Below are 101770 nucleotides of genomic sequence, written 5' to 3' on the forward strand. Positions count from 1 at the left end.
CAGACAGTTTTGTATGAGCTTAAGGTGACAGTGTATTTTTCTGAACTTGTGTTAAGTGCAGTTACTCTAGCCCTATTTATATGGGAAGGCAGAAGTTACCAGCTGTACCAAACTTAGGTTTTGATCAAACAGAAATAATAAATAACTCATTACTTAAAACAGGTTCAATAATTTACCAATGTAAATAAATGAGACAAACATTCAAATGTATATTATAATTTCATTGATATTGAATTATTTTAACATAGTTTGTACTTTTCTCCCAAACAACATGTGGCCGTGTATGACAGGATTATTCTATACATAGTGAATACAGATGACAATGACATAATATTTGTTTTAATGCCAGGGATCAGCCTGCAATTTGAGGGACACAGACAAACAATGACAGGGGTTGTTATCCAACAAAGAGCATTTGATCCGTTGCCTCAAAGCAAAATGCACCACATCAAACAAATAAAATACAAAACAACCTTATGAAACTAATAAATGTAGAATAATAAATGTAAGTGGTTTTATATCATAACTACAGTTCACATGTGGGGTCTAAATTTCCAGTGTTACAATGTATTCATGCAAATGTGATACATAGTGCTAGGAAAACACGTGTAGTTGATGACATTACCCTTCACCAAAAGAAAAACAGAATATATCATTCACACAAATTTTAATGTAAACCTGAAATCTGACATTTTTGTTCCTTTAAAGCTGGCATGTTTGCTTATTAATAAAACATATCAAATAATAACCAACAAAATAATGAAGGCGATACAAATATACATACAGATGATTTTTTTTTAAAACAAAGTATGAATCTTGACTTGCCAGGTGATAAAAATGCTTTGGGCTTTAACCTTAAGATACACAGAGCAACAAAATTGAGACTTTGCAATACAAGTATTTAAAAAAAATTTGTATACTAATTTTGTTAACGTAAATTATTTCTGGTTATCAAAGCAAAGATTGATAAAATATGTACATTATTGTGCCAAAAGAAACCCCAAAAACATTTAAAAAAATTATTATATATATTTATTTAAACTAGGAAGACGTGCACTGATGGCTGTATTACACCATTGTGAAAAAAGAACACCACTATTGGTAAATTTTTTAAGAAAATGTACTGTATGTGCCAAAATGATATTGATATTGATATGATATTGGCATATTATACAAAGTAACAGTCAGTACATTTCCCAAAAAAACTAACAAACAGTATTTGAATTTAAAGAATACACTACAGTATAATTCAAGAGAAGCAATCCATTAAATCAGAGCTGAACTACATTTGAATCAAGCATGATATACCAGTGTAAGCACTATTTAATGTTTTTTAATAAAAAGAAGTGAAAAAATAAACAAATAAAATAAATGCATTAAAGCTATTTTGATAGAAAATTAGGGGAAAAAAAGAAAAAAAAAAGATTGTCCTAAACCGAGCAGGCTCTATAGCATAAACAGAAAATAATCTATCAGTATTTGCATACCAGTTCCTACAGCGGTTCCAGCATATTGTAATTGTCTTGTTTATCTAAAATACATAAAATGGCTGTGTGAATAGCATGCAGAATTAACTGCTTCACATTTATCTAACAAAGTTAAGACATTTTATTTTATCCCCTGCAAAGGAGCATATTTTCCATTAACGTACCTTATTCAATGTGAGGTAAAGAACAGTAAATACAAAATCTACATATATATATATATATATACACTGTTCTCGTAGAAACATTGGCAAACATGATTAAGACTTTTAAGCAGCATTGCAAAATGTTTTGATGATGGAAATGGCTGATTAAAACACTATTAGAAGTTTAAACAGAATATAAGGCATCATGTTTGGATTGTATGTAGGGACTGACATATTGCCTTATTTTAACTGATGACATCATCATTCATTAATAGTTTTAGTTAAAGAACTAACCGCATGCAGCCCATCATGCAACAATTAATGCATTCTAAACAGAAGAAAATGTCAATTAGCTAGCAATGAACCACAAGTAAAACTGAAGCCAGCATCGTAACGCTATTGCCAACAATATTGGTTAATGTAACATGGTCAGCCGCGTCCTATTTTTATATTGGGCAAAATCATTATTGTTAAGAAAACACACAAAGCAAAATGTGCAGTGTTTAATATAATTACTTATGTAATGTGTTTTTATCACAGAAAACAACAATCGCCATTACTGAATATTAAAATTAAAATAAATTGCACATCTTAATTGTACTTGCAAAAAATGTGAAAAACATAAAATTATATCAAATAGTATTTGACACTAACAAAATGCACAATTAAAAAAAACAACACCTTTTCGCAGCAATAAAAGTCTGAGTATTGAAATGTAGGGGTAGAATATCACAAGAATAGTAAATTGAGAACTATATATATATATGAGGCAATAGCATCTTGCATACAGCATTTCAACGCATACTGAACATCATAAACTGCTTCATGCAGGGCTTTGATTGTGTAATGCATTATGGCCCATCCATCAGGATTTTGCTAAAGCAAAGACAAATGCAATTACTTTTGCTCTTGGTTAAATTAACAGCAAGTATAGAAGCAAAGAATTTCACCACCCATGGTGGAGAATGCTGTTCTAATTGCCTATGTACCAGCCTATAAATGTGACACAATTAAGAGTTTTACTTTATAGAATTATCATACAACAAAGTGTGTAAAGTCATATAAATCAGGTGAAAAGGCTGCAGAAGGAAAACAAAACAATTTATAACCATGTATAGTTTCTTATTTAGACAAATAAAACAGGCTTAACTTTGCATAGTCAAGCAAAGTCCAATCCAGTATTGGAACATGCTGAAGTAAACAAAAATTAAAAATTACTACTTTATATATTTTATCTGTGTCATATCATTAAACAATCTTTTTTATTTATTTAAAACCACACATTTACACATTACATTAAAGGTGTGTAAGTGCTAAAGCCCTGCTAAGGCAGTTACACTACTATAAACACACAGACACGCACACACCCTATACGGACAAAAGTATTGGGACACCAGTTCTAGTTATAGAATTCTTCTGTTAATTGTTTACGCCACAATTGCTTTTGTAATAAATCAATTATAAAAAAGAAAATATATGCTTGCAGGTTTTTATGGAAGGCCCTTTCCTTTTCCAGCATCACTCTATTTCAATACCATTGGTTTATGAAATGAGATGTACAACATGGTCAACATGGTGTCCAAATACATTTGGTCTTAGTGTGTGTGTGTGTATGTATGTATGTAGTAGATAAAACAAGTCTACACACCTCTGCTAAAATCATAGCAGATTTATTTTCACCTTTACTGTGGCCTATAAACAACTTACAATAATGTGGTTGCATAAATATTTTTATAAATATAAACTAATACACTGTTGAAGCACCTTTTAATTTAATGGCATTTAGTGTTTTGAGTAGGAGTCGATCACATCTTGACTTGCCAATCTTTGCCCACTCTTCCTTGCAAAAGCACTTCAAATCTGTCAGATTGTGAGGGCATCTCCTATTAACTGGATTCAGGCCTGGGCTCTGGTTGGACCACTTAAAAACTATAATCTTTATTCTGGTGAAGCCATTCTTTTGTTGATATGGTGGTATGCATTGGGTCGTTGTCAAGCTGAAAGGTGAAATTCCTTTATATGGGGTTAATCAAGGTCACTTTAATTAATGGCAGGTGTCACTCACTATTTTTTATACAAGTTTGAATGTGATTGGTTCATTCTGAACACAGACACACACCCAAATATAAGAGGGTGTACATACTTATGAAATTACATTAGTTTAGTTTTTTATTGTATTTTCCCTTCAACCAATTTCACTTCGTTTTCCGATTGAATTGTACAGATTATAGGTCATAATAAATGTGGAAATAAATCTAAAATCATTGATCTTGATTTTTTTCATTATAAAAACCTAGCAGTGGTGTGTAGACTTTTTACATCCGCTGTGCGTGTATTGTATAAAACAAGATTAGCTGACCAGGCCATTGTAGCAGCAGAACCAATCTCAGTCATATTGGCCAATCACATTATGGCCTCTGGTCAGGTCACATCCCGCTGAAATGGCTTTGTGAAAAATTATTGGCAAATACACAGGTTTATTAAATATCAGATGAAAACTCTGATTTTACATCCATGATGTGCAGCACAGGTTTTTGTTCAGTGTTGGACATTCTGCACAACACTTCTGCAGAAAGTGTGTAGCTGTTTCCCGACTTCTCCTCAAACCAGCTGTCTAGTGGTCTCTTGCCATCGAAGTTGGCAATGGGTGGCCCATTAATAGCCAAGGTGAGCAGGTCATTCATCTGTTCCAGAGTTAGTCTGGAGTGGTTATTTTTTCTCATTTTCTGTAGAGACTCTCGTCCTTTGTTACAGCAGACAGTTGATGTTGGCAATACCCTTACCAACTGCAAGATTTGGTTGAGCAACGGAAAGCGTTGCTTGTATTTGCTGATATGACCCATGCCTTCTTTGAGCCCATTTGTGCTTAAGTAGTCAGTTTTAAGATCCCTCCATTCTCCTATTAGGCTTGCTCTTAAATCCTCTTTGTCTAGCAACAGCTTATGACCTGGCAATGGAATTGTCTCCAGTTGGTCAAAAATGAGGTGCATCTCTTTCTCTCCAAAGGTTTGGAGGTAATCCCTATTGCGCGGCCATGAGGACAGGTCAAGTACCTTGCAGGCCTGAACAAAAGAATGGCTGTGCTGGTCAATGCGCTGAGACAGAATTTTCTGACTTTTTTGGCAGATTTTTTCCCGGATGGACTGAAACTTTGATTCGGCAACCCGCAAGTTCTTGAGGTTGACCCCATTGAAGCTCTCATGAAAGGTATCCTCAAACTCTTTCAAGTACTCTCCTGGTGAATCAACTAGCTGGCCAATCTCATAAATGGTTTCCTCAACCTTGGCATCCACTTGAGAAACTATTACATGATCTCCTTGGAAAATGAAGGCAAGACGTGACAAAACGGTGATGATATCCAGAAGGAAATAAATAAGCTTCACAGACTGGTAATCCATAAGGAATTGCAGGAGAGAAAGAGCAATGGCTGCTGCATCTGCTCTTTGGGTCTGACTGCTGATGTTCTTAAGATGGGTCACCACCTCCAGATAGTCTTTAATGAGAGCATTTAAGACATTAGGCTCGCCTATTATCCACCGAACTGCTCGTATATCCCCAAGGAATTCTGTCTCCTCCGACAGGCTAGGCGCTGTAGACCTCAACTCGGTCATCATACGAGGTGAGTACCTGTAGAAGCTCAACAACTGCTTTAAGTTGTTCTCCAAGTCATCCAAGCATGAAAGTTCTTTCCCACAAATGGCATCTAGTATCTCCAAATGTGGACGATGAATCATTACAGGCAGACACAATACAAATGGAATAATCTTTCGTATGGCTACACAGAGGTTAGCCCTCAGGCTAGAGTTGATATTGGAACCATCTACTCCCAAGCCAACAACTAACAGGTCTTGTAGCCTTAAGCCTAGGACACCAAAGGAACGCTCAATTGCTTGAATATAGCCATCCACACTGGTTCCACTAAGTCTTTGTAAAGAAACAAATTCAGTAGCAGATTGGCCCTCTGTGGTGTTAAGCTGCACATAAACTGCAACAGTGTCAGCCAACAAATCGCCGTTTTGCTCATCCATGATTACACCAAGGAAAGGAGATAGACGGATTTTCTCTACCAAGTCATCTTTAAATGCTTTGGAAATGTGGTGGATAAGAATTTGGCAATCATTCTCATTCATGTACTGATCAACTACTTTAAGCTCACACTTCTTTAGCAGCTCTGCCAAGGGTCGAAGATCAGAATAGGGCCGGCCTTCAACTGCAAGATGGTAAGCAGCATTGAACAACATCGTCATATTCCTACACATCTCTTCTGTCTTCTCAGGATGCATGCGTAACTTGTACAGTTGGAGACATTTCTTGTGTAGGTTGCTTTGGCTATGTAGCTTGATGGTGTGAATTTTGAATTGCTTGGACCCGATGATGAAAGCAGAAGTTCTCGAGGACTGTACAGTATACTGCCGGCAAACGTGGCACCACATTTCATTTAATGTTGGAGAATAACGCAGGAACCAGAATTTTTTTAGCCATTCTTGTTTGAATCTGCGAATTCGACGGCCTGGGCTAACAGTCAGTTTTGAAGAGTCATCAGTAGCTGCAATCATGTCAGCACTTATGGATTCGTCTGCAGAGTCAACATCTGGATCATCCTCCTCCAAACTGATTGGGACAGGAGTCATGGGCTCTACTATAAAATAAAAAAAAGAACAGAAATTAATTTTGACTCTAAATTCACATTTTCCCCCACATACACCTGCAGTGGATTTAGAATTTATTTAGACCCCTGTGCATTCTGTTTGCTTTAATTAGCCTTGGGATGTGTCTCATACACAATTGGCGTCCACTGTTGCTATTTCAATTAATTAAATGTAGTTTAGAAAGGCACAGACCTGGGTTAAATAGGGCCCATAACTGACACTGGATTGTCAAAACAAAACAAAGCCATGGTGTGGAAAATATGGTCTGTGGATCTCCATAATCAAACTGTGAGAAATACACAAATACATAAGACTTTGAGTGTTCCATGGACCACATTGGTCTTTAATAATTTTGTTTTATTTTAATAAATAAGCAGGAAGGCCCTTTGTCAAGGACCTAAGAAAAAAATCGGACTGTCAAAAGAGCTCCAAAAGAGCCTGTGCAGGTCATGGTTTATTTTTTTGTCAGTTTAATTTTGAATGGATATAATCTTGGGTGATTAACTGTAGATTGATAAACAAAAATGGCAATGTGTGCAAGAAGTCAAGGGATATAAATACATTCTAAATCCAGTGTGTATTCCCATGGAGAAAAGTGCCTTTAAATATATTATTAAACATATGGTGGTGTAAAATAATTAATTCCTTTTTTTTTTTTTAGATCCTGGGAGTGTTTAATTGATGCATACATAAACAACCAGTAACATACTGCAGGTTTAAAAAAAACCTGGTAAGGCTGCTCAGGTGGTGCAGCGGTAAAAACACACACTAGCACACCAGAGCTGGGATCTTGAATACATCGTATCGAGTCTCAACTCTGCCTGCTGGCTGAGCTGAGCGGCCACATGAACAACGATTGGCCTGTTGTTCAAACAGAGGTGGGTTAAGCCGGATAGGGACTCTCTCATGCAACTATGACCTCTGCTGACTGATTGATGGCTCCTGCACAGAGACGGGTAGAGAGTGCGGATCAGGGTGTGTCTCTCAGTACACAGAGCTGGTCCGCAGCTGATCTCGTCTGGTGTGGGTGACAAAATGCATACGGCTGCTGCCCACGTGTCAGAGGGGGCGTGGGTTAGCTTCGTTCTCCTCAATCAGAGCATTAGTGGAGAGGAAGTATGACGCAATCAGGCAATTGGACGCACTAAAAAGTCGGGGGGGAAAACGGGAGAAAATGCATAAACAAAATATATATATATAAAAAAAAGTATGTATTTTGGAAAACAGCATGTGCCAGCATACATGCAGGTGCAGAATTCTTTTTAAAAAAGTCTTTAAATAATAGCTATTTCATCAAAAAAGGATAAAAACAGTTTTTGATATAGTATTGATATAGTCTATATGGCCAAAGGTATTTGGACACCTGACCATAAACTTGTTAGACATCTTATTTATTAAACAAATAGTCTTAAAATTAAGAAACTCCTGTGTGACAGTTTCAGCTATAACAACCACCACTCTTCTGAGTATGTCTGTAGAAATTTGTGCCCATTCAATCAAAAGAGCATTTGTATAGCTTGGCACTGATGTTGGTCAAGCCTCAATTAATGTTCCAGTTAATAACAAAGCTGTTCAGTAGGGCTGAGGTCAGGGCTTTGTGCAGGCCACTGAAATTTCTTTAAACCAACCTTTTTTCATGTCTTTATAAACCTTGCTTTGTACACAGGGGCACAGTAATGCTGGAACAGGACAGGGCCTTCCCTAAATTGTTGCTTCAAAATTGAAAGCACATAATTTATTACACCTCTTAACAATTGTTTAAAAAATAGAACAGGTGTCCCAATACTTTTGTCCACACTGTGCATGTATTATAGAGCTATAAACGATTTATTGTAATAAATGTATAAAGCAAATGCAGATAGAGAGCGTGCACTGGTTAGGTGTAGGCGTGACAGGGTGCTCAGATTTTGAGTCTGTCAGACTATCAGCTTAGCTGTCCTTGGTTGGTCTGAAATGTACCTAGGTAAATCGGTTTTAAATGTCAAAAGTCAGTCTGTGTAACAAGTTGAGAATTAAAAAGTAAGACGGGACAAGCATCCAATGTCTCCCATCACATCTGGTTTGCCATGGCTTATAACTGGCCATCCAACCAAACAGTGCGGTAACTTAGTGGTTAAAGAACTTGTCGAGTAATTCTGAAAGTTGCTGGTTGCCTGTTTGCCACTGCTGGGCCCTTGAGCATGACCCTTAACCCTCATTTGCTATGTCTTCAGTCAAAATTGTTAGTTGCATTGAATACAATAAATACATTTATGAAGCCAGGGAACTAGCAGTAAACTCGGGTTAGGAAAAGTGCAGGCGACATGAACAATAGTTTGGCCAAGAGACACAAAATCGATGCCAGTATAATAAATTGTTTCAATTGTCTCTTCTTACAAAATATGAACAATGTAATCAATAATAAACAAATGATATGACAAAGTTTTTACAAATATTTAATAAGACTATTTAGTTTACAATGAAAAAGATACAAACACAAGCTTAGCATAAGGGCCCCTGATTTAAGTAAATGACCAGCAGTGATCCAATACAGCAGGATATTTCCATGGTTAAGTTGTAGCCTGAATGTAAACCTACCTTTCAGGTCATCATTTGGCAGGGATTCAGATGGGGGCAAACCCATAGTCTCGGTCAGCTCTTGTTGTTTAAAATGGCGAAGCTCTGCCTCTAGTTCACGTATCCGTTTCTTCAGTCTAACACAGTTTGGGCAAAAAGATGTAGATGGGCCTTCATTAATCGTTGTAGGCTCTTCCTGTGTATCTTCTACTTTGATATGTCTTTCAAGACTACCCTCTAGGTGCTCGGCAGAGGCAAGTCCAGATGCCAAGAGAGGAATCTTACCCTCGGTCTGGCTGAGGACTGCATCCACTACCTTGTGTGGCAATGAACTTGACTGGTTATTGACATTGCTGACTTGTGTTCTTGGTAAGGACAGAGTGCTATTTATTGGCTTGTCCTTACTTTGGCTTGTTTCTAGTGACGCCTCCAAAACATCTTTAAAGATAAGGTCAATTTTCTTCTTCTTGGCTTGAGGCTGGCTGTCTGCCTCAATGCTTCCATGCTTACTGAGGGTTCTTCTCCCATGTAGAGCGGAGCGCAGCAGTGGGCTTTTAGCTTCATCTTGGTGTTGGGTAATGTGTTCTGAAAAACCACAAGAATGAGTTCAATTAAAGGGTAAAATGGAAAAATGAAAACTGTGAAAAACGTTAATCTAAGTGACTAAAAAGAACAAACCCAGTTTACTTACCAGTTTAACTACTGCAGATAAATGATCAGGAACATTTCGTCTGTGATGTTTTTATTGTTGACAATAGTTGGTAAAGCTCAACTAACAGTTGATTAAGTTAAATTGATAGTATGACAAAAGTACACCGATCAGGCATAACATTATGACCACCTTCCTAATATTGTGTTGGTCCCCCTTTTGCTGCCAAAACAGCCCTGACCCGTCGAGGCATGGACTTCACTAGACCCCTGAAGGTGTGCTGTGGTATCTGGCACCAAGATGTTAGCAGCAGATCCTTTAACTCCTGTAAGTTGCGAGGTGGGGCCTCCATGGATCGGACTTGTTTATCCAGCACATCCCACAGATGCTCGATTGGATTGAGAGGCCAATTCAACACCTCAAATTCGTTGTTATGCTCCTTAAACCATTCCTGAAACATTTTTGCTTTGTGGCAGGGAGCATTATCCTGCTGAAAGAGGCCATCAGGGAATACCGTTTCCTTGGCTACCCATGACCCCGTCGCCAATTTACCACTGCTCCTTCCTTGGACCACTTTTGATAGATACTAACCACTGCAGACCGGGAACACCCCACAATTTTGGAGATGCTCTGACCCAGTCGTCTAGCCATCACAATTTAACCCTTGTCAAACTTGCTCAAATCCTTACGCTTGCCCATTTTTCCTGCTTCTAACACATCAACTTTGAGGATAAAATGTTCACTTGCTGCCTAATATATCTCACCCACTAACAGGTGCTGTGATGAAGACATAAGCAGTGTTATTCACTTCACCTGTGGTCATAATGTTATGCCCGGTCGGTGTATATAAAAGTGTAGTTTATATATAGGCTTGTATACTATTGAACAATTCCTAGTGTGGAATTCTTTGGAATCTTAGTTTAAATCTATTGAGGTAATTTTTTTGCAAAATAAGCCTAAGCTATTTATTAAAATGTTTATGTAAAAAAAGTACTGACTTAAATTAAAAGGTGTTCTATATTTACCCTTTTATTCTTACTGACTCCATATTTCCCCGTCATCACATACTGGCAAGCCAAGTGTAAATACTCCCACTTGCACATCTACATAAATTTTTTTTTTCACCTGTATTTGATTGAAAAAGCATTTTAAAAAGATATTACATTATTAACTTTATTGATGGTTTCAAATCTACACTGATTTCGTTATTGTTGCAAAGTGAAAATGTGTGCCCTGTTCAGAGTGAAATTTTGTTCTAAAATATAATGGACGTCGTGTTTTTCAGGCCAAAGAGGAACAGAACCAGCCCGTTTGTGACCAGCACAAAGATTAAAAGCCAGCCAGTGGGTTTGTGTTTATGCCAAGCGCATGGGCTTTGCACATCTGTGAATGCACCAATAATGCTGATGGATTACATCAAAACAATGTTTGCTCTTACAAGGACACCCCTGCTCGTTTCAGCAAGACAATGCCAAGTTTGCACATTATAACAGTGTGGCTTTGTAGTAAGAGTGAAGGTGCTAGACTTTCCTGCCTGCAGTTCAAACCTGTCTCCTGTTGAAAACGTATGACTCATGATAAAGCCCAATATATGACAACCGGACAATTGATTAAGTGAAATGAAAGTTCCTCAGCATTTTACAGAATGCTGTTAAAGAGAAACTTAACATTACACAGTGGTTAAGTTCAAAAGCATAAGCAGCTGTCATAGTAAAGGAGTGTGTTATTGCTAGAAGCATAACCAACTTGCACATCAGTGAAGGCACCAATTGTTTCAAATACATTTTGAAACAACAAATGCTGCCATCTAGATGACATTTAAGTTTCTGTTTATATGGCATGTTATAAAGCACCATATACAACAACAAAGATATTGGACTTTTTGTTTATATTTCTTAAACAAAATATGTCACAGTTGTAACCTAGTGGTTAAGGTACTGGACTAGTAATCAAAAGGTCACTGGTTCAAGCCCCAGCACTGCCAGGTTGCCACTGTTGGGCCCTTGAGCAAGGCCCTTAACCCTCAATTGCTTAGACAATATACTGATCAGCCATAACATTAAAACCACCTCCTTATTTCTACACCCGCCGTCCATTTAATCAGATCCCCTTACCATATAGAAGCACTTTGTAGTTCTACAGTTACTGACTGTAGTCCATCGGTTTCTCTGCATGCTTTGTTAGCCCCCTTTCATGCTGTTCTTCAATGGTCAGGACTCTCCCAGGACCACTACAGAGTAGGTATTATTTGGGTGGTGGATCATTCTCAGCACTGCAGTGACACTGACATGGTGGTGGTGTGTTAGTGTGTGTTGTGCTGGTATGAGTGGATAAGACACAGCAATGCTGCTGGAGTTTTTAAACACCTCACTGTCACTGCTGGACTGAGAACAGTCCACCAACCAAAAATATACAGCCGGCAGCGTCCTTTGACCAAGGATGAAGGTCTAGAAGATGACCAACTCAAACAGCAACAATAGATGAGCGATCATCTCTGACTTCACATCTACAAGGTGGACCAACTAGGTAGGAGTGTCTAATAGAGTGGACAGTGAGTGGACACGGTATTTAAAAACTCCAGCAGCGCTGCTGTGTCTGATCCACTCATACCAGCACAACACACACTAACACACCACCACCATGTCAGTGTCACTGCAGTGCTGAGAATCAGTCACCACCTAAATAATACCTATTCTGTGGGGGTCCTGACCATTGACAAACAGGCTAAAAAGTATGTAAAGAAATATGGAGTACAGTCAGTAATTGTAGAACTACAAAGTGCTCCTATATGGTAAGTGGAGCTGATAAAATGGACAGTAAGTGTAGAAACAAGTAGTTGGTTTTAATGTTATAGCTGATCAGTGTATATAGAACAAAGTTAATTACTTGGGACATTCAATATCTTGTTTTGTTTTCCTATTCAATCCAGTTCAAAAAGGTTTTGCTAATCGTTGCTAATACTTACATTTTTTCCACTGTGCCAGTTTTTTTATGCAATCGTACTGGCTTAAAACCCATTTCAAATGGAGGTTTCAAATTCATGCTGTCAGCAGAGACTACACTTGTACCAGTGAAGATAAAACCATTGTCCTTCTTTGACCTTTTAGCCATTGTCCTTCTTTCTACAGACACAATCTGTACAGCCAATTGGGTGTCTGTGTAGGTGCCTGGCCGGCTAATAGCAGAGCTTAGATTTGAACTCCAGAGCTCTCAGCATAGAAAGGCTATCATGATTTACTGCTGCACTACCCAAGTGCCATCAGTATTGGACCAAGCTGCAGTAATCAGTGGCTGTGACTGAAGGTATGGACCAGCCATGATTTGACAAATTGGTCCTGCTTCTCAAAACAGTTTTATCAGGACCCAACGGCAGTGCAGGGCTTTATTCTTGGACAGTTTAAAGCTGATCACTGTGCATGTGCACAACAGTTCCGCATTAGGCCTCGGTTACTCTCTGATTAATACAGTATATGGCTTACCTGTCTGTAAGTTGCGCGTGACGCTATCCTGAGTTGTAGTCTGTAGGCGCTTTATGTACTCATCACTGTACCACACACGAAGCCTCTCCCCGACTGCCAGTCTGCGACATATGCGAAAGTAAATGTGTTCACCATGCTGGAAAGCACTTAAGTTCCTCTCTCTCTCCTCAGAAGACATTCGGACATATCTAAGAAAGAAAATTGAGTATTTGGGTTAGGTTTGTTCAAGTAATCACACTTGTATGGATACTCAGAAGCAGGAAATTTACCTCATCCAGTTTGCTGTAGTTTCATCACTGCCATCAACAACTTTATATTTATTGTCCTCATCAACAATCTAAAACAAACCAAGTAATAAACAGTTAAAATCTTAACAGATACCAATGATCTAGGTTACAATAACAACCCAACGTTATACTAGAAAACAAGAAGTCCAACATACCATCCAGAAGTACTTTCCTGAGGGTTTGTCATTAGTCTCTATCAGCTGGCCTTGATAGGGACCGAACAAAGCTCCCCTGGGAATATTCTCATCCATGCAGCACACATCTACGTCCTGGTCGTCCCTGATGATTTCAATGCCTGAAGGCACGGTGAGAGCTGCACGGTCTGATACACCCGGTGCAGTTGGTGTATCGGGCACAAAAACTGGGGGGCCATGAGTTGGGCATTCCTTTAGGAAATTCTCCCTACAGTCTTCACAGTCTACAAGAACCATAACACAATATCACACACAAACATTAGAACTAATTTGTTGTTGTTCTAGCAAATCAATACATGATTTACACTACAATGCAAAGGTTTGCATTTCACCTGGCTTTGTATATACAGGGGTTGGACAATGAAACTGAAACACCTGTCATTTTAGTGTGGGAGGTTTCATGGCTAAATTGGACCAGTCTGGTGGCCAATCTTCATTAATTGCACATTGCACCAGTAAGAGCAGAGTGTGAAGGTTCAATTAGCAGGGTAAGAGCACAGTTTTGCTCAAAATATTGCAATTCACACAACATTATGGGTGACATACCAGAGTTCAAAAGAGGACAAATTGTTGGTGCACGTCTTGCTGGCGCATCTGTGACCAAGACAGCAAGTCTTTGTGATGTATCAAGAGCCACGGTATCCAGGGTAATGTCAGCATACCACCAAGAAGGACAAACCACATCCAACAGGATTAACTGTGGACGCAAGAGGAAGCTGTCTGAAAGGGATGTTCGGGTGCTAACCCGGATTGTATCCAAAAAACATAAAACCACGGCTGCCCAAATCACGGCAGAATTAAATGTGCACCTCAACTCTCCTGTTTCCACCAGAACTGTCCGTCGGGAGCTCCACAGGGTCGATATACACGGCCGGGCTGCTATAGCCAAAACTTTGGTCACTCGTGCCAATGCCAAATGTCGGTTTCAATGGTGCAAGGAGCGCAAATCTTGGGCTGTGGACAATGTGAAACATGTATTGAGTCCACCTTTACTGTTTTCCCCACATCCGGGAGAGTTACGGTGTGGAGAAGCCCCAAAGAAGCGTACCACCCAGACTGTTGCATGCCCAGAGTGAAGCATGGGGGTGGATCAGTGATGGTTTGGGCTGCCATATCATGGCATTCCCTTGGCCCAATACTTGTGCTAGATGGGCGCGTCACTGCCAAGGACTACCGAACCATTCTGGAGGACCATGTGCATCCAATGGCGGTGCCGTGTATCAGGATGACAATGCACCAATACACACAGCAAGACTGGTGAAAGATTGGTTTGATGAACATGAAAGTGAAGTTGAACATCTCCCATGGCCTGCACAGTCACCAGATCTAAATATTATTGAGCCACTTTGGGGTGTTTTGGAGAAGCGAGTCAGGAAACGTTTTCCTCCACCAGCATCACGTAGTGACCTGGCCACTATCCTGCAAGAAGAATGGCTTAAAATCCCTCTGACCACTGTGCAGGACTTGTATATGTCATTTCCAAGACGAATTGACGCTGTATTGGCCGCAAAAGGAGGCCCTACACCATACTAATAAATTATTGTGGTCTAAAACCAGGTGTTTCAGTTTCATTGTCCAACCCCTGTATAACCTAGGTTATGTATATAACCTGTTTAGAGAGTGCAGTTTACCAGACTGCCATCTAGCATATGAATTAAAACAGAAATACCATGAGAAATTAAGGGAAAAACTGCCAAAAAGATATGCAAATACACCGATCAGCCATAACATTAAATCCACCTCCTTGTTTCTACACTCACTGTCCATTTTATCAGCTCCACTTACCATATAGAAGCACTCTGTAGTTCTACAATTACTGACTGTAGTCCATCTGTTTCTCTACATACCTTTTTAACCTGCTTTCACCCTGTTCTTCAATGGTCAGGACCCCCACAGGACCCCCACAGAGCAGGTATTATTAGGGTGGTGGATGATACTCAGCACTGCAGTGACAATGACATGGTGGTGGTTTGTTAGTGTGTGTTGTGCTGGTATGAGTGGATAAGACACAGCAGCGCTGCTGGAGTTTTTAAATACCGTGTCCACTCACTGTCCACTCTATTAGACACTCCTACCTAGTTGGTCCACCCTGTAGATGTAAAGTCAGAGACGATCGCTCATCTATTGTTGCTGTTTGAGTTGGTCATCTTCTAGACTTTCATCAGTGGTCACAGGACGCTGCCCACGAGGCGCTGTTGGCTGGATATTTTTGGTTGGTGGACTATTCTCAGTCCAGCAGTGACAGTGAGGTGTTTAAAAACTCCATCAGCGCTGCTGTGTCTTATCCACTCATACCAGCACAACACACACTAACACACCACCACCATGACAGTGTCACTGCAAAGCTGAGAATGACCCACCCTGCTCTGTAGTGGTCCTGACCATTGAAGAACAGCATGAAAAGGGGCTAACAAAGCATGCAGAGAAATAGATGGACTACAGTCAGTAATTGTAGAAATACAAAGTGCCTCTATATGGTAAGTGGAGCTGATAAAATGGACAGTGTGTGTAGAAACAAGGAGGTGGTTTTAATGTTATGGCTGATCGGTGTAAGTAGCAGAGGGTTATGAGGCAAAGATGGATGGGCAAGTTATTAGTCATTATTACATTCATGGGGACAATACAAACCTCAATGATTTTTTTTTTCCATTTTTTTAAACATTAACATACAGTAATTACACTATTTTTGTTACCTGTGATTATACCAGTAAAACCTGGCACAGTTAATGCATTGTTAATTATTGAAAAAAACATTGTTCTAAGGGTTAAAATATATATATAATATTTAATAAAACAGCCTTATACTCACACCAGAAGTCAGTGTTTTGTTGTCCCACATTCACACAACGTTCATGGTTGAATTTTTTCTTTTTCTTTGGCCCCTCACTGTAACTGATGGCACTAAAACTGACATTTGTGGCATTAAAATTTTTTAACATTTTTAAATCATATCAAATGAATAAAGCATTATTCTTCTGCTGCTTCCAAAGCAAGCCACTGACATGGTTTTATTTAAAACAGTAATAAAACAAAGTTTTTTTTTTACAGCACCAAAGAATTTAAATGTTAACTAGGTTTTATCATTTTTACCTTGTACTGCAGTCTGGCTCAGTTCCTATACATGGCTTGGTAGAAATTTTGGCGTGTTCCGCCATGGTCAGTGCAGGGTGGAAGGCCAACCCCTCTGTGACCTTGTTCATGCAAACATCTTACAACTAGAAAGTAAAAAAAACATTCTTATTCCTTTTTGCTGTTATTTATTAATACATTATTTAAAACGCTCACATTTAAAGTGTCATCTATCAATAATGAAATCGGCGCATCTGCCCGCATAATATCAAAGTAAAGTGTAAGAATAGGTTGGAGGGGACTGGGGCTGTGCTATGCAATCACCCATGTTCAAAAATTGTGTTGGGTGATTTTCTTCAGATTGGTTGATAGCCAGCCGGTAGTGGGCTAGTGGAATAGAGCCAATCAAGCACCATTAAACAAATTAAATTCATTTTTTTTAAATGTGCATGTCATTACATTACACTGATAATTATTACAGCTGCAAGAAAACTTTGTGAATTTAAACCAGTTCAACACTAAGAGATCATAAAAAAGATTTGTGGGCACTCAGGTGGCCGCTGCAATATGTGATCTCCAGGACTGGTCTGAGCACCTGCACAATGGGTAAGGGGATGTTACAAAGAGTGTAACGTGCCTCTCTGTACTTGATACATTTCTGATACACTGGCAGATTATAAGAAGTGGCCACAGACTGGACACGTGTCAGAGGGGGCGTGTGGTGATCCGCTCTCCTTGATCAGATCGGATGTTGTGCGGAGCAGATCTAGAATAGGAAATGACTAGATTGGGAGATATAGGAGGGAAATAAAAATAAAAATAAAAAAAATAAATCTAGATAGACTACATGACCAAAAGTATGTGGATTTCAACCAGAGCCACAGCTTTCTATTATTCAGGTTCGAATCTCAGCAGTGCTATCGTCTGGCCAGGCATCTACACAACCAGCTATGTCTAAATAAGGTGGGGCCGAAGGCATGCGATGGATTGGTGCTCTGTCCAGGGTATTCCTGCCATACAGTCAGTGTTTCACTGTGGAAATGGACCCACTTTACTATTTATTTATTTATTTATTTATTAGGATTTCAACATCATGTTTTACACACTTTGGGTACATTCATGACAGAACAGGTGGTTACTCGATACACAAGATTCATCACTTCACATGTTTAATGTCAAACACAGTCATGGACAATTTTGTATCTCCAATTCACCTCACTTGCATGTCTTTGGACTTTGGGAGGAAACCGGAGCTCCACAAGGAAAACGAGGAGAACATGCAAACTCCAAAGCTGGGAATCGAACCCAGTATCTTCTTGCTGTGAGACGACAGTACTACCCACTGAGCCACCAGACTAAAATAAGAAAAATTAATGATGAAAACGGATGTGTAAAGCAAGTGTGAGTATTCCAGCAAGACAAAATATGGGTGATACTTGATTCTTCGTTTGGCTTTGGGCGGCACGGTGGCTAAGTGGGTAGCACTGTCGCCTCACAGCGAGAAGGTCCTGGGTTCGATCCCCGAGTGGGGCAGTCCGGGTCCTCTCTGTGCGGAGTTTGCATGTTCTCCCCTTGTCTGCGTGGGTTTCCTCCGGGTGCTCCAGTTTCCTCCCACAGTCCAAACACATGCCGCTAGGCTAATTGGAGACACTGAATTGTCCCATAGATACCTAGCCACTGGGATGCACAGACCAGTGCATTGTAGTGCCGATCCCAAGCCCGGATAAATAGGGAGGGTCGTGTCAGGAAGGGCATCCGGCGTAAAACTGTGCCAAATCCCACCGGCAACCCCTAACGGGAAGAAGCCGGAAATGCCGACCCCGTAACCGAAAAACGGGACAAAGACTGAGGAACAAGAAGAAGACGACTTCGAGGTTTGGCTTTGCATTGATTAGGAATGAGACTTGGACTCAAACCACTTAATTAGGGTTTTGTAGGGCAGTTCTAGCTTAGTGGTTTAAGTACTGGACTAGTAATCCAAAGATTGCCGGTACAAGCCACACCTCTGGCAGATTGCCACTGTTGGGCCCTTGATCAAGGCCCTTAACTCTCAATTGCTTAGACCAGCCTTTCTCAACCGGGGTGCCGTCTGGCTTCGTCAGGGGTGCCGTCAAAAATATTCTGATAATGATGGGTCGTTCGCGAACGATCCGATTCTATTGAACGGCTCTTTAAAATGAACAAAAGCAACCGAGTCGCGCCTCTGGGAGCCACTATATATATTTTTATTTCTGTGCAGTTCTTAGCGGCTGTAATCCACCCATTCCGCTTCACATCAGTAGAAGGGATTAATCAGTCATAATAAGAGCTGTTTATTGTCGAAATTCAAATCCGAAAACGGAGAGCGGAGAGCGAGCGAGACACACACAGAGAGAGAGAGCGAGAGACACACACACAAACTGATCATTATTACTACCTCATTACTGTAAATATTATAATTTGTATTGTTATTATTTTGCACTGTTTGTATTCATATTTTATTCTATTTTATATTTTTGCACATGTAACTGTTTTGTATATATTTGCTCTTTCTTATTGTTATTTTTTATTATTTCTCTCTAACTTGCTTCGGCAATACGAATGTCCTTATTTGTCATGCCGTTAAAGCTTCTTTTGAGTTTGAGTTTGAGTTGAGAGAGCCGTAACCGAGCTACAGAGAGAACATGCAGAAAAGAAGCAGAGCTCTTAGTATAATGACAAATAATTGAGAAATAAACTATAAACTTGTTTAATTATGTTAAATCTGATTCGTTCATGGCGCGAACTGAGCTTTCCGAGCCTAACTTACATCAAGAACAAGTACAGGGAGCGACTGAGGGCTCTGGACCAGGAGCTCCGCGTCTGCCTCTCATCCATCCCTGCCAGAATAGGGCGATTGTGTGCATCATCCCAGGCTCAGGTTTCCCATTAAAAGTAAGTCACGTTTACCCCTCCCTCCCGAAATGACACCTTATGGTGTGTGTGCGTGTGTGTTAGCAGTCCGAGGGATGCAGAGTGTAAGTTTTTAAATACATTTTAGACTGGGGTGACTTGAGATTTTGCATACTTTTAAAGGGTGCCGTGACTGACAAAAGGTTGAGAAACACTGACTTGTACTGTAAACTGTCACAGTACTGTAAGTCGCTTCGGATAAAAGCGTCTACTAAATGCCAAAAATGTAAATTTAATTCAAATAAAAGGGTGGGGACCCCACACACACCTGTATTATTTTTATCTTAGACATTAAATCATCATAATGTCAAGCTAAAATATTTTTAAACAGTCACAATGTAGTTATTGAACATCTCTTCATATAATACCCGATATTTCCGAACATTAAAATATATTATGCATGCGGCGCGGTTTCCTCCACGGTGTTTTCACTGACATTTGGGACATATTTAAAAAAAAAAACAACAACATTTATTTTCAGACTAAAGTTGCAGTGGACTCGGATGGCTGGATCACAGTGGGTGTCCGATCTTCAGCTGGGACTATCAGCACTAGCAGCTGATTGGTGATTGGTGGGAGGCGGTGTCACTCACAGAGTCTACTCGAGCATAGAGGATGAGCGTTAGCTGCACAAACAAACCACTAAAAGCAGCGTTAAAACACTAACTTCCAACCTCCAGCTTTCAGACTCATAACCAAGTAAACGAGTAAACGGACGAACATCCGCATTAAGCGCGTCAGACCTCGGACTGTGAGAGATTTGCTTAGTCCCCGTTAGTCAGTGTGTGCGCAGGCCACTGGCGAGCTACATAGCGCTTTCGGAAGCCATGTTCATTGGCCACAGTGTGGCTAGTGAGAGCCAGACTCACCTTGTGCAGGAGCTGCGGTTTGCTCCGAGCTCCCCGCTGTATCAGCCCTACATCAACCGCCACCCAGCACACAAGCTCCACTACGCTTTCACTCAACTAGTCCCGGGCTAGCCAAACTTTTCTCCCCTCACATTTTTCTCAGCAGTCAGCTGCTTCTTCAGCTTTGACCACCATCTTTTTTATTACAGGAAATGACATGGAAAAACGGAAGAAAGCTGCGTTTATATGGAGGACCGGGGCTAGCGTGCAAAATGACGAGAAAGTTACAGTTTTACACCGAGCTGCTTATAGGTCAGCTCCGTTTACTTTCGCTTCAGGGTAGAACCTACACCAGCTATGTGTCATAACCTGCCTGCTCAGAGAGTTTGGAGAGCTGTGACAGGTTTTATGTAGACCCCTCAAACTTTTGGACAGAGTAATCACTATACAAGCACACATCTAACAGATACGTTTCTGTTTAGTTTTTAGAGATTATAAATACACTCACTGGCCACTTCATATAAACACCAAACTGATCATCATGGTAGCATGAATTCCACAAAGTGTTGGAAATACTCATTTCAGATTTTGGCCCATGTTGACATGAGCTGCACATTACAAGATGTGAATCCCCCATCCTGTTACATCCCAAAAGTGAACATGGTAGTGCTAAGTTCACACAACACAACTTTTCAGGCAGTCCGATCGCTCTACAGTTCAGACTACACGGTTTGATCTCTTGTAATCGGGAGTCTTTTAAGTCAGTGTGGTTTTCACACTACACGATCGATCGATGATAGGGGGTCACATACTACACAATCTATCCTTAGGAAAAATCAGTCTGTCTGGTCTCCCAAACTCCCTTTTGTCACAAAAACACACATGAGAAGTGACAAGGGGTGTAATGATATCATGTGTGTGAGAGGTTTTTTCCCTCCAAAAATGGACGTCAGCAAGTTATATTTTATTTATGCATTTTCTCCCCTTTTTCTCCCTTTTAGCGTGTCCAATTGCCCGATTGCGTCATGCTTCCTCTCCACCAATGCCGATCCCTGCTCTGACTGAGGAGAACGAAGCTAACCCACGCCCCCTCCGACATGCATCTTATCACCTACACTTTGACGAGTGCAGTGCAGCTCAGCACTGTGTACGGAGAGACACACCCTGACAGCACTCTTTACCCATCTCTGTGCAGGCGCCATCAAATGTCGTAATTGCATTAGTTGTGAGAGAGAGTCCCTATCCGGTTTAATCCCACCCATATCTGAACAACAGGTCAATCGTTGTTCATGTGGCCGCTCAGGCCAGCCGCCAGACAGAGCTGAGATTTGATACGATGTATTCGAGATCCCAGCTCTGGTTCCAGTGTGTGTTTTTACCGCTGCGCCACCTGAGCGGCCAGCAAGGATTATTATTAATTAGAATTTTAACTTCATGTTTTACACACTTTGGTTACATTCATGACAGAAACGGTAGTTACTCGTCACACAAGATTCATCAGTTCACAAGTTTTATGTCAAACAGTCATGGACAATTTGGTATCTCCTATTCACCTCACTTGCATGTCTTTGGACTGTGGGAGGAAACTGGAGCTTCTGGAGGAAACCCACACGGACACGGGTAGAACATGCAAACTCTGCACAGAAAGGACCTGGACCGCCCCACCTGGGGATCGAACGCAGAACCTTCTTGCTGTGAGGCGACAGTGCTACCCAACTGAGCCACCCCAAAAAGCAAATCGCGGCCAGCAGTCTTTTCTGTTCTGCAGAGAGAGTTGGACATAAATAAATATTTAAAGATTATTTAAATGTAATTAACCAGAGTGACAGCCTTTTCATGGAGATCATCAAGAACACTAATTAACACTGTTAATTACCTTAAGAACCTCACCTGGTCTCTCGACACCAGCTCCATAACCAAGAAAGCCCAGCAGCATCTCTGCTTTCTGTGCATCTCCCACCTCCCATCCTCACCACGTCTTACAAGGGGGCCTATCAAGAGCATCCTGAGCAGCTACATCACTGTCTGGTTAGATCTCAGGACCCTGCAGATGATAGTGAGGACAGCTGAGGTCATCATCGGTGTTCCTCTTCTGTCCAATACGGACATTTACACCACATGCTGCTTCCACAAAGCCATTAGCATTGTGCCTGACACCACACACCCCTCACACACACTATTCACCCTCCTTACATCTGTAAGAAGGTACCGAAGCATTCAGGCCCTCACAACCAGACTGTGTAACAGCTTGTTTCCACAGGTCATCAGACTGCTTAATAAACAGACACCTCAGTAAGTTGAACTGGACTAAACACTATGCACACACACACTCCCATTTCTCTGCTGCTTTGCACACAATTATTGATGCTGAAATATGCTGCCAATGGGGTTATGTTTACATTTTACAGTACTGTATTACACACTGTCTTTGTATACAGTATTATATACCATACATCCAAAGTAGTACTGTGTACTGGGCATTGTCACTGTAGCACAACAATTGTACTGTCTGCACTGTCTGTTTTTGACACACTCATCTGTATGCACCCGTTATATCCTGCTCTGTCCCTGTATTGTCTTGCACACATTTGCACTCTATGTAGTATTACTTGTGTTGTTGCATGTAGCAGCTGTAGAACCTGAAGGAACGTTATTTTGTTTTACTACGTACATGGTTGACATTACAATAAAACCCCACTTCTTACAGTTGTTTGCATACCAATAAATCATCTGTTAAATCTTTATAATTGTGACATTACCACTTATAGGCAAATGGAGCAAAAATGATTAGTATTATTTCTAGTTTAACTAACCCCTTTATTTGTTTTAAAATAAGTCTACAAAATTCTTGACACCCTATTTTTTTCTTTTTTAAAGAAATTTACTAATGACCCCCACAGTACATACAATTTAGATTATTATGAAATAGTTTGACATTAGTGGTAATTGCTAAATAAATCCCCTTCTACATGTTGACAATGCAAGGTATTTTATTAGCATTGAAAAAGCCAGAATGCTACAAATATACAAATGGCTGTATCTCAAATCTCACTATGTACTACATAATATGCCCTCATTTAACATTCTATTTACAACCCTAAATAAGTATAAACTCAAGATATTTTATGTTAAGTCTGAACTGTATATTAAAGTTATGAAGCATTTATCACTATGTAATTTTGCCATTCCTTCTCACGACACTTTAAAGACGTTTTGGCTCAGAGGATACCGAGTGATGAAGTCCCACCTGTAAACACGTCTTAAAATGTGCAACAGTACGAGGTCGTCGTCGCATTTTTCATTTCAAAATTCTCCACACATTCTCTATGGGGAACAGGTCAGGACTGCAGGCAGGCCAGTCCAGTACCCGTACCCTCTTCTCCCACAGCCATGCCTTTGTAATGTATGCAGCATGTGGTTTTGCATTGTCTTGTTGAAAAATGCATGGACGTCCCTGGAAAAGATGATGTCTTGAAGGCAGCATATGTTGCTCTAAGATCTCAGTGTACTTTTCTGCATTAACGCTGCCATCACAGAAGTGTTAATGACCTTTGCCAAGGGCACTGACACAGCTCCATACCATGACAGACCCTGGCTTTTGGACTTGTTGCTGATAACAGTCTGGATGGTCCTTTTCGTCTTTGGTCTTGAGCACAGAGTGTCCATTTTTTCCAAAAAAGACCTGGAATGCTGATTCATCTGACCACAATACACATTTCCACTGTGTGATGGTCCATCCTAAATGCCTCCGAGCCCAGAGAAGTCGACACTGCTTCTGGACAGGGTTTTTTTGCACAGTAAAGTTTTAAGTGGCATTTGTGCATGTAACTCTGTATTGTAGTGCTTGACAAAGGTTTGTAATAATCCCTTGCCCATGTGGTTATATCAGCTATTGTCGAGTGGCGGTTCTTGATGCAGTGCCGTCTGAGGGATCAAAGATAACAAGCGTACAGCTTAAGCTTGTGCCCTTGGCCTTTACGCACCGAAACTCCTTCAGATTACTTAAATCGTTTAATGATATTATGCACTGTAGAGGGAGAAATCTGCAAATCTTTCTTTGAGGTACATTGTTTTTAAACATTTCAATCATTTTCTCACACATTTGTTGACAGACTGGATCCTCTGATCATCTTTGCTCATTAAAGACTCAGCCTTTTCTGTATGCTGCTTTTGTACCAAACCATGATTACAATCACCTGTTGACATCACCTAATTATATCATTTTTTCACCTCATTACTAGCACTAAACTGCCTTTCTTTGGAATGTGTTGCAGGCCTGAAATGCAGGAATGGATGTTTATTAATAAATTAAATGAAGTTGAGCAGAGAGAACATGAAATATCTTGGGTTCAAACTGTCTGCAATCAAATAAAAGTCAAAGTAAATGTGATGAACACTGCACTTTTTCTGATTTAACTACTTTTTCAACTTTGGCTACTGACGGATGAGAAATGTTTAAAATGCTTAAAAACAATAATAATATACAAAATATTTTAATAGTGTAAAATTGATCATGGACATGTTTGGTCATATATTTAAAAGGAGACAGATTTCCTTGGTCAATTTATTAACAAAATGATAAAATAAATAAATACAAATTGATCAAATGCTCCTAATATCAATTTTGTCTTATGTTCCCTACAGTATTTCTAAACACTGCATACAAACAATTCAGCACAGGCTCAAATACATGGAGAGGTAAGAGAACCAATTAATTCACTTACAATGTCAGGCGAAGATACAAATCAAGAGGTTTGTAACAGAAAAAATAATAAAAATAAACACACTCCTTTTTAAAATCATTATGAAAAATACAATTTTACAAATATCCATATTGTGTAACGGTTTACACATAGTTCAGCACACTAGATGAACATTTGTAATTACTCAAATCGCTACAATGCATATCATTAGTGGAAGAATCTTTCCTTTTTTTCTTTTTTGCACTGTAAACATTTTTTTTTTTATTTTAACAGCTGACTGCAGATAAAGTGAAAGACAAACACACATACCCCACACCATGACAGACGCAAAGAAAAAGTATATAAAACCAGGGAAGTTACAACTGTATAGATGAAATGTGCCAACAGTATGAAAGGCCACAGTCATCTAATAAAGGAAAAAAAACTAAAACCAGCATGTTGGAGGAAATATAATGCACATTTATAAAAATAAAAAAAAGAGAGACTTAATACTACCAGCATTAGGTGTAGAATTAGTATGAATCTGTAAATGTGTCCATATATGCATATGGTCTCCATTTTCTCACTTCTCAACATTGTAAAAGCCCATTTAAAAAGCACTGCAAAATAACTGAGCAAACTTAAAATGCTGCCAAAAACTCAACAAAACCAGCACTGTTCCACCTTCAACATGATGTAGAAGCCACAGAGCAAATAAACAGTGATATGCACTTAAAACACATGAGAATTATTTTACAGCAAATGAACATGTGAAATCTCTTTGGGTAAACGGAATCTAAAATGAATAACTGATGCTTACATAGATACACCCCCATAACATAGAAACCTGCTCTTCCTCAGTTCAATTTCTTTCCTTTACATATTCACCGCCTAATTACACATCAGCATGGTAAACCTAAAAGGCTGGACAGTGTCTGATTTGTTACCCACTTTAATTTTATGCCAGGGATAGCACTTTATGTACTGATCTGTTTATCATCAAAAGTAAATGTCCCTTTAAAGACAAATATGTATCTTTTTGATTCAGGATCTCTGCCAGAAATGTGTGACCCTAATTCTACAAAAATCTTAAAAATTAACTCATATTTAAATTGACTCATGAAAGCTTTTTATATGAAAAAAAAACTTGCACAAAAGAGTGGTGTGTAAATTGCTTCAGCTTGTAGTGTTTAGGAGATTTTGTTTCATCCTAAATCTTTCATTAGGAGCAGAAGGACTTAAAAGATCTATACTACATAACAGTAGTAGGTATGGAATGTTTTGTTGTGACGAGTATAATGCCTATCCCACTTTCAGCAAACAATTTTTGATTCCCGATTCCATCCCGATTACGTTTGCAGTAGGTCTGAAACCCATTTATTCACTCAGTTACTTCCACCTAGGGACAACTTAAAGCAGACAATACACACAGCCTGTGAAAGTTTGAACCCAGGACCTCAGAGCCAGCCTACAAAATTAATCAGCAAAAAGGTTCCTTGGTTGCTATTTAATACTTATAGTATCACTGCTAAAAGTGCATTAACAATTAAAAAAAATTGTTGCTTCATCATTGGGAAATCAGCATGTGATCAACATCACATATGATGCCGAAGTCTTTTTAGGCAAAAATTTGTCTACTTGGGGGTACTTCAGTGCATGACTGAAGAATGCACAACCATGTGTGTAAGACGTTCTGTTGAAGTCGATGCAATGCTGGATGTACTGCATAAAAGCCATTTGGGATTCAGCCTACTTAATTAACTTCTGTCAAAGTGACATGAAATTGAACATGTGCACTATCCAACACAAAATATTTTGTTGAATTAAAGATTAAAATCTCACACCATTCTGTTAAATAAGTTATGACACTAGATCTTATTTACAGTTTTAATGTTGTATGTCTTTTCACATTCTAACAGACCTGGCCTGACATGGCTGAGAGAGGTCAGTCAGGTACAATTTTTGTAAAGCAGATTTTTCTAGAGATGTCTCAGGTGGAGCTTGTTGTGTCTTGGTGGAAGTATGTGTTAGCCCACAACTGCAGTAGGTTAGGGGTAATTTTCATCTAAATTGTAAGGGGGGAAAAGTTATAACAATTGAAATAAATCACTTAAAAGGAACCAGCTGCAAATTGTGCAATTACTTTTACAACTTTTGTCAGTGTTTTCTTTTTATACAAAAGGCAACTCCATACCAGAACATTTAGTTCCTTAATTTTTCATTTTAAAAGAGCATGTGTAAAATCTAACATCAGACAATGACTGACAGAAATCACACAATTGTTACCACATTATTACAGCCAACTGACTTTTACCCAATGAAACCACAACCCGCAGCTGTACGTGTAGTTTGTTGTATAAAGATTGAGTACGCAACACAAGGGCTTGGGAAAAAAAAAAGTAGAAATGTGTGGTGTAAATCAGGACAGGATTTACAGGGAAATGATACTTTATGCAATAAAGGCACTCTAGGGCACCTGTACAAAAAAAGGAATGGAGATGTTTAAAGTAAAGCCCCTCACATGTAAGGTGCACTTTACCAGTGAGGGGTTTTGAAAGGCCATAAAATGTCAATTTTAATAACAACACCAGCTAGCCATGATATGAAGAGTAACAAAAGGGTTAAAGGAATGTTCATTTGTGGTTCACAGTCATATGGAAGGAACTGCAGCATGCTTCCAATGCAATAGCAAATGAAAGCAATGAGTTTGACATGACAAAAAAGTTTGTCTCCTCATAATACAAACTGTAAATAGTAAGTACACAATATTTAGTTTGGTTACATCTTGATGAAACAGTCTGAATTGACTAGGCCTGTCTTGCCCTGCAGTGTTTGTGCAACATCATTAACAAAGTAATATGAACATAGTGACATTAACTGTTCAGAAACTGGCAGAAATGTTCTGTCTACATAGATGAAATACGGATGATAACGCAAATTTACAAAACGTCATGTAAACATGTTTGAGGTGCCAATTGTGCAGTACCATTAAGACATGATTTATCCCAGCACAATGCAAGAATGAATGAAACTGGTAGGAATTAATGTGAAGAAGCTTGATAGGAAAACCTAGGTCTTAGTAATAGTGAGAAGAAAGCCTTGCAGTTATTAGGTACAAAGCCTTGCAGGTGAGAGTCTGTATCACAGCTTCTTTGCATGTCATAAAAAAATCAAATAAAAAATGGCAAGCAGAAAAGAACGAACAGACGTGAAAATACAGAACACATGAGCACAGCCCCAGAACCCTGGTAAAGATGGGAGAGTTATGAAGAAAATGTCATTGTGATTAATTAGCTTTATCATAATATTGTATGAACGTTTTGAAAAGCTTGTATTAGAAACATCTTGAAATACGACCTCATGTCATAATTACTAGTAACCAACTAGTAGAAATTCTTATGAATAAAATGTCAAGTTCACTTGGCCAATCAATAATTTTACTTAAATTTGAAGTGACAGGCACTCGGTTGGTGCAGCGCTAAAATACGCCAGCCCACTACTGCTGAGATCCAGATCTTAGCAGTGGTACTGGCCAGTCGGGCGTGTCAGTTTACTCTGTGTCGGTCCCACGCTATGCTAAAAATATCAGGAGATGATGTCAGGAAAGGCATCTGGCAGCGGGAGAATGATACTTCTATACTAAATAAAGTATACAATGAGACTAAAGTGTAATATGACTACTATATGATTTATGGTTATAACATGCTTTTAACTTTTAACTGAAGAAAGCTTGTAGCCATTAGTCATAATTAGGACACTTAGCACGACATTCAGCATTTGCCATGACCAGCCTGGTCCTCACCTAATTAGCAAACATAAATGCAGATTAAAAAGGTAAAAAAAGGTTAGCTAATTAATCATAAACATTTTTAATAACCTTTTTATCCATCTTTACCAAGAATGCAAACAATTCTGCAGCTCATTGTACCTCAGTTTTTAGGCTTTGCTATACCCAACAAAGTTGTTCAATAAGTTAGTGTGTTTGCTTTTATTATTTAAAATAAGCTTGTGCTTTAAATTCAGGGTTTTCTGTCTGTCTTATTGGTAAATTTGGCTCTAACGTCAAACCCTCAAGTTTAAGGCAGCAGGTTGTAAAACATTGTTTAACAGAGAATAATTTAGAGGAAAGGAGAGGGTAATGTATCTGTGGTTTCCTAGACTACATAAAATATGCTAATATCTATACTCTGAATTAAAAAAAAAAAAATTTGGCAGTTTGGAATAATAAAAAATAAACATATACTCGTTATGCAATGCCCTTCTGCTAGCAACAGAGAGCGACTTGCATATATGATGTCAATGTAACACCTGTAATAGCAAGTTACTGTTTTAAGATACAGAAAAGCACTTGTGTTTTGTAAAGACAAGGAAGACCTGAATACATTTTCCAATAAACAAAAGCACAAAATACTCAGACGTGGATGTCTTTTTTTCACATAGTGAACCTGTAACGTTTTCCATCGTAACTTGTCCAATGCTGCTGTCTGAACATGCTTCTCTCTTACTCGAGATGGGTCATCATCTTCTTGCCAATTCACTTGCATTCTATCAATGCACTAAAAAATAAAAACCAGATGGATAAATGGCCATGTACAGTCCAGATTCAGTCTAAAACTGCCTTTGACTTGAGAAGCTGTATGCTTCCTGTCGCTGGCAAACACTGTTGCAACTTATCCAGCTCTTTACAAAAAGCTTTTGGTTTAGGAATGGTACTCTCAAGCCTGGCTGGGGACTCCAGAAGGGTGAGCAGAGCATGCAGTCTTTTGGCATAAACTGCCACCCTCTTTTCAGAGAAAAGCAACTCAAGATAAAAACAATCCCAATGATTCCCAAGGGCAACTGTTGCAGGCACACACTGGTGTGGTGGGATATATTGAATAATCCTCTTCCATTGTTTATTCGATTCTTTGTTATTTATTTATTTTTAAAATATTCCACGCACTGGCATGACATTATTAAAATCCCTTGCTTACACTCGCTCCTTCGGGTGTATTGGTTGGCAAAAACCATGGGGGTTTATCTTGGATGTAGAAGCACTCTAATCACTTTTCACCTTAGAGTGAACAAGAGGCGCATATATATATATATATATATATATATATATATATATATATATATATATATATAAATAAAACAACCTGTTGCGACAGTGCTAAGTGCAATATACAATGTTTTAAATGTCTGGGACAAGGAGAGGGGTACTTAATTGCACTGACTGGAGCTGAGTCTCATTTAGAGACCTCTGTGTTGCAGACAAGACCTGTTGCGAGGGTTCTGTGGGTTTACCATTATTGGAATTTTTTGCATGGTCCATTTCCTCCTGCTGCTCTACCTCCATGTTATCTGCCTCTTCAGCATTCACCAGGTTCCCAGGAGTGGCATTTTCCAGATTCGTAACCTTTACAATGTTTTTTTCTTCCTTGCCGTTGCTCTGAGAGTCTGTGTCACCATTTGCTTTGATATCAGTAACTTGCACTAGCTTCACCAGCTTTACTACATCTTTCTGATCACTGACTGGTGTGTTACTGGTTTCAGTTACTGTTGATTCTCTTGGCTCTAAATCTGGAGTAACTGCAGTGGCTAGGTCAGCCAGCTCACCCACTTCAGGCTCTGTCTGCACGTTGGGTAACGTGCCTGCAGCAGGAACTTGTGCACCAACTTGGGCAAGATTTTGGCCAGACCCCAAGGCGTTGGCACATGCATTCACTGTGCCCTTTGGCTCCTGAAAGCCATCAATCTTGTTCTCGGTTTGGGATGCTTCCTGCTCTGCAGACTGAGACAAGTTGAAACTGTGAATGAGGCGCACCAGGTGTTTCACCTTTTCCAGTGAGGTCTGCATTTCCTTTTGCCGGGTCAGGATGCTGTTCTTGGTCTCCATGCATTTCTTGAAGAAAAGGAAGGAACACATAAAAAAGCAAGTATTATTATAACATAAGTATTATGTAATAGTGTACATGAGGTCATTCTATTAGATTGCATTGTACATTCACTTAGCACTTTATTATGTACACTTATCTGGTACGTACATTTTAGATACGTTTTTAAGCTACACCTAACATACAAATGAACTTTGTGGGAATACAATTATTGACTGAAGCCCACATGCTCTGCACACTTTGTCACCTCTGTGTACCCCATTTATTAATCGAAAGAGACCCCTAATGTCCGGATGTTATTTGAGTGGTGGACCATACTCAGCACTGCAAGGACATTAACATGGTAGTGTGTGTTCTAATGGTATGTGTGTATCAGGTGTAGCAGTGTGGTTGGGACTTCTAAACACCAGTGTCAATGCTGGAAGTGCCAGAAATATACAGCTAATTGGATCCTGTGATCAAAAAGTGTCCACTAATAAGAAACCAGAGAAAAATGAACACATTATTTATGTACACAACATGTGTTCCTAATAAAAACACTGTTTAAACGTTCCGGCCTTTTTAAATTCCAACAACAACGCTGCTCCTGATATACACATACAAGACCAACACACATTATCATGTTACAGTCATATCACTACACCATAATCGCTTTGTGATGGGTGGCTGCACAGATGGGTCAAGCTGTCTCCAGTGACCTATGATACAGGCAACATAAGACAGACTAGCCTTTAAAAATGCAATTCATGCCAGGATGTAGTCAATCCAGCTATTTCTTGGTCTTCTGAATCCTTCCACAAGTCCTGTCATAACACTACCTTTAATGGTGTTATGTGTCAGTTACACGAGTGACCTTTAGGGTGCATTAACAAGATTAGAAGCGTTCCACAATCATTTCTTACATAGGTTAGGCGGATATAGTTTTTAATGTCAGGTGTTATGAGCTTTTGTATTATTAAATGAAGGTAAATATGTTTAATAAATAAAGCATGTTGTTAAAAATACTACACTTACATATAAACAGTAGATGAGTTTGACTGTACAAAAATACTGATGAGTATGACCAGTTTATGATCAAATTAAGCCCATGCAACTTTAATAAATAACAGCAACTGAATGTATTTCAAATTTAGATATATTACACCCATATATTTATTTATCCTTGCATTTCAATGAGACCCATTTTTAAACTTGTTAAATATAGTAGATAGTTATATATCGGTCAATGACTTGTTATATGTCATTGACCCATATATGACTATCTACACAACAAGTGGGAGTTGTTGGTTCAAGCCCCACTGATGCTAGTTTTCTATTGTTGGGCCTTTGAGCAGTGTTCTTGACCCTTAATTGCTTAGACTGAATCACAATTAAGACTGCAGCTCAGCAGTTAAGGTACTGGGACTAGTATTCATAGGGTTAACAGTTCAAACCCCATTACTGCCTAAAGAACTGATAAAAGTTGCCACTGTTCAGCCCTTGAGCAAGGCCCAAGTACTTACTGTTATTGAGTTGCTGAGCTGCTTTACTCTCTGTTCCAGTTGTTCTCGCTCCAGTTTGAGCTCAGAACTCCACTTTTCCAGCTTCTGTTTTTCTTCTTCTTTTGCTGTTGAAGAGAAATTGCTGTTAAAGATTGCTGTTTCCCTTCCCCGCCGGTCCGTGAAATTATATCTTATATGAAACCAGTCCATGGTGCAAAAAAGGTTGGGAAACACTAATATAGATGACTATTACCCCACCTGAAAGTTTGCTATGCCACAGTTTAATCAGTGCATAATAGTTGAAGCACTGCAAAGACTGCACTTGCAAAAAAGTCTATCTGATGCACTACTAATCATGCAATGTTTAAACTCTAGGGGTTGGTTTCACAGACAGGGATTAAACCTAGTCCTAGACTACACAGCATTTTGAATGGAGATTCTTCATTTAAAGCAAAATGTAGTCCTGGACTAGCCTTAATCCCTGTCTGGGAAACCAACCCTAGAAGTTGTAGGAACGCCTACCAGTGGCCTGGTAAAACAGAGGGGCGGTAATACAACAATAGGTTGTTATGATACAATTAGAGTCACACATGTAAATAGTAATCAGCTAAAACATGTTATAAGTACAATAAACTGGACAATTGTTGTAGAAACTACATAGTTAGGGGTGCTCAGGTGGCGCAGCAGTAAATCACGCTAGCCCACTACAGCTGAGATCTGAGGTGTGACTCTCAGCTGTATTAGTTTGTCATTATTTCACATTGGTAATTGCTGATTTCATGCAAAGCCTTCAGAATAAAAACTAAATATGCAACTCCAAACTTTCTTTTAAAATAAAGCAAATATACTCCATTTAGAAAATCTGCAGAGTGAAGTCAGACTGAAACTTTTCTTACATTACAAACATTTTAAAGATGATATTACCATACAAGAATAGAAACAGTATTTAAATAAAAGCGCATTAAATACAATTAAGATTTACCTTCCTTATATGCAATGTAGGAATGTACTATGGCCAGGGTGCCAGGCCATGGGATTGCCTCCTCTTTCTTTAGTATCTGAAACAGAATATGATGTTACCAGTAAAGCAACACTTCAGTAAAGATGGAGCTTTGGAACACCAGTATAAACCCTCTTCAGTCAGTGATCATTTGTTAATTAAGTAATCATGAACAAATAAAGAAGCTCAGCAAATAATGAGAAGTGTGCTGGATGTGATCTTCAATTTACATGATGAGATAAAAATGACAATTGATGTAACAGCACATGAAAACTTACATGGAATACTTACAAAGCAGCCATAATTTATTTATGTACTAGGGGCATTGCATAATAGCTATTAACAAGTAAGAGAACAGGCCAAGCTAACGTTAAGTAATGATACTACATGTGCCCGAAAAGCCTATAAAGTTAAGGTCAGGTTAGCAGAAGTGAGTGTAGGCCGTTTTAAAAGTTCAGGGCTTTTTGTAGCAGAGAGATGCAGTTTACCTGGTCTTTACATTTGGGACAGATCCACATGCCTTTGGGAATGTTTTTGAGGGGTGGGTCCAGGCAGTCGAGGTGGTAGACGCGCGAACATGTGTCGCACATGAGCAACTGGCCACTGCGTCTGCACACAGTGCAGAAATCCTCATGGATGTCTCCCTGTCAGGAAGAATGGCATGGGTCAATACCACCTCCCCTCTGTTCCAGATCAGTAAGAGGAGGAGAAGGCAGGGCAAGAAGGGAAGGAGGTGTCTACGAACTAGATGATTTGTCTGCTAACTTTAGTATAAACTAAAATTTAATCTAGCTTTTTTTTGTCAGTGAATAAACTTTGTTCACATCAGTGCACTGCTTTAAGGGTATTATGAGTAATAATTAGGGATCAACCGACAGGTTACAATGTGGACCACGAGTTGAAAACACAAATCAAACACTAGGTATGTGAGAGGCAGAAAAAGAAACGTCTAAACTCAGTAACCAAGTTCATAGCTGACAAAAAAATGTACTTATTCCAATGCACAACCTTGAGATGACGGCAGTTTTTTTTTTTTTTCTAAACCAGAAGCCAAACAAACACGACTTGCACAATAATCTGGATATTTTTGCTGTGCCACTGATTTGTGTAATATTATGACTGATATTATGATATAATTGTAGATTATATGTCAATCAACAAAATGTAAAGTGAATAAACAAAAGAGAAATCTAAATCAAACCAATATTTGATGTGACCGTCCTTTGCCTTAAAACAGCATTAATTCTTCTGGGAACACTTACACACAGATTTTGAAGGAACTCAGCAGGGAGGTTGCTCCAAACATCTTGGAGAACTAACCACAGATACTCAGATTATTATACCACTGTGCCAAAAGCAAGATCTTATAGACATAAAGTTTGGTTTAAAGAAACTTCACTGGCAACACAAAGACCACTGCATTTTATTGTATTTGCATCTTTCATACTGCCCCAATTTGTTCCGATTTGGAGTTGTATATACAGTATACACACACCAATTCCAAATGATTCGTTTTACTGGTATTTATAAGCATAGTGGTACCTTGAAAAGACGTTGGATTTCTAGGTATTTTTTCCTTTTAAGGATGTTTGGGAAACTTGTTAATGCATTCCATGGTCCTGTGGAACTGCATATATTTTAGGCTAAGGTAAAATAATGGGGTTGTATACCACAAGTATAATGAGAAGTGCACGTTGACACTTCTCATGTAAATGTGCCTTTACTAAACGGAATACGGTATTCCAAGATCAAGCATCCACGATTAAGAAGCGCAAGGAAACAATAAAGTAGTAAAGTTAAATTGCAGGTTTTCTTGTATTTCCAATTGTATTTCAGTGAAGACTTATTGTACTAAAGCAACGAGCGAGGAATTTCATAAGTGGAGAGAACTTATGAGCAGTAATAATTAAGAGAAGTTTAGAGTTCCTGTCTTGCTTTTTTTAATAAATTAAAATTAAATAAATATTTTTTTTAAAGACTGAACACGTCGAATTTAAGGGAGTGTCAAGTTTAAGGGTACAAATTTCTCCCCAAAGTGCGTTGAGTTTCAAATATTTCGAGTTTAGGGGACATCGAGTTACAAGGTACCACTGTATGTGTTTGAGTAAAATAAACAGTTCTGTTTTAGTGCTAGTAATCAGTATGTGCCCTATCCCATGTCGGTTGACCCCTACTATTAATGGATAAATAATAACAAAAAGTAGAGGAAGAAGGGGCAAAACACTGTTTGACCACTGAAAAGATAAATCTCTAAAGACTGTAAGGTTGCAAGCTTAGGTTAGATGAATTAAAACCATGTATAATGCTGTGCTAGATCAATCAGACATTTTCCATAAAGGAAGTAGCAAAGGTTCCTGGGCACACCACTCCACTACAATACTATACGAGCAGGACAAGCTAACATTGTGGTAAAGGGCAGCCAGTGGTACATAGTATTGTATTTAGAGCAGAGTTAGAAGTGCGGTAACCTCTGTGGTTACTTACATCCCCGGAGCTGGGGCTGGGCTGAGGGAGAGTGTGGGGATGGACGGGGAGGGGGAAGCCTCCAAGTTCAGGCCGCTCGGCGGCTGGGGAGGCAGTTTGACTGCTGGATTGTGAGAGCAGGGGGTGACAGCCCAGCTCTGGCCCTGCTGCACTGCTGCTGTATTTGGGAGGACGACCTGAACGAAATGAGACAGACAAGAAAAGAAAAGAAAAAAAAAAAAAAAAAGAACAGAAAGATGGAGGGGGGGGGGGGGGACAAAAAAACCAAAGGTGAAATAAAACAGATGATACACATTGATCGCAACATACCTTTGAAAAAGGGTCCTCATTGGCTAGCATGAAAATGGAAGAATGAAAGCAGAAAAGGAAGAGAGGAATGGGGAGGAGGGTGCAGAAAGCAGTTAGTCCACCAGACAATACTGACTACGTGCTGGAAGTTAAGAGTAGAATTAGAGAAAAGAAAAGACAGACACACACACAGAGTCCAACCATACTCAATTAACAATTAGCTAATCACCTTTTCAAATCATGTAAAAAAAAAAAAAAGAATGCTGTTTTAATCAATAGGGTTTATTGTTTGCTTCTGTGGTTGGGTGCAGCAAATTAGCTGCGCAGTACAATCTCAACTTTAGATTCCAGTTGTAAATCTGTTTAAATCTGGTGACTGCAAGTACCATTAAAATTTGACTTTATATAGGTGTTCACTATTTACCTCTTAAATATGACTGGCAGTACACATACACTATATTGCCAAAAGTATTCGCTCATCTGCCTTCACACGCTATATGAACTTGAGTAACATCCCATTCTTAATCCATAGGGTTTAATATGATGTCGGCCCACCTTTTGCAGCTATAACAGCTTCAACTCTTCTGGGAAGGCTTTCCACAAGGTTTAGGAGTGTGTTTATGGGAATTTTTGACCATTCTTTCAGAAGCGCACTTGTGAGGTCAGACACTGATGTTGGACGAGAAGGCCTGGCTCGCAGTCTCCACTCTAATTCATCCCAAAGGTGTTCTATCAGGTTGAGGTCAGGCCAGTCAAGTTCTCATCCATGTCTTTATGGAGCTTGCTTTGTGCACTGGTGCACAGTCATGTTGGAACAGGAAGTTGGGATCATGAAATTGTCCAAAATTGCTTGGTATGCTGAAGCATTAAGAGTTTCTTTCACTGGAACTAAAGGGCCGAGTCCATCTCCTGAAAAACAACCCCACACCATAATCCCTCCTCCTCCAAACTTTACACTTCGCACAAAGCAGTCAGACAAGTACCGTTCTCCTGGCAACCGCCAAACCCAGACTCGTCCACACGTCTCCACTGCTCTAGAGTCCAGTGGCGGCATGCTTTACACCACTGCATTTGGCGCTTTGCATTGCGCTTGGATGCAGCAGCTCGGCCATGGAAACCCATTCCATAAAGCTCTCTATGCACTGTTCTTGAGCTTGTCTGAAGGCCACATGAAGTTTGGAGGTCTGCATCGATTGACTCTGCAGAAAGTTGGCGACCTCTGCACACTATGTGCCTCAGCATCCGCTGACCCCGCTTTGTCATTTTACGTGGCTACCACTTCGTGGCTGAGTTGCTGTCATTCCCAGTCGCATCCACTTTGTTATAATACCAATGACAGTCGACTGTGGAATATTTAGTAGCGAGGAAATTTCACCACTGGACTTGTTGCACAGCTGGCATCCTATCATGGTACCATGGTGGAATTCACTGAGCTCCTGAAAGCGACCCATTCTTTCACTAATGTTTGTAGAAGCAGTCTGCATGCCTAGGTGCTTGGTTTTATACACCTGTGGCCATGGAAGTGATTGGAACACCAGAATTCAATGATTTGGATGGGTGAGTAAATACTTTTGGCAATATAGTGTATGAGCAATATCATTCTGGGAACATATTATTCTACATGGGAACATCAATGGAAAAAATTTGTTTGCACCATTGGGTGCACCTGGTCCTGTAAAACTGCCTTATATTTGTTGTTATGTGATCATGTAATTATTCGAATTGATCACTTTAACCAAAACACAGTTCAGACCATAAGGATCAGACTTGGTACTAGCAGTAATAGTTGTAATCAGCAATTGTGTATTAAATAACTACTTCAGCTTCTTTTAAACAGAAACCAATCAACTTTTTTCATTCTACTTTTCCCATTGCTTTATTTTCTCCATGACTCTCTCTAGCTAGGGTTTAGTTATGCATCGGCACTGCCATAATGTTCAGCTTTGTAGATCTTATAATGTATGTACAACATTTTTGGTCAATGGCATTCAAGTGTATGTACTTACTAGAGATGCATGAGTACCGATACTGGTATCGGGTATTTGCCCGATACCGCGCTCATTAACTTGTACTCGTACTCGCAAACGAGGCTCCGATACTAAACATCCGATACCGTGTGCCTAGTGCACGTTGCTGCGTTATGCCTAGTTCACACTACACGATTTTTGCTCTGATTTTCGCTCGCCGACTGGTCGGCGCTAGATTTGCTGGCTCGGGAGCAACTCGGCGTTCGCTCGGCGATCAAAACTCAGCTCTCGATCGCTAAGTGTGAACTATCCAACAACTCGATCCGACCGGCTCGCCGAGCGCTGGGTGACCGGATCGAGTTTTCTAGCACGTCAGATATCTGATCTGAGATGTGCGACTGGGAATGAGTGACATGTCGAACAGCCAATGAGAACGCAGGATACGGTGTGAGGGGAAACGCAGGAGAGGAGTGTAAACAGGTGGGACAGGGGGATAATATAGTTTATATCAGAATACACCGGCACACACACACGTTTTACAGTATTTCTGACCTGATCATTCTCTACAAAACATAACAACAAAACACCAACATTGCAAGAATATTTATTAACCTCCAACTCATTAACTCCATCATTCTAAATAGGTATTGGTATCGGTATCGGCAAGTACAAAAATACATGTACTTGTACTCGGTTGGGGAAAAAATGGTATTGATGCATCCCTAGTACTTACATTTCAAGTTAAATTTCATACATGTACCCTGAGTAGTTGACATACAATACTTAGTTCTTGCTTTACTCTTTAATATAATGCTTGCTTTTAGAAGTATGTTTAAGACAGTCACAACAATTATGACACAAAGGGTTTGTGGGCATAGACAAAGAGCAAATAGCCACAGAGAGCAGCAGCATAAGAATTCACAGAGACTTAGATATTAGTAAGACTGAGCTTTAAACTTTAGTAGTAAGCATATGAAAGCAGACTGAACGTTAATCCACAAACAATGTATGCATTACAAGAAGTAGCAAAGTTGTATCAAAAAGTTTAACAGAGCCAAAAAGTGACAGCATTAAGTTGTTACCGACCTCTCTTTCTCGTTCCTGTATGAAGGGGAGTGTTCAGATAGGTGACGGTACTTTTTTTTCTCTGGATGGGGAAATAAAAGATGGTGCAGCATTAAAGCTTAAGTTTAGACTGCCATGAACAGCTCCCTTAAGTAGGTCTGTGATTAATGCCTTACATTTCCCCCAATGTACATAAGATGATTCAGATAGCTTTTCAGACTTTAATTGAAACATTTTGCCTGTCAAAATGTATGCTATAATTTACCAGCCTGCACCCTTTTACACATAAAAGACCTGGTACATACAGTGTGACGTGTGATTTGCACAGGTGGTTTGGTCATCTCATGCATCTTTTTTCTTAGCTGCTTTTACTGGCACAGTGTCAGAGTAATAAAATAAAGTCCACATTCTCATTACAGAGCAAACAACACAGTGATTTCCAACAAGATTACACCAAGGGACAGTCTTTCCAAAAGTCAGCTGTGCCCACAATTTAGTCTTTAACCATTCCAGTTTAATCCAACTTTGGTAAACAACTTAATTTTTCAAAATGTATGTTTAAACAAAGGCTATTTATTTGGTTTTCTCAGAGCTATGCTTTTTGTATTTAGGTACCGGTGCAATGCACCACTACAGATCCTAGTATTCTTTTTACAACTGTCACTGCAAATTCCTTTAACATGTATTTGGTGCATGTGAGCTTATGTTGTTATGATCAGTGCACTCTGGTGGTCATGCATCAGTGGACACTTAATGCCGGTCCTAAGCCTGGATAAATAGGAGGGCTGCGTGCCGAATCAAATATGCGGTTGAGCAATCTGACATGGCAAGCCCTAACAGAAGCAGCCAAAAAGAATCGTTCTTTTTGTAGTGCATGCTTTATTGATCAGCAAAGACACAGCACACAAATATTTACTTTTACCTCCTGAACGTAGGTTTCATTTAATGCTACAGCAAGACACTGTGTTTAGTGTTCTCCACACTAATGTGATACTATTACACACTTAACTAACATATCATCTGTTAAGTATTTAGCCATGAGAGTTTATGTCTGTAATGTCTACTAATGTTAATTATATTTTTGCTCTAAACAAAATGCCTCAATGTTTGTAAATATAAAATCAGAATTCAAATTAAAAGTTTTGGCACTTCATATCATAGTTCTTTTGTGGTAGCTTTGAGAATGTTAGGTACATTTTTTTTTAAATGCATTTTTCCTCCCGATTTAGCGCATCCAGTTTGTCTTCCGCTGCTGACAAATTCCAGATTTGCATCCAAGGAGAGCACGCCGCTGCCCTCACCTACTTTACACGTGTACAGCCCTCCTCTTCTCGTTCGTCTCTTCTGCCAGTCAGGGTCCTTAAACAGCGTATGAACACCCACCCACCCACATATAGTCCGGTCCCCACCCTGCAGACACGGTGGCCAATTTGTATCTGCTGCAGGCACTGCCAATTATGCCTGCCAGATGGTGCCTAGCCGACCGGTGGCAACACCGAGCCTCGAACCCGGGAGTTCAAAAACTTGGTGCTGGTGCGTCAGCGGAATATCCTGCTGCGCCACCTGGGCACCCTTCAGGTACATTTTTGGCATGATTCCCCACCATAAGTGTTTACTAGCACCATAAATCAAATGTGCATGCATAAAAGAAAATAATGATCTATACCTCTGGCTCAAATACTGCTCCACTGTACACAGGGTTGGCTGTTGTTCTCCTTTTGCGTTCTTGCCGCCTGCTATGAATTTCTGCAAAAGAAAAGTATGTTGAAGAAATACTTTGAGATTTGGATGGGCAACAGTCTCCTTTTCTGATTCCAGTGTACCAATAAAACTAATTTATCGTAGCATGTAGCACTTACCTTCTAAATGGTCAGGTGTGACCAGTCCGAGCGACACCATAAAGGCAAGTTTCTAACAATAAAAAAAGTGTATGTATCTCAAACACTATGTATTTTACGGCACACTCAAAACAAATGAATGTGTTTCAGGTTATGATCGTTCTACCTGTGGATTTTCCTCTCGTTTAACCTTTGGAGGAGGAGCAGGAGGAGGAGAAGTTGAAGAAGGGCGGTTTGTGCGCACCTGCTCTGAACCCTCCTGAGATTTCACAGTCTGCCAGAGAGAAAAAGATAATGTTCTTAGAATTTGCATGTCATAGCAAATAGTATGTAAGGTTGCATATGTCTACACATCCCTGTTAAAAAGGTCATTTCAGATTTATTTCCACCTTTACGGTTGAACAAGTCAATCAGTTCAAGTAAATTGAAACATAAACTGAAATCTTTAAGTGGGAAACCTTAATAATGTGAGAATAATTAGAATAATGTGGTTGCATAAACATGTACACCCTTAAACAAATTTGTTGAAACACCTTTAGATTTTTTGTCAGTATTCAGTCTGTTTGGGTAAGAGTCTATCCACATTTGTTCATTTGGCAATATGTGCCCAGTCTTCCTTGTAAAAGCGCCTTGTAAGTACCACACAGCTCAGACATATGAAGAATACAAAATATTGTCGCCACAACCAGTACTTAACACAATAAGGGTGGAAATATATCTGAAACGATCAGATTTTAAGCATTTTAACAGGGGTGTGCAGACTTAACAGCCTCTCTTTCAAATATATTAATAAACTTATATTGATGCACCATACTTACCTTTGTGTCTGTGTTTAAGCTGCGGATATGTAGTGTTTGCATGGGGGCACTGATAACGATGCCCGTCACCTGGCCTGTGCTGGTTCCTGTAGAAGTTGTGGTGGTTTTGGGAATGGCACATGGCTGACCGTTGACGATGCGCAATTGGTGGATGGGGCCAGCCGAGGTGGAGAGGGCAGATGTTAACTTGGTAGTGAGCATGACTGGTCTCTGAAGCAGCTGTGGCGCTGCCATCATGGGGGGTGGAGGAGCAGGGGCGATGGGAACATTGTTAGGGACAGTGGATTTTGGGCGCACCTGAGAAATAATGAGGATCATGTCAGATGGTTGTGGCACATCCAAACACCATTTTCCCCACCCAAATGTTCTTGTGAGTACACACTAAATTAATTTAATACGCTGTTATATAACAGGACTTTTGGTAAAAGGTAAGGTCACTGAGGAGCTCTTAATCAGTGGAAAAATGTTGTCATTTCTATAAACAGACTGTAGACTGGGAAAGCACTGCAAGTTGTGGTCAGGCCTCTGAACAGGTTGCTGGAGTTTTTACATGCTAAACATTTCAGACCATGTTCCTATAAACCTCTCTTTGTGCAGAAAGGCACAGTAATGCTTGAACAACAAGGGGACTTCCCAAGCTGTTGCCACAAAGATGGAAGCATATTTTACTAAATTGATTTTGTACACCTGTTTGCTTGTACAAGCACCTAAATCCAATAATTTAAACGAATATCTACATACATTTCGGCAAATAGTGAACCAGCAACGTGAAGTTTTGGCGTCATCTGGTGGTTAAAAGCGAAATTATATATTTTTATTGTAAATTATATATTTACAAACTCCATTTTCAAAAAAGTTGGGACATTTAGTAAAATGCAGCGAAAAGAAGAATCTGATTTGTTAATTATCTTTAAATAGATCTTTATTTAACTGACAAAAGAAAAAAAAAAGATTTCTAGTGTTTTTACTGATCAACTTCTTTGTATTTCTCGGGCCAATATTGCAAATTATTTAGGTATTTTACAATGTACTGCACATAATATTGTGAAAAGATTATTGATATCTGGAGAGATTTCAGTACATGTTGGGTAAAGCCAGAAACCACTGTTGTATGGGTGTGATTTTTAATTTGACATTCTCTGGGCCTGAGCTTATCTCAAATGGACCCAAAAAATCCATACATAAGCCAACATCTGTTATCATACAACCCCTGGCAAAAAATATGGAATCACCACTCTTGGAAGATGTTCTTTCAATTGTTGAATTTTGTAGAAAAAAAATAAATCACAGACATGCCACAAAACTATCATTTCTCAAACTGTCAACCCTCTGGCATTAAGAAACAATAAAAAAAGAAACAAATATAATAGTTGTGGTCAGTCACAATTGCTTTTTTTTAGATCAAGTAGAGGAAAAAAATATGGAATCACTCAAATCTGAGGAAAAAATTATGGAATCATTAGAAAACACTGCACCATTATTACTTTGTTGCACCACCTCTGGCTTTTATAATGGTTTAAACTCTCTGAGGCATGGAGTTAACTAATGACAAACAGTATTCTTCATCAATCTGCCTTCAACTGTCTCTTGCTGTTGCCAGATCAGCTTTGCAGGTTGGAACCTTGTCATTGACCATTTTCTTCAATTTCCACCAGAGATTTTCAAATGGATTAAGATCCGGACTATTTGCAGGCCATGCCATTGACATTATATGTTTTCTTGAAGGAAAGTTTTCACGTCCTTTGCCCTATGGCAAGATGCATTATCATCTTGAAAAATGAAGTCATCATCACCAAACATCCTTTCAACTGATGGAATAAGAAAAGCGTCCAAAATTTCAATGTGGACTTTGGCATTTATTGAAGACCATCTCCCCTGTGCCTTTACCCGACATGCAGGCCCATATCATCAACAACTGTGGAAATTAACATGTTTTCTTTAGGCAGTTATCTTCATAAATTTCATTGGACAGACACCAAACAAAAGTTCCAGCATCATCACCTTGCCCAATGCAGATTCGCGATTCATCACTGAAGATCACTTTTATCCAGTCACCCACAGTCCACGATTGCTTTTCTTTAGCCTACTTTAACCTTGTTCTTTTCTTTTTAGGTGTTAATGATGGCTTTTGTTTGGCTTTTCTGTATGTAAATCCCATTTCTTTTAGGTGATTTCTTACAGTTCAGTCACAGACATTGACTCCACTTTCCGGCCACTTGTTTCTCATTTGTTTTGTTGTGCATTTTCTGTTTTCAAGACATATTGCTTTAAGTTTTCTATCTTGATGCTTTGATGTCTTACTTGGTCTACCAGTATGCTTCCCTTTTACAACCTTCCCATTTTGTTTGTACTTGGTCCAGATTTTAAACACAGCTTACTGGGAACAACCAACATCTTTTGCGACATTCCACAATGATTTATCTTCTTGAAGGAGTTTTATAATCCTCTCATTTGTTTCAACTGACATATCTTGTGTTGGAACCATGATTCATGACAATCTGCTTTGTGCAACAGCTCTCCGAGGTGTGAGCACTCTTTTTAAACTGAAGAATAATTAGCAAATCTAATCTGCTGCAGATGTTTTGTTTTTAAACTGCAAATTACAGAGTGATTCCATAATTTTTTCCTCAGATGAGTGATTCCATATTTTTTTCCTCTACTTGATCTAAAAAAAAAGCAATTGTGACTGACCACAACTATTATATTTGTTTCTTTTTTTTATTGTTTCTTAATGCCAGAAGGTTGACATTTTGAAAAATGATAGTTTTGTGGCATGTCTGTGATTTATTTTTTTTCTACAAAATTAAACAATTGACAGAACATCTTCCAAGAGTGGTGATTCCATAATTTTTGCCAGGGGTTGTAGTATGGAGGTAAATTAGTGTCCACAGCACGGGTAACCTGCATGTAGGAGACCTGCAGCTATCAAGTCAACATCTTTTACTAGGACGTCCATGATTATTTCAGCAAGATGCTGCCAGGCCTCATTCTAAATATTCTACAACAGCGTGGCTTCATCGAGACAGAGTGGTTGTGCTTGACCAACCTGCCTGTGATCCAGATCTGTCTTCTAGTGAAAATGTATGGTGCAGGAAGAGGAGGGGAATCAGATGACGACCAGAGACTGGTGAGTGACTGAAGTCTCGTATCAATAAAAAAATTACAAACTTTAGCCTCAGTTAACAAACCATTAAAAAGTCTAATTAATAGGAAGAGTGATGGAATACTGTGCTAAACATGTCTCTGTTCCAACTCTTACAGTTTGATGCCTGCAACACACTCAATGTGGCTATATTTACAAAATACAATGAAAATGATGTCAGTACTTTTTACTGCATTTCACAAAGTGTCCCAGTTTTCCTGCATTGTGGTTTGTAGAAAATGTTTCTTTTCACTGAAAATACCCGATTTTAAAATACCACCATATGCTTTACTTAAAAATGTCAAGTAATTCACAGCAGGACTACAAATTATACTTTAGAATTGTGTCGATATTAAAAATAAACATTAAAACTCATCTTTTAAAGAAATGAGTCTTGAACCTGCTAAAATGCATTAGCTTCAGAGCTCCCAGTAGCATTACCCAGCTTTTCAAAGACAAGGGTAACTTTTTTAAGGAGAAAAGGGTAAGCAATACGTCAAGCAAAACATGCTGAAAGAAATACATCAATTCAGTGTGAAGGCAAACATCAGAGCAACAAAAGCTGGGAGGTAAAGCATAAGAAATGCTGTAACGGACAAGGCACACACACACAAGCTGCAAAAAAATTAATGGCAAATGAGGAGCAAGGACAGCAACATAATGCTAAAAATGTGCATACCTTAGCCTTAACATTCAAGACTTCACAACATATAGTGCTTCATATATGAAGGTCCTTATCTATATGAGTTTTATTAACTAAATTTAAAATGAGCCCACAAGTGTTTTGATTTCTAATAAGAGTCCTGATAGATTTAATCAGTATGGGGCATTGTCATGTTACTAATTATATACCCTTTCTCTCAAATCTGACTGCATTTTATGTTGTTAAGACTTCCTCTATTGGCATCAGTGTTGAACTACACACGCTGGGAAAGGGAAGGGGTGGACAAAGACGCACCTGTGGCAGAAAGGTGGGCCGAGGCGTCAGTCTAGGAGGAGGGACAAACTGGGGAACTTTGATAGGATGAGCCGTGCTGTTGCTGGCCTGCACCTGTGACAAAACCAGTGTTTTATTTGCATCCAAAACACTGAGCATCTTTTTCACTGTTGTCTGGGGGAAATTAAGAAAATAAATAAGTTCCCCCTTTACATTTTGGTTTTAAATCACAGATGAATGCCATCAATCACCACAGCTTAGCACATTAGCAGAGGAAGTCATTTTGACTGTGTGAACAGACACACCATTTAAGATTCACAAAACATCAAATCATTTTACAGTGGAACAGAATAATACAATGCAAGCTGATAAAAATAACGTCACAGACTGTAATCAAACCTGACATTTGTTATTGAGAAAGGCTGCTAATTTAGAATAGATATCAGCAGTCCTATCCTTAGAATGTGTTCACAATCAGTATTAGTGTTTCTGCTTTGTATAATTTTGGCAGTTGAAAATGCATCAATTGCACCTTGTCAGGATATAATCAACCAATCTGAATCAACATGAATCTTTATGGACTAAGGACACTGTTTACCCTACATGCAAGCAGGCTCCACTAACATGTGAAACTGCATATTAATGGCTAGACTATCAAGAGCCAATACATATTCCTAACTTCTGCGTCAAAGAAAAATGAAAACCTGGATACTGTTTACAAAAATACTTGCTTTTTTTTTTTTTTTTTTAATATATAATTTGATGCAAGCTTTAAAAAATGCTTAAAAGCAGTGGTCTATTACGCTAGCCCACCACGGCCAAGATCCATTTTCGAATGCCAGTGGCGATGTCAGCAGGCTGGGTGCCTGCACAGACATAACTGACTATGTCCGGTATGTGGAGTTGGTGAGCAGCCAAAGTCCTGCAAATGGATTGACATATTGTCCACTGGACATAGTTTTAATGTTTCTATGTGTTTTACAGGGAACTTGTTAAGTATAGAATATGCAGGTATGTTTTTTATTTGGACTTTTTCCATCCTCTCCATATTTCAGCAGCCACATATACCGTTCTTATGTTTGTTTTCAAAATCAGATGCTGTGTCAGAAATTAATAAATTAGGCAGGCAACTGATGACAAAGTGCACACTCCACTATGATCCCAAGAAGACCAACTGCATGTGACTGAGTATTGTATTTTGCAGGGTACAGCAAGTCAGGATTAAAGTGGTATCAAGAAGGGTTTTTCAACTCCATTCCTAGATGCCTGCTGCAAACACTTTTCCTGGATGCCACTGCCTAAAGCTTTTTAAGAGAGAATATGTTTCAAGCTTTTGCTACAAACAAACACAACTGTTGTAATTTATGTATGGCTTAATAATTAGGTGATGAGCTATATAAAACACGTTGCAAGAAAGAAAAACTTAAAAATTATCCAGGGCTGGATATCGAAAGCTCTAGTGATTCAGACAAACAGACTACCTGGCTGAAAGCAGCCCAAATTAGGGCATACAGTGTATCACAAAAGTGAGTACACCCCTCACATTTCTGCAAATATTTTATTATATCTTTTCATGGGACAACACTAAAGACATGAAACTTGGATATAACTTAGAGTAGTCAGTGTACAGCTTGTATAGCAGTGTAGATTTACTGTCTTCTGAAAATAACTCAACACACAGCCATTAATGTCTAAATAGCTGGCAACATAAGTGAGTACACCCCACAGTGAACATGTCCAAATTGTGCCCAAAGTGTCAATATTTTGTGTGACCACCATTATTATCCAGCGCTGCCTTAACCCTCCTGGGCATGGAATTCACCAGAGCTGCACAGGTTGCTACTGGAATCCTCTTCCACTCCTCCATGATGACATCACGGAGCTGGTGGATGTTAGACACCTTGAACTCCTCCACCTTCCACTTGAGGATGCGCCACAGGTGCTCAATTGGGTTTAGTCCATCACCTTTACCTTCAGCTTCCTCAGCAAGGCAGTTGTCATCTTGGAGGTTGTGTTTGGGGTCGTTATCCTGTTGGAAAACTGCCATGAGGCCCCGTTTTCGAAGGGAGGGGATCATGCTCTGTTTCAGAATGTCACAGTACATGTTGGAATTCATGTTTCCCTCAATGAACTGCAGCTCCCCAGTGCCAGCAACACTCATGCAGCCCAAGACCATGATGCTTGGTACTTCTCACCAGGGCGCCGCCACACATGCTGGACACCATCTGAGCCAAACAAGTTTATCTTGGTCTCGTCAGACCACAGGGCATTCCAGTAATCCATGTTCTTGGACTGCTTGTCTTCAGCAAACTGTTTGCGGGCTTTCTTGTGCCTCAGCTTCCTTCTGGGATGACGACCATGCAGACCGAGTTGATGCAGTGTGCGGCGTATGGTCTGAGCACTGACAGGCTGACCTCCCACGTCTTCAACCTCTGCAGCAATGCTGGCAGCACTCATGTGTCTATTTTTTAAAGCCAACCTCTGGATATGACGTCGAACACGTGGACTCAACTTCTTTGGTCGACCCTGGCGAAGCCTGTTCCGAGTGGAACCTGTCCTGGAAAACCGCTGTATGACCTTGGCCACCATGCTGTAGCTCAGTTTCAGGGTGTTAGCAATCTTCTTATAGCCCAGGCCATCTTTGTGGAGAGCAACAATTCTATTTCTCACATCCTCAGAGAGTTCTTTGCCATGAGGTGCCATGTTGAATATCCAGTGGCCAGTATGAGAGAATTGTACCCAAAACACCAAATTTAACAGCCCTGCTCCCCATTTACACCTGGGACCTTGACACATGACACCAGGGAGGGACAACGACACATTTGGGCACAATTTGGACATGTTCACTGTGGGGTGTACTCACTTATGTTGCCAGCTATTTAGACATTAATGGCTGTGTGTTGAGTTATTTTCAGAAGACAGTAAATCTACACTGCTATACAAGCTGTACACTGACTACTCTAAGTTATATCCAAGTTTCATGTCTATAGTGTTGTCCCATGAAAAGATATAATGAAATATTTGCAGAAATGTGAGGGGTGTACTCACTTTTGTGATACACTGTACATATGAACCCCGTTCTGGTAGAATCTTGCACATAAAATGTGGTAGTTTAAAGCAGAAATCTACACTTACAAGAATAACGTTCTTCGACAGAATGCGTGATGCAGCTTCAGTGTCCTGACCAGCTGGTTTTTTAGCCACCTGAAGATTAACTGGTGTATTTTGAGAGTCAGGGTTGATGGTAGGCCTAGGTGTATTGCTGATGGCAGTGACCATGGCAACAGTAGGGCGTGGTGCTGTCATTGAAGCAGGCTTGTTTGATGTGGCAGCTTTCAGCACTAGAGGTAGAGTCTTCGTGGTGATGACCGGCTTGACCGTCAAGGTTTTCTAAAGTGTTAACAAGAGAAAAAACCACAAAATTAGACATCAATTTCAATCCATTTCTTTTTTTCCTATTTCATTTGAGTTGCAGTGGGTTCAGTCTGCTCAGAATCACTGGGCACAATGTAGTGACACACCACAGACAGGATGCCCAACTGGCCGGTAACACCACTAAGAATTCAAACCATGGATCACAGCAGTAATGGGTTAGCAATTTACCTCTGCACCACAGTGTATATATATATATATAAATAATTATAATTATTAATAAGTATAAAAGGATATATAAAAATGTTTGGCACATATAGAAAATTATGAAAATAACACTGCTCAAAGAATTTAATTAATCTGCTTATAGAAAAGTGCAACTATTCCAGCTTTAAAGCACAGATGAGCATTAATAGCTTCTATCAAAAACTGAAAAATTTCTATTGTCATTTGTTCTAATTGGTTTCTGAAAATCACAAAAACGTTCACACATAATTAAGCTAATTTACAATACTTCTTAATTATATTATGAAAGTTAATAGAGCCATTGATTACTGCAAAAGAATAGAATTCCATAACAGCTGAAAAAGGCCAACATAGTAATACAGTGGACTGGCAGCATCTGCTGGTAAAGAAAGGGAATTGCATGTATGTCATGATCACAATTGAATTGGGAAAAAAAAAGTGGTTTCTACAAATCCTGGAAAAAAGATGAAAGCACCACACTTGGAAGATGTTTACCTAGCTATTCTAATTCGTAGCAAATAAACTAATCACAAATATAATTTAAGCATTTTCTTTAATAGCTAAACATTCCACTTTCGTAAAACATACCTAAAACTACCAATAATTTAATTAAAGGCATATTTTCTCTAGATCAAGTAAAATAGCCAAATGTGAAATCACTTAATCATGTGAAAATGTAAACTAGTCTGCTGTTAAAGTAAGGAGCAATAAAGAATTAGTCGTGCTTTTTTTGTTGAGTCCATGTATTTTCCTTAACATTAAATTATTAAAATTTTTTGGAAACATATATCATTAACTACATTTGCTTTATTTGTTTGATGTATGTTTCACAAAGCCAAAACAGATGTGTTTTATCTGTGATTTGTTTAATTGTTACCAATTAAACTGAGCGAGCTGAACAGCCTTAAAGTGTGGTGATTCTAGCATTTTTGCCAGTGGTCATATGACCACAAACCGAACATTAGATTATAATTTGACCTGTCCTAAGAGACTGTAATTCTTTTACACAGATTTTAGGTTTACCTGCACCACTGTTATGCAACGTAAATAAAATTAGCTTGTACCAGTGTGTGGGTATTTTGCATTATAACCAAGGATACTATAATAAGGCATACTATGATAACAAAATATTAACTCAACTCTGTTAGATAACTAAAATATAAGCCTGTTTTTTCATTTTTTATAAATGCTAAATGTCTGGGCAGAAAGAAAAAAAAAATAAAAGAAAAATTTTTGAATGCTGCTTTACCTGTGAAGCTGCCTTGTGGGTATGTCCTGTGGGCTGATGCTGTTGGAGCTGACAAGAGGGTGACAGTAGTATGGCTTTACTGTCTACTGCTGCTTGCACTGTCTGCCGCTTCAGCTCTGGCTCCTGCTTCACCAAGATCTCTTTTCTTAACTGCTCGACTACTTTTTTCTAGAGAAAATGATTGGATTACCTTACACTAGAATTGAGGTAATTAATTAAGTCATATGTTACTTTCTAAGGCCAATACAAACCTGTACCAACTTAAGGATGACATCTATTACGTCATCTAGAATTTAATCACCAATATGTCAGTAATACGCTTACAAAATTAAACCATCACAGCAAAAAAGTAAATACAGTATTTCAATCTTATAATCTTGCACTGCACTGTCAGACTTCATAAATGTGCTGTTTTGATGCATAGCCAAAAATGTATTACCACCCTACAAGCATTTTTATTAAATGTACTATGGTCGGTATTTGGTGGGTTTTTGCCACAAACATCGTTTCTGTCCAGCTTAGAAACAGTCACTGTCAAAGGTCTTTTAGGTGTGAAGCGGTCACACACCGTTAGAGGAACCCATTCAATAAAAGCTGCTGGAGGAATTCAACACAGGCATGCACACATTGAAATTCCGCTCACACACTCTACTGCCTTTGAGTCTGCTGGAGCCAAAGCACACCTCTGAGAGAACTGGAATGGGCACATGGTCGCACTTACTCGCTCACTCTTGTCTAAAGTCTATTCAGTAAAGAAAAGCCAGGGTAACCACTCCCACAGGACTAATTACATAGGGAGTATTAGTCAGGAGAATAAAGTCAGGAGAATAAAGTCATTTAATTGAAAAATTTTGTATAACCTTGACTTTGAATACAAAGAATAGAGTTTATTTTTGTTTTTTAAATAAGCCTACAATGTATTGTGCAATCACATTATAGTGCATCTATAGACTAGGTTAACCTGCAAAACCTCCTTAAACAAGAGAAATGGAGAGCCTTATTACCTTAGCCGCATAGTTAAATGTATAACCACATCCACACACATTTTGTTAAATGTCAAACGGTATACATTTGCATTTACAGCACAGTCACAATTTTTCACCCAAAAACACAGGGCACAAGGTGAGAATTCACCTTTGCATTCAACAAACAGAGGATTTTCACACAAAAGCCCAATTTTCATTGTATGGTATCCTCCTGTACCATATTACGATTTTCAGCTTGTCCCCGTTCTAATCTTTATTGTTTGTGTTTTACCTGGCATGGCTTTAATAAAATTTATTGAACTTGGGTTTTAAATGTAGTGCTTACATTGTCTCATTCCAGTGGAGTTTCTGTTTGATTAATGAATGGTCTATACTTTTTCTTGTCAATCCCCCTCCCCAGGCCCACTTCAGTATACTTCCTCCCTGGTCAAAAAGGGTAACCAAGTTTGACACACGTAGTTCGGTACGCTAAGCATCACTTGACAATGGGAAAAGCCACTGAATGTGATTGTGATTTAAAAACATACTGTAACATAGGGTAGATTGCAGTGGACAAGGGACTTTACTCTGACACACCTACATTTAATTTAGAGTAGTGAAAACACTCAGAAACAAGTTGTAAAACTCCTCAGGCAGTGTCCAAAGGCAAAGTTTATACTTGGGTCCCCAAAACAATGGTACTGCACAGTACCCTTAGTTTCTGATGTGTTTTATCTACAAACCCAATTTCCAGGCTGGAACAGTAAAATAAATTTAAATAAAAGCAATTAGCAAAGATTTGCATACCCCTTTATACCTGTATTAAGCTTAAAAAAAAAGAAAGACAATAAGTTTATTGTTTCAACTAAATGGCTTTACTGTTTTTGTGCTCGTCCTAAATACTCATACATTCATTTACTTTCACTCTCCTCCTATTCAGGACTGCAGTGGGTACGATTCACTTGGCAAACACACAAACGCACACACACCTGGGGCAATTTAAGTATTTCCAATTAACCTGATTGCATGTCTTAGGACTGTGGGAGGAAACCGGAGCTCCCGGAGGGAACTAGCACAGACACTGGGAGAACATGCAAACTCCACACTTGTTCTTGCTTGAAATATCACTTTTGCTGCTTAACAGACCAGGGTCTGTATATTGCTGGTAGGGGTCTCAACATTTTGGGCCATCTGTTTACATTCCCTACTGCACCCAGGAAAGTGTACAGGAAATAAAGCAATACAGGTTTCTTATTGTTCTGTCCTAAACATTGGAATGTAATTACATAAATGTGAGAAACAAAAGGTGTTTTTACAAATGTGTGCGTGCAAAGTTTCTTACCTGTTTCTCACTAAGAGTAGTGATCTTGGCCTGAAGTTCATGAAGCTGTTTTTTCAGGTCAGCATTCTAGAAGAAAAACAGCATTAATATATAATGGACTGTCCCTTTTTTATTTTTTATCAACACAAGGTCCAAAAGTCAGTGTCGGTCATGGTAAGGGTTTGTGTTAGTGCCAATAGTATGAGTAACTTTCTCATCTATAATGGCACCATTAATGCTCCCGCTAAAAATGTGTGGTGCATTATGAAATACAATATAAACCAGCAGAGACACTGAACTGTTAAGCTGCAGAAGTGTTTCATCAAGCAAGAATAAGAAAAAACGAATAATGTTTACAACTACAACAAGTATCCTTCATACAGAATGTGAAGGTGATGTAAAAGTGGTAAACATGTTGGCATCCAATTAACAATTACCATATATACGGGAAAAAAACCTACAGTTTATTGGATGAAGCATTATATATCCTGTACTGTTTTCAATTAAATACAGGTCAAACAGTATTTGCAAATAATTGCTGTTTTACATTTTACAATAATAATCCAAGAAAATGTAATGGGCACATAAAATCTTTGTTTACATAAGAAAGACTTGAAATAAGACAAATATAATTATGCTTCACTCCCTGAACACTCCCTAATAACACCCTGCTAAGGTGCTTGCTTACTGGCAATACAGGTTCTTCTACTGGGAGAAGTACAAAAGCCAGCTGCATCCAAAGCAGCTCTGTGAAGCACAGTAAAATTGCAATGATACTTGTAAGTAATTTTTCTGTACTGCACTGCTGACTATAAATAAGAACTTTCATATATTAATTCTTGATGCTCATGTCCTCATGTACAATGACATTGAACTCTTGTAATGCCTATAAAAATCTTTATGCCGTTTTGAAAGTCACTTACAGTCTGAAATCAAGTCACAAAACTATCTTTCTCCCAGCTTTATTTACACATTCTGCTCTACAACATTCAAGTAAAAAACTAAAAAACTAAAATAAGAGGGTTGGAAAGTGATGAAATACTTTGTAGACTAATCAATTTGCTTTAATTACTGCCATCAGTCTGTTTAGATACAGTGTATCACAAAAGTGAGTACACCCCTCACATTTCTGCAGATATTTAAGTATATCTTTTCATGGGACAACACTGACAAAATGACACTTTGACACAATGAAAAGTAGTCTGTGTGCAGCTTATATAACAGTGTAAATTTATTCTTCCCTCAAAATAACTCAATATACAGCCATTAATGTCTAAACCACCGGCAACAAAAGTGAGTACACCCCTTAGTGAAAGTTCCTGAAGTGTCAATATTTTGTGTGGCCACCATTATTTCCCAGAACTGCCTTAACTCTCCTGGGCATGGAGTTTACCAGAGCTTCACAGGTTGCCACTGGAAGGCTTTTCCACTCCTCCATGACGACATCACGGAGCTGGCGGATATTCGAGACTTTGCGCTCCTCTACCTTCCGCTTGAGGATGCCCCAAAGATGTTCTATTGGGTTTAGGTCTGGAGACATGCTTGGCCAGTCCATCACCTTTACCCTCAGCCTCTTCAATAAAGCAGTGGTCGTCTCAGAGGTGTGTTTGGGGTCATTATCATGCTGGAACACTGCCCTGCGACCCAGTTTCCGGAGGGAGGGGCTCATGCTCTGCTTCAGTATTTCACAGTACATATTGGAGTTCATGTGTCCCTCAATGAAATGTAACTCCCCAACACCTGCTGTCATGCAGCCCCAGACCATGGCATTCCCACCACCATGCTTGACTGTAGGCATGACACACTTATCTTTGTACTCTTCACCTGATTGCCGCCACACATGCTTGAGACCATCTGAACCAAACAAATTAATCTTGGTCTCATCAGACCATAGGACATGGTTCCAGTAATCCATGTCCTTTGTTGACATGTCTTCAGCAAACTGTTTGCGGGCTTTCTTGTGTAGAGACTTCAAAAGAGGCTTCCTTCTGGGGTGACAGCCATGCAGACCAATTTGATGTAGTGTGCGGCGTATGGTCTGAGCACTGACAGGCTGACCCCCCACCTTTTCAATCTCTGCAGCAATGCTGACAGCACTCCTGCGCCTATCTTTCAAAGACAGCAGTTGGATGTGACGCTGAGCACGTGCACTCAGCTTCTTTGGACGACCAACGCGAGGTCTGTTCTGAGTGGACCCTGCTCTTTTAAAACGCTGGATGATCTTGGCCACTGTGCTGCAGCTCAGTTTCAGGGTGTTGGCAATCTTCTTGTAGCCTTGGCCATCTTCATGTAGCGCAACAATTCGTCTTTTAAGATCCTCAGAGAGTTCTTTGCCATGAGGTGCCATGTTGGAACTTTCAGTGACCAGTATGAGAGAGTGTGAGAGCTGTACTACTAAATTGAACACACCTGCTCCCTATGCACACCTGAGACCTAGTAACACTAACGAGTCACATGACATTTTGGAGGGAAAATGACAAGCAGTGCTCAATTTGGACATTTAGGGGTGTAGTCTCTTAGGGGTGTACTCACTTTTGTTGCCGGTGGTTTAGACATTAATGGCTGTATATTGAGTTATTTTGAGGGAAGAATAAATTTACACTGTTATATAAGCTGCACACAGACTACTTTTCATTGTGTCAAAGTGTCATTTTGTCAGTGTTGTCCCATGAAAAGATATACTTAAATATCTGCAGAAATGTGAGGGGTGTACTCACTTTTGTGATACACTGTATGTCCCTACCAGCTTTGCACCTAAATTAGGAAATATTTGACCATTCTTCCTTGCAGAATTTTTTGAGTTCAGTCACACTTTGTGGTCACTTCCAATGCACTGCTCTATTTAGATTTTGGTCAGGTCTCTGACTGCCATTAAAGAACATGCACTTTCCTGTCCTTAAGCCACTGCTTTGTTTTTTTTTTTTTTTGATAATGTGTTTAGGGTAGTTGTTGTGCCTGAAGGTGAACCTCCTGGCCATCTTCAGCTCTCTAGCATCTGAAACAGCAGGGCTGCATGTTTTCCTGAATAATTTGAACATGGCAGCATTCATTTTCCATTCAGTCCTGATCAACTGGCCAGATCATATTCAAGAGACACATCCCCATTACATAACATTGTTACCACAGTGCCTTATGGTAGGTATGGTGTATTTTTGGGGGTGTGCTGTGTTCGGTTTTCTCCAGATACACCGCTTGGAGATCAGTCAGTTCAATCTTGGTCTCATCTCACCATAAAACCTTTTCACATATGGCATTAGACTCTTCCACGTGTTTAATCATGGCATTCGGATACAGCTTCTTTTTTGTGCCACACTGCCATACAGGCCAGAGGCCAAATACCAACCAGTCACAGCCATATAGACTTTTAAGTTATTCAAAGTTGTAATTGGCCTTATGTTAGCTTCCCTGATCAATATCCTTCTGGCTTGGTCATCCAATTTCGAGGGACAGCCCGTTCTTGGCAAGGTGATGGTGGTGCCATACACGTTCCACTCTGAGTGGTCCACAGAAGAACTATTAAAGCCTTTTTTGTATCCTTCTTCCAGTGCCTTTTCCACAACTTTATCACTAAGCCCTTTTGAAAACACCTTTCCACCATGCTTAATTTCATGTTAACATGCACTAGTAGTAGTGGAATATCCTTAAGGAACAGCTGGTTTTTATTCTGAAGTAATCAAAACCACCTCAATTGAAGTCAGCTGTGGGTCAGTTAGCCTGGTGTTGAATCTGGAAGGTTGTATCTGAGCAAGTTTATAATGGTTAATATAAGGGGTTGGTTACATCACCAAATAAAGTATTTTACTAATGAAAATACATATATATTTAAGTGTATTCTTTACTGACGATGAGTGTTATAATACTAAACTTAAAAAGGCAAGGACTTTAATCAGGTATAATAATTTTCTATAGGCACTGTAAAGTTGATGAAACTTACTGGTGCTCTCTTACGTAAAATTAATGTACAGGCAGCGCTTCCACTTAGTCACCCTGTTATTCAACCATTGTCATTTTAATAAATACATAAAACATTTAAACTGTATTCACCTGGGGGTCCTGCTTCATTTGTGCAACTAGTTTCTGTAAAACAAACAAAAAAATGCAGTTAGATTATCAGCATCACATGATCTTCCTTATAGAGTACCAGTGACACTTGCAGGTCAATTTTTGCACTTCAACTTGAGGCACCTGTTCCACTTTGCAGCAGAAAATTGCTGTTTATTTAAAAACAAAATAAAACAAAATAAAAAAGAGGGTGTAGACTAGGATCTTACCTTTAGGGCATTATTATATACAGTGGGGCCAAAAAGTATTTAGTCAGTTATCACATTGTAGGATTTTTTAAGAATTTATTGGTAAATTATGGTGGAAAATAAGTATTTGGTCACCCAAAAACAAGCAAGTTCTCTGGTTCTCCTGTAACTTCTTTAAGAAGCTCTTCTGTCCTCCACTCGTTACCTGTATTAATGGCACCTGTTTGACCTCGTTATCTGTATAAAAGACACCTGTCCACAGCCTCAAACAGTCAGACTCCAAACTTAACCATGGCCAAGACCAAAGAGCTGTCGAAATACACCAGGAAGAAAATTGTAGACCTGCACCAGGCTGGGAAGAGTGAATCTACAATAGGCAAGCAGGTTGGTGTGAATAAATCAACTGTGGGAGCAATTGTAAGAAAATGGAAGACATACAAGACCATTGATAATCTCCCTCGATCTGGGGCCCCACGCAAGATCTCATCCCGTGGGGTCAAAATAATCATGAGAACGGTGAGCAAAAATCCCAGAACTACACGGAGGGACCTGATGAATGACCTGCAGAGAGCTGGGACCAAAGTAACAAGGCTACCATCAGTAACACACTACGCCGAGAGGGACTCAAATCCTGCAGTGCCAGGCATGTCCCCCTGCTTAAGCCAGTACATGTCCAGGCCCGTCTGAAGTTTGCCAGAGAGCATGTGGATGATCCAGAAGAGGATTGGGAGAATATCATGTGGTCAGATGAAACCAAAATGGAACTTTTTGGTAAAAACTCAACTCATCGTGTTTGGAGGAAGAAGAAGAACCCTAGAACACCATACCTACTGTGAAGCATGGGGGTGGAAACATCATGCTTTGGGGCTGTTTTTCTGCAAAGGGGACAGGACGACTGATCCGTGTTAAGGGAAGAATGAACGGGAGATTTTAAGCCAAAACCTCCTTCCATCAGTGAGAGCATTGAAGATGAAACGTGGCTGGGTCTTCCAGCATGACAGTGGTCCCAAACACACCACTCGGGCAATGAAGGAGTGGCTCCGTAAAAAGCATTTCAAGGTCCTGGAGTGGCCTAGCCAGTCTCCAGACCTCAACCCCATAGAAAATTTGTGGAGGGAGTTGAAAGTCCGTGTTGCCCAGCGACAGCCCCAAAACATCACTGCTCTAGAGGAGATCTGCATGGAGGAATGGGCCAAAATACCAGCTACAGTGTGTGCAAACCTGGTGAAGACTTACAGGAAACGTTTGACCTCTGTCATTGCCAACAAAGGTTATGTTACAAAGTATTAAGTTTAACTTTTGTTATTGACCAAATACTTATTTTCCACCATAATTTACAAATAAATTCTTTAAAAATCCTACAATGTGATTTCGTGGATTTTTTTTTCTCATTTTGTCTCTCATAGTTGAAGTGTACCTATGATGAAAATTACAGACCTCTCTCATCTTTCTAAGTAGGAGAACTTGCACAATCAGTGGCTGACTAAATACTTTTTGGCCCCACTGTAATAAAACTGTAAGGTCAAACATGTCTTCTGAAATTTAACATGGCTTTGCAATATGGTTTCCAAATAACTTTTTGTCCACCAAAAAGCTAAAAACAAGCAGCAGAATAAGCGGTAGTAGCAGAGCTGCGTTCATTACTGTAGAATTTTACTATTTATATGGTGTGTGAGTCAAGGATCACTCCGGTTTACAAAACAATAACTTTTAATCCGAGTATGAAAACTTCAGGACCATAACATACAGCTTTTACGAGTTTACGTGTTACAAGACTGAATGACATCTCAGTATCAAGCACCCTTATTGTCTTAGTTATGTAACCGAGCGTCGTAGTGATGCACTTGCTTAATAAAGAAATAAATACACGGTATATTCACAAATTGTCGGGAGCGTAACACTTTATTAACTTCTTCTGTTACGGTACCGAATAGCGGACAGCTAGAGTCATCGCGTTAGCCAAGCACGCTATTCCATACACTGTGGAAGCCCCAAAGGGTCAAAACACACTCACTTCGTGTAGAAACGTCCATCAAACCATTGTCACAATACAACCACAGAAAAGTTTGTTACAGTTACAACACGCATACAAGTACGGTGGCTCATAAGAAACAAACCAGATATCATTTAACCAATCGATCTACAATTACTACCAATTTGATACGGCACCTAAAAAATAAACACTCAGCCGAATACAGCGAGTTTATTATTATATGATGAAAAGAGGAACCAGCTGTCCACTAACACGGCAGAGATGCTGATTTTCCTCAAAAAGAACCTTCACTTCATTTTGAGTGTTCTAGTTTTACTACTACAATGCTGCACTAAGTTTGTTTATTAAGCAATAGCTTGGACGCAGGCAATTTTTTTTCTACAGCACTGCAGAGCTATTCAGTTATTAAACATATACATTGGATTAATTTGAATAACTGTAATGTACTTGAAGTGTGCACTGTGTGAACAGTATTATCTAGTTTATATCTAGACAATATCTAGAAAATACAAGTATCGGTTTGAGACTCGGTATCGGATCGGGATCAAAATTAATGATCGGGAACAAAAAAAACGTGATCGGGACATCCCTATAAATTATAAATTAACATAAAACAACTTGTCAAACACAATTATTCACATAACTCTAATCCTTTTTGCAGAGCCTTACCAGTTATGGAGTTCAGTTGAATGATGCAGCAAATACTACCATGTCACAGTTATTCAACCTCTACATAACATTTCTATTCTTAAATAGGTATTAACAGATTTCCTAAACCTCGAACCATCCTAGAGACAACATTGGGAGGACTGCCTGGAAGTTTCAAACTAATGGTGCAGCAGCAAACCTGTCAAGCCGTGGGAGAAAGCCCAAAAGTTCATACAGAGCCATTAGCACAATGAAAAATACCCGCATGTTACTGCAAAACACTTACAGGGTGACCTGATGAAGGCTGGGACAAATGTGTCAGTGGCAACCACAAGTTCACTTGAAGAATGGCCAAATATTTCACAGGTGTCAGAAGCTTGTTAGCTTGTTAGTTCCGCCAAAAAGATGTTCTGCCAGTTAATAAAGCTACAGGCTGAATAATTGTGCACATGGGTATTTGTCAAGAGAACTAGATGTTTTTCTTTTAAATTTGTGTTAAAATTTTCTAATTGCAACTGTACAATGTTACCTCAAGGCTGTTAAAGTGGCTAAAAGCTAGAAAAGTAGCATTTTATTATGTGTTGAGAAATGGCAAAGTAGGGCACTAGGAAAAAAATCCCTCTATACTGCTGCTTCAGTCTCTTTCCCTCTGTCTGTGAGAGAATAAGGGAGACAAGATTGCAGCTGAAAAAAATGTGGTTTAATTACAGCACAAGCAGCTGAATAAAATTGATTGCAGTGCACTAGCCATGCAAAGTGGGCAGATTTTGGTGATAACCGATTTAAAATTATTATTATAATTTATTCCCTGACACAAGCTAAGTCTTATTTAAAATTTACTAACATGCTGGTGTTGTGATGTAATATGCATTTAAATACAAAGGCTAGGGTTGTGTATTTAATCACCAACAAAGTGTGTGTACTTAGAACACTGCAAAATAATACATGAAGGCATGACAGGATCTAAAAGGCAAGGTAGCTTATTAAAAGATGTAACTTTAAAATATGCTCTGCATTGCAGAACTCATAGTAGTAACAAAAGAATGCACACACACTGCCTTTTTTGAACATCAGCCTTCTTAATCAGAAAACTGCCTCACACAATTGTGCTGTTCGATTATCAAATCATTGTTCTCACTCCCTTTCATATGTGCACTTGAGCTAAATTTCCTCTTGAAAATGTTAAGACAAGAGTGTTACCAGTGGGTTTATTTAAAATTGCACCTCAAGCAACATAAAAAACACAATCTTTTAAATCGCTATTTCTCATTAATAACAAAAATTTAGCCCAAGAGTGAACTGTGTCTTGTTAAGCTGGAGCTATTATGTATATTCTGAGCTTGCATTGCCTCTAAATGTAAAATCCTAAGACCTGGCAACAATGTTCCAGCTCTGACAATGATACTGCCCTGACCCCAACCTGCTGCATTTATTTTGCCTAGGCAGTTATGCTCATTATCTACCTGCTGGAACATGCAGCTCCCAGTTAAAATTCAGGATGAGAAAAAACTGTTTTTCTTAGTACTCCACACAAGCACCGTAAATTAATATTGTTAAATAAAAGACAAACATTTGGAGCTACATGTATCAAGAATCTTGTATTAAAAATGTACTTCTATACATTACAATAAACAGTCGCCTGTACATAATGAATTTATTTTAGTATATAATTTATTAGTAGTGTTTGGTTATGAGAAACAATCAACAAACTTAAATAACAAGCATTTGAGTAACCATTAACAGATTTTAGAAAAAAAGAGCATGCACAGATATGTTTTTAAACATTACAAATGTAGTGAATATACGCAAAGTCTCTAGTTTATATTTTATTTAGCTGTAGTGAATCTTCATAAAGCTCACTTTTACATCCTCGCTCAAGCAACAGAGATTCACACTTTATCCAGTGTACATTTGGAAGCCAGATAAAATGTCTTAAAGCAATTTGGGACCAAGTGCATGCCAACATGACAGTGGAACTAGTAAAGCTGCTTGGGTTAGCTAGAAGAATGAAGCCACATTCAGCTTTTAATTAACAGTTAGGTTACACTCAAATCAACGTAATATCAGAACAACATTGCTAGCTCTACTGATACCAAACTGTTAAATGACCCATGTTGCGAAGAAGCTGTTTTGTGTCAATACAGACTGTTTTATTTTGAAATTTGTCACAATAATAATTTGTTATCTTTTTATGATAACTTCTATGATGGCCAGAAAAGCTTCATTGTACTGTCTGCAGGTTTTTTTTTTTATTATGATTGAGCCTGTTAGTGGTTGCAATAAATTGTTAACTACTGCCCTACATAGTAAATGTTAAACTGGTTCTGCACACTGTGCGTATACATCTTACTGTTCTACATTACTGCCATGTTCTCTATTAAGCAGCATAAAGACTTATTTTTGTGAAACTTTGTGATGTGTTTTATATTTTAATAGGACACTACATGCTTTTCAGTTACTAGTTAAGCATCAGCTAATGACATTAAGTTATGGGTTAAAAAATTTGAAACTTTGCATCTGTAAGATTAATGTTGTTTATTTAAATAATAAAGGTATATTACACTCAAAGTAATTGAAAACTCACTACATTATACTATAGAATATTTTAAGAAAATTAAATATTTACTTTGCAGTTCTAAAATGAATAAAATGAGGCAAACAGCCACCTACCTGATGGACTTGTATTTCCACCTTCAGCGCCTCCTGTAATGTCTGTAATTCCATCATTGGTCCAGCTTACCATCAACCAGCCTCAAGAAATCTTGCAGCCTGTAAATGAATAAATACAAATGAAAAGGCTATACAGTCATGGACCTTTTTTGATACAAATTGTATGAAATGTTTTATTACTTTTTTGAATATTTACTGTGGGTTAGAAGTATTTAGACCCAAGGACTGTATGAACCCCATGTCCAAAAAAGTTTGGACATTTTGTAAAATACATTAAGAAGAAGAATCTGTGATTCGTTAATTCTCTTCAATCTTTCCAAAAATTCAAGAGAATCTTGGAAAAGATTTCCAAAATTTTCACTGATCAACTTGATTGTAGTTTGTAAATATAAAAACATTTAGAATTTGATGCCTGTCACACACTTAAAAATAGGCCAAACGAGTGAAACGTTTATAGAACGTTTATAGTTAGAGCATTCCACAATTAGCAGGCGAATTGGCAACAGGTTAAGAACTCATAATTGTGTAAGAAGGTAAGATCCACTTAAGTCTGTACAAGCAATGATGGGTCCAGGCTCACCACTTTGTGCCAAACTTCAGGAGAGTCTTTTCAACAGAAACATTTCTCAATGCAAGATAATTTAGTCTTTTATCATATGCAGTTTATAATATTGTGAAAAGATTCAAGGAATTTAGATAAATTTCCGTCTGTGCAGGGCAAAGCCAGAACCCACTACTGCACGTGTGTGACCTTTGAGCTCCCAGACAGCACTGATGAGAAACCTAAATGTGTTTATATTTACAAAATACAATAAACATGATCAGTGAAAACATTAAAAATCATTTCTTTATAAGTTAGAAGTTAAATAAAGTTTCAGGAGAGTAAACAAATCACAGATTTTTCTTTTTTTTGCATTTTACAAACGTCTCTACTTCTCAGGTAATGGGGTTTGTACACTTAAACTAAGCAAATATGTACAGTGTATCACAAAAGTGAGTACACCCCTCACATTTCTGCAAATATTTCATTATATCTTTTCATGGGACAACACTATAGACATGAAACTTGGATATAACTTAGAGTAGTCAGTGTACAGCTTGTATAGCAGTGTAGATTTACTGTCTTCTGAAAATAACTCAACACACAGCCATTAATGTCTAAATAGCTGGCAACATAAGTGAGTACACCCCACAGTGAACATGTCCAAATTGTGCCCAAATGTGTCGTTGTCCCTCCCTGGTGTCATGTGTCAAGGTCCCAGGTGTAAATGGGGAGCAGGGCTGTTAAATTTGGTGTTTTGGGTACAATTCTCTCATACTGGCCACTGGATATTCAACATGGCACCTCATGGCAAAGAACTCTCTGAGGATGTGAGAAATAGAATTGTTGCTCTCCACAAAGATGGCCTGGGCTATAAGAAGATTGCTAACACCCTGAAACTGAGCTACAGCATGGTGGCCAAGGTCATACAGCGGTTTTCCAGGACAGGTTCCACTCGGAACAGGCTTCGCCAGGGTCGACCAAAGAAGTTGAGTCCACGTGTTCGGCGTGATATCCAGAGTTTGGCTTTAAAAAATAGACACATGAGTGCTGCCAGCATTGCTGCAGAGGTTGAAGACGTGGGAGGTCAGCCTGTCAGTGCTCAGACCATACGCCGCACACTGCATCAACTCGGTCTGCATGGTCGTCATCCCAGAAGGAAGCTGACGCACAAGAAAGCCCGCAAACAGTTTGCTGAAGACAAGCAGTCCAAGAACATGGATTACTGGAATGCCCTGTGGTCTGACGAGACCAAGATAAACTTGTTTGGCTCAGATGGTGTCTAGCATGTGTGGCGGCGCCCTGGTGAGAAGTACCAAGACAACTGTATCTTGCCTACAGTCAAGGATGGTGGTGGTAGCATCATGGTCTTGGGCTGCATGAGTGTTGCTGGCACTGGGGAGCTGCAGTTCATTGAGGGAAACATGAATTCCAACATGTACTGTGACATTCTGAAACAGAGCATGATCCCCTCCCTTCGAAAACTGGGCCTCATGGCAGTTTTCCAACAGGATAACGACCCCAAACACAACCTCCAAGATGACAACTGCCTTGCTAAGGAAGCTGAAGGTAAAGGTGATGGACTAAACCCAATTGAGCACCTGTGGGGCATCCTCAAGTGGAAGGTGGAGGAGTTCAAGGTGTCTAACATCCACCAGCTCCGTGATGTCATCATGGAGGAGTGGAAGAGGATTCCAGTATCAACCTGTGCAGCTCTGGTGAATTCCATGCCCAGGAGGGTTAAGGCAGTGCTGGATAATAATGGTGGTCACACAAAATATTGACACTTTGGGCACAATTTGGACATGTTCACTGTGGGGTGTACTCACTTATGTTGCCAGCCATTTAGACATTAATGGCTGTGTGTTGAGTTATTTTCAGAAGACAGTAAATCTACACTGCTATACAAGTTGTACACTGACTACTCTAAGTTATATCCAAGTTTCATGTCTATAGTGTTGTCCCATGAAAAGATATAATGAAATATTTGCAGAAATGTGAGGGGTGTACTCACTTTTGTGATACACTGTATAGTGGAAATAAAACGGTTAGTGAGGTTACATTTTTTTTTTAATTAAAGGCAGAAGAAAGGATGGACAGAGCAATGCACAGAGCATCACAATTACTGCACAGCAAGGACTTGTGAGAGAGAGAGTCAGAGGCTGCCTTACAGACATTCAGTACCATTGATTTTGGTGTGAGGCACTGAGCCAAGAGAACAATTACAACTGAAGCTATTACAGGACTCACCAGCTGGCAATGAAACTGGTGTCCACTCACTTTCCAACACACAACAGTTTTTTGAACAGTTTTTTTGATTAAAAGAGATGAAAGGCAACAAGGTCAGTTTAACATTAAAGCCAGTTTATGATGCACAGTGCAGCTCACACTGCAATGTTTAAAATGCAAATTTTGTTTCCCTGTGTGTCCATCACTCTTTCAATGGGCGTGGTTAGACTGAGACTGAAAGAAGGACTAAGCATGAGGATGGACATTTCTTCCAGATGTGTTGGTATTCTGTACATTGTTACTCACTTTTGGCAAGTACACTACTATGACAACTCAGCAGCAAGACTAACAGATATTGCCCTCATTTTAAGCTCTTACGTGGACTTTCTTTTCACAAAGAGGATGCACTGTTTTGTTGCATAAATATCTTTTGTAGTCGTGTTTAGTCAGGGGAACAAGATGGTAGTAGTTATTAATAAAACACTTGTTGATGGGTGCATATTTACCAAATGGCAATGAGAATCATACAGCATCAATCACAATAAATGGGAAGATGTGTCAAAGCACAAAGGGCTGTATACTTAACAATATGGGAAAACTGAGGGTGTCCACCTTGTCAATGTACCCCATATGCACCTGAACCAGACCCAAAAGTGTTTTTCTAAGTGTGTCAAATTAAAAGCATTTGCTGTTTATAAAATAACTGCAACTCTAACTTGCAGGGGTCTCCATACTAAAGGGATCCACTTTGCTCTGGACAGATGTTGTTGTTTTTTTCATGCTACAAGGTGGTTCTGATTAGCGTGTGTTTGTTATTGACAAGAGCATGTGCCAGTCATCCTTTGCTGTTGAGCTTCTGGTACAGATTATACTCTACACAATTATCAGAAATCAAGCATCCTTAAATGCTAAATAAAACATACTTCACAATTACATAAAGCTGTAATTCACATCAGTGTAAGTGCTTTTTCTTATTATTTCCTCAATCAATCTGCATCCTGCTTAAAAGGTGCCTGTGCGGTACAGGTTAAGCTTCCCCTACTTCCCCTCAATTTAAGGCATATAGCATTTAATCACAAGATGCAAACACTGTGCTGATTTGTGAGAGTTTGTTGTTTAATCAATTTAAACCGGATTTTATGTCTTTTGCCTGAGTAGTTAAATGTTGCCATGTCCTTGAGTTATCCAGCCCTGTTGCCCCATCCACCAGAGACAGAAAACCAAAATCTGCAATCAACTGATCTTTATAAAAGAAATATCAGCAACCTTTATCAGCTTTAAAAAACAGCTAATTGGTACACCTCCACTAACATTTTTCACCATGCTCAGTGTTAGTCAATATCTATACTGTTTTTATAATATCTACACCAATTTTGGGAAATAACTCTACTGTATCATATGTAATAGTACATCAAGTTACAGTTTAGATTTAGAAAGTGTATTGTAGATTAGCAAAACATGTTACTTATTTTGTATTTCCTGCTCAGTGTCAGATTTCTAAAAACAAAACCATATTAAAGTTATGTGTTTTTAGAAACTCTGATCACATTTATTTCTCCTGTATAGTAAATCTCATGATACATGTAGTGTCAGTTAACAACACATACAGTCATAGAACAATACACTATATGGCCAAAAGTATGCACACACCTGATTGTGAGCTTGTTGGCCATCCCATTCCAAAACCATAAGCAGTAATTTGTAGCTGTCCACCCTTTGAAGGTATAAAAGCCTTCACTCCCTGTAATATTTTGGAGTATGCCCATGAGAATTTGTAACTACGTATTTGTAACACTGTGGTCAGGTACTGATGGTAAGTGAGAAAAGCCTGAAACTAAAACAGGAAAGGGACTTTCATAAACTGTTGTCACAAAGTTGGAAACAACTTTCTATTATCTATTATCTATTTTAAACATGGGTGAAGACAATGGGTATGGCTAAAACCCCTGAACTCAATAAGGACAAAGTGTCCACAAACATACTACTGTATAAGTGATAGTGGATAATGTCACAAACTAAGTTAAGGGGAACTGGCAGGTAAGACAGATTATAAAGCATAATAAAAAGAGATTTTGAATTCTTTTTACTGATCACCAAATCCTTGTAATTAGGCACCACTGGTTAAACATTTAAATTTCGTCACTAAGCAAAATGTATCAAAAGCATTATTTTTTTCTACTTTAGAATGAAACATGCTCATCAGCAGTGCATCTTAGTCTAGGAAATTGGTGGCTATACTGAGGTTAACTTTTAAAAATCAGTAAAAATAAAAGTACTTCATGTGTGCATGAATATGCAAAAGCACTTCATTAACTTTAAATTTCAAAATAAAAAATCTGATTAAAAAAAGCAAAGTAGAAGCAGTAAAAGGAGAGAATCACATAATAAATGATTAACTGACAAAGCAGTAGCAATTACATAATGCAATCATGTAAACACAGAGCAAAATCTTAACTTTATGCCACACAAACAATTGGAAGGGGTTAGTTTGGAAGTAAAGGTGTCTGAGGAAGAAAAAGAACACAATTTCTGGTCATTTTGCTTTAGCATGATATATTTACTATTAAGACAAACACCTTAACCCACAGATTCTACAAGTAATAATCACTTTCTTCAAAACTTAAGTAAAACTGTATCAATTATATTGGTAAAAGACACACAACTTTAAATACAGTGATGGCAATAATTACCAATAACTTACAATAATTAAGAATAGCATCCTTCTTAGGAATGGTCTATTATGTGTGGTATTGTTTCCTTAATTAAAGAAACATAAATAAGGTCAGAATTGTTTAATTTGGCCAAAAGTAGGCACATATGCCGCTGTACTTCACCTTGCTACCAAAAGTAAATCTACGATTTTAAATACGCTAAGCTTTTAAGCTATTTTGTTTTTAAAATGCTAAAACTGTACAACACCATAAACTTTTATAGACCCACTTGAATAATTTCTGTAAGTATAGCGGTTTCTGGTATGAGTCACAGTGGGTCCTGATCAGCAATGTCAGTGCACCATGCTTAAGTGTGTCTTTATGTCTCACTTGCTCCTTTACAGTGGGCTCAGGTCTTTTTAATCTTTTATCTATATTTACTGAATATATATATATATATATATATATATATATATATATATATATATATATATATATATATATATATATATATATTCAAGCTACACATTAATTAAAGCATACTTTACAAACATCTCTTTTAATATCTGATATCCTTTGTAACTTTTTTTATTTAAAGAATACTCTTGTTAAAATATAACAATGTCTTTCAAGGTAATTAAAATGTTACTTTTTTAAATAATCTGCTTGCTCCTAAAGTACCCCAGAGCCCACCACAGAATGCACTTTATTTTGGTCCATTCCCAATGCTCTGGTCAACTAAGTCTGAGAAACATGTTTCTAAATAGAAATGGCATCTTTCTACAAGAAGCTCAGGGTGGTCTCCTCAACCCAAAATTGTACATCTTAACTATTATAAACATGATTGCTTACACTGTAGTTGTGGTTTAAATTTTATTTCGGTTTTTCAAAATGTATTCATCCATATTGTTTGTATATTTAGATAAACAAAAATACTGACCACTAAGCTTATTTTAACTACCCTTTTTAAGACTTATACAATTATTTCAATTCTGTGTATAAACAATACAGATGATTATCAAAAGAAAGAAAAAAAGTCAACATTTCAAAACATTTCATAGATAATGATTATTCCTCAGTTTTACAAGTGCTAACCAACTTATTTTTAAACATTTTTTTAAATTGTCAAGAACAGTAGCTCTACTTGTTAAGTCCTGTAGCATTTCCTTCAGATTGCTCAACATACAGTAATTTATTACATTAATTAAATGTGGACAACCAAAACTAAAGACAAGATTTAGTAGAGGCTTCCTTTTATCCCCCCACTTCTTACCCTACATGTGCAAGGGACATAAATAATAAAGTTTTGAGGTCCTGCTTTTGAATTAACAGGTAAATAAAAGTCATCTAAAATAAAACAACCAGAAAGAGTTTCATATGCTGTTCTCAGTCTTATGCCAGCCTTGCTTTGATCACATTGTTCTCCAAATACATGCATTTTATCTACAGTGTTAAGAACAATCTAGCAAACAAAAACATAAGAAAGTGAAACTTTGTGACACACCATAATCTAACTGTAAGAGAAGTATTCTCGACAGAATCGCTTATATGAGTGTACATGTGTAAGTTTTAATGGGCCGCACACCAGCTACTAGATATTAATGATGGGGGGATTGAGAAAGACCAGCGTGCAGAAAGTGTACTTAATTCCGACACGGGCCTAGAGTTAGAAACTGTTCCTCGTATAATGAGTGAGTCTATAATAACAAAAGTGTGGAAGACACCAAACGCCAACGTTAAAGAAAGTTTTCGACCAGGTTTCTTCATGAGTTAAGTAGTGGCCGATATAAAATAGCTGAATCTCTTACCAATCTGCTCAATTCAGTTACTTGGTGCAAGCTAGCGAGTGAGGACTACACTAGCGAGCTGAACAACTTAGCGAGAAACAAACTCAACATGTATTAGACAAAATGCAGCATTTTTTAAACAGTGTCAGACAACGATAACAGCTCATCCCAAGTTTCAGCAACAATTATTTCTACTCTGTAAACTAGTTGGTTCAAGAATAAACACGCTGTATTGGACCGTAAGCAGTTCTCATATTAATGTGACATGGTGCTAGCACTTCAGTCTAGCAGGATAAAAGGCTTTCCAGACGAGAAGCTAACATAGCTAGAGCTAACAGGCTAGCACTAGCCAATTGAAACGACAAATAACTGTTAGGGCAGGCTAACTGTGAACAGCATGTTTCATAAGACGCGCGGCCGTTTCTAAACACTGCAACACGTCTGCTCACGTAAACAATGTTTTTTCTTGTCTCATGTTTATTCTGGCTGTGTTAGTAAATAAAGCTGGTGGATAAAGTTTAATTCGGCCCCTTTTGCTGTTCGCTCAGCGTCCTCCAATAAGCACTGCACTTAGGAATACCACTCAACTCCTAGAATAAGGAGAAACGAACAAACGCAGGCATCCGCACTTCCTCACCTACCAGAACACAGTGAAATTTTCAGCCCAGAATAACAAAAGAGGTCAAATAAACGAACCAAAGCAGTAAAAAAGCCAACGATAATAAAAGTTACTATAATAAAAAAAGATCCCAAGGTGCACTTACCCTGCACTACTCACTTGAGCAGTAGTCCTCTCCTCACAAATTATTTAAATAAATATTTATAAACACCCCGATATCTCGGCAAAGAATTCCCGATACGACTCCTCACATAGCTATTGTGAAAGATAAGACTGGGTTTAGTCGGACTAGCAGTTCTTCTTTTTTGTTTGTTTACATTTAATTTGTGTGTAAAAAGAGAGAAACTGAGATACAAAACAAGAACTCTTCTTCAATCTCATTCACCACAGCCGCAGCACCGAAATTATCAATCCGCGCAGGAAGAGGGAGACCAAGAGGCTCGACAAACTCACCAAAAAGAGTCGCAACGCGCTTATCTGGGCTTGCAATCGCTTCAAAAAACACACGCCAATCTAAATATATCATAAAATACTCAAACACGAGGCAACAATTAAAAACGAAAGCTGTTTTAAAACAGAACTACTTTTTGTGACGGTGCGGCGAATTTATTTCACTTTGCCTAGGGAACAGTAGTGCTGCGACTTCCATTGCCTAGGGAAAAACCCGGATGTAAACTCGGCGAAACTCATCTGGAGAGAAGTGCCACCAGCAAGTCCGTTCAACTCAGCGCGGAGTGAAGTAGAGACAAGAACCAGGCCTTTTAGTACTGCGGTCAACCATTTCAGCCCCACGCCTGAATGTTAACAACTGTTTTAATCCCGCATGAAACACACTGCGTGTACTTTGCTGTAGTAGAGTGCTTGAGAGTGTCTCTCCACTCCGCGGGCTGTTGTAGTAAAAAGAAGAATGTTTAATATAGGGAGAAAGAATATTATTTACACAGTGTGCGCAGGAGCCGTGCTGTGCTAGAGCTGCTGCTGCTGCTGCTGCTGCTCCGTTAACCAATCAACATGTCTCACCGCCAACAGTTTACTACTGCGCCGCCATGACATATCTCAGCCTGCTGGAAATAATGGCTATTATTCGACAGACTTTTGTGGAACCTCGTTTTTACAGTAAAACACACAAGTAGACATTATTTATCGAGCGTTTCTAGTCGCGTTATTAAGTCAATGCTGCAGTTTCGGTTTATAGCCCCAGTAGTTAAAAAATAATCACAAACAAAAGACTGTCGGCTGTTCTAAACTAAGAAAGGTGAATCTCACCAAAGGAGGCATTTGATTTTGTTAACCCCTTACGCTCCTCACATACACTCCTTACATAATTTGATTTTTTGAGTGAACAACTTTTAAGGCATTTTATTTGCAGAGAACATATGTGAAAGCATTTAAGAATAGAAATTCTGCTAGTTCCAGTTGTCATTAAACTTTGTCACATGACCTAAATTCCTCATATTGACATGATTGACTTTGTACCCATATTAATGGGGTTTGTTTGTTAAAAAGTACATGGAACAGTATTATCTTGCCAAGGTCAGAAAGAAAACCAAAACTGGCATTGTATGCTGAATGAAAATGTAGAGATGTTTAGACTAAACCCTCAAAACAGGTCTGCTAGCAATTAAAATGTGCTATGAGCCTTGAGGCCACTATGCAAGGAACAAAAACACCTTAAAGCCTGACTGAAGTTTGTTGTTAATTCTTGACTTGATTATGTTTCCTTTAATTGCATTTGAACATCTATACTAATTTCCTCTTATACGATGCTAGTTTAGATTTTCTTCCTGACTTCGGTAAGGTATCACTGTAGGTACAGTCAAATTAGTCCTATTTATATGGTCACAGTGAAGTCATCAGCTAATTATTAACAATAAATTAAAAGTAAAGAATTTACAACACCACAAAATTAATATTCTCTTTATTTCTTTTTGTATAAGATTTTATTAATTCTTTTTAAATAGAGTGTATATTTTAATTTTAGCCACAGAACAAAATATAGTTATGGCATTAATATAATTATACATGCTCCCTAAAGTGTATAATATCCAAAATATAATTAAAAAGTGAAATATTGAAGTACTTTTATGAATAAGGACAAAACTTCATCCTGTGTATTACCAGAGCTTTAAACATTTTTTTTTCTTCAAACCATTAACAGTGAAAAAAGAGAAAACTTGATAAATTACATTACTGTGTCTATTATATAAATGGAGAACTCATCTTTCAAGAAGCAAACATTGTCGACTTCTTACCACTATTAATCCAGACACAATGACATTAAGTTTTTTTCTGGCTTTTTTATAATAATAATTTTAAGAAAAATGATCTTTCTTTAACCTCTGGCATTACATAGACCTTTCTGATTTTGATCTGTTAATTCTGACCATTCTGCTGTGGTAGCTAAAGTTATTAATTAATTATTAATAATTACACCTGACCCAGTCACAGAAAAAAATTATAGTTATAGAAACTATACATGCTCCCCAAAGTGTATGCAAACATTTGGCTTAAACTGTATAATATTCAAAATATAATTAAAAAGTGAAATATTGAAGTACTTTTATGAATTATGGATTAACTTTAATGACAAAACATCATGCTGTGTATTTCCAGAGCTTTAAGAATGATTTTTTTTTTTTCGAACCATTTACAGTGAAATAAGAGAAAACTTGATAAATTACATTACTGTGTCTATTATATTAATGGAATAGAAAAGAACTCATCTTCCAAGAAGCAAAGTAGCAGCATACATTAGTTTCATGATTTATCAGTGAACATGGTTGACTTCTTACCACTATTAATCCAGACATAATGACATTAAGTTTTTTGACATTCTGGCTTTTTTATAATAATAATTTTAAGAAATTTTTTTTCTTTCTTTAACCTCTGGCATTACATAGACATTTCTGTTAATTCTGACCATTCTGCTGTGGTAGCTAAAGTTAATCATTTTAATGACACCTGACCCAGTCCCAGGTGGCACAGGTGGTAAAGTACGTGCTGCACAGGAACGCAGCTCCTAAGCTCCTGAGTTTAATTCTCTGCAAGGAGAATCCACTGTAAGGAGTTTCTGCACAAGGTACACTGGCTACAAGCCCCATTTTCTAAAAGATATAAATATTTTGCACATGTATGTACATTCTGCAGATGCTACAACACCAAGCTTTGTTTGCAAACACATAATCTGTTTGCTTGACTGGCCTGCCTGCAGTCACAATCTGTCTCCTAGTGAAAATGTATGGTGCATCATGAAGAGGAGAATCAGATGACAGCAACCACAAACTACTAAGCAAGAATGGGCAAAATATATGTTCCTGGTGTTTTGGGGTGGCATTGGCTTCACCTCTAACCTGAACAGAATGAAGTGCCTAGTAAAAATAACAATAAATAGATGACCCTATTGCCCAAAACTTATTGGTAAAAATTTATCCATGTTGTATAGTAAATTAAAGAACATATTCATCTCAAATATTGTCTTACCAATTTAAGGCAAATAAATGAAGAGCATGGGTAAACCTGTACCTGAAAGCCAGGTAAACTGAATCCAACTGTATGTTGGCACCAACCTAGCATATCTAGACCAAATTACCTAAAGCTAGAGATTCTTATTATAATAGCATACCACCAATATAATCTGTAGGTTTATTAAAGATGCACAACACATTAGTGCAGTTCTTTGTAACAGTGTTTTTATCAAAGATTGTAAATGCATTTTTAAAAAATCTTTTTGGGTGACAGCTTTATCATCACAGCCCTTGAATATATATTTTTAAACTCAGATAAACTGGATTTCGTAGGGTAAAATGTTTTTGTGCATATTCCCTTCTGTCATGGTCTTGCTTTGCTGCTCTGGGGCAGGGTTTAGTCTGCTGAAATTCCCATAATGGCTCTGTGACAAGACATCCAAGAATTTACAAAAGATCCGAAGACCAACATCTGAAGACTAAATCTGGCTCTGTCTCAGCTATGAGTCATTTTGTCAGACAAACATAATAGAAGATAAGGACATGGGAGGATAGAAGGGAGAATATCACTGCTAATCAAAAAATACATACATGCTAATAAAGCACTTAGATGATCTACACAATTTGTGATGCTATTCTTTGGACAGATGAATCAACAACAGTTTAATAACTGCCTTTTATATAAAAAAAAAACAAAGGATCTAGGTTCAACTGAGATGTAAACAATTTTAGACAAATTCTTGTAAAATACAGGTCTGTTCCAAAGTTTTATGCAATGTAAAAAAAAGCAGTGCAAGGTAAGAATGTGTTAATAGTTAATTAACAAAATGCAAAGTGAATAAACAAAAAGAAACCTAAATCAGATCAATACTTGGTGTGACCACCCTTTACCTTAAAACAGCAACAATTTTTCTAGGTTCACTTGCACACAGGTTTTGAAGGAACTCAGCAGGGAGGTTGTTCCAAACATATTGGAGAACTAACCTCAGATTTTCTGTGGATGCAGGCTTGCTCAAATCCTTCTGTCTTCATGTAATCTTCTTGATGCTTAAGACAGTTTTTAATGATATTGGCTGTATGTTTGGGGTCACTGTCCTGCTGTAGAAACAAGTTGGAGCCAATCAGATGCCTCCCTGGTGGTATTAGGAACTGTCTTCAGCGTCTAAAAGAACAATGAGTCCTGGAAGTGATGATACGACCTCCACAGAGCCCTGATCTTAACATCATTGAGTCTGTTTGTGATTACATGAAGAGACAATAATTTGAGCAAGCCTACATCCACAGAAGATCTGTGGTTAGTTTTTCAAGATGTTTGGAACAACCTCTCTGCCAAGTTCCTTCAAAATCTGTGTGTAAGTTAACATAGAAAAATTGATTCTGTTTTTAAGGCAAAGGGTGGTCACACCAAATATTGATTTGATTTAGATTTTTTCTTTTGTTCATTGAAAGTATGAAAGGAGCATTAAGGAAAAGCTCATAATTTATGAGCAAGGAAACTAGAAAACATGTGGCACAGTATAGAACATTATAAAACACAATATACAACCCAAATGAAAAAATGGGCTGGTATTGAACATGCAAATACAATGTTTTTTTACTTTGACTCTATTTCACTGCAGACAGTATGAACCCAATATATTTTATGTTTTGTCTGGTCAACTTGAAATGGCACTTAACAGTACCCGTACCCTCTTCTTCTGCAGCCATGCAATTATAATGTGTGCAGAGTGTGCTTTTGCCCTCTGCAAAATGTTGTCTTAAAGGCAGCATACGTTGCTCTAAAATGTCAATGTACTTGTCTGCATAAATGCTGCCAACACAGATGCACTGGCACAACCCTATACCTGGCTTTTGGATTTGTTGCTGATAACAGTCTGGATGGTATCCATTTCTGTCAAAAAAGACCTAGGGTACTGATTTGTGTAATTTGATTTGTCTCTAATATGTTTCCATTGTTTGATGGTCCACCCCAGATGTCTCTGAGCCCAGAGAACTTGATGCTGCTTCTGTAAATAGTTAACAGCTCTTTTTTTAAATGTTTTAAATGGCATTTGTGAATGTAACGTAATCCCTTGTCCATGTGGTTATATCAGCTATTGATGAATGTTGGTTCTTGATGCAATGCCATCTGAGTGATCAGAGATCACAGTGTTCAGCTTAAACTTGTGCCCTTGCCCTTTACACACTGAGATTCCTCCAGATTTCTGAAATCATTTAATGTTATTATGCACTGTACAGGGAGAAATATGCAAATCTTTTTTGAGGAACATTGCTTTTAAATATTTCAATAATTTGTTGAAATTTACATATTTGTTGACTAACTGGAGATTATCTGCCCATCTGTGCTCATCAAAAACTCCTTTTGTAGATACAGCTTGTGTCCCAAATTACGATTATAATCACCTGTTGACATAACCTGTATAAAATCACGTCATTTAGTTTTTACCTTATTACTATCCCTAAATTGCTCCTGTCTCAACTTTTTTTTATGTTTTGCAGGCCTAAAATGCAAAAATGAATGTATATTAACAAATGAAATGAAGCTGAGTAGACAAAACATGCCATATTCTTGGCTTCATACTGTCTGTAATGAATTATTAAAAGCTATCAAGTTGATTCTGACTTCTGAATACCATATGTACAATGTCTCTAGAACATCTTGTCTTCTGTTTGGATCTTTAAGCTTCTTAATGGCACATTTATTGTTCCTCTACTTGTATTAATCCATCTTGTTGCTGGCTTTCCTCTTCTCCTTTTACCTCAACTCTTTCAGGCATCATTGTCTTTTCCAGTGATAATTAATGTAAAAATTACCCATTTGCACAGTGAGATGCTCTGGTATTTCTTCCCGAGTACACAGTTAAAGGCTTTGCTGTAATCAGTGAAGCACATATTGACTTCCTTCTTGAATTTCTTGGCTTTTTCTATAATCAAGCAAACATCTGCAATATCAATTGTCTTTTTACCCTTTTTGAATGCTGCTTACACATCTGGTAGTTTTTTAATGAAAGGCTGTAGTCTGCATTGAATAATTTTAGCATAATTTTACTGGCCTGAGATATGACGGAGATTGTACAATAGTTTGCTTACTCCTTCTTGTCTCCTTTATTTGGCACTGAGATATACACTGACTTCTTTCATTCTGCCAGTCATGGGAATGAAGAAACCATAAAAGATCTTCATGCTTAAGAGATTTGTCTTTTCAAGCAACCCTAGAAGTGTCCAGACTATGATCTTTATTGTGGTTATCTATGTGGTTCATGGATGAGAAAGCTGGACATTGAACTTCGATGCTGGCAAACACTTTTGAGAAAGACAAACAAATGGATCCTTGACCAAATCAAACCTAAACTCTCTCTCAAAGCCCAAATAATTAAACTGAAGCTCTCTTATACTGGAAACATTAAGAGTAGAACAAATTCACTGGAAAAGACAATGATGCTTGGAAGAGTTTATGGTAAAATAATAAGAAGATGGAATCAACCTGATATTACTTAAAGTGGCATGCACCCCTGCTCAAAATTACTGTTACTGTGAACAGTTAAGCAAGTTAAAGATGAAGTGATCTTCAAAAAAGCATAAAGTATAAAGATGAAACACACTTTTCAACATTTTAAGCAATATCAGTATATTATTTTGGTTGTGTACAATTGTAGAGTGAAAAAACGAAAGTAGTACATTGCAAAAGTATGGGAACACTAGGAGATTTAAGCACTCAGATAACTTTGACCAAGGTCTCAGACCTTAATTAGTCTGTTACGGTTATGGCTTGTTCACTATCATTGTTAGGAAAGGCCAGGTGATGCAAATTTTAAAGCTTTATAAATGCCCAGGCTCCTCTAACCTTGTCCCAAAAAACAGCAACCATGGGTTCAGCTGCCTAGCACTTTGAAAATGAAAATGGTTGAGGCCCACAAAGCAGGAGAAGGCTATAAGAAGATAGCAAAGCGTTTTCAGGTTGCCATTTCCTCAGTTTGAAATGTAATTAAGAAATGCCAGTTAACAGGAACAGTGGAGGTCAAGATAAGGTCTGGAAGACCAAAAAAATTTCAGAAAGAGCTGCTCATAGGATTGCTAGAGAGGCAAATCAGAACCCCCGGTTGACTGCAAAAGACCTTCAGAAAGATTTAGCAGACTCTGGAGATGTGGTACATTGTTCTACTGTTTAGCGACACCTGCACAAATATGGCCTTCATGGAAAAGTCATCAGAAGAAAACCTCTCCTGCATCCTCACCACAAAATTAGGCATCAGAAGTTTGCATCTAAACAAGCCTGGTGCATTTTGGAAACAAGCCCTGTAGACCGATGAGGTTAAAATAGAAGTCTTTGGCCGCAGTGAGCAAAGGTATGTTTGGAGAAAAAAGGGCACAGAATTTCATGAAAAGAACACCTCTCCAACCTTTAAGCATGGGGGTGGACCAATCATGCTTTGGGGTTGTGTTGCAGCCAGTGGCACGGGTGCAACAAATGGTATTAACATAGAGTGACTTCTATGTGATCTTTTTAACTACAGTATAACAACAGCCACAAGACTTTGAATTATGTCTGTGGGAATTTGTGCCCATTCAATAAACAATGTATGACTGGGCACTGATGTTGGTCAAAAAAGTGATGTTCCAGTTCATTCCAGGTTCAGTGGGGCTGAGGTCAGGGCTCTGTTCAGGCTACTGTAGATTCTTTACACCAAGCTCTTCATGTCTTTATAGACTTTGTTTTGTGCACAGGGGCACAGTCAAGCTGGAACAAGGAAGCCTTCTCTTAACTGTTGCTGTAACATTAAAAGCATATACAGTGGGGTCAAAAAGTATGTAGTCAGCCACTGATTGTGCAAGTTCTCCTACTTAGAAAGATGAGAGAGGTCTGTAATTTTCATCATAGGTACACTTCAACTATGAGAGACAAAATGAGAAAAAAAAATCCAGGAAATCACATTGTAGGATTTTTAAAGAATTTATTTGTAAATTATGGTGGAAAATAAGTATTTGGTCAATAACAAACAAGCAAGATTTCTGGCTCTCACAGACCTGTAACTTCTTTTTTAAGAAGCTCTTCTGTCCTCCACTCGTTACCTGTATTAATGGCACCTGTTTGACCTCGTTATCTGTATAAAAGACACCTGTCCACAGCCTCAAACAGTCAGACTCTAAACTCAACCATGGCCAAGACCAAAGAGCTGTCAAAGGACACCAGGAAGAAAATTGTAGACCTGCACCAGGCTGGGAAGAGTGAATCTACAATAGGCAAGCAGGTTGGTGTGAATAAATCAACTGTGGGAACAATTGTAAGAAAATGGAAGACATACAAGACCATTGATAATCTCCCTTGGGGTCAAGATCTCATCCCGTGGGGTCAAAATGATCATGAGAACGGTGAGCAAAAATCCCAGAACTACACAGAGGGACCTGATGAATGACCTGCAGAGAGCTGGGACCAAAGTAACAAAGGCTACCATCAGTAACACACTACGCCGAGAGGGACTCAAATCCTGCAGTGCCAGGCATGTCCCCCTGCTTAAGCCAGTACATGTCCAGGCCCGTCTGATGTTTGCCAGAGAGCATATGGATGATCCAGAAGAGGATTGGGAGAATATCATGTGGTCAGATGAAACCAAAATGGAACTTTTTGGTAAAAACTCAACTCATCGTGTTTGGAGGAAGAAGAATGCTGAGTTGAACACCATACCTACTGTGAAGCATGGGGGTGGAAACATCATGCTTTGGGGCTGTTTTTCTGCAAAGGGGACAGGACGACTGATCCGTGTTAAGGGAAGAATGAACGGGACCATGTATCGTGAGATTTTAAGCCAAAACCTCCTTCCATCAGTGAGAGCATTGAAGATGGAACGTGGCTGGGTCTTCCAGCATGACAATGATCCCAAACACACCGCTCGGGCAACGAAGGAGTGGCTCCGTAAAAAGCATTTCAAGGTCCTGGAGTGGCCTAGCCAGTCTCCAGACCTCAACCCCATAGAAAATTTGTGGAGTCTGTGTTGCCCAGCGACAGCCCCAAAACATCACTGCTCTAGAGGAGATCTGCATGGAGGAATGGGCCAAAATACCAGCTACAGTGTGTGCAAACCTGGTGAAGACTTACAGGAAACGTTTGACCTCTGTCATTGCCAACAAAGGTTATGTTACAAAGTATTGAATTGAACTTTTGTTATTGACCAAATACTTATTTTCCACCATAATTTACAAATAAATTCTTGAAAAATCCTACAATGGGATTTTCTGGATTTTTTTTCTCATTTTGTCTCTCATAGTTGAAGTGTACCTATGATGAAAATTACAGACCTCTCTCATCTTTCTAAGTAGGAGAACCTGCACAATCAGTGGCTGACTAAATACTTTTTGGCCCCACTGTAATTTCCTTATTTATTTCACCTGTTAACAACTGTTGTGGCTGAAACACCAGAATTCCAGAATGTAATAAATAGAAGGAGTGTCCCAATACTTTTTTTCATATAGTTCATATACAAATTACTAATGATATACAACAGTGGAACATTCAGCTAATACTGAATTGGCCACAAGTCTGTCCACAACAGTTTACTGTAGATTACAAGGCTGGTCAAGAATGTGAAAACTCTATGGGTCTTTTAATTAATAAAATTTTTGTCTGGTTACAAGATGACATCAGGATTCATGCTTAATCCATTTGTAATCGACTTGTTTGATTGTTTATTAGGATTTTACCGTCATGTTTTACACTTTGGTTACATTCGTGACAGGAACGGTAGTTACTCATTACACAAGGTTCATCAGTTCACACAAGGTTATATCGAACACAGTCATGGACAATTTAGCATCTCCAATTTACCTCACTTGCATGTCTTTGGACTGTGGGAGGAAACCCACACAGAAAGGACCCGGACCGCCCCACCTGTGGATCGTGTAATCGACTTCAGTTTAAACTAATGCTTATTGTATTGATTATTGTATTGAAAACTAAGAAAAAGTTAATTTGTTCTACTTTTATGTAACTTAAAAAACAAAGTAGCTTAAAGTAAAGTTAAAACATAACACAACTCTACAATCATTAATAGGATGGACAAAAATAATGCACAGGTAAAGGACTGAAAAGAGTAAAAGCCTCTTAAAGAGTGTGAGGTTGTTAGACTGCAGGGGGAAAGGATTTAAAGTGCAAATTGGACAAAAAATAGTGAGCAAGAAGAAGGGTAAAAGCTTAAGCTTGGCTTAGATTTTCATCTGAACAGACCTCCGAAGCCTTTGGATGGACGTGTGAGATAGTTTGAAGGGACTGGTAGGAAAAAAGTTGCAAGGTTTGAAGTGAGTATAAGAATCTAAACAATGTAAAAATGTACCCAATCCCCATAAAATAAAATACAAAAAGCTCAAAACTCAAACTAGGTAAACCAGTAGTAAAAATAAAAATTGAATGAAAAAAGATACAAGTAACAAAGTTTGATTACAGATTTGACCTGGGTTTTAAAGGTTTAAGACTTGGAGGATGCCTTGTGTGAAAGCAGCCACATGTTAATTGTTATATGGTATGTTTACTCCATTTAGTTTATTTAAGCAACAGTGTTACTTACTTACCTACTAAAATTTACATTGATTAACCCTTGACCATGCTGACGTAGAGTCATGGATGTCACCTCTGCATTTCTTTTAGCAGAATTTTTTCTACCACTGCATCAGGAAACACAACCTGAAACAGTATTATGCAATAAGGAATCCATATATTAATTTTGCACAGACGTGGCGGTTACTTCTCTAGGTCAAAAGTCACCTAAGATTGATTGATGAGTGTTCAGACCACAGCTTGGGAAAAACAGATGTCTGATTCTACGAACCAAAGATGAAGGCACTGGGTTCCATCAGTGCCCGCATCATGGGTAATCTGCATATATGAAAAGAGACCATTAATACAGAGGCTTATACTGGTATTTTGGAGACACATTTGCTGCTGTCAAGATGACGTCTTTTGCCAGGAACTCAACGTCTGTTTTAAAAGGACAATGCCAGGCCTCATTCTGCATGAGTTACAACAGCGTGGCCGCTGTTACAGCTTTTGTTGAGTGTGTTGCAGGCATCAATATTTGTTGATATTTAACAAATAGAATTGAACTTGTCATTAAATACACTTCTTATTTTATGTGTTAAATAAAATTTAAGTGAATTAACAAATTACATAATTTAGTTTTTATTGAATTTTTTTTATAAGAAATTCAACCTTTCTTGAAAAGGGGTTGCATCTCTGGAAGACGAAAAGAAGAGAGGGATTGCATCACAGACAGGATGCCAGTCTATTAGTGAGTACCACACCCACTTAATCTAGTCAAACCATCTAGTGGCTTTTGTGACACCAGTCAAAATTTTGGACAGGCCTGGTTTATAAATAAAGTGTTATGGTCCTGCGATGAGATAGGACGCTGGTGAGTCCATTAAAAAATACTTTTTGCTATGATTACAGCTTCAGTTACTTCAGAAATTTCTCATGTTGCTTCATAGGTTAATTTGCCAACAGTCTTGAAGCCACTTCAGCTGATTTTCCTTTACTTAATCAGGTGAATCTTACTTTACTTTATTCAGACATAATTAAAACTAACTTAAAAATTTTAATCAAACTATTTTTATTGGGCTGTTTGTGTAAATATGTCTCCCTGTGGTAATTTGCGTTCCTTAAAAGTGCATGAAGCAGAGCGCTGATTAACAGAACAAAATAAGCACAGCCGGAGACGGTCATTTCTGATATCTTCCCTACACACTTGCTCCCTATGCCCTAGCATAGTACACTTAACATTCTTAAAGGGCCAGACAATATATTTAGAATAGCCCTTTTTTTAAGGAAAAATAGTACTTGAATTACAAGGGCAGGAAAAACTACGGCAGATACAAAAGGTGCACCAGGGCCCATATTTAAATCGCGTGACAGCCCTAATATATATATATATACTGTATATGTATATATATATATATATATATATATATATATATATATATATATATATATACAGGTCCTTCTCAAAAAATTAGCATATTGTGATAAAGTTCATTATTTTCCATAATGTAATGATAAAAATTAAACTTTCATATATTTTAGATTCATTGCACACCAACTGAAATATTTCAGGTCTTTTATTGTTTTAATACTGATGATTTTGGCATACAGCTCATGAAAACCCAAAATTCCTATCTCAAAAAATTAGCATATCATGAAAAGGTTCTCTAAACGAGCTATTAACCTAATCATCTGAATCAACGAATTAACTCTAAACACCTGCAAAAGATTCCTGAGGCTTTTAAAAACTCCCAGCCTGGTTCATTACTCAAAACTGCAATCATGGGTAAGACTGCCGACCTGACTGCTGTCCAGAAGGCCATCATTGACACCCTCAAGCAAGAGGGTAAGACACAGAAATAAATTTCTGAACGAATAGGCTGTTCCCAGAGTGCTGTATCAAGGCACCTCAGTGGGAAGTCTGTGGGAAGGAAAAAGTGTGGCAGAAAACGCTGCACAACGAGAAGAGGTGACCGGACCCTGAGGAAGATTGTGGAGAAGGGCCGATTCCAGACCTTGGGGGACCTGCGGAAGCAGTGGACTGAGTCTGGAGTAGAAACATCCAGAGCCACCGTGCACAGGCGTGTGCAGGAAATGGGCTACAGGTGCCGCATTCCCCAGGTCAAGCCACTTTTGAACCAGAAACAGCGGCAGAAGCGCCTGACCTGGGCTACAGAGAAGCAGCACTGGACTGTTGCTCAGTGGTCCAAAGTACTGTTTTCGGAAATCAAGGTGCCAGAGTCTGGAGGAAGACTGGGGAGAAGGAAATGCCAAAATGCCTGAAGTCCAGTGTCAAGTACCCACAGTCAGTGATGGTCTGGGGTGCCATGTCAGCTGCTGGTGTTGGTCCACTGTGTTTTATCAAGGGCAGGGTCAATGCAGCTAGCTATCAGGAGATTTTGGAGCACTTCATGCTTCCATCTGCTGAAAAGCTTTATGGAGATGAAGATTTCATTTTTCAGCACGACCTGGCACCTGCTCACAGTGCCAAAACCACTGGTGAATGGTTTACTGACCATGGTATTACTGTGCTCAATTGGCCTGCCAACTCTCCTGACCTGAACCCCATAGAGAATCTGTGGGATATTGTGAAGAGAAAGTTGAGAGACACAAGACCCAACACTCTGGATGAGCTTAAGGCCGCTATCGAAGCATCCTGGGCCTCCATAACACCTCAGCAGTGCCACAGGCTGATTGCCTCCATGCCACGCCGCATTGAAGCAGTCATTTCTGCAAAAGGATTCCCGACCAAGTATTGAGTGCATAACTGAACATAATTATTTGAAGGTTGACTTTTTTTGTATTAAAAACACTTTTCTTTTATTGGTCGGATGAAATATGCTAATTTTTTGAGATAGGAATTTTGGGTTTTCATGAGCTGTATGCCAAAATCATCAGTATTAAAACAATAAAAGACCTGAAATATTTCAGTTGGTGTGCAATGAATCTAAAATATATGAAAGTTTAATTTTTATCATTACATTATGGAAAATAATGAACTTTATCACAATATGCTAATTTTTTGAGAAGGACCTGTATATATATACTGTATATATATATATATACAGTATATATATATAATTTTTTTTTTCTCCCTTTTAGCACATCCAATTGCCCAATTGCATCATGCTTCCTCTCCACCAATGCTGATCCCCACTCTGATTGAGGAGAACAAAGCTAACTCACGCCCCCTCCGACATGGCAGCAGCCATATGCATTTTATCACCTACACTTTGACGAGTGCAATGCGGATCAGCACTGTGTACAGAGAAACACACCCTGACAGCACACTTTTCCCATCGCTGTGCAGGCGCCATCAATCAGCCAGCAGAGGTCGTAATTGCATTAGTTATGAGAGAGACCCTATCTGAACAACAGGCCAATCGTTGTTCATGTGGCTGCTCTAGATCCCAGCTCTGGTTCCAGCGTGTGTTTTTACCGCTGTTGTTTCGGAGTTTGTTTGTTTTTTACTTTTTTTATAAGATTTGTTTTTGTCAAATTCCAGCAGGATCCTGTATTTTCTTAAACAGATTGCTACCACTGTTAACTAGCATAGACAAATGTTTGCTTGGAACCATTTTAACAGTAAAAACATGTCTAATCCTGTCCTCACTGCAGATGTTCCTGCAAAAGCCAAAACCTAGTACATCTAGGGTGGCACAGCAATCTAATAATTCACCTACTTCAAGTCTCAAGTCCTTTGTTTGAATATCATTGTTTATTCAAATACATGGTTTATTCAAATATTGAAAAGTCTTTTTGTATTTTTGCACCTTATTTACTTTTTAGGCTCCATTGCCAATTTTACGCTGCTAATGTACAACATGTCACTACCACATGAACCATTGTACCATCTATTCACCATCATGTACTAACACTTGTCTTTAGTTCTGTCTTCTAATTACTTGTTTAGATTATGGATAATTAGGAATATCTTTTGTAGTTATTTATTATAGGATTTTTTGTATTTATTGTTGTATTTACACTGTTTTGTCTTGCACGTTTTGTACCGTGTTACACCGTGATCCTAGAGGAACGCTGTTTCGTTTCAATATGTACTTGTATGTAGCTGAAATGACAATAAAACCTCTTTGACTCTGACTCTGACTGACATTGCTGCCAGGCCAGACAGACAGAATTAGCCATGCCTAAGAAAGAGAAAGCTAGATGAGGTATCATGTCCTTTCTGCTGCTACAGTGACTCCTACTACATGAGTGGCAGAAAATGTAAAGAGAGTGGTGTGGTCCTCCCAACATGCTGAGACTTGCTGTAAAAATCTGTAGCCAGCTAGTGTATACATCCACTTCCCACATGGTGGAGAACTCGTGTTTGCAATATAAATGCAAACCTGGTCTCCACATTTCAGAAACTCACTAGTTGTTATTTTACACACTTCAGAGTTTTGTGAAATCGTAAGAATCAGTTTCTCTCTGCCATGTCGCTGCTTTGCTTCTATCTCGGTCATTTAAAGAATTTTTTTCTAATTGGTTACACTTTAAAAATTAGATTAAACTTTGAGTGCAGCAGCAAGCTGTAAAAACAGAGTTTTAAAGCAGTAAGTGTGGCACTCTAGGTAGCACATCAGGAAAGTGAGCAACACCACCTCATTTTTGCAGCACATTTGCAGCATATTATTTAAATCCTTCCTTAGCCCCATAGACAGTGACTTTTTTGTTAGTCTGATATAAAGAAAGCCCATTTTAAATTACAGCTAATACAGTAAACATTTTATGTTTGATGTCTTGACGCCTTCAGGTCATTGTTGTGGTAATTAGGGTTGAGGGGTAATTGGCTGTGGGGTAGTTGTGGCTGAGGAATTATTAGTTGAGGTGGTTGTGGCTTTTGGGGTAATAAGAGTTGAGGGGGTATTTAGCTGCTGGGGTAGTTGTGGTTGTCATTTTGCTGTTGGGGTAATTAGCCTTGAAGGGTGATGGCTGAGGCTGAGGGGTTATTTAACTGTTGAGGTAATAAGAGTTGAGGGGTAATTGGCTGCAGGTAGTCGTGGCTGAGGGTTTATTTGGCCGTTGGGGTAATTAGGTTTGGGGGTGACTGGCTGTGGGGTTATATAGCTATTGGGTTAACTGAAGTTGGGGTGATATTTGTTGTGGTAGTTGAGTCTGAGGGGTTATTTAGCTGTTGGGGTAGCTGAGGCTGAAGGGTATTTAGCTGCTAGGGTAATTAGGGTTGAGAGGGTATTTAGCTGTTGGGGTAGCTAATGTGTAAAGGTTATTTAGCTGTTGGGGTAGTTGTGGTTTAGGGATTATTGGCTGGAGTTAGTTAAGGGTTAGGGAGTTTTTAGCTGTTGAGGTACTAAGAGTTGAGGGGTAATTGGCTGCAGGGTAGTTGTGGCTGAGGGTTTATTTAGCTGTTGGGGTAATTAGGGTTGGGGTGACTGGCTGTGGGGTCATTTAGCTGTTGGATTAACTTAAGTTGGGGGGATATTTGTTGTGGTAGTTGAGTCTAAGAGGTTATTTAGCTGTTGGTGTAATAGGGTTGAGAGGGTATTTAGCTGTTGTGGTAGCTAATGCTGAAAGGTTATTTAGCTGTTGGAGTAGTTGAGGCTGAGGGGTTATTTAGCTGTTGGGGTAGCTGAGGCTGAAGGGTATTTAGCTGCTAGGGTAATTAGGGTTGAGAGGGTGTTTAGCTGTTGTGGTAGCTAATTCTGAAAGGTTATTTAGCTGTTGGAGTAGTTGAGGCTGAGGGGTTATATAGCTGTTGGGGTAGCTGAGGCTGAAGGGTATTTAGCTGCTAGGGTAATTAGGGTTGAGAGGGTATTTAGCTGTTGTGGTAGCTAATTCTGAAAGGTTATTTAGCTGTTGGAGTAGTTGAGGCTGAGGGGTTATTTAGCTGTTGGGGTAGTGGTGGTTTAGGGATTATTGGCTGGAGTTAGTTAAGGGTTAGGGAGTTTTTAGCTGTTGAGGTAATAAGAGTTATGGGGTAATTGGCTGCAGGTAGTCGTGGCTGAGGGTTTATTTGGCCGTTGGGGTAATTAGGTTTGGGGGTGACTGGCTGTGGGGTTATATAGCTATTGGGTTAACTGAAGTTGGGGTGATATTTGTTGTGGTAGTTGAGTCTGAGGGGTTATTTAGCTGTTGGGGTAGCTGAGGCTGAAGGGTATTTAGCTGCTAGGGTAATTAGGGTTGAGAGGGTATTTAGCTGTTGGGGTAGCTAATGTGTAAAGGTTATTTAGCTGTTGGGGTAGTTGTGGTTTAGGGATTATTGGCTGGAGTTAGTTAAGGGTTAGGGAGTTTTTAGCTGTTGAGGTACTAAGAGTTGAGGGGTAATTGGCTGCAGGGTAGTTGTGGCTGAGGGTTTATTTAGCTGTTGGGGTAATTAGGGTTGGGGTGACTGGCTGTGGGGTCATTTAGCTGTTGGATTAACTTAAGTTGGGGGATATTTGTTGTGGTAGTTGAGTCTAAGAGGTTATTTAGCTGTTGGTGTAATAGGGTTGAGAGGGTATTTAGCTGTTGTGGTAGCTAATGCTGAAAGGTTATTTAGCTGTTGGAGTAGTTGAGGCTGAGGGGTTATTTAGCTGTTGGGGTAGCTGAGGCTGAAGGGTATTTAGCTGCTAGGGTAATTAGGGTTGAGAGGGTGTTTAGCTGTTGTGGTAGCTAATTCTGAAAGGTTATTTAGCTGTTGGAGTAGTTGAGGCTGAGGGGTTATATAGCTGTTGGGGTAGCTGAGGCTGAAGGGTATTTAGCTGCTAGGGTAATTAGGGTTGAGAGGGTATTTAGCTGTTGTGGTAGCTAATTCTGAAAGGTTATTTAGCTGTTGGAGTAGTTGAGGCTGAGGGGTTATTTAGCTGTTGGGGTAGTGGTGGTTTAGGGATTATTGGCTGGAGTTAGTTAAGGGTTAGGGAGTTTTTAGCTGTTGAGGTAATAAGAGGTGAGGGGTAATTGGCTGCAGGGTAGTCATGGCTGAGGGTTTATTTAGCTGTTGGGGTAATTAGGGTTGGGGGTGACTGGCTGTGGGGTAGTTGTGGCTGGGGGTTTATTTAGCTTTTGGGTTAACTAAAGCTGATGGGAAATTTAGCTGTTGTGGTAGTTGAGGCCAAGGGGTTATTTAGCTGTTGGTGTAATTAGGGTTGAGAGGGTATTTAAACTGTTGAGCTAATGCTGAAAGGTTATTTAGCTTTTGGGGTAATAAAGGTTGAAGAGTATTTAGCTGAATAAAAGTTCATGCTGTGTTCAATAGATGGAGCTGTCGTATAAGAATACCATTGGTCAGCGTTTTGGATGGCAATCAATTCAGTGGTTGCTATTTTAATTCATGAGTAATAAAAAGAAATGTTGAGTTTAAATGCAATTTTAAGCAAACCCTTTTAATAATATTATTATCAACATGATAGTAAATATAAAAATGATAGTATTATAGTAATACTCAACTGAACCATGTTGAACTATAGGTATGAGCAAGTTGTTATTTTTTGTATTTCATATGCTAAGATTGTTGTAGCTGAAATGTTATTAGCTATAGAGGGACAAAATAAAAAGTAATAAAACACCACTTAATGTTTTCTGACTAGTGTTTTAAATTATCTATAACAACACCATTAATATTGCTGTTGCACTACAAAAGTAGAAAAAGTAGTATGTACAGAACATCATAATGTTAAATGATGTTGAAGAAAAAAATGTGATAGAAGCAATTATAATGTGGAATTGTTCTGTACAAACTGTCTATGTTTCTTTTTACCAGAAGTACATGTTAAGGATTTGTGTCATTAACAATACAAATGCTTTAATAAATGAAAAGTCCGAGACTAGCAAATTTTAGACACATTTTTCATTTTGTTTTATTGGTCATGTTTTACACACTTTGGTTACATTTATGACAGGACAGGTATTTACTGGTTACACAAGATTCATCTGTTCAAGTCTTTATTGTCTAACACAGTCATGGACAATTTTGTATCTCTAATTCACCTCACATTGCATGTCTTTGGACTGTGGAGGGAAATTGGAACTCCCGGTGGAAACCCACACAGACACGGGGAGAACATGCAAACTCCACACAGAAAAGACCCGGACCGCTCCAATTGGAAATCGAACCCAGGACCTTTTTGCTGTGAGGTGACAGTGCTACCCACCGAGCCACCCTAGTCCAGTATAAAGGTAAAAGTCTGCTTATCATCGTACAGTAACAATACTAAAGTTGCTAGAAAGAGTTTACTGAATGAACCCAAAACATTCTTGCTGTGAGGCGACAGTGCTACCCACCAAGCCACCGTGCCGCCCAAATATAGACACATTTAGAATTTGATGCCTGCAACACACTTCAAAAAAGGTGGGACAACTTTTCCCGGGAAGTCTGTATGCACTAAAGTTTTTATCAAGAAATACATTATACTTTAAATATAAAGCACAGACAGACTAAGGGTGCTTTTCTAGTGCAGTTCGAAAACAGTAAATGTCCCAAATAAAACCTCCTTTGGTCTGGCCACGTAGTTGTCCATTTTTATATTAACTGGAATGTATATTTACAAACAAAAATGATAAAATAGATTTTTTCATTTTTCACATGTTGCCAAAATTAACATTAATCATCATCCAGATAGAAACTGACGGAGTACACAATACTTGGGGTCAAATGCTTTTTAAACAGATTTGCCAGAAAAAGAAATACAGTTTGTTTTCAGTCTGTCAGTTTGTTTTGTGCTGAACAGCTGAAGTCTTGTACTAAGCTGGAATGGAGAAAATCCCTCCTGCAAAACTGCAACAATTAATGGGAATTAAAAATAATATAATTAGCATAATATTAAATGAAAAGTTGGGTCTGTTTAAAATGTACAAGAATAAATTGTATCGTGGTATTAGCTATGCTTTTCCTCTTGCTGAAATGACAGCATGCACTCGAGCTGTCATAGACAAATTCTTATGATCCATGTTATCTATTATTCCAAAGAGCATCTTGTTATGTTACTGAATGCTTCACTCTCTCTGTCTTCAAGTGCCTTCATAAATGCTCAGTGGGGGTCAAGTGACTGTGGAGAGGAGTCCATGATAATCAGCACTCATTGTTCTTCGTTCCTTGGAGCTTGGAGATTTAAAATTCATAATGAAAATCATTTTAAAAAGAAAAATGCAAAACAGAAGCATTTTCACTGGTGGTCTCAGACTTATGATCCTTCTGTATACAGTTTTAATCACATTTATTCAACCTCCATTGCAAATTAGGTTTACAAATTCACAAACTTTTAGTAATGTGTGATAAACCAATGAAGCAAGATCAATTTAAATAGCTTAACACAACTAATCTAAGAAGTTATTATTCCACATTCAACACAAAATAATACACCAGCTTCTGGCTGTTCCTGTGGAATCTTCAAGTATACCTCATGGGCAATGACCTCCAGTTCACTAATATTCTTGGATTTGCATGCTGCAACCGCCTTCTTTAAATTCCACCAAAGACTTTCTGTGGGGTTTAAGTCAGACGACTGTGATGGACACTCTAGAATCTTCCAGGACTTCTTCTGAAACCAAGCCTTGGTGGGCTTTGATGTATGTTTGGGTTCATTGTCTTGTTGGATGATCCAATGACACCCAGAAGACGTGTTGTTTTCTTTTTCCTGGATTTCCTGATATTCGATTGAATCCATCTTGCTGTCCATATGCTGCATGTTTCCAGTGTCAGATAAAGCAAAGCAGCACCAGCCACCACCATGCTACACTATATGCAGGGTGTTAATTTCAGTGTGTGCTTCTTTCTTCCTTTTCCAAACATACCAAAAAGGTCCAAAAAGTTCCAGTTTGTTTAATCGCTCTACAGAACAGAATCTCAAACCTTCAGTGGTTTGTTTATATGGTTTTGAGTTGACTTTTCCTGTGTCCAAACTCAAAACGTACATGTACAATGTACGTTTTGAGTTTGGACACAGGAAAAGTTGACTGATAACCATATATACAAACCACTGAAGGTTTGAGTTTGGGCACAGAGACCTTGAGCATTTAGTATGGGCCTTATTGTGCAAACTAAAATCTCAGTGACTGCTCCCACCAAATCTCACTGCAGCTCTTTTGCAGTCACTTAGGGTTTTTGATCACCTGCCTCGTTAAGAATCTGGTGTCAGCCATAGAAAGCCACATCCAGGTAGTGTAGCCAGTGTTCCTTTCACTTTGAACTTGTGAACTGTGCATTCAACTGCATCTCTACGAACATTCAGTGCATTGCTGTCTTTTTGTATCCCTTTCCATGTTTTTGCAAGGTAATTATCTCTTCTTCTAAATTTTGGATGACTTTCTTGACTATTTCATTTATGCAGTCAAACATCACAGTCAATAAGTTGCTAGCCAGTCCAGGTATATGATGTGTTTTATCTCAAGCACACCTGATGCAACTAATAAAGCCGTTAGTTGTATCAGGTGTCCTTGAAACAATAAATTATTTGCAAATGAAGAATGGTTAAATATGGTCGGATGGTTAAATAATTCAGAGATGTAATAAGTCATTAAAAATTTTTTTGACAAATTATTTGTTATATTAGTTGAGCTATTTAAACTGTTCTTGTTTGATTGGTTTATTGCAAAACAGCTGAAGGTCTGTACATTTTTCTAATAAACCTAATTTGCAATTTGGGGGTTAAATAATTTTGATTGCAACTCTATATATACATTTACAACATGATTATTTTTTCTTTTAGACAATTCTGTTGTTTATTTATGTATTTTGGGCTATTGCATTGTTGCTTCATCAACTATCAGTTATAAAGTTATTAAACCCTATAACCTTTTTTCTGATTTCACTTAATTCTTTTTACATGCAAGCTCTCTTCATAATGTTTTACAGCAGAGCTGAAGTGTTGGTGCTGCTGTGCAGGGCTCTGGTGACTGTATCATCAACATCAAGGAGCTAGCTTCAGAGCTGATGTTCCCAATTTAACCCGCTTAAATGTCATTTCAAAAGCTCAAAATCATATTAACCTTTTCTAATGACAGGCTTTCTGTCCCTGTTTACATTTTGTTTCATACTGCATTATAAAACAACAAAGGTGACAGTATCCAGAGACTACCCTTTCATTTATCTTTAATCTTACCATACCCCAGTCTTTTATTTTCTTACATTAAACTACAAAAGAAAAACAAAGAAAACAGAGGACAACTGCTCTGCCATGCTATGGTTTCTTATTTATTATTATTATTATTTTTTTATTTTATTAGGGAGGCTCAGTGGGTTGCCTCACAGCGAGAAGGTCATGGGTTTGATTCCCAGGTGGAGTGGTCTGGGTCCTTTTGTGGGTAGTTTCCATGTTCTCCCTGTGTCCGTGTGGGTTTCCTCTGGGAGCTCCGGTTTCCTCCCACAGTCCAAACACATGTAAGCTAGATGAGCTGGGGATATAAAATTGCCCATGATGATGTTTGACACTGAACATAAATTAATGAATCAAGTGTAACCTGTAACTACCTGTCCTTTCATAAATGTAAGTGTAAAACATGGCCTTAAAAATCCTAATAAATTAATAAATAATATAAAATAATAATGATTTTCATTTTGTAGTTTAAATGAAAGCAGAACTGCACTTGATTTTGTGTCCCCAGAAATTAAGCTTTTACAAAAATAAAAAGTAAATTGAAAATTTTTTTCATTGTATATACGTTGATGGCACAACTGGGATTAAACATAGACTGAGCTTTCTGCAGGGATTTGATAGCCACAGTGGCTTTCGGGGAACAAAGGCTGTCCAGCCACACCTGGGCCATCACATCAAACATCAATGTGCCCAAATAACTTTAAATTCATCTGCTAAAAATGGGCTTTGTGTATGCAATTGTGGAGCTCAAAGCACGCTCTGATGCAGACATTAAAGGGCTCGCCTAGAATATAATGGGCTCTGGCTTGTGGGCTGTTCTTTGGTCTCTGCATGCTCTGGTTTTGGTCAGTTCACCAGTTTGTGCTTTATGTGGTTTTGGATGCAATGGTTTAATCATAGTGAAACTAAATTTTTTATGTTATATTATGTAAGTAATCAAATTTGCAAACATTTATACAGCAAAACACATCAAAAAAGATGCTGTGATGAAATATGGTCAGCCTAAAATAATGCTGACCATATGCTGACCTTGGAAAAGCTGGGTACAAATGTCAGTAGCTAAGTAAAACATGTGCCAAAATATAAAAAAAAACATAATGTAACTGAAACAAGTGACCTATTACTACCCTACTTTTGGGTGTTTACTTGTAAATGACACCATGACTTTGTGTTTCACTGTGGTATTAAGATGAAGTGATAGGGGGCGTTTTCCTTTAGTCATGTATTAGCACTGGTGGGGCACTTGGGTAGCACAGTGATAAAGTATGCTATCCCACTGCAATTGAAATCCAGTATTAAAATCTCAGTGGTCCTATTGGCAAGTCGGGCATCTGCATGGAAGTGATTGACTATGTCCGAAGTGTGCTCTTAGTACCTGTTTCCAGGCTTGGATAAAAATACAGTAGAAGGGTTTTTGCCGGAAACAAAAAAATGAATAAATATTAGCACTGGTAATATTGGAGATAAAATAAGACAAAATGAAACCAAAACATCATACATTAAAACAAAGGTTCTATAATAGCTAACGTCTTATCATATACATATTCACCATTAGTTTTTTTTTATTAAAGCAGCCAGAGCTGTTATAAACCTGTTTGGAAAATAACATGGTTGTTTTGCCATGCTCAGTGAGGAGGATGGTTGAATGATCAAATATTTTTACAGAGGATCACTATTTTAATGCATGCAAGAAAAGTCCTTTTCTTTTAAGCACACCATTCTGGTGTCAATTCAATAGGCCATACCCAACTATACTTTCTGAGTAATTAAAAAAAACATTTTACGGCCGCTCAGGTGGCACAGCGGTAAAAACACACGCTGTTCACCAGAGCTGAGATCTCAAATACATCGTATCGAACCTCCGCTCTGCCTGCCGGCTGAGGCTGAGCGGCCACATGAACAATGATTGGCCTCTTGTTTAGATAGGGGCGGGATTAAGCCAGATGGGGACTCTCTCTCAGACTAGTGCAATTACGACCTCTGCTGGCTGGTTGGTGGCGCCTGCACGGAGATGGGAAAGGAGTGCAGTAGAGGATGTGGCTCTCCGTACACAGCGCTGTACTACAGTACACTTGTCAAGTGTAGGTGATAATATGTTCGATTGCTGTGCACGTGTCGGAGGGGGCATGGAGCAGCCTCATCCTCCCCAATCAGGAGCAGGGACCAGCATTAGTGAGAGGATGATTGACGGCAGAAATTGGATGCGCTAAAGTGGGAGAAAAAGACTTTTTACTAGTAACATTTCACTAGTAACAATGGATCGACAATGTCTTTCAATTAGGTTCAGAACAAAAGTTCACAGACATACACAACTGTATAGTAATACAGTAGTTACATCTTTAAGTACAAAGAAAAAAAGTATTGTGGGCCATTTACAAATGTATATAATGTGACTTGCAAGCAAGTTGCAAGCAAGATCAAATATGTCAAAGGGCAGCACTTGTAAATTGGTCTTGTCATGTCTTGTTGAGCATGACAAGACAAAGTCTCTGTAGTGTTAGTCTGCAGTGGTAATACATTTAGTAATACATTTAGGTAATACATTTTAGGGTAAAGTAAATAGGTAAAAACAATAAACATATGCTGTATGGTTTTCATCTTATACTATTCTTATACCCAGTCTAGGAAATTAAGTTGGCAACCATCAGGTCATTCTGTTGTGACATGTAATAATATAACAAAATATACAGCTTCTCTAATATATCATTTTCTTTGTTCATTTGCTGTATCATTCAACTGAATTCCTCATTCCTCATTTAAAACTAAATCTTACCCTGCAGAAAAGTTTCTCTGTTGGGGGGGTTCAATATTTCTGCTTCAACTGAAGTGCCATAATTATGTGCTGTATAACTGCTTTACTTAGTGTAATCATTTTTGTAATGGACTGATAATAGACTTTTCCCAGTAGTTGATTCTATATCTTGTTGTTAACAGTAATATATATTCTTGTTAATCTCATTTTCTCACTTTCTTGCCACTGCCTCTCTCTGTCCTGTTGTACCTGTTATCTAACAGCGCGTGGTGTGTAGGAGGGGATTATATCCATGGGTTGTGAATATCAGCTGCATATGGTGTAACAGAAGTGCACTTTTTTAGTCCATCGTACTGCTCTGCTGGAGGCCCAAAGCATTTATCGCACTTATACCACGCAGTGAGTTCAATCCACATTTGGCTTGTCTTGTGTCAGGGTGATATAATGCCGCATAGATGAATCAGCATGTTTTACACCAGTTGAGTCCATTTTTGTTTAAAGCCATTAAATCATCAGATGATTTTGATATTTTCTGCCTTGTATAAACAAATGTAATCTTAAGTCTTATTAGACAGGAAAAAGTGGAATGTATTTGTCCAAATTTTTGACATTTCACAAAGTTATAGAGATGTCAGAATAGCAAACAATTTATTAACATTTTAAAAGACATCGACAGGTCAGCATGCACTGACACTTGTGTTAGCTGAAATAGCAGAAATAATAGTGTTTCTGTTAAAACTGTAAACGCTTGACTCATATGGTTAGGTTTAAGATGAAAGAGATGTATACAGGGCTGCTGAAATCAAGCCTAAATGTGCTTAGTTAGCTTTATGAACATTTTTAAAGATTTGGTACTTGGCAAACTATCACAAGGGTTATGGTTGTTGGATAACTAAAATTATGTTTTTCAGAATGTTTTGTGTTTTATCTCATTTTACTTTTACAAATTTGTGATAATGGAAGAATTTAGAAATGGGTCAATTAGTTTTTAAAAACAATGTAACATACATATGATCTGCACAGACAGACAGAGAGATAGATAGATAGATAGATAGATAGATAGATAGATAGATAGATAGATAGATAGATAGATAGATAGATAGATAGATAGATAGATAGATAGATATTTAGATAGACAGACAGACAGACACAGACAGACAGACAGATAGATAGATAGATAGATAGATAGATAGATAGATAGATAGATAGATAGATAGATAGATAGATAGATAGATAGATAGATAGATATACAGACAGACAGACATATAGATAGATAGATAGATAGATAGATAGATAGATAGATAGATAGATAGACGGACAGATGGACAGATAGATAGACAGACAGACAGATAGACAGACAGACATTTAGATAGATAGACAGACAGACATATAGATAGATAGACAGACAGACAGACATTTAGATAGATAGATAGATAGATAGATAGATAGATAGATAGATAGATAGATAGATAGATAGATAGATAGACAGACAGACAGACAGACAGATAGACAGACAGACAGACAGACAGACAGACAGACAGACAGACAGACAGACAGACAGACAGATGTTGGTGAAGCACCAACCAGGCCGGTGAAAACACAGAGACTCAAACTTGGGTTTCAGCAGTGGATATTGTTAATAGTGACTAAATATATTTATTGTTAAACTTTATTTATTTTAGCTGTAATGCCTTTTGTATTTGGTTTGATGTACAGTAATGTAAAGTGCTGAAGTTTACTAGCTAGCATGCAGAAAACTTCATGAGGGGTTAAATCTCTTGACTGCATTGCTGAGATGATGGAATAAGTCATTGGCACCTTAGAGGTGTGTGTGGGAGAAAAGAACCTGTGTGTTCTAAATGCAGTCTGTACTGCATGCAGTGTGGGTTTCTCTACGCCTCTTTTTATGTAAAGCTAAGTGGTAGAAAGACTTGGCCATTGCAGAGGCTGTTTGTGTTCTTTATAGTTTATAACTTTGCATTAATTATAACGTAGTCTTACAGTGGCCTGAATACTAGTTTTGTAGTTTTGTGATTTACAGTAGTGACTGCTTGTACAAATAAACTCATGAGCAAAAATAGAAGAATTTGTAGTACAGTGGTACCTTGTAACTCAACATTTCTCTTCATTGAGAAATTTGTACCCTTAAACTCAACGTTTCCCTTAAACTCAATGTGTTCAGTTTGTTTTAAAAAAATTTATTTATTTAATTTCAAATTAACAATGAACTCTTGCTTTGTTCAGCACTCAGCTTAACTGGTGCGGTAAAATGCCATCAAAGTGTGCATATGAGACGAATCTGCATTTGTGTGGAATAACCGTCAGATTCACTCTGAAAGCGTTCACATGTATCTGTGTTTACCTGGATTTTCCTCACTGTTTCACTTTTAAACTTGTGTTACAGCTCAGGGTTCTGAGAAATTGTAAGAATCATTTTTTTTTCAGTGTTTTTATATTATATTTGTATTATTTTCAGTGTATAAGTGTCAAAAACAACCCCATTATTTTACATAAGCCTAAAATATATGTAAGTCCACGGGACCATAGAACGCATTAACAGGTTCCCCATACATCCTTATGGGAAAAAATACCTTGAAACTCAACACCACTCCCAGAACCAATTGACGTTGAGTTTCAAGGTACCACTGTATTACTATCAAGTAAGAATTGGCAAAATTCCACTTTTTAAAACTCAACAATTCGTGTCCTCAGTTCCCAAATGATCAAAACGTGTTATTAATAGGAACAGTGATGTAACATAGTGGTATACATATACTTTGTACTTTTGTCAGTTAAATAAAGATTTAAGAGAATTAACAAATCATAGATTAATTTTATTGCATTTTACAATATGTTCCAACTTTTGGGGCTTGTATATAAAAATCACACATAGAAAGATGATTTTAAAGTTCATTTTAAGCAGACTATATATATAAACTTTTATTTTATTTACACTAAATTGTCATATACTGTACAATATACAATATAGGGACGTTGTAGCGTAGTGGTTAAGGTTCTGGACTAGTAATCAGAAGGTCACTGGTTCAAGCCCCACTACTGCCAGGCTGCTGGGCCCTTAAGCAAGGCCCTTAACCCTTAATTGCTTAGACTGTATACTGTCACAATACTGTAAGTCGCTTTGGATAAAGGCATCTGCTAAATGCCGAAAATGTAAATGTAAATATAAAATACATTAGATATACAACTTATACATTTAAAAATTCAATATACACCGATCAGGCATAACATTAAAACCACCTCCTTGTTTCTCCACTCACTGTCCATTTTATCAGCTCCACTTACCATATAGAAGCACTTTGTAGCTCTACAATTACTGACTGTAGTCCATCTGTTTCTCTGCATGTTTTGTTAGCCTCCTTTCATGCTGTTCTTCAATGGTCAGGATCCCCACAGGACCACCACAGAGCAGGTATTATTTGGGTGGTGGATCATTCTCAGCACTGCAGTGACACTGACATGGTGGTGGTGTGTTAGTGTGTGTTGTGCTGGTATGAGTGGATCAGACACAGCAGCGCTGATGGAGTTTTTAAACACCTCACTGTCGCTGCTGGACTGAGAATAGTCCACCAACCAAAAATATCCAGCCAACAGCGCCCCATGGGCAGCGTCCTGTGACCACTGATGAAGGTCTAGAAGATGACCAACCCGAACAGCAGCAATAGATGAGCGATCGTCTCTGACTTTACATCTACAAGGTGGACCAACTAGGTAGGAGTGTCTAATAGAGTGGACAGTGAGTGGACACGGTGTCTAAAAACTCCAGCAGCGCTGCTGTGTCTGATCCACTCATACCAGCACAACACACACTAACACACCTCCACCGTGTCAGTGTTACTGCAGTGCTGAGAATGAAGGGTGAAAGCAGGCTAACAAAGTATGTAGAGAAACAGATGGACTACAGTCAGTAATTGTAGAACTACAAAGTGCTTCTATATGGTAAGTGGAGCTAATAAAATAGACAGTGAGTGTAGAAACAAGGTGGTTTTAATGTTATGGCTGATCGGTGTAATACATTTTATATAATATGCTATGTTATATAATGTGTGTGTGTTCACAAAGACTTTTTTGCTTTATATATAACGTTTAAAAAAGGAAATTTATAATATTTTAAAACATGTTACAGTACAGTACTGTTAGAATCTCAAAATGTAATTGTAATATCATTCTTTTGTAAAACAGCTTGTATTTAATGTAATAGCAGAATGAAAGGCTTTATGATTTGATTATGCAATTTCAGGCAAAACAGTAAAATCTTTGAAGCAGTTCTGTAGTGCATGTGTGTGGAAATTTGATCAGTAGCCTCTATGGTAAGTAAGGCTAAAATAAACCAGGTCATTTTGTATTGTGGTCCAATAGGGGGCAACACAGCTTCATCCTAACATGAGCCAATGAGAGGAGGTGTGAGGGAGGGCTGAAGCTTGTTCAGAGAGGTGAGCTGATAAAAGTGTGATCGTGAGCAAGCCAGCCATCCAGTCAAGTCAAAAATCGTCTGAGGAGGGAAGAGACTGAGGATCTGGTCTTATAGTGAAAGAAAAATGGCAGATAAGGAGACAACTATGGGTCCTGCTTTATAGCCTCAAGGTTTGACACTTCCTGGAGTTCTTTTAAGCTTACTGGTGAATGCAAGACGAAAAAGAGAAAGAAAGAAGAAAATGAAAGAAGAGTAGAACAGGCAGAGCTCTGGTGAAAGCTGCTGCTTCGGTTGAAGTTATCTTGATGTTTGCTGGGTGAAGAACGTGTTGAGGAACATGGAGGAGAAGAAGGAAAAGTTAACTGTGAGAACCTCGTACAGACAGTCACACTCATTCAGTGTACAAACACTCGTTCAGAAAGCTGCACTTCCTGCTGCACTCTTTGGACTGGTTGTCTGAGCCCATGGACACTAACTACACTAAGATATTCCCAGTTACAAGCCAAGGATATTTCTTCAAATAATCTATAATATAAACATTGACTACTTTGTTTGTTTGTTTGTTTTTTTGTTGATGTTATTGCCACATGGTTTCTTTTGCTGTTATTTTTGTTGACACTTATGTATAAATTGATCTTTGAGTGAGATGGAACATCTCTACCTGGACTCAGTCTTCATTGCTGTAGAGCATCTTGCTGTGAGAGAAGTAGCAGCACTTTAGCAGTTATCTTAAACTCAGGATGGAGGCAGATGGAGAAGTCGATGCGACCTCTCCCAGCCTGGACCGTAAAGACTTGGCAGGTTCGGACTCTGCATCCTCGACCTGCTCAGATGTGTCCATCGCCCCCCCTGCGGTGCAGCCTTCTTCACACAGCAGCAGGACCTTCAGCAGACTGCGTCTCTTTGGCAGAAAGTGAGTGTGATTTTGTTAGTGGTGTTATTTTGCGTTTTGAATTGGAGAGGAAGAAAAGCATAGCCTCACCCTAAAACCAGACTTTCAACTAAACGTTTGTTGAACCTGAGATGAGTCAGAACTTGTACTGTCAAAGCAGGTTTTTGCACTTTGCTGTTTGCAGTTAAAGTTAAAAGGATTGGGATTGAGGCTTGGGATTTTAATCATTCCTTCAGCCGTTCTTCATTACTGTTTATTAATTTTTTCCCAGATAACCAACGCAACTTTTCCAGATAATAGATCAAGTTCAAAATTTGTGTATAAGAGGTTGAAAATTGAGCTCAAATAATTAAAAAAAGATGGTAAAATCCTCCAAGGTGTGTAAAAGTGTAGAACCCCTGTTCTGTAGTGCATTGTGTGGAAATCTGAAATGAAAAATAAACCTGAAATAAACCAGGTTATTTTGCATTGTGGTCCAATAGGGGGCAACACAGCTTCAACCTAACATGAGCCTTGTTTAGAGTGGTCAGCTGATAAAAGTGATTCTGAGTCATTTTCTAAACTGTCCACTAATAAAAGACTGGATTATAATAAATAGTATACAATACATACTGTACATGTGAAAAAAACACACACACTAGTATACACTGATCAGCCGTAACATTAAAACCACCTCCTTGTTTCTACACTCACTGTCCATTTTATCAGCTTCACTTTCCATATAGAAGCACTTTGTAGTTCTACAAAACTGTAGTCCATCTATTTCTCTACATATCTTTTAAACCTGCTTTCACCCTGTTCTTCAATGGTCAGGACTCCCACAGGACCACCACAGAGCAGGTATTATTTAGGTGGTGGATGATTTTCAGCACTGCAGTGGCAATGACATGGTGGTGGTGTGTTAGTGTGTGTTGTGCTGGTATAAGTGAATCAGACACAGCAGCGTTGCTGGAGTTTTTAAACATTGTGTCCACTCACTGTCCACTCTATTAGACACTCCTACCTAGTTGGTCCACCTTGTAGATGTAAAGTCAGAGACAATCGCTCATCTATTGCTGCTGTTTGAGTTGGTCATCTTCTAGACCTTCATCAGTGTCGCAGGACGCTGCCCACGGGGTGCCGTTGGCTGGATATTTTTGGTTGGTGGACTATTCTCAGTCCAGCAGCAACAGTGAGGTGTTAAAAAACTCCATCAGCATTGCTGTGTCTGATCCGCTCATACCAGCACAACACACACTAACACACCACCACCATATCAGTGTCA

At 38.6% G+C, this 101770-nt stretch overlaps 2 protein-coding genes across 6 annotated transcripts; both read right to left on the minus strand.

Annotated features, from left to right (window-relative positions):
• Positions 1-206: 206 nt before the first annotated feature.
• On the minus strand, positions 207-20479 carry prdm11 (PR domain containing 11). Of its 2 annotated transcripts, XM_062993193.1 has the most exons (9): positions 20314-20479; positions 16535-16659; positions 16254-16351; positions 13406-13668; positions 13233-13300; positions 12964-13151; positions 11478-11486; positions 8857-9399; positions 207-6269 (listed from the first exon to the last, which is right to left on the minus strand). In XM_062993193.1, exons 2-9 carry the CDS (start codon positions 16642-16644, stop codon positions 4111-4113), a joined length of 3438 nt encoding a protein of 1145 aa, XP_062849263.1. In that variant the 5' UTR covers positions 16645-16659; positions 20314-20479; the 3' UTR covers positions 207-4110. The 2 variants fall into 2 exon arrangements, with proteins under 2 accessions (XP_062849263.1, XP_062849255.1); XM_062993185.1 differs by lacking the exons at positions 8857-9399; positions 11478-11486.
• A 9662-nt stretch (positions 20480-30141) lies between these two features.
• On the minus strand, positions 30142-70593 carry phf21ab (PHD finger protein 21Ab). 4 transcript variants are annotated; one of them, XM_062993203.1, is made up of 17 exons: positions 70557-70593; positions 62585-62683; positions 57068-57100; positions 53045-53110; positions 50738-50905; positions 49006-49260; positions 45892-45984; positions 41792-42088; positions 41140-41247; positions 40995-41046; positions 40802-40881; positions 39157-39217; positions 35816-35991; positions 33820-33975; positions 33314-33389; positions 32353-32456; positions 30142-30858 (listed from the first exon to the last, which is right to left on the minus strand). In XM_062993203.1, exons 2-17 carry the CDS (start codon positions 62639-62641, stop codon positions 30148-30150), a joined length of 2493 nt encoding a protein of 830 aa, XP_062849273.1. In that variant the 5' UTR covers positions 62642-62683; positions 70557-70593; the 3' UTR covers positions 30142-30147. The 4 variants fall into 4 exon arrangements, with proteins under 4 accessions (XP_062849273.1, XP_062849281.1, XP_062849290.1 ...); XM_062993211.1 differs by lacking the exon at positions 45892-45984; XM_062993220.1 differs by lacking the exon at positions 33820-33975.
• Between the last annotated feature and the right edge of the window lie 31177 nt (positions 70594-101770).

This window comes from Trichomycterus rosablanca, chromosome 1, assembly GCF_030014385.1.
Source record: "Trichomycterus rosablanca isolate fTriRos1 chromosome 1, fTriRos1.hap1, whole genome shotgun sequence".
Lineage (NCBI taxonomy): Eukaryota > Metazoa > Chordata > Actinopteri > Siluriformes > Trichomycteridae > Trichomycterus > Trichomycterus rosablanca.

Bases quoted from the DNA above. Each gene is read 5' to 3' on its own strand.
- prdm11 (XM_062993193.1), bottom strand. From the start codon at position 16,644: ATGAACAAGGTCACAGAGGGGTTGGCCTTCCACCCTGCACTGACCATG. The intron at 13,669-16,253 runs GTGAGTATAAGG...TGGTTCTTGTAG, and splicing joins ACAAAACACTGACTTCTGGT to ACTGTGAAGACTGTAGGGAG. The intron at 6,270-8,856 runs GTAGGTTTACAT...TTTATTTTATAG, and splicing joins GCCAAATGATGACCTGAAAG to TAGAGCCCATGACTCCTGTC.
- phf21ab (XM_062993203.1), bottom strand. From the start codon at position 62,641: ATGATGGAATTACAGACATTACAGGAGGCGCTGAAGGTGGAAATACAA. The intron at 42,089-45,891 runs GTGCGTCTTTGT...ATTATTTCTCAG, and splicing joins GGCCCACCTTTCTGCCACAG to GTGCGCCCAAAATCCACTGT. The intron at 33,390-33,819 runs GTAAACTGCATC...ATTCTGTTTCAG, and splicing joins GTCCCAAATGTAAAGACCAG to ATACTAAAGAAAGAGGAGGC.